Here is a 120892-nt window from a genome sequence, read left to right as displayed (position 1 = left end):
ATTTCCCCATATCAGTTATAAGACAGCAAATAGCAGTCTGTCACCTCGGGATTCATGATCGAAAGACATGTTATATTCCCTTCAGTTCTCCAAAGACTGCTCTCATTTAAAGTCAGGGTGTCACCCAGAATCAATATGCTCTTAAAATCAATGCTTTCTGAGCCATAGCAAGTTGACCAGTGTGGAGAGAATATTAGAGGTATTGGTAGGTACTAGGCATTCTCCACTGCTCCTTAGTCTAATTCTTCACTCTCTCACCCATGCCAATTATGTCCCAAAACGATTTATATTGAGGAATGATCAGCACAATATTCAATATCCCCCTGAAACAGCAGTCCCACACATGAACCACAGTTGAAATAATCATTGACACCAATGCTGGGACACAATCCTATAACTCCCATGAGGCTGTAAATTACCCTGCCCTAGAATGGAGGCCACAATGCCTCTGGCTCTCAGGGATGACAAATAGCCCCTTCCATCTAACAGATCACGCCTAACATTGAGCTCACCCTGATGCTGCTTTGTTCTAATCGGCCTTCATGGAACACCTGAGATGTATTTTTCTAATTGCTCCTCATGATAAACATGAAATAAAAACAAGAATAACATTTATTTTAGCATTGGAGGGTCTAACTAACTATATTGGCTAGAAGAATCAGGAGACAGTCAAGTTTGCCAGGGCTGGACATCCAGTGTATCATATCAAGTTAAGACCCTTCTTTCCCACTCTAAACCCCAGTGTTTCCACGACCAGGTGGCTTAGAACAGGACAACTCAACCCGTCATGATCTTCCTGAAGCATCTGGACAACCCTCCATGAACTCCTCATGATCCCTGCATCTTTACAATATATAGCCTGGAGAGTTACTGTAAACAACGGTATTATTCGAATTTATGATATGAAATTCAAATGAACAATGTTGCTTTCATTGTAATGGAGCAGTAATCATTTGATCACAACACAAATACAACATAAATGTTGTAAATATCACACAAATAATCTAGTTTTGCAGCCTTGCATCATTGTGTCGCCTACTGTATACATAAAGTAACACAATGAGGAACAAAGGTGAGGGGAAAAGAAGAAAAGGCAGCACAAAATATTAGCACAGTAAACAGTGTTTTAGTGCTTAGTTGCACTGGTGTAATATAGGGCCCTTTAAGGCTGACATTTTGTTTAGCTGTAATTGAATAAAATGTTCAGAGCCCATGGTATTGAGGGGAGCGAGGGAGAGATAGGAGGAGAGAGAGAGGGAAAGAGAGCGAGAGATAAAGAGGGAGAGAAAGAGAGAGCACAAACTGCAATAGGGTTTATTAAAAAACAATTACATTAGCAGAATTAAAGGTATAATCCATCTGCCATGCATTAGATCTGCTGTTCTTCTTCGAAAGCTATATAAGTATTCCATGCAGCTCCAGACAAATCAAGTTTCATCCACAGTTCAGTGGATCAGTGGAAACTGTCTGGCCTCGTAGTTGGTCATATAGGCTTTATCTGCAGTAAAAAACAAATATTTAACTAGGCAAGTCAGTTAAGAACAAATTCTTATTTTGTCCTACCCCAGCCAAAACCTCCTTTCACCCGGACGACGCTGGGCCAATTGTGCACCGCCCTATGAGATCGAATCAGGGTCTGTAGTGACACCTCTAGCACTGAGATGCAGTGCCATCGACCGCTGCACCACTCAGGAGCCCCTAGCAGTTCAGTGGATGTAATGGCTATCTGTAATATAATTGTCTACTTTATGTTCAATAGACAGATTTTATGCTTTTAATAGGTGATGTTTACAACAAAAAGTAACACCACCAACACCAAATTGAGGCGGTGAATTTCACATCTGAAAATAGAACACTTACTGGGGAAAAAGGATTGGCGGGATGCAAATGGCAGCATCCAGTATGATGGAGCAGAAACTGACAAGTTAATAGTGATCCTCAGCAGCCTAGTTTAATTTTCAGGCCATATCCACTGACACATGGCAGATATGACCAGCTGGTTGCTGAGGTTCCTGGGCACAGTAATAGCCAAATTAAGAGCTTATTCAATTTAGCACCTGATGATTTGAAAGAAGTCATCTGTCTAATTTCATCATAAGCCTCATTGTTAGTCTGTACCAGAGCACGGGCTTGAAAGCAGGGAATAATTGTTAATGGTTACATCGGCAATGAGATTACTGGTGCAAAAATAATGAATGGCTTTGTACATGCTCAATGAGCAGAAACATGCAACAGAAAAAGAAGAGATTAGTCCAAATAGGGTTTGGGGGTATTATTGCTGTATAAAACAATCAAATCTAAAAAGCATGACAGACAGGGTTTAGGAGGTACATTTAGAATGGAAGGCCTTTAGAATGGCCACCAGGACCGGCAAACATTGTCTTTACAGTTTCCCTGACTCCACCCCGTTTTGTACCTTTTACTCTGCAGACAGATGCAGAGCCAGAGTCCAAATCCCTTTCAGACTGTTACTGTAGAGCAGGGCAGTGTTGCTGGCTGCATGCAGGCAGCCCTCAGTAATTCATTTAACACTTCCACTGGGGAATATAATTGTTCTGCCACCACACATGGGCCCTACATGCAGAAATGCACTAAAGGAGAACTCATCAGCTAGCCCATACTACATCACCTGTCTCTAAGGGAAGACATAAACTAACAATTTATAATCAGAGCAGGTTAATGGTAGGGGGCCATGGAAGCCCGGCACAGGGAAAAAGAAGGACAACATTGTAAGAAAAACAATAGCTACACTGTTATCAGATACCCTGACACATTAATGACACAATGTATCAAAACCTTGTCTTCTTCTTCACTTGACAATCTAACTGATTTTCAAAATATTACAAGAGGGGACTGACTACTACCCTATCCCTCAAACTTCCTCAATCGTGAATATATTCACCATGTGCCATGTTGTTGGAGGAAATGTTTGTGCGTTCTTGCATTCAATGGCTCTGAAATGTCCTGGCCTTGAAAGCAGGGAATAATTGTTAATGGTTACATTGGCATCTGCTACTGACCTCTAAGCTAACCGAAGTGTTGTGTTATTTATATAATTTGGAGCCTGTGAGCTGCCATAATACTGTATGCTGGCTTTTGTCACAAACTCTCAGGTCAAACATTTGGAATAGTAATGTTTACAATATTTACTTGAACTGACTGATCTTAGTATTATTCTGAATTTAGTAAAAAGAGATAAGTAATTCCAATACTATAAACATGTAACAAAAAAGTGTAATATGACAAAGTTATTTTTCAAACAGATATCTTAGCTATTTCCAGAATAATACCCTGTGATAAACATAAGTTGCTTTTACACAGAATGATTTATGACAATGACAAATGTAGCAAGTGCATCTGTTCAAATCATTACTGATACGACCCAATAAAAGTGGAGGAAAAACCCACTGTTTATCACTTGGAGAGAGAGAATTATATATCACTTGAAGAAAGCCAGCTGAGACTGACAGTAGGCTTCATCAAACACTGGCCCTTTGAGCTATTGTATTATAGGATCTCGCTGTGGAGGAGAATTGATCGTACATTCGTAATCACTGAGCAGGCACAGAAAAATGGCAGCTGCCAGAATCATACTTCAGTCTCTACCCAACCATTCCTCTGATGTACACCACCACAGAGAACAAAGTTGGTTAATTGTAAAGCATATTGGGATCTGTTTATTCATTCCAATTATTCCACTCTGTGAAACAGATCTAATAAAAAATATTCCAAACAAATGATCACTAGACTAGGCCTATTTGCCAAAATCAGTAATACCGGGTCCTTAGCCCCAGGGAACCACTTAGCTCTCCTGTATAAAAGGCTGACCAGTTGAAATGGAAACCATCTTCTGTAACTTGAGTGTGAATGGCAGTGCTGGTACCCACCTGTCCTGTGCTAATCAGTTGTATTGTCCACAGGGTTGCAAGTTCCGCAGACCTCAGTCATGTACTGAAGTATAGTAGCACCATGTTGTAGAGGGGAGCACGGTTGGTTCACCCGCCTTTCAACAAGCCTTAGCGATAGCCTCATTACTTTCTATTGTAGTTCTACCTGGCAGCTGATGCTGAAGACTCCTCTACTATTCTCTCCAGAACTCGTAAAGGCCTGAGGACCTTATTTTAGCGATTCATTACTATTTTGACAGACAATCATCGTGTCAAATTAATAGATAATTTTCTTTGCATGCCGACAGTAGTTGCGTATTATGAATAGATGAATTATTCGGTGCGGTTTCTCAGACACAGATGAATCCTAGTCCTGTAAAAAGCAAGCTCAATAGAGAATCTCCATTGAAAATCCTTTTTAGTCCTGGTTTAGGCTTAATCTGTGTCCAGGAAACTAGTGTTTGGACTACTCTCATGAATGACTTTACTAGGCATGATGTGGTCCAACAACAACAAACAACCTATCCACATTCTCACAAGTCAAATAAAACAACAAGACGAGGGAGAAGAAAAAAGACGTGATAACATTACAGTGCCCTCCTCAGTCTAGTAGCCTGAATACTTTATTTTGCTCAAGTGTTTGATTCAAACATGCCAGGACCAATATCAAAAGGAATTATTCAATCACCACTTGTGAGGAAGGCAGATATATCTAGTGGAGCTGCATCAGCTTCACCTTTCAGTTTCAATGCAATCAGCGTAACATAATTTATTAATGTGACATGGGTTTTTGTGGGCCAGCTTAAGCCATCTAGAATATAGGAACAACATCTACCACATTGCCTTTGGGTCTGTGAGATGGAATTTGGGTTGACAGGATACTTTGCCCTCTGTTACTTCTGGCCTCTCTTCCTGCAACTATAGACAGTGACGCAGAACACTGTGTCAAGCTTTTACAGTGAGAGGACAAGAGGTGAGAAGGAAAAGGATGAAATGACCACCAACAATTGAAGCCCACCAATGTGCATGGTGTTGTAAGGCACTGTGCTAAAAGTATACAAATAAAACTAACATCTAGCCTTCTTTGATTTTTTAAATGTAATCAGGTGTCATTATTAATCATAATCATAACTGTTTACATACAGTGCCTTCAGAAGATATTGATAACCCTTGACTTATTCCAAAATTTGTTGTGTTACAGCCTGAATTTAAAATGCATTAAATACTTTTTTTCTCACCCATATACACACAATAACCCATATTGACAAAGTGAAAACATGTTTAGACATTTTTGCACATTTATTGAAAATGAAATACATAAATATCTCGGATACATAAGTATTCACACCCCTAAGTCAATACTTTGTAGAAGCAGCTTTTGCAGCAATTACAGCTGTGAGTCTTTCTGGGTAAGTCTCTAAGAGCTTATCACACCTGGATTGTGCAACATTTGTCCATTATTCTTTTCAAATTCTTCAAGCTCTGTCAAATTGATCATTGTTAGACAACCATTTTCAGGTCTTGCCATAGATTTTCAAGTAGATTTAAGTCAAAACTGTAACTCAGCCACTCAGGTAAATTCACTGTCTTCTAGGTAAGCAACTCCAGTGTAAATTTGGCCTTGTGTTTGAGGTTACTGTCCTGCTGAAAGGTGAATTAATCTCCCAGTGTCTGGTGGAAAGCAGACTGAACCAGGTTTTCCTCTAGGATTTTGCCTGTGCTTAGCTCCATTCTGTTCATTGTCTTTGTTCCTTCTTTTCACTCTGCTATTTAAGTTAGTATTGTGGAGTAACTACAATGTTGTTGATCCAACCTCAGTTTTCTCCTATCACAGCCATTAAACTCTTTAGCTGTTTTAAAGTCACCATTGGCGTCATGGTGAAATCCCTGAGCGGTTTCCTTCCTCTCAGGCAACTGAATCAGGAAGGATGCCTGTATTTTTGTTGTGACTGGGTGTATTAATACACCATCCAAAGTGTAATTAATAACTTCACCATGCTCAAAGGAATATTCAATGTCTGCTTTTTATCTTTACCCATCTACCAATAGGTACCCTTCTTTGCGAGGCATTGGAAAACCTTCCTTGTCTTTGTGGTTTAATCTGTGCTGGAAATTCACTGCTTGGCTGAGGGACCTTCAGATAATTGTATGTGTGGAGTACAGGGATGAGGTAGTCATTCAAAAATTATGTTAAACATTATTATTGCACACAGAGTGAGTCCATGCAATTTATGTGACTTATTTAGGCTTGCCATAACAAAGGGCTTGCATACTTATTGACTCAAGACATTTAAGTTTTTTATTAATTTATAAAAATGTCTAAAAACATAATTCTACTTTGACATTATGGAATATTGTGTATAGGCCAGTGATTAAAACTTCTAAATGTAATTCATTTTAAATTCAGGCTGTAACACAACAAAATGTGAAAATAGTCAAAGAGTGTGAATACTTTCTGAATGCACTGTATTAGTGTCTGTGCTTTCTGATAAAGCAAACCTTTAGATTGCCACTCATCTTTGTAAACCATAGTGCGAATTCAGAGGTTGAACATAATCAGCCAACATTTCACTATAAAAAATACATTATATAAAAATACATTAAATACATCAGTATGAAAAATACATTATGATGTCTCTTTGTGAAACAGCATTTGTTATATTTTCCCTGCAAGATAACCTGGAAATTGACACACAGATGAACAGATTACAATTGCCTCATGTTGACAAAATCATGTACCCTTCTGTCATTGGTGATTTTGTTCCTGATTGAACAATTGTTTAATTTTACCAGTGTACTACTTACTCTCTCTAATAGCACCAAGTACTTTACACAAGGGTAGGACGGAGTATAAATAATGTCTGGTAAAGCAATGTCAAAATCAAGACCATGGAAACAGCATGAAGAGAATAGTAATCCAATGTATAAGAGCTGTGATTACATTGATACGTGCTTAAACTAAGTATAAAGTAAATATAGGGATGTGTACTGAAGAAAGAAACATCCCAGATGAGGACTTTGTTTGAGGGTTAGAAGTAAGTGATGATGGTTAATGCTTAATGCCATATCAGTTTTAGTGGAATATGTCTGCCTCACATGTCAGAAATTATGTATGCAAATGGAGCTTCCCCAGAAGACGAATGAGAATGTAAAACCAAAGCAATAATACAGAGGCCCTGATAGAACAGGACAAGCAGCCTCAGAAAAATGATTTATGACATAACAACTGATAATGTCCAAACAGTTTGGGAAGATGTTTCTGAAATTAAAAGTATTTATTTCTATTTGTGATCCAACATACAGTATGATTAATACATGCAGTATTGACATTGACAGAACCTTTAACTCTGTGGGAACTTGATGAGATCTCAAGGGATATAGCCTGGACCCATGAAGATGTGAAATAGAAAAGGTAACTTCTGGCTTGAATCCAATGGAGATAGCTAGGAACCTTGGTATTATACCACAATAAAACATGGAGGTGAATATAATTTGACATATAAAGTTGCCAGGTTGATTACAGTCCAAAGAACAGTCAGACTGGTGGGAATCTATCCTTTGGTCTGATGAGTCCAAATTTGAGAGTTTTGGTTCCAACTGCCATGTCTTTGTGAGACGCAGAGTAGGTGAACGGATGATCTCCCCGCATGAGTGGTTCCCACGTGAAGCATGAAAGAGTAGGTGTGATGGTGTGGGTGTGCATTGTTGGTGACACTGTGGGCAATTTATTTAGAATTCAAAGCACACTTAACCAGCATGGCTACCACAGCATTCTGCAGCGATAAGCCATCCCATCTGGTTTGCGCTTAGTGGGACTACCATTTGTTTTTCAATAGGACAATGACCCAACACACCTGCATACTGTGTAAGGGCTATTTGACCAAGGACAGTGATGGAATGCTGCATTAGATGACCTGGTCTCTACAACACCCAACCTCAACCCACTTGAGATGTTTTGGGATGAATTGGACCGCAGAGTGAAGGAAAAGCAACCAACAAGTGCTCAGCATTTGTGGGAACTCCTTCAAGACTGTTGGAAAAGCATTCGAGGTGAAGCTGGTTGAGAGAATGCCAAGAGTGTGCAAAGCTGTCATCAAGGGAAAGGGTGGCAACTTTGAAGAATCTAAAATATATTTTGATTTGTTTAACACTTTTTTGGTTACTACATGATTCCATATGTGCTATTTCATAGTTTTGATTTCTTCACTATTATTATACAATGTAGAAAATAGTAAAAATAAAGAAAAAAAGGTTGAAAGAGTAGGTGTGTCCAAACTTTTAAATGGTACTGTATATATTTATATCTTTCTGTGTACATTTTTCTGTTTACGTCTTTCTGTTTACATTTTCCTGTAAATGGAGAGAATCTCTCTCAAATAGAGAGCTATTGCCATTAAAACGGTTGATGGTCAGGACTTTTGAGGAAAGGGCGTCCTCTTCTGGTCAGTAAACTAATGATGATACATTACATTTATTTCGCATCTGCCACATGCGCATACACCTCCCTGCAAGAAGTACATTTCCTGACAGTTTATTCCAGAGAAAATTGTAGACTACCACAAATTGTGTCAATTAATTTACATTTTAGACAAGCCTAGTCAACACAACATAATATACCCTGTCCACATCTGACAGTCTTCCCTCAGTTTCTTTCACAGCATTAGCACGAATCACTGTGAAATCCAGCACAATAGGCAGGCTATGCATACTTTCTATAAAACAAACAGTTATAATGGTCATGCTTTATCATGCACTGACAGCGGGCGCAGAAATAATATTGTACACAGAAATGACCTCACACAAAATGGGCTTATATAAATACTGAAAGCAAATGGCTGGCTAGGTAGCTATATTGTTGATTTGTTTGTTGCTACTTATTTATCTAACAACATTGTTAAAGTGGGAATATTACTTCCGCTTCAACAAATCGAAAGTGAAACGTCAGTTGCAAAACAACCATATTTTCACGATTTCTCTAATATCATCTAAATCAATAAATCATAGCACGTTTTTGGGCTCATTCGGTCATTCTTGCCTGTTAAAGTAGAATCCTGTTGAAAAAGTATGTACAAAATACAATGTATTCTTTAACCTTTTACTACAGTGGGCTAAATCAGGGTCACACAGAGTGCTTCTTGGTAGTCTTTCTTGGTAAAAAAAAAATCTACTTTGCAACAAAAGTATACACCTCACACACGTAGTTATGAGCTTAAACAAAAGAAGGCACCTGTACTAGGTCAGATATAGAGTTGAAATGTATTTAATTTTGAGTTTGCATCCCAATATTACACTTTATATACATCACAGGAGACTGAAATATAACAAAACCATTTAACATAGAAACACTGGATTGTTTTGTTTTTTAAGAATACGTATTCATTATGGAATTATTAACAATAACGTTCCACCAATGCGGCCACTAGAGGGCAATGTTGGTCTTTTTAATGTAGAAACTACACATACGTTGAAAATGATACTTGTTGCTGCTTCCTGTTGTCATTGCTTTTTGATTTATGGCCGAGTTTTAAAACACTGGTTTTAGATGTCCAAATTCATAATCAATATGCTGAAATAAGTCGTGCTATTTTGAAGACCAATACATACAAGTTACACACACGTGTCACGCTTGTATTCAGGTTATTGTATTTTGCTAAATTAGTATCTTCTAAACTGCACACGCACCAATATTTACCAAGTAGTCACTCAAGACTGGAATTGATCAGCTTGTTCTACTGTAATCAATAACTTGCGTAAATGAATCCCTCACATTGATATTGTATTGAAATCAATGGAACTAGGACATGTACCGTTTGCGCTCTTCTTCTACCAGACAAACATCGAATAACTTCGGTATACTACGTGTTTGTCGATAGACGACAAGCTGTCTTAGCCATATATCAAATTCTGTCTCTAGACTGTGAGAAAATTACTTGGGTAGATGGCCAATACTGACAACGAAACGCAACACTTTTTTGACTGGATAATTTCAACAAATCCCCACCGCACATCGGTTTCTAAATAGAGGCAGGTGTTGGCTTTCATTTGAATTTAACTAAAGACAGTACAGTATGAAGGTAGGCAGAAACTGCTTCTCCAAATAGAAATCCCCGATCACACTTGTAGGCGATGTCACCGCGACCTTTGCTAGCTAAACTCATGCGCAGAATCACATCATTGGGTCTAACGGTAGTCACGCGCAGAACTGCGCATGTGCATGCGTTCAAATGAAGGCACGCCTTTAACGTAAAGTCGTTTTTGACAAAAATGAAAATGTGTCAGTTTGTCACTTTCAGGAGGTTGGAGTAATAACATGTTTAACTACTGAAGACATTGGTTCGAATCTAAATTGTGCCTTTAGATTTCGAGAAAATTAACAACTAAGGAATAATTTTTCACTTCACTCATTGACTTCTCTAACCCCAAACCCAAGCCTGGTCTGCTTGGTCTGCTTTGCAAGCGTTCCCTGAAGTCTCATGACGTAATAAAACAATTCCAATCAAAAACTATAGATAAGCTAAGCGATTTCAGTTTTTTTTGTATTGGCTGCGTCTCATTCCACCACATCCGCAGATATCACCCTTCCGCATCTGGGGTGAAAGGTGGCAGATCTACAGAGGTGTTTGTCAGACAATGAAACATCCCAAAAATTGGTCTTCTCTAGAAGACGTCTGGTCTGTGGCTTATGAACAGTTTGGCCTACTATTATGAGGCCTTTATAGAAAGTTCAGACTCTCACGAACATGATGGTGTTCTGCGTTGCGTCATGGGACTTGTCTGAAGTCAGTACAGCCGATCTACCAACTTTTGTCTGTGAATAATATGACCCCTCTATGGAAAGGTGAGTCTCTCATGAACATGTACGCCCACAAGGACGCTCACAAGGACGTCCACAAGCCTCACAAGACTAGTCTGAAGGTACCTGGGTATCAGTTTTACAAAATGAATGGAAGTATATATTGAGATAGTTTAGTGCCTAAAATAAGGGGTTAAATACATCCAATATATATATATATATATATATATATACACTATAACAAATTGCTGTAGTTTTTACAGTAAAAACGCACAGTAATTCCCTGTTTTATCCATTAACGATATAATATTGGAGACTGCAATGCATCTTGGGTCGCTGAACGATTACAGTTTTTAACAGTGAATGTTACAGTAAATGTCACGCAAACAAAATACAGGCATGATGATTTACAGATAATAACGGTTAGTCCTGCCCATTGGATTATGGGATTGCGCGGTCTTTTCAGGTGAATTCTTGTACAAGACCTCTACACTGAAGCAGCCATCAGGTGGGTTAAATCATATTTTACATTCAACAGCCATACAACGAGAAGACAATTTCTCACAAAGTTACTGCTCCCAATGAAAAATAGCCAACAGAATCACATAGCCTACTGTAAAGAATTGGCCATTTGGGTACATCATGCTTTCCACATGCCAGGGCAGTCTCGTCGTGGAAGTGAACATCTGCAATTGCGGTCAGTAGGCTACATGACATTTGGTGAATTTTGACAGAACATTTAGCATCGGGAACCCATGTATCAGCTGGAAAACGTGAAGTGTCTTTGCGAGCCTTCAGTCGAAAACTGTTGCAATTAATAGGTTATTCCATGTTCTGTTTCCCCCCCCAAAAAATTTTTGTATGTGAGTTAATAGCTAGCTGTGTCCTCTCTTAGCTAAATATTGGAACGTTGTTTGAATCAAGATGGAATAAATTCTATATATATTTTCGTTATGTCAGTTATGGCTTGATGGTTCAAATGTGTAATCAATCTGTCTGTCCGTTGGTGAGCTAGCTGCATTATAGCTGTCATTTGAGGTGATTTTAGGTGAACTATTCTCAGCCACGAATGTTACCTTGCTATTCTGAATTTAATTGTTTATATAACTTGTATTTTGGGGATTTGGATTGTAGAAATAAGTACAGGCTACTGCAGCTTGAACTGAGACAGCTGATTTGTTTAGTTTTTTTATTACCCAGAATCAACCTTAGACAGTTAAAATGTTTCAGTGCAAATCGTGTATGCATGAATCTAATACAGTAGTATCATTCGTACAGCACATGAAACTTCATAAAAATGCACCCAATTGCTCTTTTAGTTGCTGCATGCCCAAATGCTCCCATGCATTCAGGCAATTTACTGCCTTTAAGTCTCCCTTATACAGAGACCACAAGGGATATTAAAGGTCTGTGAAAAGTGCTCAATTTCAACCAGCAGACAAAATGTTGATTTGCCCAATAGACATTTGTCAGTTCAGATATTTACATTTGACTGAATTATTTCTCATTTGAAGGATAATTTGCAAGTGGGCAGAGAAATCAGTTGCCCTTTTATGGGATGTGAAAAAACATATGCTGTTAAATCTACATTTGCGTCTCATATATCCAGAACACACAAAAACAGCTGTTAAATCTACATTTGCGTCTCATATATCCAGAACACACAAAAATAGCTCAGTCAAACATGCATTTGAGACAGTGTTGGAAACACAAACTGAAAATCTTACTGAGACCCCTGGTGTGTCTACAGATAATGACTTTTCCGAGGACCTAGAAGCAGGCGGCCCCTTTGACAGTGTTGATGAAGCTCTCTTTTAAAAAAATCGTACACTGTTTTATTTAAAGCTTCAGGCAAAGCTATTGTTACCTGTCTCTGTCATTCAGTCTATTATTGAAGAATTTCAAGATATTCATGACCTTGGTCAATCACATCTTCTTTCAAAGCTCAAGGAGAGGTTGAGTGTACTTGGCATTCCGGAGAATGATATAAAAAATGAAATCGAAGAGCTCCAAAGGAGGATCTTCTCAAGGCCTGTAATGGTTCTTTACGAACTATCTTTAAAAACACTTTCAATTATGTTGAACCTGTGCCCTTGTATTTAGGCACTAATGAATCTGGGAAAGAGTGCTTTGCCCAGCATGTCCCTATAAATAAAACACTTGGTGAATGGAAATTGCACAACTTTAAGAATCTACGTGGGACTCTAGCAGAGAGACACCAACTGTTCCAAGCCTATGTAAGTCTTGGCAGTTTATTTCCGCCTCACATTCAGGTAGAAAAGGGAACACATTTTTACGCCAGTGATTACAACAAGAAGATTGAGGATTCAGTCGCTGCATTTCACTTAAAATCTGACAACACTGTTGTTTCAAATGATATCACTGTCAAATGCACAAAGTACAGAAAGGGAATGTATGCTGGGAAAGACGAGGATGGATTGCAAATGGGTGAGATTAAGTTGATGCTGGTTCATTGCTCCATTCTGTTTTAGAGTTGCAGTAGGCTGTGCAGCTAGTTGATTTAGGTATTCACTGCCTTACAGGAGTAGCCCAGGACTCAAAATTGATCTGCATTAAGCATGAAGACCTTCTTGATTATTACCCCTTAGTAGAGTACAAGTTATTTGTCAAATCAATGATGATCCTTCATCATTCTTTCCCTTTGTTGTAGAGCCATGACAGCGCTAGGAGATGAGATAAGAGAGGCAGTATTGTCTGTACCTACCAGATTTGCCTGAGTAAACACTTTCATCCCTCCAGGATAATCTAGCAAGTGTGGGAGTAGAGGGAAAGCCAGACCTTCAATTTCTTTAAGAAGAAGACCTATAGGAGCACATCAGACCAATACAATGCCGGAAGTTGCTAAATGCATTGAGATTTGAAGATATTACATTTTGCTAAAAGATTTACAAGTATTGTACAGTTCAGATGAAATGTTTGGAATTTTATTACTTTAGATTTCTGAGTTGAGCAACTATTTTACTTCGAGGACCAGCAAGGAGTGACACAGCTGGTACCATCATGGATATATCAACATTTGAGTCATCAAGCCCTTCCCCGGTCACAGTCATCCTCCACATCCAGCACAACCCGGTCAACAACCAGTATGACCGGTACCGTAGACCTGGTCATCTGGCCGGAGAACTTCACTGTCCCTTGGGGCAAGATGTCCATGAACCTGAGATCAGCCATCGCCAGAAGCAAACAGCCAACCCCGGGAGAACGAAGAGTGATGGTGAGAATTACAGTAGATGCAATGAGAGTTATTGAGCTTAATCCGACCAGAGCAGATTGCCGTACAATAGTACCCGAAAAGTTTCGCTGACACAATGAAAGATGGCACTACAATTGGGAGTGGCTATGGATCCCTCTTAAATCAGATGAAAACACATGTTGAGCATAAGAATCCTGATAATCCTCTGGTACGGCTAAGAATGAGAAAAACACTCTCAGGCTCATCGACGTTAGTCAGTGCTAGAGGGTCAACTGACAAATACGGGTATGTAAGATGGCAGCCTGACTTTCCCACAGAAGAAACAGAAGAAACTTTGGAGGCAAAACGTAAGGAAATGGAGCAGCTTTATTCCAGAGAAGGGCCGGCAGGAGGTAACAGAGGACAACTCTCGCAGCTCATGCAAGCAACATTTTACTCACAGCGCTGTGCCATCAACACTAGCCCAGCATCTAAACTAGCCAGGCTGAGGAGTAAGTGGCCATACCTTTTCACACAGAAGGAACTCTACAACCACTTCAAGTTACTGACAGATGTCTCAATCCTGGAAAGAATGTATGCAACGAGGGCAGAAAAAGGAAAGATTATAATAGAATAACCAACAAATGAAGAGGTTCAGTACATCCTGTCAAGGTTTGAAAAGGGTGGAGCGACTGCAGTTGGCCCTTGTGTTGTCCTTCTGCTGATGGCCCATTTCAAAGAAAGGGCGGATGCATTCCTTCTACAGGCCGATGTGAGTTTTACATTCATCTGCATCTTATGCATGAGATAATAATGTTCTATGTGTTTTAGAAGTTTAAAATGATGATGTGCCAAATGTTCAAAATATGTGAATTGAAGTTATAGAATGTGTTGTTTTATATATTTCAGGTGTGATCAATTCCCCTGCTGGACTCACCAAGACTGATTGTTGAAGGTAGTGTATCCAATAAGACTTTCTGTGTGAGTAATTGTTTTTAGACAGTGCCTTACAATAGCAATGTTTCACAGAGGTAATTGTGAAACATAAATGTGATCTGATTTCAGGTAACACAATGACTGCTGCCCAATGGATGATAAGCATGGAGAAGGTGGTCATGATGTCGGTCCACTCCAACTTTGTGGCAGTGCTAGCAGCTTTTCTTGCCTCATTCTACATCTTCAATCTGCAGTACCAAGAGGAGGCTTCACTCACCCTGGAGTTCATCCAAAGGTAAACAAAAAGATGCTTCCTCTTTGGGAGAATTCCATGGGGGGGGGGGGGGGGGGGCTTTAAACTTAAGCATTTTGTATCACAGCTTGGTTTGGCAGGTTCATTGAATCAAGATATGTTGACAAGTTTGAAAGGCTCCTTTGTCATAGCATAAACACATAATGTGAGTGCATTATTTGAACTGGGGACAATGTACAGAGGTAATGCAGCACACTTCAGACACTATTGAAGACATCAGGGGACCTAATCATCTTTCAAAAATGTTGTCTGGATGTGCTGTTTATTTTCACAGATGTTTTGCTGGAATCAATCCATCCACTGGCTCAAAGACCGCCACAGCAGAAGTTGTCAGCAAGAAAAGCGGGAAGGTAGTGGAGAAGAAGTGACACACAATTAATGTACATCTCCGTACTCTGCTCAGGAAGATAAGGGACTTTGAACAGCTACAGGCTAGTTCCTCTTGGGCATACATTTAATGTATTTTAGTAAATTGTGACCTGCTCAAGTAAGTTTGGTTTGTAACTAGGGTTGACTTTTTTTTGTGTTTTTACACCTAAAGTGTTTGAAAATGATCAAGTATGCCCTGAAATTGACACATTGTTGAGGAAGTAATGCTACTCTGTGTTTAACCTGGGAGTGAAGGTAATGACAAACCTCCTAAGAATAGGCCAGGCAGACATGTTGCATAAAACTCTGTTGAAAGTAGGCCTTAGTACAAAACAAGATAAATGTTTTCCTTTTTTTGAGCGTAAAGCGAGGCAATGCAATTTTTGAGTTACCTGAGTCTGTAAGGTTACTTTTATTTCAAAAGCTAAGATACATACACTATACCAGTGCCTTTCTCATCTGTAATTCTGTCACTTTCTAAGCTGGAACAGTTATACACATGCACCTTATTCAGGACCTTGATCTATTTTGAAGATTGATACATTTGAAACCTTTGACACATTTTAAACCTTTTTGTTGAAAGAATTGGCTTTGCATCTGATTGCTGAATAGCCTTCTGACCAACTATCATTATTTTATGTTGCATAGAAGCTAGAATATCATTACACATTACACACATTTTTCAATTTGTAAAGGAAGATGTTTCTCAGTTTTGTAGATGGGGTGGTTGCATCCATCCTAACTAATGCTTGATTTTGTGAAGTTATGTCATACCAATACTGTTAAGATTAACAATTGTATTCTGTCCTGATTAATCATTTTCAGATGTACACTTTTTGCTAGGTGCTAGGGGAAAGGTATAGGTTTGTAAGTGAGGCGTTTGTGATGCGGCCGATTTGGCTACAGTTTATTGGTATTTCCCACCGAGCAACGGTGAAGTTGTACTATGGGAAATAATTGAATGTGTTTGTCACTTTGTTGGTTTGTTTACATTAAACCATGCTTAAGAACATATTATTTTGTATTGTGTTTACTTGTTTTGGTAATGCGAATGTTTTAGAAGTGTACTGTACTATTGGCATATTTTATCTGTAAATGTCATATGTTACTGTAAAAGCACATACAACAGATTACTAGTTTTACAGCAAAAAAACGGTAAAATAAATTACAGTAATTTAACGGCAATTCGAGTTGCCAAGTAAATCCTGTACATTTCGTAGCTAAAAGTAATTACTGTGAAATAGAAGCACAATAATATATTGTAATTAGAAAGGTGTACAGGTACTGTAAAAATACAGCAAATTGTTGTTATTTATAAATGATAAGTTATTGTAGTACATCTACAGCAACATGTTGTAATTCTAATTTACAGTAAATCACTGATGTTTTACAGTACCTTTACTGGCAACTTTTTTGCCGTTGATTTACTGTCATTTCTACAGTCAATTTTTTACAGTGTACAGTATCAGTCAAACGTTTGGACACACCTACTCATTCCAGGGTTTTTCTTTATTTTGACTATTTTCTACTGTTACGCGGAGTGGAACAGGGGAACTCAAGAGCAGACTCAGATGAGGAGACGGGGATGAGGTAAACAAGGTATTTATTGGAACACAGGGGGAAGAGGGAGTGCAGGTCAGGGGAAGCTCGGGCGGGTTGCTGGAGACCAGGTCCAGAGGCTGAGGCTGGAGCGAGAGGGGTTGAGACAGGGTAAGCAGATCCGGGGGGAATCCAAGGGAGTACTAGTGTGGAGAATCCAGGACACAGTAGCAGAATGACGAGACGTGGGACAGGAGACAGGGACTAGAGTCAGAGCGGGCAGAACTGTAGCGGGGAGGGAAACAGCGTCAGGCAGGGAAACAGGCACAGCAGGGTGACAGGATCTGAATTGTAACAAATAGCTAGAAGCGTAGATTGACTGGGCAGAGATTACGATCTGGCAGCGTGGAAGTGGCAGGGCTGAGTATTTGTAGAGGTCTTGTTTATGGAACAGGTTGCAGCTGGTGGGGATCTGCTCTGACTCCAGCACACCTGTCTCCGCTCACACAATCACACACACAGAGAGAGAGAGGGAGAGGGAAAGAGTACTGGGGGACTGGTGGCAGGTCAAGGAGACACAGGATGAGCAGTAGAGGGCGTTGCAGGAGCAGATGTGACATCTACATTGTAGAATTGTAGTGAAGACATCAAAACTATGAAATAACACATATGGAATCATGTAGTAACCAAGTGTTAAACAAATCAGAATATATTTTATATTTGAGATTCTTCAAAGTAGCCACCCTTTGCCTTGATGACAGCTTTACACACTCTTGGCATTATTTCAACCAGCTTCATGAGGTAGTCACCTGGAATGAATTTCTATTAACAGGTGTGCCTTGTTATAAGTTAATATGAGGAATTTATTTTCTTTTTAATGCATTTGAGCCAATCTGTTGTGTTGTGACAAGGTAGGGGTGGTATACAGAAGATAGCCCTTTTTGGTAAAGACCAAGTCCATATTATGGCAAGAACGGCTCAAATAAGCAAAGAGAAACAACAGTCCATCATTCTTTAAGACATGAAGGTCAGTCAATCTGAAAAAATTTAGAGAACTTTGAAAGTTTCTTCAAGTGCAGTTGCAAAAACCATCAAGGGCTATGAGGAAACTAGCTATCATGAGGAGCGCCACGGGAAAGGAAGAACCAGAGTTACCTCTGCTGCAGAGGATAAGTTCATTAGAGTTTCCAGCCTCAGAAATGACAGGCCAAATAAATGTTTCACCGAGTTCAAATAACAGACACATCTCAACATCAACTGTTCAGATGAGACTGCGTGAATCAGGCCTTCATGGTCGAATTGCTGCAAAGAAACCACTACTAAAGGACACCATAAGAAGAAGAGACTTGCTTGGGCCAAGAAACACGAGCAATGGACATTAGACCGGTGGAAATCTGTCCTTTGGTCTGATGAGTCCAAATTTTAGATTTTTAGTTCCAACCGCTGTGTCTTGTGAGACGCAGAGTACAGTTGAAGTCGGATGTTTATATACACCTTAGCCAAATACATTTAAACTCAGTTTTGCACAATTCTTGACATTTAAACATAGTAAAAATTCCCTGACTTAGGTCAGTTAGGATCACCACTTTATTTTAAGATTGTGAAATGTCAGAATCATAGTAGAGGGAATGATTTATTTCATCTTTTATTTCTTCACATTCCCAGTGGGTCAGAAGTTTACATACACTTAATTAGTATTTGGTAGCATTGCCTTTAAATTGTTTAGCTTGGGTCAAATGTTTTGAGTAGCCTTCCACAAGCTTCCCACAATAAGTTGGATGAATTTTGGCCCATTCCTGCTGACAGAGCTGGTGTAACTGGGTCAGGTTTGCAGGCCTCCTTGCTCACACACGCTTTTCAGTTCCGCCCACAAATTTTCTATAGGATTGAGGTCAGGGCTTTATGATGGCCACTCCAATACCTTGACTTTGTTGTCCTTAAGCCATTTTGCCACAACTTTGGAACTATGCTTGGGATCATTGTCCATTTGGAAGACCCATTTGCGACCAAGCTTTAGCTTCCTGACTGATGTCTTGAGATGTTGCTTCAATATATCCACATAATTCTTCTTCCACATGATGCCATCTATTTTGTGAAGTGCACCAGTCCTTCCTGCAGCGATGCACCGCCACAACATGATCCTGCCACCCCCATGCTTCATGGTTGGGATGGTGTTCTTTGGCTTGCAAGCATCCCTCTTTTTCCTCCAAACGTAACGATGGTCATTATGGCCACAGCTCCTTTTTATGGCAGTTTTGGAGCAGTGGCTTCTTCCTTGCTGAGCGGCCTTTAAGGTTATGTCGATATAAGACTTGTTTTACTGTGGACATAGATACTTTTGTACCTGTTTCCTCCAGCATCTTCACAAGGTGCTTTGCTGTTGTTCTGGCATTGAGTTTCACTTTTCGCACCAAAGTATGTTTATCTCTTGGAGACAGAATGCATCTCCTTCCTGAGCGGTATGACGGCTGCGTGGTCCCATGGTGTTTATACTTGCATACTATTGTTTGTACAGATAAATGTGGTACCTTCAGGCATTCGGGAAATTGCTCCCAAGGATGAAGCAGACTTGTGGAGGTCTACAATCTTTTTTCAGAGGTCTTGGCTAATTTCTTTTGATTTTCCCATGATGTCAAGCAAAGAGGCACTGAGGTAGGCCTTGAAATACATCCACAGGTACACCTCCAATTGACTCAAATTATGTCAATTAGCCAATCAGAAGCTTCTAAAGCTATGCCATAATTTTCAGGATTTTATATTAATTATGTATTTTTTGTTTAAAAAAAAATATTCGCAAAGGTAGTGCACTGGGCCTTTAATAGTCCTGTATTAGCAGAACAATAAAGCAGTCTGCAGCACCCCCACCCCTCAATTGGGTTGAGGTTGGGTGATTGTAGAGGCCAGGTCATCTGATGCAGCACTCCATCACTCTCCTTCTTGGTCAAATAGCCCTCACACAGCCTGGAGGTGTTGGGTCATTGTCCTGTTGAAAAACAAACGATAGTACCACTAAGCACAAACCAGATGGGATGGCGTATCACTGCAGAATGCTGTGGTAGCCATGCTGGTTAGGTGTGCCTTGAATTTAAAACAAATCACAGACTGTGTCACCAGCAAAGCACCACCACACCTCCTCCTCCATGCTTCACGGTGGTCCCACTAAGCGCAAACCAGATGGGATGGCGTATCTCTGCAGAATGCTGTGGTAGCCATGCTGGTTTAGTGTGCCTTGAATTCTAAAACACGCATTCGGAGATCATCTGTTCACCTATTCTGCGTCTCACAAAGACACGGCGGTTGGACCAAAAGACAGATTTCCACCGGTCTAATGTCCATTGCTTGTGTTTCTTGGCCCAAGCAAGTCTCTTCTTCTTATTGGTGTCCTTTAGTAGTGGTTTCTTTGCAGTAATTCAACCATGAAGGCCTGATTCACGCATTCTCCTCTGAACAGTTGATGTTGAGATGTGTCTGTTACTTGAACTCAATGAAGCATTTATTTGGCCTGCAATTTCTGAGGCTTGTAACTCTAATGAACTTATCCTCTGCAGCAGAGGTAACTCTGGGTCTTCCTTTCCTGTGATGGTCCTCATGAGAGCCAGTTTCATCATAGCGCTTGATGGTTTTTGCGACTGCACTTGAAACTTTTGAAGTTCTTAAAATGTTCCCGTATTGACTGACCTTCATGTCTTAAAGTAATGATAGACTGTCATTTCTCTTTGCTCATTTGAGCTGTTCTTGCCATAATATGGACTTGGTCTTTTACCAAATAGGGCTATTTTCTGCATGCCAACCCTACCTTGTCATAACAAAACTGATTGGCTCAAACGCATTAAGGAAAGAAATTCCACAAATTAACTTTTAACAAGGTACGCCTGTTAATTGAAATGTATTCCAGGTGACTACCTCATGAAGCTGGTTGAGAGAATGTGAAGAATGTCATCAAGGAAAATAGTGGCTACTTTGAAGAATCTGAAATATAAAATATATTTAGATTTCTTTAACTCTTTTTTTGGTTGCATCATGATTCCATTTCTGTTATTTCATAGTTTTGATGTCTTCACTATTATTCTACAATGTAGAAAATAGTCAAAATTAAGGAAAACCCTGGAATGAGTAGGTGTGTCCAAACTTTTGACTGGTAGTGTTTATGCTTTTTACAGAGCAGCAAATACATGTAGAGAATGATTTAGTGAATCATTTCTACTAACTATTGCATTTTTTTTGTCCATGTTGAATTCCTCTCTAAATTGAGATTGACATGTTATTGGTTGTCTGTTTGCCCTTCATCCCAGTCTCTGCTAGTTCCTCTCCATTTGGTCCTATAGCCCATTGACTTTATGAAGCTTGACTGCTGCTTTCCTCTCCAAGGTTGTTTCATCTGCATTTGCAAACCCCCATCACCCCCCAGTCAGTGCCCCCCTCTTAATTTCACACTGCTGTGCCAGTCCCCGCTTTGTCGTTTGGTGAAGTCTGCTGATTCACCCTATTGTTTTGGACATCAAGCTCCGTTCGCACAACCTGCTACGTTTTCATGGCGACTAAAAACACCAATATATTCACTGACACCACTGGCCACCTGGGGAATAATGAAGACATATATCCCATATGTAGCATTGTCAGAGAGAGCTGAGGCCTATACACACTTTAGAGTGCAAGTCGATTTAGAGCTCTTTGCGTGTCCATTATCAGAGCTATTAAAATGCTGAAATTGCCCGGTGGTGACGTCTTGAAGAGTTTATGCAGAGTGGAATGTTGGATGTGAGTGTCTTGGGGGTTGTTACATAAGAGAAGTGTTTGTGCTCTGCTTTGCTCTCTCTGTTAATTCCAGTCTGAGCTCTGCCCTGTCCTATTGAAGGGCCTGTCTCAGTGTTAAAGGAAAGCCAGGCTGTCAGTTTATTAAGTTATTAGGCTGGTGATGAAGGAGGAAGTTTGGGAGAGAACTGAGGCGGCAGCTCTGCACTTGAAAAGGGTCCTGCTGACCATTTGCCATCTCCCATCTGTCAGGGGAGGGAGTGGTCCGGGCCCAAGTCCCACCCCCAGAACATCACACTCCTCAACCCAGTCAGTTTACATTCATGCATGATCCTCAACATGACCTATCTATCAACACTAACATCAGCCTGTCCTCTGATTATCTCGGACCAACTATACAGCCCAGGGCATGTTTTCTGTATGGTGGTCCATTGATACCTGTTTGGCTGTAGAAATAGGCACAGTATTTATATGTAGTCTTATAAGACTGTAGTGCCCTATCAGTTCTTAACTTAAGATATAAAGTGCCTTCGGAAAGTTTTCAGACCCCTTGACGTATCCCACATTTTGTTACGTTACAGCCAAATTCTAAAATGGATTAAATAAAACACGTTTGTCAGCAATCTACACACAATACCCCATAAGTTTTTGCAAATGTATTAAAAAACAGAAATAGCTTATTTACATAAGTATTCAGATCCTTTGCTATGAGACTTGAAATTGAGCTCAGGTGCATCCTGTTTCCATGGAGCATCCTTGAGATGTTTCTACAACTTGATTGAAGTCCACCTGTGGTAAATTCAATTGATTGGGCATGATTTGTAAAGGCACACACCTGTATATATACGGTCCCACACTTCTAGTGCATGTCAGAGCAAAAACCAAGCCATTAGGTCGAAGGAATTGTCCGTAGACCTCAGAGACAGGATTGTGTCGAGGCACAGATCTGGGAAGGGTACCAAAAAATATATGCAGCATTTAAGGTCCCCAAGAGCACAGTGGCCTCCATCATTCTTAAATGGAAGAAATTTGGAACCACCAAGACTCTTCCTAAAGCTGTCCCGTTTGCCAAACTGAGCAATCGGGGGAGAAGGGCCTTGGTCAAGGAGGTGACCAAGAACCTGATGGTCACTGACAGAGCTCTAGAGTTCCTCTGTGGAGATGGGAGAACTTTCCAGAAGGACAACCATCTCTGCAGCACTCCACCAATCAGGACTTAATGCTAGAGTGGACAGATGGAAGCCACTCCTCAGTAAAATACACATAGCAAAAGATAACTATAGGTCTCTCAGACCATGAGAAACGAGATTCTCTGGTCTGATGAAACCAAGATTGAACTCTTTGGCCTGAATGCCAAGCGTCACATCTGAAGGAAACCTGGCACCATACCTACGCTGAAGCATGGTGGTGGCAGCATCATGCTGTGGGGATGTTTTTCAGCAGCAATGACTGGGAGACTAGTCAGGGTCGAGGGAAAGATGAACAGAGCAAAGTACAGAGAGATCCTTAATGAAAACCTGCTCCAGAGTGCTCAAGACCTCAGACTGGGGTGAAGGTTCACCTTCCAACAGAACAACAACCCTAAGCACATAGCCAAGACAACGCAGGAGTGGCTTCAGGACAAGTCTCTGAATGTCCTTGAGTGGCCCAGCACTAGCCCGGATTTGAACCCGATCGAACATCTCTGGAGAGACCTGAAAATTGCTATGCAGCAACACTCTCCATCCAACCTGACAGAGCTTGAGAGGATCTGCAGAGAAGACTGGGAGAAATTCCCTAAATACAGGTGTGCCAGGCTTGTAGCGTCATACCCAAGACGATTCGAGGCTATAATCGCTGCCAAAGGTGCTTCAACAAAGTACTGAGTAAACGGTCTGAATACTTATGTAAATGTGATATTTCAGTTTTTCTTTGTCATTATTGGGTATTGTGTGTAGATTGATAAGGGGGGGGAAAACTATTTAATCAATTTTAGCATAAGGCTGTAACATAACAAAATGTGGAATAAGTCAAGGGGTCTGAATACTTTCCGAATGCACTGTATATATGTTGCTTGCTGCTCTGTGATATTTATTGTAAAATTAGAAAACTGGGGGAGTAATTGTTTGCTTAGATTTGGGTCATAGTTATGCCACACTAGTTCACTCAGCTTTCTACTTTGCACACCCATTGAACTTTCTGATGATGATAGTCTGGTTATTTAATACATTTTGAGTATTGAGGCGTTCTAAAATCAGTATTTGTTTCTAATTCTGGTAGCTGTGCATACAGGTGCAAATGTCTGTGGGACCTCTGTCTTCTTGGTTTGGGGACTTTTGATAGCCATGTCCAGTCCTGACAAAAAAATGGATATGGGTAATTGGGCAACGGGGGGGGGGGGGGGGGTTCTGAAGTTTCTCTTCTTCCTGTATTTTCCTCAGTCAGCCATAGCCCAAACCATTTCCCACCCTCAAGTACCAACAATCTGCTGACTCAGCGACTCCTAGAATGAAGGATAGGGAATGGAATATGCTTCTGGCGTATCTCTACTATGCAGACCAGCTTCAGACCAGAGAATATTAGCTCAAATAGATAATGTGTTACAGTGATCTTCTCTACCACCACATCAAGTAATCAGTAATGACTGGGGTGAATCTCTCCAGTGACATGACTCACTGGGATGGGAGAACATATTCTATTTTCCTCCTGACACCCACACTGTCAGATAAGGTAAACAAGATGTGCATCATGCATGCATCAGCTGGGTGGAGTGAGTATTCATCAAAGCTGGAGGGTGGGAGAAAGGGATCCCAATGAGCCTACTAATGAATTGAGCTGACTAAAAGCCCTTGGCAGCATTGTCCCTGGAGGACAACTCCCAGCCTCCCTCCCCAGCTTTACGGCAGTCATTAGGATCTGACATCCGTGAAGAGGGGCCATCAGGCTACTCTGTGCTCGCTGCTGTGAAAGGGAGCCAACTGCCCCCCATTTTCATGCTCTTTAACACTTGTTCAGAGGGAGAAAGATGGCCATGGCATGTTTTATTAGTGGGTAAACATCAGCAGGGAAAGTCACTCCCCTGGCCAGAGGCACAATAGTGCAGGGTCTTTAAGGCATGCTGGGCCAAAGGGAACTAAAGTGTGGTCCTCGTTACATTAGGTAAACAAAGGGAAAATACAAACACTTCTGTAGGCTCTGGGATCTTCAAAAGTGCAGAGACAGATCTATTGTAATGAGTACATAGATGTAAAAAAGGTTATGGGGTGTTGATCAAGTTACTGATCCATCTTTAATTACATCCTATCAAACTGACCTTGCATTAGGAAGTCATAGATTTTGACCTCAATTTTACACCAGCAATAATCAAATCCGAGAGGACTGAACTCAGAAAACAGCCGGCGGTAGTGTTAACTATTAGTCTTCTACCCTGATATCACAACAAGTCAAATTGATCAAGGCCCGGGCTCAATTCAAGGTGTGTTATAGCGCAGCACACTACTTTTAAAGGTAATTTACGCTTGAGCCGACATGCACAGCATTTACCATGAATGCTAAGTTCAAGAACATTGGAGGAAATACCTTTAAAAGGCACAGTGTCTCCTGTATAGTGTCCTGCGCTATAATTAAGAAATATGTCCCGAGGGGGTGTGGTATATGGCCAATATACCACATCCAAGGGCTGTTCTTAGCCGTGGTATATTGGTAATATACCATAAACCCCTGAGGTGCCTTATTGCTATTTAAACTGGTTACCAACGTAATTAGGGCAGTAAATATACATGTTGTCATATCTGTGGTATTGGGTCTGATATATATACTATATAGACAAAAGTATGTGGACACCTCTTCAAATTAGTGGATTCGCCTATTTCAGTCACACCAATTGCTGACAAGTGTATACAATAGAGCACACAGCCATGCAATCTCCATAGAGAAACATTGGCAGTAGAATGGCCCTTACTGAAGAGCGCAGTGACTTTCAACGTGGCACCGTCATAGGATGCCACCTTTCCAACAAGTCCATTCGTCAAATTTCTGCCCCGCTAGAGCTGACCCAGTAAATTGTAAGTGCTGCTATTGTAAAGTGGAAATGCCTATGGGCAAAAACAGGTCAGCCGCGAAGTGATAGGCCACACAAGATCACAGAACGGGACCGCCGAGTGCTGAAGCATGCAGCGCGTAAAAATAATTTGCCGGATGCCAGGAGAATGCTACCTGCCCGAATGCATAGTGCCAACTGTAAAGTTTGGTGGAGGAGGAATAATGGTCTGGGTCTGTTTTTCATGGTTCGGGCTAGGCCCCTTAGTTCCAGTGAAGGGAAATCTTAACGCTACAGCATACAATGACATTCTAAACGATTCTGTGTTTCCAACTTTGTGGCAAAAGTTTGGGGAAGGCTCTTTCCTGTTTCAGCATGTAAATACCCCCGTGCACAAAGCAAGGTCCATACAGAAATGGTTTGTCGAGATCGGTGTGGAGGAACTTGACTGGCCTGCGCAGAGCCCTGACCTCAACCCCATCCAACACCTTTGGGATGAATTGGAAAGCCTACTGCGAGCCAGTCCTAATTGCCCAACATCAGTGCCTGACCTCACTAATGATCTTGTGGCTGAATGGAAGCAAGTCCCAGCAGCAATATTCCAACATCTAGTGGAAAGCCTTCCCAGAAGAGTGGAGGCTGTTATAGCAACTCCATATTAATGCCCATGATTTTGGAATGAGATGTTCAACAAGCAGGCGTCCACATACTTTTGGTCATGCAGTGTACCACGGCTGTCGAATCACCCAGTTTATAATGCTCCATAGACTTAATCCCGGCACCAAGTAAATTAATACTTTAGCAGTGGAAAAACACGTGTAACTTGTTGATTCTTTAATTACATACAGCTCACATTACAATCTCAATAAAGCAATTTATTACACACAAAATGTTTATTTTTTGACAAAAATATTTGAATAAATGAAATCAAAACAAAATAAATAGACAATTCAACAATAAACATATAATTGGGTAGGAACATATTAATTTTTCAGGCCTAAAGCCAGCTGTGATATCAGACGAGTCAACAGCACAACTCTGGTAGTCATTCTAAAGCATATTGTCTCTGTTCCACTCCATTATCATTTCTGCTTGCTGATGTTTCTTCGGACCCCGGTCCTTCTCCCTCAGCCTCAGCATGCAGTGGCATGGCCATGAGCTCTGGACCAGCAGCCATCAGGGTGTGATGCTGGACTTGGGACAGGCCTCTAGGGGAAACACAGGTATGACAGCATAGTAGCATTTATGAGGTCTCACTGAGTCACCTGTGAGACCGCAGTCCTTCTCTTTTGGGAGAAACTGTGAGGAAATGGTTCACCAGCATGAGTAGGAGAAGAGTGGGTACTGGCTCCACTCAGCCACGTTGCCATGGTGATATCCGTGGTGCACAGCCGGGGTACTGTAGTCAGTGGGCAGGTGGTGAGGGGGAGGGTACTGGGCATGGCTGGGGCTGCTCCACTGGCCCAGGGTCTGCTCTGTGCCGTAAGGGCTGTAGATGTGGTGGCTGAGGACCCCTGGCTTGCCTGCTTGGGCCATGTTGAGCACCCCTGTGTAGTCCGGATGATGTCTTGCAAGGGGCTGCGGGCCACAGGGAGATGGTCTAATCTCATGAACAGAGGGCTTGGAGGCCTCATGCTCTGGGACTGTGGCTACATCAGGGACTCTGGACTCAAAGCTGGCCCGTCCAGAACCGCCATTGCTGCTGCTCAGGTTGGATGAGGGAGATGGAGACCTCCCGTATTTATGGAACCTGAAAAGAGAGAGAAGGCAGGGTGGTGGTCAGTGTTGTCTGCTTTGATGACAATGTGGCAGTGAGTTTTCCTTCCTACAGGCAGCAGGATGAACATTACTGAGATAGACAGCATGCTGTGGTGCCTACCTGTAAGGCTGGTATGAAGCTGGGGCTGGTACTAGCTGCTCTGCATTGTACATGTCCCTGACGTCGGGTCCAGGGGGTGTGTCTGTCTGGTCGTGGAGTCCATGCTCCCTCTCAGGCCCCCAGGGGGAGTAGTGCTCCTCTTCCACCACTTCCTCCTCTTTTCTCTCAGTGAGTTCTGCCCGCTCTCCTTCGTATCCCTCATATGATGACATGTGTAAGCCTGCAAAACATACATGACATCAGACCCACTGAGCTCAGAGAATAACAACCTCTACATGAAGGGATGAGTAGTTTGGTCACTAAACTAACTGGTGAAAGCCAATACTTGAAGGGCTGTCCTCATATGAGTCTTTGCTTAGATAATCCATTTCCTTTGCTTTTTTCTCTGTTGAGGCTGGGATTCTGTTAGCACGCCTGCAGTGGAAAATACAACAGGATCATTAGTACACATATTCAAGGCAAGCAGAAAATAGAAAAGAAAGTGAAATAGAAAAGTAATGATAAAACCAATTCTAGCTACTTTTTTGTATTAGTTCCTTCGTCTCGGAAGCCTTTCGCAAATGGGTTGTGGTCAATCTTCAGCTTTGTTATCTAGGGGAAAAATAGTTGGTTTTAAACACCTAGTGCCTTGTTACCAGATTCTTGCTTGGGGAAATAAAGGGTAGTGCCCTGCTGTGCCAGTGACTGCAGTGAGACTGACCTTAGTGTTCTGGTAAGCGGTGACTGAGGTGAAGGAGGTCTCAGAGAAGGTGAAGGTCTGGAAGACACTCCAGCGTACACTGTACATGTCTTCTGCCTGGACAATGTGGAAGCGCGGCTGATAGCAGTGCATGGAATGCAAAATGATCTGAAAGAGAGAGATGCAATGTTAGTTTAGTCACTGGAACAAAGACAACAGTTAATGTCATCAAAGTAAAATAATTTGCCAATGCTCTATAGAGTAAGTCTATATATATATTATTACAGAGCTTGACAATGCTTTCTTACATGGCCATGTTGGTCCAGAGTGTTGTTGGTGAGCTTGAGCTTGAGGAAGGACACCGACTGTTTCATCCAGTGGCTCCCAGGGGCCGGAGAGTCTGGGTGCAGGTACGTCCGACAAGGAGGCTGCGGCTCCGCCTTCCCAGTCACTTCCCATTTCTCTTTATTCCACTGGAAGGAGACAGAAGTAAAGAGCTTAACATAAAGTTAATCTGTAATATAAAGGGTGGCAGGTGTGATTTTCAGAGGATCCCTGTCTAACCTTGAGGCTAAAAGAGAGTGATACTTTGGCTTGCACCACCCACAGAGGCAAACAGCAGGGGATATAACAACAGGAAGAGATAATGCCCTTTGATGACCAATGTCAGAGGGGTGATTAAGCAAAGACTGGAGTGGATCTGGGTCTCGCCTGGAGATGCTGACCATTGGAGAACATCTATTGCCAATGTTTGCTAATGTCACGATTGTTTGATACAAGCCAGGGATGTGTCATTTCTAAATGAAAATTCTCCCTGGTTTCAATGATTTTGCTCATATGAAAGGCAATGGATATGTATTCAAGTGTAAACATGCAAAAGTTTGTTACCTTATACCTGAAACCATCCACAGGTATCATGTCAACCAACAAGATGTACTTGGAACATGGAATTAGTCCAGAAAGGTTGATTTTACAGTGTGGAAACATTCTCCTACAAAATTCAAGAAAAATCATTATCATGACAGTCCACAGAAAGTGCAATTTCTTGAAGCATTTTCAATCAAGTACATTGTAATTGATAATGGCAGATAGAGTTTGAAGTTGTGCTTATCTTACCTGCCTGGTTTAGTGATAATCATCTCTGTTCCTATTTCATGGAAGGACTTCCAGAGTTCTGGGTTCTCCAGAGTCATCCTGATGTTGCCTTGGCGATAAGCATCGGGACCACCGGGAATAGAGGACGACGGAGTACTAAAGTTGGACTTCATGTCTAGGATGTATAAAGAATTATTAAGAAGCAGTCAAAAGCTCAAACTGACGGAGGACTAGCTGACCAAGATAAGAACTGAATAGGCTGTGATAGAGGAATATTTCACATACACGGACTACTGATATAGACAATGAGAGCTTATGCCTTGAATGTGTGATGTCCATTGGCAATCCAAGGTAGGTTTGATGACAAAAAAAGAGCTTGAGGATCAACACTCACCTCTGATGGACTGCATTCTTCAGACGAGTTGGTGGAACAAGGAGATGTGCGGCAAAAATATAATGTATCAGAAAACTGTTTTAGTGCTTTCCAAAGTAGAAACCACAGTTAACGGTCCCTCCTTGGTGCTGCACATCGGTCTTGAGCTTTCAGTATATTCCACTGGTGCCGGAAGCATACATTGAGTGGTCGTAAGTCTAATGGTGTTTGAACAGCAATCACTTGGGGCTCTCTAGAATTGTTGAACTGAAGGATGGGGTCTCTGACTTTTAAGGGGAGCCCAGGAGTGGGAGTGGCCTGAAGAGCCATTCCCAGGCTTTGAAGTGGCACAACGATGAGTCAATATCCCACTGTGATTGGAGGGTTGTGGAAATCAAAGGGACTTAACAGAGCCTTGATACCGTCCCCACAGGAAGGGGGACAGAGGAAACGCATCTTTATTAACTGCTAAGAGACTTTTAAACAAATATGGATGGGCTTCCCCACTGGAGAACAGGGCCTACAGCGGCACCAAAATCGGTGTAATTATCATTTACACAGATGTAACCACACACAGAAAGCCTATTTAGTGTCCTCATGCAATGTGGTAAAATAGCCATAATATATTTACAAGTAACATTATTATGCAATGTGGTAAAATAGCCATAATAGCTAATAAGAGCTCGGAGAGGTGCTTGCTATACTGCTGAGGGATGAGGCTGGAGAAATGCAACCATTCTAAAATTAATAGATGGAGCTATTAATGCAAGGAGTGACAGTCTATGAGATCAACATGATAGTTTTGAACATATTTTGAAGCTACTGTATATTTGTTTATTTACAAAGAACATTGTTAACAAACAATGGTAAATCTTATATTTTGGGTTTCGATAGGGTAAAACAGTTTGAGGAAAATTCTATTATTCAAGAATGAATGGGTATATAAAGTTGAAGTCGGAGGTTCACATACACCTTAGCCAAATACATTTAAACTCAGTTTATCACAATTTCTGACATTTAATCCTAGTAAAAATTCCCTGTTTTAGGTCAGTTAGGATCACCACTTTATTTTAAGAATGTGAAATGTCAGAATAATAGTAGAGGGAATTATTTATTTCAGCTTTTACTTCTGTCATCACATTCCCAGTGAAGTATACATACACTCAATTAGTATTTGGTAGCATTTCCTTTAAATTGTTTAACTTGGGTCAAACATTTTGGGTAGCTTTGCACAAGCTTCCCACAATAAGTTGGGTGAATTGTGGCCCATTCCTGCTGATAGAGCTGGTGTAACTGAGTCAGGTTTGTAGGACTCCTTGCTCTCACACACTTTTTCAGTTCTGCCCACAAATTGTCTACAGGATTGAGGTCAGGGCTTTGTGATGGCCACTCCAATACCTTGACTTTGTTGTCCTTAAGCCATTTTGCCACAACTTTGGAAGTCTGCTTGGGGTCATTGTCCATTTGGAAGACCCATTTGCGACCAAGCTTTAACTTCCTGACTGATGTCTTGAGATGTTGCTTCAATATATACACATAATTTCCCTTCCTCGCGATGCCATCTATTTTGTGAAGTGCACCAGTCCCTCCTGCAGCAAAGCACCCCCACAAAATGATGCTGCCACCTCCGTGCTTCACGTTTGGGATGGTGTTCTTCGTCTTGCAAGCCTCCCCCTTTTTCCTCCAAACATAATGATGGTCATTATGGCCAAACAGTTCTATTTTTGTTCTATTTCTCCAAAAAGTACAATCTTTGTCCCCATGTGCAGTTGCAAACCGTAGTCTGGCTTTTTTTATGGCGGTTTTGGAGCAGTGGCTTCTTCCTTGCTGAGCGGCCTTTCAGGTTATGTCGATATAGGATTCGTTTTACTGTGGATATAGACACTTCTGTAACTGTTTCCTCCAGTATCTTCACAAGGTCATTTGCTGTTGGTCTGGGATTGATTTGCACTTTTCATACCAAAGTATGTTTATCTCTAGGAGACAGAACGCGTCTCCTTCCTGAGCGGTATGACGGCTGCGTGGTCCCATAGTGTTTATACTTGCATACTATTGTTTGTACAGATAAATGTGGTACCTTCAGGCATTCGGAAATTGCTCCCAAGGATGAAGCAGACTTGTGGAGGTCTACAATTGTTTTTCTGAGGTATTGGCTAATTTCTTTTGAATTTCCCATGATGTCAAGCAAAGAGGCACTGAGTTTGAAGGTAGGCCTTGAAATACATCAACAGGTACACCTCCAATTGACTCAAATGATGTCAATTAGCCTATCAGAAGCTTCTAAATTCATGACATAATTTTCTGGAATTTTCCAAGCTGTTTAAAGGCACAGTCAACTTAGTGTATGTAAACTTCTGACCCACTGGAATTGTGATACAGTAAATTATAAGTGAAATAACCTGTCTGTAAACAATTGTTGGAAAAATGACTTGTGTCATGCACAAAGTAGATGTCCTAACCGACTTGCCAAAACTATAGTTTGTTAACAAGAAATTTGTGGAGTGGTTGAAAAACGAGTTTTAATGACTCCAACCTAAGTGTATGTAAACTTCCGACTTCAACTGTATATTATTGATTGAAATTACCATTGAACAGCAGTAACTATTGCCGATTGTCCTTTTATATTTTTTCAATGATGATCAAAATGAGGTTTGCTGAATGAACAACATACATCACTTTCCCCAACAATACAATTAAAGAAATGATATACAGTATTGATTAATTCTTACAAAACAGTTATAACACAACTAAAATACACAGGTCATATATGATATAATGGTTGAATCAATTACTTCATCTTGACCAAACATGGTCTCTGGCATATTCCATTCTCCAATCCGAGAAAGTGAGGAGTGTGTGAGGGACCAATAAACCCATAATGGTGTGATAACTTACTTTAATACCTGTATCTTTCTCTAGGTGAGTCTAACCTGGGGGTGGCCAGGTTGGGTGTTGGGGCTGCAGGCAGTGCCTTGGGGGTTGTGTATTGGGGTGTCTAGAGAGGACAATGCTCCGATAGATAATCTCATTAGGGAAGTTTCCCCTGCAGGCCCAAGTTTCTCCATGCTGAAAGGCACTGTATGGGCCAGCAATTAACTATCAGTTAGCACCACAGGCAAGACACCACAGACTGAAAGAGACAGAGGGAGAGAGAGATAAAGACCGGGCAAAACCTCCCTGCCAATCCGAAGGAGCCCTCCCTCCCACAATCATCATTGTTCAGGCAAATCCACAAGTGTCCATAGGCTAGATGTCTCCTCCTCTATCCACCTCTGTTACCATTGGCTAAACAAATGCTAAACTCTAAATGGAAAACCATTCACAGCACTTCAGCAGAGTTCCTCCTAGGTCATCTCCACTTCCTCTGGCACTTAACGTACCTCAAATACCCTCAATAGATCTAAAAACTTTAATCAGATAGAGTTTGAATTTAGAAATAATGTCTCTCACTCAGCTTTGTCTGACAAAACCAGGCAGTTTTCAAACAATCCCTATACAATTAGTTAGTATCTTTCATTGTATGCTTATGTATACATATTGAATACAGTACCTCCAGTGGTAGTATTGCATGGTCCAAGTTTCCATATAATTATTGTGATGTCTATTGTCTTTGTAATTTGCATCCGTGAATATCTAACATTTCCTTTGCAAATGGCTGTATCAAACCAGGAAACATCCATCTAATGGAACAGCAGTTGAACAGACCTCAGGAGAGGTTTACAACTAGAAAGCTTGGCCTGTGAGGATATTGACTGGCTAGTTTAAAGAGCCCGTGTTGAGTCGGCGTATTTTACTCCCATTACTCCAACAGACCCACTCAGTGACCGGTATTGGATTTTCACACCACATGTTCTAACATTTATTCGAAAAGGCTATTCCGGATTTAAAAAAAAGGCATATGCAGTATGCATAACGTTTCCACCAATCTCCCAGCAGAGACGACCAGCCTGCCAACAGCACTATGAGCTTTAGGAAGTGTGATGTGGTTTCATTCTCCTGATATGTGAAACCAATTGTTGCTGAGGAGTTATTAAATCACAGATTCAGTGTTACTCTCCACACTTTGCACTTCTGAGGGAAAATGCATATTCCCAGGGCTACTTGTGCTGTCTCCCCCTCGTGAGCTTTCCAGCAGGGGCTTACTTCCAGTCACCCAGCATCAGTCCCCTCAGAGCCATGTCATGGGATATCAAAACAAGGAGGGAACAGATCTTTGTGATTACAAGAGTGTGACTATTTCAGGAAATGGAGAAGGGACCTATTTTGATGTTGAATCATCTTAAGTCGTCACTGTTGAAAGGTTTAGAGCAGAGATGGGCAACTGGCCGCTCGCGGGCAAAAGGCCCTCGGATGAATTCCCTCCCACCACAAAATAAATGAGGGGGCCCCTCATGAGAAGTTCATTATGTTTTGTGGCCCCCATCAAAGTTGCCCATCTCTGGCTTACAGGGAAGTCTAATGTGAGCATGTCAGTGTCAGAGCTAAGGTGTACATTTCAGCAGCGGCAGTGGCAATCCCATTACGCAGTGAAGATGGAGGTGACAGGTGTGATAGCCAGGCCGCTGTATGTGGCAGAGGACACAGGCCAGAGTCAGGGTGGCAGGTCTACTGTTATATTTTACAGCTGTTGCCGTCTGCTTTATTTAGACTTGGGCAACACATCAGGGGGATTGCGGCCTTGACGATAATGACTGAGTTAAGAACTGGTGAAGCTAACTATAATCACACCATGAAGTGACCGACCCAAAGAGTCGTCAATCAATCTCTATGAATGATTTCAGTCTACACTGAAGCACTGGGCTGTAGATATGACAAACAAAGTATATTCCCAACATACCAATATATGAAGAGGAATAAACACCATCTGCCCAAACTCTCTCGACACTGGATGTAATACAGTTGTTGAAAGTGATACCATTACCAGGGGTGGCAGGAAGCCTAGTGGTTAGAGTGTTGAGCCAGTAACTGAAAGGTTGCTAGATCGAATCCCCGAGCTGACAAGGTAAAAATCTGTCGTCCTGCCCCTGAACAAGGCAGTTAACCCACTGTTCCTAGGCCATCATTGTAAATAAGAATTTGTTCTTAACTGACTTGCCTAGTTAAATGAAAAATAAAATAAATAAATTGCCAAAGCTGACATGGCATAGAGATTAAGGGATGCCAAACACTAGATTTACAGTATTTAAAAATTAACTTAGTTGCTCAGTTTGTGTCAATAGTGTAGCTAATGTGTCCTGACTGTTCTCCCACACAGATGAGTCTACTAGGGCACATCCTCCCTGCAAAGCATTTGCCCACAGTGGAGTCTATGGCGGGGCCACTGTCCAGGCCCCCGTGCCTGCTCACTGATCCCCTTTACCACTGATGCTCTACCTCCCAGGTGTCAGTCTCTAGATCCCCTTGTGCTCAATTGTTAACAGCTGCCAATACACAGCCGGGACGATGGATCAGACGGCTCTCCTCCAGCCAAATAAAGAGCCCCTGCAGTAGGCCGACGAGAAATCTCACACCTTCGGCCCACATTAGCTATGCAGCATGCCCTTTTGATGCCTTAATTGGTCACTTTGATGGGTTTGTATAGGTAGCAGTCGCTGGCTGAAGATAACCTGATGTCAGTGGAGCTCCAAGCCCTTTGACGCAGCCTTCTGGTACATAACCTCAAACATGGGAAAGATTCACACTTGTCATGAGAAATGGTTAAACCTGACAATAGAGCCATTACATAGTTATTTTGTGGTTGTTAGCTGACCATTTAATTTCAAGTGCTGTAAATCATTTTTAGCTATAAACAATAACAACAGTGCATAACTAACGTGTTTTCAGAAAGTATTCCCACTCCTTGACTTTTTCCACATTTGGTTGAGTTACAGCCTGCATTTAAAATGTATTAAATTTAGATTTCGTGTCACTGGCCTACGCAAAATGACGTATAATGTAAAAGTGGAATTATGTTTTTACACATTTTTACAAATGAATTCAAAATGAAAAGCTGAAATGTCTTGAGTCAGTAAGTATTCAACCAATAAATAAGTTCAGCAGCAAAAATTTGCTTAACAAGTCACATAATAAGTTGAACTCACTGTGTGCAATAATAGTGTTTAACATTATTTTTGAATGACTACCTCACCTCCGTACCCCACACATACAGATAATTGTAAGGTCCCTCCTTCGAGCAGTGAATTTCAAACACAGATTCAACCATAAAGATCAGGGAGGTTTCCCAATGAAGGGCACCTATTTGTAGATGGGTAAAAAAAGCAGACATTGAATATCCCTTTGATCATGGTGAAGTTATTAATTACACTTTGGATGGTGTATCAATACACCAAGTCACGATAAAGATATAGGTGTCCTTCCTAACTCAGTTGCTGGAGAGGAAGGAAACCGCTCAGGGATTTAACAATGACGCCAATGGTGACTTTAAAACAGTTACAAAGTTGAATGGCTGCGATAGGAGAAAACTGAGGATGGATCAACAACATTGTAGTTAATCCACAATACTAACCTAAATGACAGATTGAAAAGAAGAAAGCCTGTACAGAATACAAATATTCCAAAACATGCAATCTGTTTGCAATAAGGCACTAAAGTAAAACTGCAAAAGATATGGCAAAGAAATGTACTTTATGTACTTTTTAACCAACTTGTCAGAGCTTGAAGAATTTTTGTTATTGTACAATCCAGGTGTGTTAAGTTCTTAGAGACTTACAGCTGTAATCACTCCTAAAGGTTCTTCTATAAAGTATTGAATCAGGAGAGTGAATACTTATGTAAATTAGATGTTTCTGTATTTAATTTTCAATAAATTTGCTAAAATTTCTACAAACATGTTTTCACTTTGTCATTATGGGGTATTGTGTGTAGATCAGTGATATATATATTTTTACTTAATCCATGCTGAATTCAGGCTGTAACAACAAAATGTGGAATAAGTCAAGGGGTATGAATACTTCATGACTGCACTGTATGATGTTCCTAATCAGTGCATCTTAAAGATGATTGCACAATAAGAACACAGGATAAATTATGATTGATCAACTAGAAAATGTGGAGTCAGTGAAGCAGTGTAATGTTTTGGTAATTTACATTTTCATTCTTTGGCTGAACTTAGATAATATAGGTACAGTTTAAGTTGGAAGTTAACACCGTAGCCAAATATATTTAAACTCAGTTTTTCACAATTCCTGAAATATAATCCTAGCAAAAATTCCCTGTTTTAGGTCCGTTAGGATCACCACTTTTTTAAAGAATGTGAAATGGCAAAATAAAAGTGGAGAGAATTATTTATTTCAGCTTTGATTTCTTTCATCACATTCCCAGTGGGTCAGAAGTTTACATACACTCAATTATTATTTGGTAGCATTTTCTTTAAATTGTTTAACTTGGGTCAAACGTTTTGGGTAGCCTTCCACAATAAGCTTCCCACAATAAGTTGGGTGAATTTTGGCCCATTCCTGGTGTAACTGAGTCAGGTTTGCAGGCCTCCTTGCTCGCACACGCTTTTTCAGTTCTGCCCACAAATTTTCTATAGGATTGAGGTCAGAGCTTTGTGATGGTCACTCCAATACCTTGACTTTGTTGTCCTTAAGCCATTTTGCCACAACTTTGGAAGTATGCTTGGGCTCATTGTCCATTTGGAAGACCCATTTGCGACCAAGCTTTATCTTCCTGACTGATGTCTTGAGATGTTGCTTCAATATATCCACATCATTTTCCTGCCTCATGATGCCATCTATTTTGTGAAGTACACCAGTCCTTCCTGCAGCAAAGCACCCCCACAACATGATCCTGCCACCCCCGTGCTTCATGGCTGGGATGGTGTTCTTCAGCTTGCAAGCATCCCCCTTTTTCCTCCAAACATAACGATGGTCATTATGGTCAAACAGTTCTATTTTTGTTTCATCAGACCAGAGGACATTTCTCCAAAAAGTAAGATCTTTGTCCCCACGTGCAGTTGCAAACCGTAGTCTGGCTTTTTTTATGGCGGTTTTGGAGCAGTGGCTTCTTCCTTGCTGATGTAACAGTATAACTTTAAACCGTCCCCTCGCCCCGACACGGGTGCGAACCAGGGACCCTCTGCACACATCAACTGACACCCACGAAGCGTCGTTACCCATCGCTGCACAAAAGCCACGGCCCTTGCAGAGCAAGGGGCAACACTACTAATAGGTTTCAGAGCAAGTGACGTAACTGATTGAAACGCTACTAGCGCGTACCCGCTAACTAGCTAGCCATTTCACATCCGTTACACTGAGCGGCCTTTCAGGTTATGTCAATATAGGACTCGTTTTACTGTGGATATCGATACTTTTGTACCCGTTTCCTCCAGCATCTTCACAAGGTGCTTTGCTGTTGTTCTGGCATTGAGTTTCACTTTTTGCACCAAAGTATGTTTATCTCTAGGAGACAGAATGCATCTCCTTCCTGAGCGGTATGACAGCTGCGTGGTCCCATGGTATTTATACTTGCGTACTATTGTTTGTACAGATGAACGTGGTACCTTCAGGTGTTTGGAAATCGCCCCAAAGATGAACCAAACTTGTGGAGGTCTACAATTTTTTTTCTGAGGTCTTGGATGATTTCTTTTGATTTTTCCATGATGTCAAGCAAAGAGGCACTGAGTTTGAAGGTAGGCCTTGAAATACATCTACAGGTACACCTCCAATTGACTCAAATTATGTCAATTAGCCTATCAGAAGCTTCTAAAGCCATGACATATTTTTCTGGAATTTTCCAAGCTGTTTAAAGGCACAGTCAACTTAGTGTATGTAAACTTCTGACCCACTGGAATTGTGATAGTGAATTATAAGTGAAATAATCTGTCTGTAAACAACTGTTGGAAAAATGACTTGTCATGCACAAAGTAGATGTCCTAACCGACTTGCCAAAACTATAGTTTGTTAACAAGAAATTTATGGAGTGGTTGAAAAACGAGTTTTAATGACTCCAACCTAAGTGTATGTAAACGTCCGACTTCAACTGTAGGTACTTAACTTATCCCTGCTGACAGAGACAGAGGTTGAAACACTGAAAAAAAATCACTTACCAACCCCCTCTGCCTGATCAAGGCTTGGAGAAGACAGATCTCACTATTTCAAGGGGATGGGGAGCACACATTTGGTCCACCCCATAAGAAAACAAAACTCAAATGTAGATTTCTTTGCAAAGGGGCAAATTACAAATTCACAGCACTTTATAAGAAACTTCTGGAAGTTATCCCCTCGTGTCTGGGACTTCACACATGAGTGTGCAAGCTCTTTGACTAAAATGTCAGAGCGAGACAAGGTGTCGTCTCAACATGACTGATACACAGGGGACATGTTGGCAGAAAAATGTACACTTTGCCACAGATTGTTTTGTTTAGGTGAAACTTGACTTGAGATTGTAGTTTGTAGAACGTGACATTGAGCTGGTCTTGCTAACAGATTTAAACTATATACAGCCATTACAACCAATACATTACCATTATAGCTGCCGGGGATTGAAGTTCAAACTCAACCTAAATATGAAAATAAACAGAGCATTTCAGTTCAAAACACCAGGTAATGAAAATATGTATTAAAGAAATTGAATGGGATCTTAAGCACTTAGAAATTTCAAAAATATTGTACGAATTAGAATTCATAACATATGATATACGAATTGGATAACGTTGTACACGATTGGGCACAATTTCATGGATCCATTTTGGCTCGTGAGGGCTACTTTCAAAACTACTGTCTGAAATTATACAGCCAGTATAATTAAAGAGCACCAAGACCAGATAAAAGCGTATCACGTATATTTTTGGTTTGTGACATCTTTAATGTGGCAAGTTAATATGTAAAGAACAACAACTCCCCAGCCTGTGCCAAGGTTTAAGGAAGAAAAACCTCTCAGCCATTATACATTCCCACAAGAAGCTCAGCAGCAGAAATACAAAACAGTATTTTACACCAAAAAATACAAACATCCATTTACAGATAGGTAGTCAAGCAAGACTTGTTCGGGTGATGTCCTTTACAATTATTTGTTCATAATTTCTTCCTTTTTAAAAAGTCTTCTAAAGACAATTTACAAGAAACATATGGTAAATATCCTTTTTATAGAAACAATCTGTAAAAAAAAAACATTCTAATGTCGTCCTCTGAGTTGACATAGAATTTAAACATATTTACCAAGGCATTTTCTCTGAATTAGGAACATCCACACTTGACCCCAACGCTAAATAAACACCCGGACCACGTAAGAGTTGCTTCATTTGAGAATATGTTTTAAATGTGATATGTACAAAAGCTAATTCAGACTAATCCAAAACATCACTTTGTCTATTATTCTGAGCAATGCTGGTGACAGGATCTCTTCCTGGTAAAGAAGGGTCCTCCAAGCTACAAATCCACAGAGAAACAAAAGGACAAAATCAAACAAGACTTGATATAATACAGTTGAGTACAAAAATAGAACATGAGCAAGAGACAAATCACAGACATCCCACTTGGAAGTGTAAACATATCCAATCTGCTACAGGTTATTAGGCTTTGGAGAAGTAGGGTCCACAACATTGCTTTAGGAGCCCTATATAAAACTCTGGTTTGCAGTCCTCAGTAAATCTTAGTGTCCATGAAAATGTAGGTCACATACAAATGTGGATTTCTTGCCGTTCAGATTCTTATATCAATGTGTATGGATAGAAGTTGGCTGGCACCTGTGATATGTTGCCATGGCACATTTCATCATGTTGAAGCACCTCAGCGTGGGATGTTGCATTCCAACAACAAGGATTTAGCTGCAGTTGAAACATACAGTAAAAGCAGGCCAAATTCTAGTCCCCATTACGTGTGCAAGATGTATACATCACAGCCAAGGATGCCAACTGCATTGCATGCTAAGAATGTGTCTACATAGCAACAATCCACCACCAATTCTGACCATTTAACTTACAGTAAGCATAGATCATCATTCTACACCTTTTCCCATTTTCATGTGAAAGACTATGGAGAGCTTGGTTAGCTGACAGGTGTGATAAGTGTAAATGGCACTTTGCAAAATTGTTGTTAAACAAAAAACATCCCCAGTCATCCAGTGTCAAGAGCAGAACAGTGCGCATTTGCACATTTTCACTTCAAGAGCTTTTTTCCATTAAGACAGCATTAGACCAACTGCACCAACACAGAGACACGAGCTGCAGTGACATGTACCATTCCATTGTTTCAAGACAAGGGAGGAAGTGGAGGGGTTTGATGGTAGTCAGGTCTAGCTCGAAGGAGTGGCTTGGGTTTGTTCAATCTTGTAGCAGTGGCTCAGATGTCCATGTAATCATCCTCCTCATCCCCATCGTCTGATTCACTCTCCAGAGAGGACTCCTGGCTGGAGGTCTCCTGCACCTCCAGGGCCGGCTGGCTCAGCGTCTCCTTCTTCACTGTGGCCGCCGACTGGGAGGACAGGATCACGTTCTATACAGGAACAGGAGCAGAGAACAGCAGGGTTTAGTTTCACTGACAGACAGGGTGAGAAGTTGCTAGAAAGATAGAAACAGAAAGTTGCCAGAAAGATAGAGAAATAGATAGGATAGAGAGAGATAAATAGAGAGAGAGAGAAATAGATAGGATAGAGAGAGAGCGATACATAGATAGGATAGGGAGAGAGAGATAAATAGATAGGAGAGAGAGATAGGATAGAGATAAATAGATATATAGGAGAGATAAATAGATAGGAGAGAGAGAATAGAGAGAGATAAATAGATACAGTGAGGGGGAAAAGTATTTGCTCCCCTGCTGATTTTGTACGTTTGCCCACTGACAAAGAAATGATCAGTCTATAAGTTTAATGGTAGGTTTATTTGAACAGTGAGAGACAGAATAACAAAAAAATCCAGAAAAACGCATATCAAAAATGTTATAAATTGATTTGCATTTTAATGAGGGAAATAAGTAGAGGTCGGCCGATTAATCGGAATGGCCGATTAATTAGGGCCGATTTCAAGTTTTCATAACAATCGGAAATCGGTAATTTTGGACGCCAATTTTGCCGATTATTATTATTATTTTTTAAAAATATATATATATTTTTTTACACATTTATTTAACTAGGCAAGTCAGTTAAGAACACATTCTTATTTTCAATGATGGCCTAGGAACGGTGGGTTAACTGCCTTGTTCAGGGGCAGAACGACAGATTTTTACCTTGTCAGCTCAGGGAAACAATCTTGCAACCTTACAGTTAACTAGTCCAACGCTCTAACCACCTGGAGCCCACCTGTTACGCAAATGCAGTAAGAGGCCAAGGTAAGTTGCTAGCTAGCATTAAACTTATCTTATAAAAAACAATCAATCATAATCACTAGTTATAACTTCACATGGTTGATGATATTACTAGTTTATCTAGCGTGTCCTGCGTTGCATATAATCGATGCAGTGCGCATTCGTGAAAAAGGACTGTCGTTGCGCCAACGTGTACCTAACCATAAACCATAAATGCCTTTCTTAAAATCAATACACAGAAGTATATATTTTTAAACCTGCATATTTATCTAAAAGAAATCCAGGTTAGCAGGCAATATTAACCAGGTGAAATTGTGTCACTTCTCTTGCGTTCATTGCACACAGAGTCAGGGTATATGCAACAGTTTGGGACGCCTGGCTCATTGCAAACTAATTTGGCAGAATTTTACGTAATTATGACATAACATTGAAGGTTGTGCAATGTAACAGGAATATTTAGACTTATGGATGCCACCCGTTAGATAAAATACGGAACGGTTCCGTATTTCACTGAAAGAATAAACGTTTTGTTTTCGAGATGATAGTTTCCGGATTTGACCATATTAATGACCTAAGGCTAATATTTCTGTGTGTTATTATGTTATAATTAATTCTATGATTTGATAGAGCAGTCAGACTGAGCAATGGTAAGGAACCAGCGGGCTCGTAAGCATTCATTCAAACAGCACTTTTGTGCGTTTTGCCAGAAGCTCTTCGCTGTGCTTCAAGCCTATCAACTCCCAAGATTAGCCTGGTGTAACCGATGTGAAATGGCTAGCTAGTTAGCGGGGTGCGCGCTAATAGCGTTTCAAACGTCACTCGCTCTGAGACTTGGAGTAGTTGTTCCCCTTGCTCTGCATGTGTAACGCTGCTTCGAGGGTGGCTGTTGTCGATGTGTTTCTGGTTCGAGCCCAGGTAGCAGCGAGGAGAGGGATGGAAGCTATACTGTTATGCTGGTAATACTAAAGTGCCTATTAAAACATCCAATAGTCAAAGGTATATGAAATACAAATCGTATAGAGAGAAATAGTCCTATAATTCTTATAATAGCTACAACCTAAAACTTCTTACCTGGGAATATTGAAGACTCATGTTAAAAGGAACCACCAGCTTTCATATGTTCTCATGACCCACCCTTGACCCTAACTGCTACAGACCTATATCTATCCTACCCTGCCTTTCTAAGGTCTTCGAAAGCCAAGTCAACAAACAGATTACCGACCATTTCGAATCACACCACACCTTCTCTGCTATGCAATCTGGTTTCAGAGCTGGTCATGGGTGCACCTCAGCCACGCTCAAGGTCATAAACGATATCGTAACCGCCATCGATAGGAAACAATACTGTGCAGCCGTATTCATTGACCTGGCCAAGGCTTTTGACTCTGTCAATCACCACATCCTCATTGGCAGACTCGACAGCCTTGGTTTCTCTAATGATTGCCTCGCCTGGTTCACCAACTACTTCTCTGATAGAGTTCAGTGTGTCAAATCGGAGGGTCTGTTGTCCGGGCCTCTGGCAGTCTCTATGGGGGTGCCACAGGGTTCAATTCTTGGACCGACTCTCTTCTCTGTTTACATCAATGATGTCGCTCTTGCTGCTGGTGATTCTCTGATCCACCTCTACGCAGACGACACTATTCTGTATACTTCTGGCCCTTCTTTTGACACTGTGTTAACAACCCTCCAGGCGAGCTTCAATGCCATACAATTCTCCTTCCGTGGCCTCCAACTGCTCTTAAATACAAGTAAAACCAAATGCATGCTCTTCAACCGATCGCTGCCTGCTCCTGCCCGCCTGTCCAACATCACTACTTTGGACGGCTCTGACTTAGAATATGTGGACAACTACAAATACCTAGGTGTCTGGTTAGACTGTAAACTCTCCTTCCAGACCCACATCAAACATCTCCAATCCAAAGTCAAATCTAGAATTGGCTTCCTATTCCGCAACAAAGCATCCTTTACTCATGCTGCCAAACATACCCTTGTAAAACTGACCATCCTACCAATCCTCGACTTCGGTGATGTCATTTACAAAATAGCCTCCAAAACCCTACTCAATAAATTGGATGCAGTCTATCACAGTGCCATCCGTTTTGTCACCAAAGCCCCATATACTACCCACCACTGCGACCTGTACACTCTCGTTGGCTGGCCCTCGCTTCATACTCGTCGCCAAACCCACTGGTTCCAGGTCATCTACAAGACCCTGCTAGGTAAAGTCCCCCCTTATCTCAGCTCGCTGGTCACCATAGCAGCACCTACCTGTAGCACGCGCTCCAGCAGGTATATCTCTCTAGTCACCCCCAAAACCAATTCTTCCTTTGGACGCCTCTCCTTCCAGTTCTCTGCTGCCAATGACTGGAACGAACTACAAAAATCTCTGAAACTGGAAACACCTATCTCCCTCACTAGCTTTAAGCACCAGCTGTCAGAGCAGCTCATAGATTACTGCACCTGTACATAACCCATCTACAATTTAGCCCAAACAACTACCTCTTTACCTACTGTATTTATTTATTTATTTATTTTGCTCCTTTGCACCCCATTATTTCTGTCTCTACTTTGCACTTTCTTCCAATGCAAACCAACCATTCCAGTGTTTTTTTTAGTTTTTATTTTACTTGCTGTGTTGTACTCACTTCGCCTCCATGGCCTTTTTATATTTTTATTTATTTATACATATATCTGTTTGCCTTCACCTCCCTTATCTCACCTCACTTGCTCACATTGTATATAGACTTATTTTTTTTTCACTGTATTATTGACTATATGTTTGTTTTTACTCCATGTGTAACTATGTGTTGTTGTATGTGTTGAACTGCTTTGCTTTATCTTGGCCAGGTCGCAATTGTAAATGAGAACGTGTTCTCAATTTGCCTACCTGGTTAAATAAAGGTTAAATAAATAAAATAAAAAATAAAAATGTTCTGAGCAAGGACCTTAAACGTTAGCTTTCTTACATGGCACATATTGCACTTTTACTTTCTTCTCTGACACTTTGTTTCTGCATTATTTAAACCAAATTGAACATGTTTCATTATTTATTTGAGGCTAAATTGATTTTATTGATGTATTATATTAAGTTAAAATAAGTGTTCATTCAGTATTGTTGTAATTGTCATTATATAAAAAAAAAAAAAAAAAATCGTCCAATTAATCGGTATCGGCTGTTTTTTGTCCTCCAAAAATCGGTATCGGTGTTGAAAAATCATAACCGGTCGACCTCTAGAAATAAGTATTTGACCCCTATGCAAAACATGACTTAGTACTTGGTGGCAAAACCCTTGTTGGCAATCACAGAGGTCAGACGTTCTTGTAGTTGGCCACCAGGTTTGCACACATCTCAGGAGGGATTTTGTCCCACTCCTCTTTGCAGATCTTCTCCAAGTCATTAAGGTTTCGAGGCTGACGTTTGGCAACTCGAACCTTCAGCTCCCTCCACAGATTTTTTATGGGAATAAGGTCTGGAGACTGGCTAGGCCACTCCAGGACCTTAATGTGCTTCTTCTTGAGCCACTCCTTTGTTGCCTTGGCCGTGTGTCTTGAGTCATTGTCATGCTCGAATACCCGTCCACGACCCATTTTCAATGCCCTGGCTGAGGGAAGGAGGTTCTCACCCAAGATTTGAGGTTCTCACTCCACGAGGTGAGATCTTGTCCATCGTCCCTTTGATGAGGTGAAGTTTTCCTGTCCCCTTAGCAGAAAAACACCCCCAAAGCATAATGTTTCCACCTCCATGTTTGACGGTGGGGATGGTGTTCTTGGGGTCATAGACAGCATTCCTCCTCCTCCAAACACGGCGAGTTGAGTTGATGCCAAAGAGCTCCATTTTGGTCTCATCAGACCACAACACTTTCACCCAGTTGTCCTCTGAATCATTCAGATGTTCATTGGCAAACTTCAGACGGGCATGTACATGTGCTTTCTTGAGCAGGGGGACCTTGCGGGCGCTGCAGGATTTCAGTCCTTCACGGCGTAGTGTGTTACCAATTGTTTTCTTGGTGACTATGGTCCCAGCTGCCTTGAGATCATTGACAAGATCCTCCCGTGTAGTTCTGGGCTGATTCCTCACCGTTCTCATGATCATTGCAACTCCACGAGGTGAGATCTTGCATGGAGCCCCAGGCCGAGGGAGATTGACAGTTCTTTTGTGTTTCTTCCATTTGCGAATAATCGCACCAACTGTTGTCATCTTCTCACCAAGCTGCTTGGCGATGGTCTTGTAGCCCATTCCAGCCTTGTGTAGGTCTACAATATTGTCCCTGACATCCTTGGAGAGCTCTTTGGTCTTGGCCATGGTGGAGAGTTTGGAATCTGATTGATTGATTGCTTCTGTGGACAGGTGTCTTTTATACAGGTAACAAGCTGAGATTAGGAGCACTCCCTTTAAGAGTGGGAGTGGGAGCCAGACAGACACCTGCCAGACACCTGGGAGCCAGAAATCTTTCTGATTGAGAGGGGGTCAAAAAGTTATTTCCCTCATTAAAATGCAAATCAATTTATACCATTTTTGACATTCGTTTTTATGGATTTATTTGTTGTTATTCTGTCTCTCACTATTCAAATAAACCTACCATTAAAATTATAGACTGATCATTTCTTTGTCAGTGGGCAAACGTACAAAATCAGCAGGGGATCAAATACTTTCCCCCCTCACTGTAGGAGAAAGAGAAAGGAAGAGAGAGAGCACCTTGAGTCTCTGCTTGGTTTCCTCTGAAATACTTCCTTTGGGGGAGAGCAGGGTGGGAGTAGGCGGGGTGACGGTGATCTCCGGGGGGAACTTGGTGACGGTGGAGGGGATGAAGAGCTTTGGCATGTTGGGGGGGATGCGTGAGCGGATACGACTAGGGTCCGAAATCTTGGACTGCTCACTGCTGCCATACAGCTGCTGGTCTAAACAACAGAGGCGGTAGAGACAGATGGGACAGAGAAACATTGTGATAACTTCTCACATGGATCCTCCCCTTATTGGAATTCTTACTTGGTAATTCCTGGTTGTAAATGTTCTTACCTGAGCAGGGTTGTGTGGCACTACAGGAAGGAGGCTCGTCATGGTACCAGCCTGCAGCCTCCTGCCCTGGGGACACAGTGGCCAACTTCATTTGTTGGCAAAGATGAGACTCCTGCTGTCTGTAGGACAGTCCCTCTGGGGGCTCCTCACGTTCCTCTGGAGAAACACAACCACACCACCTGTCACAATCCATACAGCATTCAAAACACATACACCAGCACAGTGAAGAAAGACAAGATGGCAGGCTCTCACTCATACTTCTGGGGTTGACAGAATAACCCATTTCAGACTGATTCAGTATGCAGTGCACTATACTAACGCAACAATGTTTGCAATGACCAACATTAACACGAGCTTACTGGAAGACACATTTAATTTTTAATACACAGAAAAACAAAGCCACTGATTTCAAACAGTGCTCCAGGCTGCCAGAACAGATCCCACAATGAAAGCTGGAGGAAAATAGGAAATACGAGGGAAAGTAATGCCTCAGCCTGCCTGCGAGATCCTCATGTAGCATCATTCAGTAGCGCTCGCAGCCCTGCCAGCATATACAATCATCCACTCTCTCTCTACCCGACCTCTTCATTCAGGTTCATTCAGGTTGCCTGGGAAACCATTAGTAGATTTCAGTGTCGAGCTTCCTGATGCTGAGCATTGATCTCCTTAACCTCACACCTCACGTGTGCGCACTCATGTGGATGATACCCTCCTTAAATATTCAATGTACTCAACAATCAGGACGGTAAACTGAAGAGGCTTGACACGATTGTGTCATAAGGAAACACTGCATCATCAGGAGAACAGTGTTCCGAGTTAAAGACATAACATTATTTCAAACACTTCCATCTGTAAGTGTCAAATGTACTATGTACTAAGGAGACATTAGTGACTTACTAAACTAGAAATTCAATATTCAACCAGGTCATGACGTACAGAAGTTACATAACACAGCTCTGGGTGGGCAAGTGTGCCCCTTGCTGGCTGGCTATCTAATTACACAGAGACAGAGACAAACAGAGAGTGAGAGAAACAGAGAGAGAGAGAGAGAGAGAAGCTCTGACAGTTAAATCTGTCCTCCTCCCCTAGAGAAGCAGGTACAAAGCAGGGAATCATCAACTGCAGATACAGCACAGTGAAAAAAAACAGTTTGTAGCTAAATTACTGTGGCTGTTACAAATCTATTCACATTACAATATATTCTCCAAAGAGGATCCACACAATTTTATTGAAATGTTTGATGAACTTATCCTCTTTGTAGCAGCATATTTTAAACGCGTTTTTTATCAGACCAGTTTAACAGGCAGTGCTACTGTTGTGTTTTATGAAATGTACTGCGAGAGGAAGGAGGAAAGAAACTGACCTGTTTGGGGGTGGAAGGCCATAGTTGAAGCAGGGTGGATAGGCAGGGGTGCTCTCCTGTGCTGGGGCTGACAATGCTCGTGGGAGCCGCTGGCTGGAGGTCTGGGCACCTTGCCATGGGGTTCGTACTGGAGTTTGGCTTGGCTGTCCTGGACAGACAGGGGGTGGCAGGCAGCGTGACTGAGCAGGACCGGCGTGGGCAGAGAGGCAGGGAAGAAGATGTCGCGGTGCTCCTTGGAGTACTTAGGTGTTGTCGGGGCATCACTGGCAGACTGATAAAGATAAAGACAGAGTGGCAGTAAGGAGGAGGAGCCTGACGGAGTGCCCATCTGCAGTAGAATCTTCTTTCCCCTGTACATAGACCCGCCGGAGAAACAGTTTGAGTCATTATAACCAATGCCATCTCACTGTTCACACAAAAAAATGACCTTCATTACAATTACACTGACTTAATGCTAGAGCGGTGTCCTGTGGAGGTCTCAGGGGGTCTGAGGCTTACTTTTCTGTGTGGAACCTGTAGTGTGTGGAGTCAGACTGGGCAAGCATGCAGGCCGCTGGAGGGGGATCTGATCTGCCACCACAGGAACACAACTCCAGGACTACACTCCGACCCTGCCTGCCACTCTCCCATGCGTGTTTTGAGGACTACTCATAAACACAAGACCTGCACAAACAACCTGTGACAAGAGCTGCCCTGCTCCCACAGCTGCTGTCATGGCAACCGGAAGAACACAGCCAATGGAAAATGGCATGAATACAGTTTCCGTTCGGTTTTCCCTCAAATAGGAACGTTTTGGACTGAATGCCAGGGACACATTGGATAACTGGGAAGGAGGAATTCGAGGCAGGGCACTGATAATGATATACAGCAGTAGTAAAGCTAATCAAATGAAGGTAAGAAGTCAGAGGGTCAGTGTAATTTCATCTCACTTTAAAGATTCAAACCAAATGAATGCACAAGATGGAGTCGAGATGACTTTCTATAATCTTATCATGACTCATGTCGAGGTTAAAGTTGGAATCCATTGCGGTGAAACTGAAACGTCCATTTGCTATATTACAATAACAAAGACATTACTTCCAACAACGAACACGGTTTGATTCTCTCTGACATCATTGCATGCGCGATAGAAGAGTATGTACTATAATTTACTAAGTAAATGTATTACTTTGCCGAATGTTCATCTCCTTTTCAAAAACAAAACAATAACAAATGTGCCTGGGGGCGACCAATGGCACCGCTTCACCTTCCGCGGGCCTCAGCTTTAAGGTAACATGACTATCAGGTTGCCACACAACACAAGGTTAGTCTGGATCAGTCAGCTGATCTACCGATAACATAGCTCACTTGGTATTTTTCTCAGGATCCCACTGCAGGGATTCCGAGTTGTTTATTACGAGGCTCCATGAGGGATTCACACAGGCTTCAACAAACCAACCAACCAAACCTCCAGCTGCAACAGGCCCACATCTCAGCTCAACACAGACCAACAGCAGCTCCTACAGGGTTCCATTGCGAGCTGTGAAGCTTCTTATATCATGAATTATACATAAAAGACATAGGAACACAATAAAGACCCTTTGCTCTGAGAATAAGTACCTAAGAGCACTGCAGCAGATTCTTCCGTGTAGCCTAGTTGTTGTTTCCACCATTCATTGAGTATCATATCAAGACTGCTTACAGCCAGACTGGTTTCAAAGTGGGTGGTCCCTTCTGCAATTACTGAGATGCGGTTTAAAAAGCAGCTTATCAGTCTGTGTATGTCATCTCCTGTTCTGATAATCTTTTAATTAAATTATTGCCTCTCCAAGTTATCGTTATAGCCAAGTTATCGTTACTCCAAATAACATAGTTCAAGGGCTGTCATTGTTTCTTTGAGACCTGAAGCTCCATATTCTTCATCGACTTTGGCAGGTGGCACTGAAGGCTTTGAGATGTGACCTGACTTCTTGGTAAGGAGGACAGAGTGCAAATGAGACCAAGGCCGCCCACAAAATTTTGCAAATAAGTCCCAAGTAAATGGATGGGTGAAACAGCAAGATATTAAAATGAATCCTGTCAATACACGACTAGCAGATCATCCCACCCACATGAGTAACAACCAGGCCCCTGCAGGGGAGTTTCTTAGCCTTATGCCAACCTCCTCTTTCCAGGTGTCAGCTCTGTCTCAAAGACCACATAGCCCAGCAGTACAATAACAGCTTCGATACATTAACAATGGCAACTCCGCAACTCATTATAATTGAGTGTCTAGATATAAACTCATTATTTTCAGGCTCAGTAAAATGTAATCTCTATACACAAGAGTGTGCTCACTAATGTGAGGTTCAATCGGTTTGGTGACTAGGCTACGTTGTATGAATCTTCTGTCTCCGTTCACAGGTGTGACTCAGTCATCTAGATTTGTGCACCTGAAAGAGCATAAAGTGAATAGGTGGCAGGGAGCAGAGGATCACCCCGAACACAGTCATTTTCTGATCTGCTATATTAGCCCCATATACAGTGTCTTCAGAAAGTATTCATACCCCTTGACTTATTCCACATTGTTTTGTTACAGCCTGAACTCAAAATGGATCACTTAAAAAAAAATGTATCTACACATACAATACCCCATAATGACAAAGTGAAAACATGTTTTAGAAATGTTTGCAAATTGATTGAAAATGAAATACAGAATCTTCACAACACAGAATCAGCCAATACATGCTAGAATAACCTTTGTCATCGATTGCAGCTTTGAGTCTTTCTGGGTAAGTCTAAGAGCTTTCCACACCTGGATTGTACAGTATTAAAATTCTTCAAGCTCTGTTAAGTTGGTTGTTGATCATTGCTAGACATCCATTTTCAAGTCTTGCCATTGATTTTCAAGCCGATTAAAGTCAAAACTGTAACTTGGCCACTTAGGAACATTCAATGTCGTCTTGGTAAGCAACTCCAGTGTATATGTGGCCTTGTGTTTTCCTCTAGGATGTTGCCCGTGCTTAGCTCTATTCCGTTTCTTTTTATCCTAAAAAACTCCCTAGTCCTTGTCAATGACAAGCATACCCATAACATGATGCAGCCACCACCATACTTGAAAATATGATTTGTGGTACTCCGTGACACGTTGTGTTTGCCTGAAACATAACGTTTTGTATTCAGGACATAATTTCTTTGCCACATTTTTTTGCAGTTTTACTTTAGTGCCTTATTGCAAACAAGATGTATGTTTTAGAATGTATTCTGTACAGGCTTCATCTTTTCAATCTGTCATTTAGGTTAGTATTGTGGATTATCTACAATGTTGTTGATCCATCCTCAGATTCCACCTATCACAGCCAAACCATTCGCCTCATTGTGAAATCCCTCTCCGGCAACGGAGTTAGGAAGGGTTCCTGTATCTTTGCAGTGACTGGGTGTATTGATACACCATCCAAAGTGTAATTAATAACGTCACCATGTTCAAAGGGATATTCAAATTCTGCTTTTATTTTTACCCTTCTACCAACAGGTCCCCTTCTTTGAGAGGCATTGGAAAACCTCCCTGGTCTTCGTGGTTGAATCTGTGTTTAAAATTCACTGCTCGACTGGGGGACCTTACAGATAATTGTATGTGTGGGGTACAAAGATGAGGTAGTCATTCAAAAATGATGTTAAACACTATTATTGAGTCCATGCAACTTATTATACGACTTGTTAAGCAAATTGGTACTCCTGAACTCATTTAGGCTTGCCATTTACTGACATTTCAGCTTTACATTTTTTATCAATATGTAAACATTTGAAATTATGGGGTATTGTGTGTAGGCCAGTGACACCAAATCTCAATTGAATCAATTTTAAATTCAGACTGTAACAAAATGTGGAAAAAGTCCAGGGGTGTACTTTCTGAAGGCACTGTATTAGGCCTTACAAATAACAACCACTAGAATAGTAACTAGACCTTGAATACAAACAACAATGTCAATTAAATCTAAAACATGGATTACTGAGTAAAATCACATGGGAAACCTAGATGTAGTGTGATAAATTGGACACACTGATGACAACTGACCACATTTACACACTGTTATGAAACCATCCTGCTTGGATCCAGCATCAAAGTCTTATCTACATTATGACTTACGATGCACACATACACAGAGCCTTTATAAGGCCATGATCACAACCCTTATCTGTATAAATTATGCTAAATAACTGTAAATTGTGAGCTATAGTAGCCTACCCATTGTTTTCTCCCTTTAGTATGCCGTACTGTGGTTTACATTACCGAGACAACAGGATGAGAGACCCTAGCCGGATGCGGAGGCAGTGGGATGGGGGCTCAGTGACGACCCACAGATGAGGCAGAAGAACTGATGATTTTTATAAAGAATGCGAGAGATAAACACAAAGCTCAGCTGCAATGATTATAGGTTAGAGTGAGCATCACACAACAAAGCTATTATAACGGGCTTTTCCCCCCAGTTTCACATTCAATATCACTAGCATTTTAATTTTAATTTGACTGTGTCTAGCGTCTCTGCATATGGCTGCAGAATAAACTTGTGTTAAATTCCCCCTATAGAATTCAAAATGTACCATTTCCTTTCATGTGCAAATAAGCAATGCTGCACATAATGGTAATACTCAGTTCAAACCAATAACAAGTTCTGCAACTACTGTGTGAAGACAGAGGACAAAAGGGAACATTCTCACTGCACCTGGGGTTATTTTAAGCACGGGCAGGATGGTGCAGAGAAATAAAGCCCTGGGATTTACCCAGCTAGAACACAGCTCATCTTACTACAGACAGACACGGCATGTTAATAGCTCACACCGTCTCACGTGCTCTATGGAAGAGAGAAGAATGTCAGTCCATTAGGAAACTCAATACTATGATCTAGTTGACAGGTTCTGCAGCCAGTCACTGCTGTGTTGCCCGCCCATGGCGCTCTGCAGGCTTCACAAGCTAACAGCACAGCACCCAAATAAGGGCAAACAGAACTAGCACAAAACCCCAGCTAGTTTTTCCCTCAGTTAGGCTACAGTGAATGGGTCCCAACAGCTGTTGCCTTATTGTGTCAATAAATAACCTTTACTATAACCACTGAGACCCTCAATCTGAAAGGACTGTCTTTCCTATACAGTCAGAGACACTAGCAGTCAGACATTGAGTAGAGTGTATTATTTGGCATTAGAGTAATTGAAACTCATTTGACACATACAGTGCATTCGGAAAGTATTCAGACCCCTTGACTTTTTACACATTTTGTTAGGTTACAGCCTTATTCTAAAATTAATTAAATAATTTTCCTCATCAATCTCCACACAATACACCATAATGACAAATCGAAAATAGGTTTTAAGAAACGTTTGCAAATGTATTAAAGATAAAAAAAAACAGAAATACCTTATTTACAAAAGTATTCAGACCCTTTGCTATAAGACTAGAAATAAAGCTCAGGCGCATCTTGTTTCCCATTGACCAACCTTGAAATATTTCTACAACTGATTGGAGTCCACCTGTGGTAAATTCAATTGATTGGACATAATTTGGAAAGGCACACACTTGTCTATATAAGATCCCACAACTGATAGATCCCACCAAGCCATCATATCGAAGGAATTGTCCGTAGAGCTCCGAGACAGGATTGTGTCGAGGCACAGATCTGGTGAAGGGCAAAAAAATATAAAAATGTACGCCGCATTGAAGGTCCCCTTCAAGAACACAGAGGCCTCCATCATTCTTAAATGAATGAAGTTTGGAACCACCGAGACTCTTCCTAGAGCTGGCCGCCCGGCCAAACTGAGCAATCGGGGGAGAAGGGCCTTGGTCAGGGAAGAGACCACGAACCCGATGGTCACTCTGACAGAGCTCCAGAGTTTCTCTGTAGAGATGGGCGAACCTTCCGGAAGGACAACCATCTCTGCAGCCCTCCACCAATCAGGCCTTTACGGTAGAGTGGCCAGTCGGAAGCCACTCCTCAGTAAAAGGCACATGACAGCCCACTTGGAGTTTGCCAAAAGGCACCTAAAGGACTCTCAGACCATGAGAAACAAGATTCTCCGGTCTGATGAAACCAAGATTGAACTCTTTGGCCTGAATGCCAAGAGTCACGTCTGGGAGGAAACCTGGCACCATCCCTACGGTAAAGGATGGTGGTGGCAGCATCATGCGGTGGGGATGTTTTTCAGCAGCAGGGACTGGGAGACTAGTCTGGATAAAGGGAAAGATGTACGGAACAATGTACGGAGAGATCATTGATGAAAACTTGCTTCAGAGTGCTCAGGACCTCAGACTGGGGTGAAGGTTCACCTTCCAACAGGACAACAACCCTAAGCACACAGCCAAGACAACACAGGAGTGGCTTCGGGACAAGTCTCTGAATGTCCTTGAGTGGCGGAGAGCGCGGACTGCGGGATGCTGGCCTTCTGATAAACTTGGATTAGCTAACACAACATGCCATTGGAACACAGGAGTGATGGTTGCTGATAATGGGCCTCTGTACGCCTACGTAGATATTCCATAAAAAAAATTAAATCTGCCGTTTCCAGCTACAATAGTCATTTACAACATTAACAATGTCTCCACTGTATTTCTGATCAATTCGATATTATTTTAAAAGGACAAAAATGTGCTTTTCTTTCAAAAACAAGGAAATGTCTAAGTGACCCCAAACTTTTGAATGGTAGTGTATATTTTTTATAAATTTGCAAAGATTTCTAAAAACCTGTTTTCCTTTGTCATTGTGGGGTATTTGTGTGTAGATGAATGTGGAAAAAATCAAGCGGTCTAAATACTTTCTGAATGCACTGTACACTGTAGTTGCAAACGGGTGCTTTGAACACAATGGAAAGTGGTTAAAAGATAAGTTACAGCAGCCTTAGGGGAAAATAGTGAAATGACACAATGTGTAGTGCAAACAAAGTAGAGGAACAGACATACTTTAACATAATCAAGAAATAAACAAACATGCATCAAAATGGATAACGTATCTATTCAAAACGGTTTGTTCCCAGAAAGGACAGAGGAAGTGACACAACAGACTGTGTCATGATTAACAATCATCGATTTTCCGGTATTTAGTGAGTAGAGTAGTGTATCACTCCCCCAAGCCACCTATCCATGGCTGACAAGTTTCAAGTAGTACGGGGGAATTATTTAGATCTAGCTTAACATCTCGCGGATGGGGAAGACAACAAGCAATCAACCTCAAGTTTTATTTGAATTGTGGGACCACACATCCCTCGAATAGCTTCAATCAAAGCCCAGATGAATTGAAGAGAAGCCCTGGCTGTGGAACAACTCTCCAGTCAGATGAGCAGATGAAACTAACAAGAATATGATATCTGGATAATCAATTACTGACCAGTGCTTTGATTCAACTGGGATCATGGGATATATGGACATATTGAATGTTTACATTTGTGAGTGTTGTGTTTGTATGGGATCCATGTAGATGTAGAGTATATGCATGAAATATGCACGGCGTGTGTGTGTGTGTGGGCCAGGTCATCCTCCTACCTGTCGTTGTGCTGACGTGGCCATCTGTATCTGGCAGAACTTCACTGCTTGGTCCAGCGCCACATCCTCGTCCACCTGTCCACACCATGAGAGAAGAGAACAGAGACGATCAGGGCAACCCATTCTTACACCGTTCATACAGCCACGTTAGCCATCCGGAGCTGAATCATTGGTGCTAACACATAGCAAAGGGACTTAGTGTTTCCACTAAGCGCCACCTAAACAGCTGGTAATGTACATATTTTTGGCTAACTACTTATTGAACTTTATAAATGATCTAGGTTTCTTTACATTTAAAATGTTCAATTTGCTAGTCATAAAAATCCGTATAGCCTTTTCCCGGCAGGTGCAGATGCAGGCGGCTCGAGGAGCTACGTTATTTACTCAGACCGACAGACGAGGATACGGTGTGATGTCTGTGTGATAACCGGCATCGTGTTCCTGTTTTGATGAACTGCCTGGTACAGTACATTGACTGTTGCAATTCAAATTAGCTATGTTGCTGTTTGTGAATTAATGCTTTGATATTGACCTGGACTATCTCTCTCAAAAGGGAATCACGGGAAGCAAGTTTGAAAAACCTGCTTTTTGAGACCTTCTGTGTGAATTACAGTGCATTCGGAAAGTATTCAGACCCCTTGAATTCTTCCACTTTGTTACATTACAGCCTTATTCTAAAACTGATTCAATTGTTCCCCCCCCCCTCATCAATCTACACAAAATACCCCAAAATCCATATGCTTTGCTAATCAAATCACCCAGTTAATTAGTGTGCATGCATACCAGGGAAGAACGACTGCCCCCTCTCATTGAAGCGACAAAGTCCAAGGCTGACTCCGGTACTGCAGGCATTGTTTTCCTATAACAGGATACCCCATTATAGTGAATGGGAAAATGGCAATCTTCGTGGTCCATCTTTGTGTAAATAAATACATATTTTGAAGACAATCATGGTACCAATAATTGTTTGCATTACTGGCAATGCCCCTGGACCCCTTTAGACAGCCCTGGAAAAACCCTGGCTGAATAGTTTTTTATTTATTTGGCTGGCTACTCCATGTACTTAAGGAAAACACAGTAGTAATAGGAGAAGGTGGCCCTCATTAGGCCTCTCTCTGTGGAGGCTGTCTGCTCTCTGTCTGTCAGTAGATGTGTGCCTCTGTTTATTTTATTTAACTAGGCAATTTAGTTAAGAACAAATTCTTATTTACAATGACGGCCTACCCCGGCCAAACCCGGACGACGCTCGGCCAATTGTGCGCTGACCTATGGGACTCCCAAGCCGGATGTGATACAGTCTGGATTCTAACCAGGGACTGTAGTGACAGCTCTTGCACTGAGATGCAGTGCCTTAGACCACTGCGCTCTGTGTGTGGGAGTCAGGAAGCTGATGCTGCTGCACATGGAGTAGCACAAATGATGGAGTACTAATGGAGTAGCACACATGAAAGTAAGCCTCCATGTTCACATATCTCTCAAACAAGCTACTTTATTATGTGGTGGTGTGGTGTTAAAAACAGTTTGGTTCTGCATTTACGAACTACTGAAAGAGCTACTTCCTGTGTTTGACACTCCAATATTGAACATAATAAATGGGTTCCTATCCTCTGGATGTGTACCAAACTCACTAAAAGTGGCAGTTATAAAGCCTCTCTTGAAAAAGCCAAACATTGACCTGAAAAATAAAAATAAAATTATGCCAATATCGAATCTCCCATTCCTCTCAAAATGTTTAGAAAAAGCAGTTGTGCAGCAACTCACTGCCTTCCCAAAGACAAATACTGTATATAAAACGCTTCAGTCTGGTTTTAAACCCCATCCTAACACTGAGACTGCACTCGTGAAGGTGGTAAATTACCTTTTAATGGCGTCAGACCAAGGCTCTGCAAAGTGCTGCTTTTGACACCATCGCCACCACATTTTTTGGGAGAGATTTGAAACCCTAATTGGTCTACACGGACAAGATCTAGCCTGGTTCTTATCTGTCAGAAAGATATCAGTTCGTCTCTGTGGATGGTTTTTCCTCTGACAAATCAGTTTGTAAATGTTGGTGTTCCTCAAGGTAGTGTTATCAAATCAAATTGTATTTGTAACATATACATGTTTAGCAGATGTTATTGCGGGTGTAGCGAAATGCTTGTGTTTCTAGCTCCAACAGTGCAGTAATATCGAACAATTCACAGCAATACACACAACCTAAACGTAAAATAATGGAATTAAGGAATATCTAAATATTAGAATGAGCAATGTCGGAGTGGCATAGACTAAATAGAGTAGAATACAGTATATACATATGAGATGAGTAAAGCAAAAATATGTAAACTTTAAAAGTGACTAGTGTTCCATTATTAAAATGGCCAGTGATTTTAAGTCCATGAATAAAGGGTCAGCAGTCTCTAAGGTGCAGTGTTACGTGACCGGGTGGAAGCCGCCTAGTGATGGCTATATAACAGTCTGATGGCCTTGAGATCGAAGCTGTCCTTCAGTCTTTGATGCACCTGTACAGACCTAGCCTTCTGGATGATAGAGGGGTGAACAGGCAGTGGCTCGGGTGGTTGATGATCTTTTTGGCCTTCCTGTGACATTGGGTGCTGTAGGTGTCCTGGAGGGCAGGTAGTTTGCCCCCGATGATGCGTTGGGCAAACCGCACCACCCTCTGGAGAGCCCTGCGGTTGCGGGCGGTGCAGTTGCCGTACCAGGCAGTGATACAGCCCAACAGGATGCTCTCGATTGTGCATCTGTAAATGTTTGTGAGGATTTTGCCAAGACAAATTTCTGCAGCCTCCTGAGGTTGAAGAAGCCTTCTTCACCACACTGTCTGTGTGGGTGGACTATTTCAGATCGTCAGTGATGTTTAAGCCGTGGAACTTGAAGCTTTCCACCTGCTCCACTGCGTTCCAGTCGATGTGGATGGGGCATGCTCCCTCTGCTGTTTCCTGAAGTCCACAATCAGCTCCTTTGTTTTGTTGACATTGAGTGAGAGGTTATTTTCCTGGTACCACAATCCCAGGACCCTCACCTTCTCTCTGAGGGCTGTCTCGTCATTGTTGGTATTCCGGCCTACTACTGTTGTGTCTGCAAACTTGATGATTGTGCTGGAGGCGTGCGTGGCCATGCAGTCATGGGTGAACAGGGAGTACAGGTGGGGGCTGAGCAGACACCATTGTGGGGCCCCAGTGTTGAGGATCAGCAAAGTGGAGGTGTTGTTTCCTACCTTCACCAGCTGGGGGCGGCTGTCAGGAAGTCCATGACTCAGTTACACTGGGCGGGGTTCAGACCCAGGGCCCTGAGCTTAATGATGAGCTTGGAGGGTACTATGGTGTTGAATGCTGGGCTATAGTAAATGAAGACCATTGAAGAGCATTTTTACATAGGTATTCCTCTGTTGATCCATTGGGGCGGTAAGCAAACTGAAATGGGTCTAGGGTGTCAGGTAAGGTAGAGGTGATATGATCTTTAACTAGACTCTCAAAGCACTTCATGATGACAGAAGTGAGTGCTCTGGGGCGATAGTCATTTAGTTCAGTTCCCTTTGCTTTCTTGGGTACAGGAACAATGGTGGACATCTTGCAGTAAGTGGGGACAGCAGACTGGGATAGGGAGAGATTGAATATGTCCGTAAACGCTCAAGCCAGCTGGTCTGCGCATGCTCTGAGAACGCAGCTCGGGATGCCGTCTGGGCCGGCAGCCTTGCGAGGGTTAACACGCTAAAATGCCATACTCATGTCGGCCACGGAGAAGGAGAGCCCACAGTCCTTGGTAGCGGGCCACGTCGGTGGCACTGTGTTATCCTCAAAGCAGGCGAAGAATGTTTTTATCATGTTCTGAAGCAAAACGTTGGTGTCTGCGACGTGGCTGGTTTTCCCTTTGAAATCCGTGATTGTCTGTAGACCCTGCCACATACGTCTCATGTCTGTGCCGTTGAATTGCTACTTCACTTTGTCTCCATACCAACGTTTTGCCTGTTTGATTGCCTTAGGAAGGAAATAACTACACTGTTTGTATTCTGCCTTATTCCCAGTCACCTTGCCATGGTTAAATGCGGTTGTTCGCGCTTTCAGTTTTGGGCAAATGCAGCCATCTATCCACTGTTTCTGGTTAGGGTACGTTTTAATAGTCACAGTGGGTACAACATCTCCTATACACTTCCGGATATACTCAGTCACTGCATCCGTGTATTCGTCAATGTTATTCTTAAGAGGCTACCCGGAACATATTCCTGTCCACGTGATCAAAACAATCTTGAAGCGTGGATTCCGACTGGTCAGACCAACATTGAATAGTCCTTAACACGGGTACTTCCTGTTTGAGTTTCTGCCTATAGGCAGGGAGGAGCAAAACGGAGTCGTGATCAGATTTGCCGAAAGGGAGGGCGGGGGAAGGCCTTGTAGGCATTTCGAAAAGCTGAGTAGCAGTGGTCTAATGTTCTCAGAGTGAGTGCTACAGTCGTGTTGGTAGAACTTTGGTAGCGTTTTCCTCACATTTGCTTTGTTAAAATCCCCAGCTACAATAATGCGGCCTCAGTATATGTGGTTTCCAGTTTGCATAAAGTCCAGTGCAGTTCTTTGAGGGCCGTTGTGGTATCGGCTTGAGGGGGAATATACATGGCTGTGAGTATAACAGAAGAGAATTCTCTTGGGAGGTAATACGGTCGACATTTGATTGTGATGTGTTCTAGGTCACAATCACACCATGAGTAGTTAATCATGAGGGGTACGAACAAAGGATCCAATTCAGGAAAGTCGTATTCCCAGTCATGATGTTGGTGAGTTACCGCCACTCTGATATCCAAAAGTTCTTTCTGGCTGTATGTAATAGCACAAAACATTTCCTGGCCTAATAATGTAAGAAATAATACAAAAAATAAAAAAATACTGCAAAGTTATTTAGGAGCTGGAAGCAGAGCTACCCTATCTGTCAGCGCCATCTAACGACCACTATTGTTTTCATTATATATTCTACCTCTTGGTGATGTCCTTCAGAAACACAATGTCAACTTTCACTGCTATGCGGACGACACACAGTTGTACATTTCAATAAAACATGGTGATGCCCCAAAATTGCCATCACTGGAAGCCTGTGTTTCAGACATAAGGAAGTGGATTGGCGGCAAATGTTTTACTTTTAAACAGAGATGCTAGATCTAAGACCCAAGAAACAAAGAGATCTGCTGTTGGATCTGACAATTAATCTTGATGGTTGTACAGTATCAAATAAAACTGTGAAGGACATCGGCGTTACTCTGGACCCTGATCCATCTTTTGACTAATTATCAAGAATATTTCAAGGGCAGCTTATTGTCCAGCTTCATAACAATTTTTAAAAACTTTTTCTCCCAAAATAATGCAGAAAATCTAATCCATGCTTTTGTCTCTTCTAGATTAGACTACTGCAATACTCTACTCTCCGGCTACCCGGATAAAGCACTAAATAAACTTCAGTTAGTGCTAAACACGGCTGCTAGAATCTTTACTAGAACCCCAAAATCTGATCATATTACTCCAGCGCTAGCCTCTCTACACTGGCTCCCTGTTAAGGCTAGGGCTGATTTCAAGATTTTACTGCTAACCTACAAAGCATTACATAGGCTTGCTCCTACTTATCTCTCCGATTTGGTCCTGCTGTACATACCTACACGTACCATACAGTGGTCACAAGACACATGCCTCCTTATTGTCCCTTGAATTTCTAAGCAAACAGCTGGAGGCAGGGCTTTCTCCTATAGAGCAACATTTTTATGGAATGGTCTGCCTATCCATGTGAGAGACGGAGACTATGTCTCGACCTTTAAGTCTTTACTGAAGACTCATCACTTCAGTAGGTCCTATGATTGAGTGTAGTCTGGCCCAGGGATGCAAAGGTGAACGGCAAGGCACTGGAGCGACGAACCACCCTTGCTGTATCTGCCTGGCCTGCTACCCTCTCTCCACTGGGATCCTCTGCCTCTGACCCTATTACGAGGGCTGAGTCACTGGCTGACTAGTGCTCTTCGATGCAGTCCTTAAGAGGGGTGCGTCACTTGAGTGGGTTGAGTCACTGATGTGATCTTCCAGTCCGGTTGTCCGCTCGAGGTGTGGAGGAGAACTTCGTGGTCTATACTCAGCCTTGTCTCAGGGTAGTAAATTGGTGGCCTGTTGATATCCTTCTAGTGATGTGGGGGATGTGCTTTGGAAAAGTGGGTTGGATTATATCCTGCCTGGTTGGCCCTGTCCGGGAGTATCGTCGGACGGGGACACTGTGGCCCCCCTGTCTCAGCCTCCAGTATCTATGCTACAATAGTCTATGTGCCGGGGGGATAGGGTCAGTCTGTTATTTCTGGTGTAAATCTCCTGTCTATTCTGGTGTCCTGTGTGAATTTAAGTATGATCCCTGTTAGAGCCGATTTGGGCATATTTGTATAAAAGACTGAACATACTGAGCTCCATGTACATTTGTGTAAATATATTAATGTATATGATGAATATTAGGTACGTACCTTTATGATTTATTTACCTGATTGAGATATATTCATTTGTTATTAGTGTAACTCAGTTTTTGGCCCCCCCTCTTGCCCATTCATTGTACTGTGTTAATTGTGTTAGTATAAAGGCAGGAAGTTGGGCCTTCGGGGGGAGGAGTCCTTGCTAGATGCGGGAGCGGTATAGTTTTTTGACCATATAGACATACAGACATACATACAGAAAGACAGACAGGTCATATTATATTATGTATTTGCATTTCAAGTAATCTCTGCTTTAAGTTGATTGGAGAATACCTTTTTGTTAGATAAGAAGAATAAACATTTTTTGTTGCACCATATCCCTGGATCTCATTGAATGTTTGGCCGTTTGGAAACAAAGAGTGTGGACTGTATGCGTCCGAAACAACCCCGCTTCAGGCTTGGGCAGTGGCTATGGTAAAGAGGAAAGGAAGCCACTACAATCCCTCTAAATATTCTCTCACTCCCTCCCTTCCCAGAGAACCTGAGCCCTAGATCCGTGCCTCAGAACTACCTGGCCTGATGACTCCTGGCTGTCCCCAGCCCACCTGGTTGTGCTGCTGCTCCAGTTTTAACTGTTCTGCCTGCAGCTATGGAACCCTGACCTGTTCACTGGACATGCTACCTTGTTCCCGACCTGCTGTTTCGACTCTCTCTACTGTACCTACTGTCTCGACCTCTGAATGCTTGGCTATGAAAAGCCAACTGACATTTACTCCTGAGGTACTACTTACCTGTTGCACCCTCTACAACCAATTTGATTATTATTTGACCCTGCATGTCATCTATGAACGTTTTAACAGCTTGAAGAACAATCTGGCCTTATTGGCCATGTACTCTTAAAATCTCCACCCGGCACAGCCAGAAGAGGACTGGCGCCCCCTCAGAGCCTGGTTCCTGTCTAGGTTTCTTCATGAGTTCCTACCTTTCTAGGGAGTTTTTACTAGCCACTGTGCTTCTTCAGCTGCATTGCTTGCTGTTTGGGGTTTTAGGCTGGGGGTCTGTATAGCATTAGCTGATGTAAAAAGGGCTAAATAAATACATTTGATTGATTGATGCAGTAGGTGGAACTCTCTAGGTTGTAAAACGTGGCTGCCAAATAAAATGGCCTGGAGAATGACTTGGCAGACCAGGGGGCCAAACACTCGGGAGGATTGCAAGAGGCAGCAGTCTGAGACTGAGGTTGGTTAAACTGGAGAGCTGATCATTTGGACCTGATTTGAGGCAGTCCTCCTAATTTAGTAGAGTGGAGGGATGGGCTGTTAGCATGTTTATACAACTTTTCTTCTTCTAAATTAGCATAATAGTGCCAGATGTACAAAGGATTGCGGGGCACAAACACGTAGAGCTGAGCTAAAGCAAACTGTGAAACTTTTGGCACAACCTGGCAACTGCACTCGCTCTGTACTGAACATCCATGCCAGAGGGCAGAGGAACATGGCTACGTCACTAAACTGTAAAACAGACCCAATGACATGAAACTGATGTGCTTGTTTTTGGAGAAGAAACGTGAAAAGGTGAAGAATTAGGCCCTAATATCGTCATTTCGCTTCACTAAAAACATGTTAGGGAAAAGCATTTAGTGTCACTCAATTGTACTAATAAAATGTGTCAAGGCTTGCCCACTTTGTTCCCGAGATATGCAGGCCCTATTAGGGTGTGTCTGAGAAGGCAGACTGTATCTAAGTTTCCCATCCAATTGGCAACAGATTTTCATGCGAATATAAAAAAATATGCACATTTTCCCTCCAGTGGTGTGTTCCACCAAACGGACTTGTTGCGTATAAAAATCAGTGTGACGACGTAATGCACACGAAATGTATTTTTTTGCTTCAGTTTTCATATTCCAAATAGAAATCTAAAGTTCAATGTGTTTCCATAGCATTTTCAACTCATGCAAAAACTGTTACGTTAAATAGCTAAATGTTCCTACTCTAGTCTTGACACGTACACTCTAGCCAACAGCTCACTGATAGTGCAGGTAGACTGATAGTAGGCTGTGCGGATAGGCTAGTCTACATTTTGAGATTATTATGGATAAGATTGCGAGAATATTTTTATTTGTCAAACGGCAGATTATCATGTCACCAAAATAAGACCCTTGATATACAGTGGGGCAAAAAAGTATTTAGTCAGCCACCAATTGTGCAAGTTCTCCCACTTAAAAAGATGAGAGAGGCCTGTAATTTTCATCATAGGTACACTTCAACTATGACAGACAAAACGAGAAAAAAAAATCCAGAAAATCACATTGTAGGATTTTTAATGAATTTATTTGCAAATTATGGTGGAAAATAAGTATTTGGTCAATAACAAAAGTTTATCTCAATACTTTGTTATACAGTAATCCCTCGTTTATCGCGGGGGTTACGTTCCGAAAATGACCCGCGATAAGTGAAATCCGCGAAATATATATATATTTTTTTTTTTACAATTAGCAACTATTACATGTATACAAATACAGTGACTCACGTGTAGGCCGTTTCACTGCTCTTCAGACTGGGCCGCTGCATCCTGACTGCGCTCTGCAGTGTTCTCTTCTTCTGAAGCCCGCGGTGCAGGTGTGTTTGTTCGGGAGAAGAACATAGTGATAGGCAGCTGTTGTCGCTCTTTTTTCTTCTTTGCAAAAAGATCCTTGTACACCGCCATGCCACCATCGATTACGTTGGAGAACTGTAATGAACGGCTCATCAAAGGGTCCCATTCCTCAGCTACTCGCTTAAATTCAGTGGCCATTCGCACCATGGTTGCTAAGCGACCAAGCGTTAGTCCTTCCTCCTCATCTCTCGTGTCCAATTCGTAGCATGTTTTGATACAAGAAGCGGGAGTGAGTTTTTAGCGAATCAGAATGCAGAGCACAATGCACAAAAAAAAAAAAAAAATGCATTATGAAAATCCGCGAAATAGCGAATCCGCGATAAGTGAACCGCGAAGTGGCGAGGGATCACTGTATACCCTTTGTTGGCAATGACAGAGGTCAAATGTTTTCTGTAAGTCTTCACAAGGTTTTCACACACTGTTGCTGGTATTTTGGCCCATTCCTCCATGCAGATCTCCTCTAGAGCAGTGATGTTTTGGGGCTGTTGCTGGGCAACACGGACTTTCAACTCCCTCCAAAGATTTTCTATGGGCTTGAGATCTGGAGACTGGCTAGGTCACTCCAGGACCTTGAAATGCTTCTTACGAAGCCACTCCTTCGTTGCCCGGGCGGTGTGTTTGGGATCATTGTCATGCTGAAAGACCCAGCCACGTTTCATCTTCAATGCCCTTGCTGATGGTAGGCTTTGTTACTTTGGTCCCAGCTCTCTGCAGGTCATTCACTAGGTCCCCCCGTGTGGTTCTGGGATTTTTTCTCACCGTTCTTGTGATCATTTTGACCCCACGGGGTGAGATCTTGCGTGGAGCCCCAGATCGAGGGAGATTATCAGTGGTCTTGTATGTCTTCCATTTCCTAATAATTGCTCCCACAGTTGATTTCTTCAAACCAAGCTGCTTACCTATTGCAGATTTAGTCTTCCCAGCCTGGTGCAGGTTTACAATTTTGTTTCTGGTGCCGTTTGACAGCTCTTTGGTCTTGGCCATAGTGGAGTTTGGAGTGTGACTGTTTGAGGTTGTGGACAGGTGTCTTTTATACTGATAACAAGTTAAAACAGGTGCCATTAATACAGGTAACGAGTGGAGGACAGAGGAGCCTCTTAAAGAAGAAGTTACAGGTCTGTGAGAGCCAGAAATCTTGCTTGTTTGTAGGTGACCAAATACTTATTTTCCACCATAATTTGCAAATAAATTCATAAAAAATCCTACAATGTGATTTTCTGGATTTTTTTTCTAATTCTGTCATTCTGTCAGGTCAGCCTTGTTGAATTGTTTGGGTTAAGATATAATTCAAACTGAAAATGATGAAAATTACAGGCCTCTCATCTTTTTAAGTGGGAGAACTTGCACAATTGGTGGCTGACTAAATACTTTTTTGCCCCACTGTATATTGGAAAGGAGCATCAAGATCAACATGCACTTTCACCACCATGTGAAGTTCATCATAACTTATTTTACCTGTAGCCTAATAAACTGCATGGTTTCCCAAGTCGTAGTTGGAGGTCCACACACCATATCACCATACCACACACCACTCCAAGTTTACATCAATAAAGTGCATAAAAGCTGTTTCCGCCGCCATTGCTCACATAATTCATTTTTAAAGACAGATAAAGAACCCACCATGTCGAAACGATCAAATGATCTGTTGGCATTTATAAAAATTGTATCAAAACTTCCTATTTCCATCATAGCTGTCGTGATCTTTTTTTTTAACGTTATGACTTTACTCGCATAAAGACAGTGGATGGAAACGTGGTTTGTAATGTTACCCCTTTCAGTGCTCATTGTCTTTGTTGCAAAACATTGTATGGAAGCAAATCCCAGCCAAAACTCTCAGCACACTTTCCAATGGTTTCATTTTTATTAACTTGCAAAATAGTATCCGTCATTGTGTCTGTGAAGAGAGATAAAGGGACACTGAAAGAAGTTAAATAGGGCGAGGGGTGTAGTAGCTAGCCATCTCTCTCTCTTTAGCCTAGTAGTGTCCTTTCTAGCCTCTGTTGCCTCCCACTGCAGCTCTGTGGCTTGACACAGCCAATGACATGCCAGGTTCCCCACGGTCAGCGTTGATCACTAGATCTATGCTTCTATAAAGGCTGATGAGAGCTGTGCTCAAACAACACCCTCAATGCCAGCCAACGCTTTAGTTCACTCCCAGCTCCCACTTTTCTACCTATCAGGAGAAGCTGGCTCAGATGCAAAACGTAAAGTAACTCATCCCTCTATTATTTGATCAGTTCCGCTATGCGTCACGTAAGAAATTATTAAATTAAATCAACTTAACATGACATTCAGGTTTGGGGATGTCACAGTAACATGAATCCAAACTGAATCAGAAGTAACATTTTGGCTTCGGAGTCAGAGTATGTGGCCAAAATCACGAGACTAAGTCTACAAGCAGTGCCAGTGCACTAGAAAGTGTCCCAATCACAATTCACAAAAATCATAAGTAAATAAAATGCCCAAACTTCACCTTGAAAACAGCCAATTGCTGTCTTAGAAAAACAGGAAACCGGTAATTTAGTCAGTGAGCAATAAAACTGTTATCTGCTGGTAAGATGGAAATAATAAAATGGGCCGTTCCGTCTGTCTGAATCCAGTGGAGAAAGCCATTACTGGACCACGTAATACATAAGACCTTTCATTGGAAACATAATTTTTTCTCTCGTAATTATCAAATCCACAACTGTTGCAGAATAAGACATTTTGAATAATTGTTAATAAAAACACTTTGCACTGTTCCTTATTAGCTAGGTAAGGATATTTTATGCATAACATTAGTGTTAACACCGTGAAGGTGCCATCAAACAGTGTTGTAAGGAGCCAGATAAGACAAAGTAGATTATGTGTAGCCTAATCCATGCAATTGCGCTAATCGTCATTTACAGCTCATAACTAATTCTAAGCTTAGGAATCGACATCTCATCAGACATCTAATTTGTGTTTTCATGAAAAAAAAAAAATCTAATCTATTATTTTTTTTTTCTCTCTCATGAAAACACCATTTAAATGTATGATTAGATGTATGGATTCCTAAACTTATAATTAGTTATGAGCTGTAAATATTAACGGTGCCATTTGTGTTAGTTAATATCTGTAGGACTGTGAAGATGATTATGATTAGCGCAATTGCATGGATTAGGCTACACATGATCTACTTTGTGTTATCTGGCTCCTTATAACACTGTTTGATGGCACCTCTACGGTGTTAGCACTAAAGCTGTGTGAGCAGGGAAAGTCCCCCCTCTGTGTTTCAGGTCTCATTGCTAAATCATTCTCAAGAGGGATTTCCCAAACCCATTTCCTTTTTCAGTTAGTGCATATTACATTGCATTACATGACACAGTTATAAGTAATGTATTGATGGGAGAGAGAAAATGACAGTAAACATGTAAATAGGGAATAAATAAGTCATAAAAGTACAGCATACCTGCTTAATGTGCATGTATGTCTCTGACATGATTTTCTCAATGCGCCCCAGGTTGTAGGTCACGACCTTCTGGCCCTGCTGCCACGCCCGGTAGGCATCCATCAGAAGAGTTTTGCCTGACTCTACGTCATCTAGGAGCTTCCTCTTCCTGCTGGGCCTGCGTAGCGGCCCCTGGGCTAGTCCCAGCTCTGCTCCGATGGCTGACACTGGCCCCTTAACTACCGGGCCCTGGAGCTGCTGCTGTCTGGAGCTGATGCTCAGGTCTTCCAGAGAAAGCTCTGGTGCCCGGCTGCTCACAGCCACTTTCTCCCCAGGCTCCAACACAGCTCTGGGGGGCTCAGTGTCTGGTTGGATGCCCTGAGAGTCTGTGGTCTTGGAGGGACGCCCCCAGTGGTCAGTGTCCAGCTCCATAGGCTCCTCTGGCCCTGCTCTGGCCCCCTCCCCTGTAGCAGCCTCCACCTTCCCACATGGATTTCCCTGCTGCTGACCCCCCCTGTCTCCGTCTGTGGTGAGCAGGGCTGGCTGTGCCTGAGGGGTCTCCTGCAGCCCAGAGTCAGGGCCTGGGGCTGGGGCATTGACCTGGGTCCCCTCAGTGAGCCCCGGCTTCTTAGGCAGTGCCTGACTGCGGTCCTCTGCACTGGGCCTGTTGGACGTGTCCGTGGTCGTCATCTCATCCATGGAAGGCTGCGCCGACACCTGAGAGAGAACAGAGCCTGTCACAACAAGCAAGAGCACGCCAAAACGATAAACCCTATAAACTACGGTCCTCTCCAAATGTGTAGTGCTTTGGTTCCGTACCCCTGTGAGTTTGTTCAGATTGTCCTCCAGGACTTTTACAGCTAGGAAAAATGCTCTCTGGGCCAAAACCTGACGATCCACATCCCGCAAATACTTCCTTTAAGATATGAGAGCGAGAGAGAGAGAGAGAGAGGGAAAAGGCAAGAAACCTCAGTTGAACAGTGCTTGAGGCGTCACTACAGTCACCCTGGTTTGAATCCAGGCTGTATCACAACCGGCCAAGATTGGGAGTTCCATTAAGCGGCGCACAATTAGCCTAACGTCGTCCAGGTTTGGCCGGTGTAAGCCGTCATTGTAAATAAATGTTTTTTCTTAACTGACTTGCCTAGCTTAATAAAGGTTACATTTAAAAAAACGAATTCACAGAAAAACACAAGAACAACATGTTGCCATGAAACACAGAGAGAAACATGGTTGACTCATGAGGGAAAGATCCTTACTTTCCCTGGTCAGGGGTTCTCTGGAGCATGAAAGAGACTTTGAGCAGTGTGTCGTGGTCCTTCAGCTGAGACAGCACCTCCAGCAAGAGAACGATGGATCTGTTCATATGAGATGCAAAACTGCCGGGCCGATCAATCTCATCCACTGGAATACGCCAGATGCCCTGGAGCAGGAAGATTAGAGGAGGAGAATAGGCAACAGTTCACTAACAATGAACCCATATCTTAATCAACTAAATACCATTTTCCTACTGTTTGGTATTAGCGTGTCATGGAGACAGGCTAATGTACTGTATTGATCTCATCTGTCAGGCTAACTAGAGTTATTTTCCACTAACACTCACAAGGCAAACAGATTCCACTGGTGGGTTTTTAGTTTTACATTTATAAAAACTGCAAATGCTTAACTGAACATTCTGAGTAGGATGTATCTGAAATGTTTTGTTCAAATGAATGTGATGGTAAATACATGATTTATTTAATACAGACAGATAGTAAGAGAGGGCAATTGAAAAGGACAGCGGGCATGACAGTGATAATGTAATGGGACAGTAGTGATGGTCGAAAAAAAAAAATCTAAAGTTACAAATTATTTTTGGACGATATTATATTCATACTTTGACTCAAAGTATCGGTAAAAAAGAAAGAAAAAAAGATATACAATGCATTCGGAAAGTATTCAGACACCTCAACTTTTCCACATTTTGTTACCTTACAGCTTTATTCTAAAATGGGTTGAATCATTTTTTCCCCTCATCAATCCTCACACAATACCCCATAATGATAAAGTGAACATGTTTAGACAATTTAGCAAATGTATTAAAAATAAAAAAACAGAAATACCTTATTTACATAAGCATTCAGGCTCTTTGCCATGAGACTCGAAATTGAGCTCAGCTGCATCCTATTTCCATTGATCATACAAGAGACGTTTCTACAACTTGATTGGAGTCCACTTGTGCTAAATTCATTTGATTGGATATTATTTGGAAAGGCACAGACCTGTCTATATAAGGTCCCAAAATCGACAGTGCATGTCAGAGAAAAAACCAAGCCATGAGGTCGAAGGAATTGTCCGTAGAGCTCCGAGACAGGATTGTGTCGAGGCGCAGATCTGGGGATGGGTACAAAAACATTTCTGCAGCATTGAAGGTCCCCAAGAACACCGTGGCCTCCATCATTCTTAAATGGAAGAAGTTTGGAACCGCCAAGACTCTTCCTAGAGCTGGCCGCCAGTAAAAGGCACATGACAGCCCGCTTGGAGTTTGCCAAAAGGCACCTAAAGGACTCTCAGACCATGAGAAACAAGATTCTCTGGTCTAATGAAACGAAGATTGAACTCTTTGGCCTGAATGCCCAGAGTCACATCTGGAGGAAACCAGGCCCCGGTCATCACCTGGTCAATACCATCCCTACGGGAAGCATGGTGGTGGCAGCATCATGCTGTGGGGGTGTTTTTCAGTGGCAGGGACTGGGAGACTAGTCAGGATCGAGGGAAAGATGAACGGCGCAAGGTACAGAGAATCCTTGATGAAAACCTGCTCCAGAGTGCTCAGGACCTCAGACTGGGGCAAAGGTTCACCTTCCAACAGGACAACGACCCTAAGCACACAGCCGAGACAATGCAGGAGTGGCTTCGGGACAAGTCTCTGAATGTCCTTGAGTGGCCCAGCCAGAGTCTGGACTTGAACCCGATCGAACATCTCTGGAGAGACCTGATAATAGCTGTGCAGCGACGCTCCCCATCCAACCTGACAGAACTTGTGAGGATCTACAGAAAAGAAAGGGAGAAACTCCCCAAATACAGGTGTGCCAAGCTTGTGGCGTCATACCCCAAAATACTTGAGGCTGTAATCGCTGCCAAACAAATTAATGGGTAATGGGTCTGATTACTTATGTAAATGTGATATCAGTTTTGATGATTATTGAGAGAAAAAAAACAGATTAAATACATTTTACAAAAAGGCTGTAACGTTACAAAATGTAGAAAAAGTGAAGGGGTCGGAATACTTTTCGAATGCACTGTAGAGTGAGCAATATGTTTGGAACATCAAATCGCAATTTCGAATCGCAACACATATAATAGTGAGAATCGCAATACAGCTGAGCACATAAGTATCGTGAGGTCCCTGGCAATTATCAGCCATATAGGAGGGGGTATGCTGTTTTAGGCAATCTATTAGCCAGCAAGCTCTCCATGTATGAGCATATATTATTCCAGATTTGCTATGCCAGATAAACCGATCAGTGCTGATGAGAAAAAAGTAACGGCAACAGCTAAATGCGTGCTCCTTTTACTCACGCAACACCGAGAACACTGATAATGTGCATGGGTCCTTTGCTAAATAAAAAGTTACTCTAACAGCATACCCTGTATTCTGCCCAGCTGGCAGAGGACGATGTTTAAACATTCCTTAGGACTGACTATAGGTAATGGCATGCAAAAACCTGAATAAACTCTGGGTTGAGATAATATTACAGAGATTCAACAGGTCCTTTCGTGTATTCATTGGACACAGGGCCTGGAGGACAGGCTAAATGGGGTATTTTGGAGTGTTTCTTTGTGTGTGTAGCAGGCTCCTCCAGGGCTGACATCAGGAAACAATTAATGGGGTGAAATGGACAAACAAGCAGGAAAGAAAGAAAGAAAGGAGGTGAAGAGAAGACAAGAGGAACAAATTTGACCTAAAACTGTGGCATTTGAGCTAAAACTGTGGCGATGGGAGCCTTAGTGAGAGAATGGAAAGAGTTGCTGTAGGGAGAAATACAGTGCCTGCAGAGTCGAGGTTGTGAGTGAAGTGGCTTTATAGTGACTCCAGGCAGATCAGATCCCTCCAGGCAGGCAGGCAGGCAGGGAGGCAGCCTCATTAGCACTGTGTTCTGTCTGGGTTTAGGTGGGTTCAGGGAACCACAGAAAGCAGCACATCAAACACACATTGACTTGTTAAAGACATGGTCCGGAAGTTTGGCAACTACTAAGTATTTTTTAAACCTCCCGCTTTGGGCTGGATGTGTCAATGTATAATTCATACATGCATAACTTAGGAGCTGAATTACTGTCTTAGTCTCAATTAGTCATAAAATCCCTCGTATGAAAGTCACAGTTTTTCTGGAAGATGTACTGCATCACTTTCCCTACATTTTCCCCTACGTGGGTCAGCCCCCTGTTAATTTGAGTTCAACTAATGAGCTTTAGCACCTCACCATTTGAGTGACGGCTAACAAGATGCACATCATGCACACAGCAGAGCGAGAGAGCGCAATGACGTGGTGCACAGATGTGGCGCAGTACACAATTTTCAGGGACCACTTTTGGCTTGTGTTTGCTACTTTCAGAACTACTGGCTAAAAAGTCTACAAAGGTCCTGGATAATCTCTTTAATGTCAATATCTCTGAAGGACTGCTAAGTCCTCAGATCCCTACGAGTATCACAGGCAACGATCAATCAAATCTAAATACAGATATGTTGTAATGTGACAGCATTAGGCAGGGTAGCCTAGTGGTTAGAGCGTTGGACTAGTAACCGAAAGGTTGCAAGTTCAAATCCCAGAGCTGACAAGGTACAAATCTGTCGTTCTGCCCCTAGACAGGCCGTCATTGAAAATGCCCCTAGACAGGTCGTCATTGAAAATAAACATTTGTTCTTAACTGACTTGCCTAGTTAAATAAAGGTAAAATGGACAGGCAAGGTTCAATGCTCCACAGCAGAGCAGATAATGTGAGATGAGCGCAGATGGTTTCAAGTTTTATTTGTTGTATGTACAGGATATACATATACACCGTCCAACGAAACGCTTACTTGCAGGTTCCTTCTCGACAATGCAACAATAGGAACATAAAGTAAATGGCTCAGTAGAATAGAATACAATTTTAGCATAAGTACAGTACAGGGAGGCATAATTCGGTGGTCTATGTGCAATAAAAATTTAAATAACTTGGCATCGAGCAGCCTTAGTAGTGGGTGCGAGTCGGAGGAGAAACTGAGCATTTCACGATGGAACAAAACGAATGAAATGCCTTTATCAGCCCCCACAGACGCAACGATCCCCTACACCTGGGAGCCTTTTCCTCAGCCTAACAAACAGGTCCACATTGTCTGTTGACATTTTCAGTCTTTGGAGAGAAGCCAGGCAGGAAATAAATGCTAAACAGAACATACCTATCAAATCAAATTGCATTCCTGAGTCAGTCTGCCTCATTTAGTCAAGAAGAGGCAATGAAGACCATTAATGTCAATAAACATCCTATAATAATGATCTGTCAGAACAGCCCTCTTCTACTCTGGATGCATGTAAACCATATTGAATGACCAGCCTGTGAGAACTAGAATTTTTCCTCTAGATGTCTTTACATTTTCTTGATGTTTTTCTAAAATGGTAACCAGCCAAACTTGTTTGTGCTACTTTTGATGTTGATTGATCTTCCTGGGTACAAGTAAAATAAAATATATTACAACCAGTTTCAAAAATGACATGACATATACCGCACCGCTGATTATTAAAATTATATATTTGTTTTATTCTAATGGAAGTCAAGATTTGCTCCTTATTTGTTGCTCTCTGCGGCAATTGTTTACAAGCTGTTCATGGGTAAATGTTATTGCGCTCACGGTTTGTGTGAGAGATGGATATGTGTTTACACCCCTGGCCCACGCACAGCACACACTCTATCACAGGGAATTCAAAATGCATTATCTGATCGGGCATTAAACATCGCAACATAATAATGACTGCATCAATAATTCAGACAGATTTGAAAGAATGTGCCTTCTGCTCATGCTTTGTCCCTGCTAGCCAACCTTAAGAAAGAAAACCAGGGAGGAAAAAAAGGAAAAGACGGCAAGACAAAGAGAGGAAAAGGAGATTCTCTCCCTATAGTGTTAGGAGGCCTGGGAGCATACAGCCTGGCCACGCCCACCAAACCCCTCCTATCAGAGGGAACCCCTCCACCCCTTCCTGCCTGGGACTCTATATCCACAATCCCACAGTATGTAGCTAATGTAGCAGGTATCCTATCAAATAACAACACCACTGTAATGCAAGGTACTATATTCATCTCCATAGAGGGACCATGCTTTTCAGAGTTGTCATGATTGATTATGTTTCATGGGGACGTTAGTTATCACTCATGTGGGTTATATTACCGTGGGTTACACGCCACCCAATCAATTATTTCTGCAAATGTAATGATCTAAAATAGGAAAACTAATAGTCTAATTAATAACACTCAATTACTAAAACAGCCAACTTCCCCTATTGTTGAGTCATTTTTACAACAATGTGCCTTTTAGTTTCTGCGTGTTGAGTACCTCCCCTTCCTACCTAGCACAACACCAGCTCCTCTCACTCCCCTTAGCCCAGCCATAACCCATGAATCACCACTACATGCCACACCACTACATGCCTACTTTATGATGTCAGAACACATCACCTCAGGCTCAAACAAACATCTCACACCGTTAGCTCCTATCAAACCATTACACCCTGCAGAACAGCAAACCCAACAGCTGGGGGGGGGGGGGGGGGGGGGGTGAAATAGCAACAGGAAATGACTTTTACTACGCACTTTCATACAACCAGTTTACATGATCACTCCGCCTCTCTGTATTCTTGAAAAAAGCCAGGCGTAGAGTAAACATTCATCTCCGTTGCGAGCAGGGGGCTCAACACAACTCTTACCTCCCTCTCCACAGAAGGAGAGGGAAAAAAATTACTCAACCCCACCATGCCCCGTGAAAGTACTACACTAACTCCACAAACTGTGGAAGAACTCCACTCACATAAACAAAATAATACAATCATGTGCTCTTTCCCTAATAAAACAGACAGAGTGAGGAAAAAAAATGAAAAGCGGCAAAGGAGAGACTCACCATCACCAACGAAAGCTACTCCACTTGTGTCTGCGCGTGTATTCTTTTGGATGTTTTCCTGCTGGCTGTAGCAGCACGAGCGGCCCTGGCAGCCATAGAGAAACTCACACTGAGATAGAGAGGGGTGGGCTGCATGCAGGCGCTGGGGCTGTGAAGGCTGCAGTAGACAGCAGGAGAGAAGAGCTGCGCAAGGCAGGGCTGGAGAAAGAGAAGGTGGAGAGGAAGAGGGCAGCAGCCTGGACGAGGGGAGCAGAAACGGTGCTGGCATCAGGGCCCAAAGACTCAGCGTGCCACTGACAGACGGGCTGACTCGCTCCTTTCTCTCTTTCAAACCCTGCCATCTCAAAACAAAAACACCCACACACTCTCAAACTCCCCTGACCCCAGCCTGCTAGGTTGTTTTCCCTCCACCCTTCTCGCTCTATAGACATCATAGTGCCCACCCCTTTAGACTGTAGCCAGCCAATCAGAGACGGGTCGACTTATTCCCGCCCATAACTGCGCACACACACACACACACTACGTACACAAACAGAGAAGGGAGAGAAAGCAATGAGGAGATCGAGAGCTAGCGAGAGCAGCAACAAGGAGGGGGAGAGCATGATCACACAAAAGAAAGTGAGCAACAGGAAGACACCGAGAGAGAGGAAGAGTTGGCAAGCTGAAAAAGCTGACTTAGAACAAGCAGCTGATTTGAACGGAGTAGGATGGAGCTGTGGGAGGGAGGATAGAGAAGGAGTTGAAGAAGTAAGGAAAGAGAGGAATGAGTGTATAGGCCTAGCCTGTACAGTGTCTCCTCTGGAGAAAAAAATTTGCAGTGGGGGAAGGGGGGGTCGTGGGCGTTGGGGGATATTAAAAATACATTCTATTACAAAATGTATGAAAACAGAATTATGCTGACATCTAAAATAAAAATGTTCCTCCAGAAATTGGCCAAATAACATATTGGTAAAATGATTTGTTAAAATGATTTTAACATATTGGACCGAGCATATAGCTTATGCAAGGTCCATACTATTAGGTATGCTATTAGCAATAAGCATTACTACCTGTAGCCCAACTGATGCAGCATAGTGGAATAAATAAATAGACTGAAGCATGGGGTTGCCTATCTGCATTTACCCTATTGGGCTAATCATTAGTAGAGTCGTGGTTGAGCTGCAAATAAAATCTGCTGGTGGGTGGAACGAAAACATTCTTTCAACACGTGGGTCATTTTAAAAAACATTTCAAAATCAAGATTCCGTGAGTGGCAAGGCAGACATAAGGCTACCAGCCACGCATGCATTGAGAGTGTGTGGAGCTGGGAACGGTCCCTTATTTGTGTGGTGCTAAAATGTTCCAATTTGTCCACGTGCAGAGCTTATGTTCTTGTAAAAACAAGACAACCTGCTGACATGATGAGCTCTCCAGCAGGGAGGGTAGACAGACAGGACAGCACTGAAGAGGTGTTAGTGCTACAAAGCCAGACAGGACCTCAGAGAAAGGAACATTAAAATAGTCAATATATTACAACATGTTCCACTGCCTTCACACTCCTCCTCCTCTACTTGCTCATACCAACTAGTTCTCCTGGTCTCAGCAGCTCCACCTACATAACTCAATGTGCCACACGATGCTAGGTAGACAAGCAAAACACACCCAACATTCCAGTACTGTACAAAAGCAAAACTGACAAAGTTACACTACAGTTTATATAAGTACTGGACTCAAGAACACGGTTTTTTATAGCCACAAACACACTTAGTTAGCATCTCGGTGCAATGAAGACAAAGGTTTAAAGTGAGGGAAAAAGCCCCAAGATATATTTCAATGTTAAAAGACTAGAAAGCAATGTAATTCCTCTGAAACAGGATCCACAGAGTCTCTAAACCTATAGGTGGGACAACGTCACGAGACTTCCGGCAACACTTGTGAAGCAGACCAGGCTGGGGTTTGGGGTTAGAGAAGTCAATGAGAGAAGTGAAAAATTCTACCTTAGTTGTTAATTTTCTCAAAACCTAAAGGCACAACCTAGATTCGAGCCAATGTCTTAAGTAGTTTTAAACATGTTATTACTCCAACTTCCTGAAATAACTTTATATCAAAGGAGTGGCTTTGATTTGATGGCCTGCACATGCGCAGTTCGGCACGACTCGACCATTAGACCCGGTGACGTGTTTCTACGAGCTAGCAATGACATCGCCTACAAGTGTGATCTGGGATTTCTATTGGGAGAAGCAGTTTCTGGCCATCTTCATACTGTACTGTCTTTGCAGGATCCAGAAAGATGGCATCCATTTTGTCTAGAGCTTGCAGTAGAGTGCATGTGTGGGTGCGTAGGCGGATAAATATGTAAGCACATACAGTGCGTGTGTGTGTGGGCAACACCATGCCTGAGCAAGCACATCGTGACTCTGCAGGATCACGGAATGGAGCAGGCCAGCAGAGCCCATTCTACGGGGTGGCAGATCTGAGCATTGACCCTCGATAGAGTTTGTGCCCTCCAAATTGTTTCCCCATAAACATAACATATGGTATATGTTTTACAATGCCTGGTCTTGCCAATGGAGCATTGTCGGGCCTGCCAGTAGTGCAGACCGGTACAGAGGCTATGCCGGGTGTGCGCTCATGATCTGAGGGGGGAGAAGCTGTATTTAGTAGTTAAAAATCCCAAAATGCATTCTGATTGGGTACCTAGGCATGCAATGTCATAAGGTACCGCCTTCATTACCTTGTTTAGGAAGCTCATTGGATCCCAACCAGGGCGGGGTCAAATTGACAGTTCTCTCACAGAGGGAATAAAAGTAGTTAACTTTTCCAGACAGCTAATCATCTAGCTAGTAGCTACTAGCTTCGTTAAGTTTTGTTCGCGGCGAGATTAATAATTACAGCTGGCTAATTTGCATGGATATCCGAAAAAGGCTTTGCATTACCAAGAGCAAAAAAACGGAGGACCACCATGTCGAGTGTGATGCCGAGCTCACCGAGCAAACTGCTGGCCCGACCACCGAGGTTGAGGTGCCTAGCAGCAAACGTAATAACCACCTATCCTCCACGCTGCCTGCTGACCAACAAGATGGAGAAGAGCCGGGGCCTAGCACAAATATCACGAGGGTGACATCACAACAAGCACCTGCACCTCCATTACCCCAGCCACTAGCACCTGACAACCTGTTGAATCCAACCAAAAGTGAACCAGTCGAAGCAGAGTTTATTGATTACTGCAAAGTGAAATCGCAATCACAGCCAGCAACAACAAATGGACCCCAATCAGTGTTCTTCAAAGATACGGTGGGCCTTTTTCAACAATGGCGACTGTGCTGTTGGCACTGAAACATGAATTTGGATTAACATTTGGGACATATACAGCAATGTGCGAAAATTCCTTCTCCACTCTGAAGAACGTATTCAGTGAACACAGACACAGCATGTTACATCAACAAAAAGCACAGCTTGTCCAGCTGGCGTTTGAGAGGGACCTGACAAGTACATTTTGTCAGGAAGGAGAATGGACTCACAAATTCTCATGAGGTTCACCACAGGATGGAGGAGACTGCAACTCGTCTAAATGATAAGCTACCACCTTTATGACCCTGGCTGCTGTCACAGAATTATTAATTAATTGGTTTTCCCTCATGTAAACCTTCTGGTTGTTTGGCTGTTTTTATGTAATGTATAGTTTAAGCCTTTGCTTTTTACTTCAATGCATCTTTTAGACCACGTTTGTGTGTTTAATTGCTATTGATATATATATCTTTGCATTATTTGATGGGTATCAGGACAATTACCAATGTAGCCTATTAGTTGTACTCTGAGGTAATGCTGAACGTTGCCCTCTTCCTGTAGCGCGCGCGCGTTGCCCTCTTCCTGTAGCGCGCGCACGCGTTGCCCTCTTCCTGTAGCGCGCGCGCGCGTTGCCCTCTTCCTGTAGCGCGCGCGCGCGTTGCCCTCTTCCTGTAGCGCGCGCGCGCGTTGCCCTCTTCCTGTAGCGCGCGCGCGCGTTGCCCTCTTCCTGTAGCGCGCGCGCGCGTTGCCCTCTTCCTGTAGCGCGCGCGCGCGTTGCCCTCTTCCTGTAGCGCGCGCGCGTTGCCCTCTTCCTGTAGCGCGCGCGCGCGTTGCCCTCTTCCTGTAGCGCGCGCGCGCGTTGCCCTCTTCCTGTAGCGCGCGCGCGCGTTGCCCTCTTCCTGTAGCGCGCGCGCGCGTTGCCCTCTTCCTGTAGCGCGCGCGCGCGTTGCCCTCTTCCTGTAGCGCGCGCGCGCGTTGCCCTCTTCCTGTAGCGCGCGCGCGTTGCCCTCTTCCTGTAGCGCGCGCGCGCGTTGCCCTCTTCCAGTAGCGCGCGCGTTGCCCTCTTCCAGTAGCGCGCGCGTTGCCCTCTTCCTGTAGCGCGCGCGTTGCCCTCTTCCTGTAGCGCGCGCGTTGCCCTCTTCCTGTAGCGCGCGCGTTGCCCTCTTCCTGTAGCGCGCGCGTTGCCCTCTTCCTGTAGCGCGCGCGTTGCCCTCTTCCTGTAGCGCGCGCGTTGCCCTCTTCCTGTAGCGCGCGCGTTGCCCTCTTCCTGTAGCGCGCGCGTTGCCCTCTTCCTGTAGCGCGCGCGTTGCCCTCTTCCTGTAGCGCGCGCGTTGCCCTCTTCCTGTAGCGCGCGCGTTGCCCTCTTCCTATAGCGCGCGCGTTGCCCTCTTCCTATAGCGCGCGCGTTGCCCTCTTCCTATAGCGCGCGCGTTGCCCTCTTCCTATAGCGCGCGCGTTGCCCTCTTCCTATAGCGCGCGCGTTGCCCTCTTCCTATAGCGCGCGCGTTGCCCTCTTCCTATAGCGCGCGCGCGCTGCCCTCTTCCTATAGCGCGCGCTGCCCTCTTCCTATAGCGCGCGCGCGCTGCCCTCTTCCTATAGCGCGCGCGCTGCCCTCTTCCTATAGCGCGCGCGCGCTGCCCTCTTCCTATAGCGCGCGTGTTGCTCTCTTCCTATAGCGCGCGCGTTGCCCTCTTCCTGTAGCGCGCGCGTTGCCCTCTTCCTATAGCGCGCGCGTTGCCCTCTTCCTATAGCGCGCGCGTTGCCCTCTTCCTATAGCGCGCGCGTTGCCCTCTTCCTATAGCGCGCGCGTTGCCCTCTTCCTATAGCGCGCGCGCGCTGCCCTCTTCCTATAGCGCGCGCGCGCTGCCCTCTTCCTATAGCGCGCGCGCGTTGCTCTCTTCCTATAGCGCGCGCGTTGCCCTCTTCCTATAGCGCGCGCGCTGCCCTCTTCCTATAGCGCGCGCGCGCTGCCCTCTTCCTATAGCGCGCGCGCGCTGCCCTCTTCCTATAGCGCGCGCGTTGCCCTCTTCCTATAGCGCGCGCGCGCGTTGCTCTCTTCCTATAGCGCGCGCGCGCGTTGCTCTCTTCCTATAGCGCGCGCGCGCGTTGCTCTCTTCCTATAGCGCGCGCGCGTTGCTCTCTTCCTATAGCGCGCGCGCGCGTTGCTCTCTTCCTATAGCGCGCGCGCGCGTTGCTCTCTTCCTATAGCGCGCGCGCGTTGCTCTCTTCCTATAGCGCGCGCGCGTTGCTCTCTTCCTATAGCGCGCGCGCGTTGCTCTCTTCCTATAGCGCGCGCGCGCGTGTTGCTCTCTTCCTATAGTGCGCGCGCGCGTGTTGCTCTCTTCCTATAGCGCGCGCGCGCGTTGCTCTCTTCCTATAGCGCGCGCGCGCGTTGCTCTCTTCCTATAGCGCGCGTTGCTCTCTTCCTATAGCGCGCGCGCGCGTTGCTCTCTTCCTATAGCGCGCGCGTGTTGCTCTCTTCCTATAGCGCGCGGGTGTTGCTCTCTTCCTATAGCACGCGGGTGTTGCTCTCTTCCTATAGCACGCGGGTGTTGCTCTCTTCCTATAGCACGCGGGTGTTGCTCTCTTCCTATAGCACGAGGGTGTTGCTCTCTTCCTATAGCACGCGGGTGTTGCTCTCTTCCTATAGCACGCGGGTGTTGCTCTCTTCCTATAGCACGCGGGTGTTGCTCTCTTCCTATAGCACGCGGGTGTTGCTCTCGGAATGGGCATTTATTCTATTCGTGGCAGACTCAAATTAGCTACTGCCATGTAAGAAAATTCTGACTATAAAATATGCAATTAGTTAATATTTCTTAAACTCTCCCAAACAGAAAATATTGCGCACCTGGAGAAGTGGCAGCTGGTTTCCACTCATTGCGTAGTGTCACAAATTCAACAGAAATGTAGCCTATAGTTGTAATGATTTAGGTTTAAGCTATGAAGCCTATAAGAATCTTTGATAAGCTAGGGCTCTAAAGAAATACTAGTTTTGCCCCCCCTCGTGGATTTAAAATTCTCCCCTCAGGACTGTCATCCTGGAGCCAGGCCTGCAGAGCAGTCAGCTCTGCACACCTATGCCTGAGGGAGCAGGCCAGAGGACTTAGGCCTTTATTTACTGCAATCATCAACATTATGTTATGAAGAGCATTACAGCAACTGTAACCTAAATATATAGGTTTTATCCATTTCAAATCCATAATATTATTGTCCATCTACAGCTGTGTTTCCATTGGGGATTCCCTGTCATGGTTGATTTATTTCAGGCCTGGGCAACTCCAGTCCTCAGGTGCCTGATTGGCGTCACACTTTTGCCCCAGCCCCATCTAACACATCTGACTCCAATAATCATCTAATCATGATCTTCAGTTAAGAATGCAATTTGTTTAAACAGCTGTGTTTTCTAATAAACCTGTTTAGTTACTATATATTCTTCGATGCACAACATTTACGATTGGTGAAACACAAGGTGATTGAGACTACATGAGAACAGTTATAAGGCTTACTACCAGTCAAACAGAGGGTGCTGCATGTCACAGTCAAAACAGCAGAATATAGGTTAGGCTACTCTTGATGGTGGCCCAGTTGATATAACACCAGCCAAACCCAGATGAAAACTAGGCCAGTGTGACCTACATTAGGCTGCATTATAGGACTGAGTGCAGTTATTCTCAACTGGGGGGGGTCGTGGCGACCCAAATTTGGGTCACGGGAGGTTTTGAATGGGTCGAGGGTGTCTGAGATTTTTTTTTTTTTTTTAATTGAAATGGAAAATACTCCAGTCTGAACTTAAACTACTAAAACCAGGTAGAAGGGTTGTAAATGAGCCTACATTTTTGAATAATTTTAAATCTGAAAACTTTCTTCAATTAGTATTGTCAATAGAGCTTATAACAGCGCTATCTAGCACAGTTGGTTGATTTTGTGTCTCAAACCAGTGAGCATACTACTATTCTTTATCAAGAATATGGGCAGCATTTATTACTGACAATGGAAAAGGTGGGGATGTAGTTATCTTGTCATATACACTGAGTGTACAAAACATTAGGGACACCTGCTCTTTCCATGACCGACTGACCAGGTGAATGCTATGACCACTGTTAAATTCACTTCAATCAGTGTAGATGAAGGGGAGGAGCATGAGTCAACATTGGCCAGCATCCCTGTGGAAAGCTTGACACCGTGTAGAGTCCATGCCCCGACGAATTGAGGCTGCTAGGAGGGCAAAGGGGGGTGCAACTCAATATTAGGAAGGTATTCTTACTGTTTTGTACACTCAGTATAAATTGCTACATTGACTATCAATATAGCATTAAAAATAGCTTTCCAGATGGCATTTTGCCAATTTTGCAATGAAAATATTGGGTCGTGACAGACAATCTGGTCTGTTGAACATGTTGAAAAACTACTACATGCCCCAAAACAGTATAAAACTAATACCTGCTTGCATTTCATTCAAGTCAAAAGTAGGTAAATGACTGGCGTGTGGAAGAGACGACACACTACACAGCCACAATAATGTCCTCGTCTCCAGACCCTCCACAGACCGCCACACATGCATCAATTCATGACAGTGCTACCTGGGATTCCACAATTAGGCTTAAAGCAACCATACAATAACATGCAAAGAACGTATTGCATGGATAACTGGGACTAAAAAGAGTTGCAGCAAGGGGAAATAGCTCTTGGAGGACTTACAACTGATGTAATGAGAAGGTTGACACACTAAGTATGTAATTCCCAGAAGTACCCTTTTCATTTAAGTTTAAACAACTGATGCAATGTTGGAATCTCTCAGTCCTCCCTCCATTGTTTTAACTATTAAGGGTCTCTCCTGGTGCAGAATGTTATTGCTATAAGTCGAGGAGGAAGTCACGCCAAATTAACTCAGCATTTCCTTCCAATCACTGACTTCTGATTAGATTGAGTCAAATTGGGTGTAAATTCTTTAACTTACTATTGAGTTTGTAATATTCCAAAAAATAACTTCACTTTCCAAACTGTAAAACAAACTGAGAACCAGGACTGGTGCATAGTAATGTTAGCCAGGTGAGTAACAGGACCTTGATGGCAGAGCTGGCTTGGTGAACTTACATTGAACAGGTTTGTCTTGTTCCTCTCGCAGAAAAGTCCTTGTGCTGGCATGTGCTTCAGCTGTTGCCATGGGACACTGCTTCCTAGCAACACATCTCGTGCCCACCGCAGATTCTGGGAAAACATAAAACATAATCAGAAGACTGGGGATATGAAAACAGTCCCTCAAGATGCAGACCACAAACAAGACTAAAAAAGGTGAAAGCGTTAGCTACATCATACCACAAGTTTTTTGAATCGCTCTTTTTCATCTGGATCATCCACTACCTAAGCTCACTGTTTTGCTACCTTGTTCCCGGTCATAGCAGCTCTGATGGACACAACTAACTGTAGTTTAACAGTACAAAGTGACTGTAGCTGAAGTCAAGTTATTGACATGAAAGTGGTTCTCCCCTTTTAAAACGTCACTGTGATGTTCTGTAAAAACCCAGCGCCAAATGACCTAAGATTACATGTCCTCCTGTCAATCTCTGACTTCCTGATTAGTCAGAAGACTGTCTGTCCCAGCCAATTCATGTTTACCCTAACTGTTTCTGGGAGAACTAGAGGCTTTACTAGAGGGGGGCAGTTCACCCCCCAGCTAGAGGAGGGGTTCAACTTTATATTCAAGTAGATAAAGTTCATCCAATAGCAACTTCTCATTTTTACATAAGGTGTGTAAAGTTGGTAATCATTTTACAAGCAGAACGGCATGATCGGGAGGAGAAGCTATACTTCAAGTTCCAAGCGGTCAAAACCATTCGTTTTTGAGACAAGGGTGTCACCAAAGCTGTGTTCTATTCATAAGGTACAGTACATTGCCTTCGGAAAGTATTCAGACCACTTTACTTTTTCCACATTGTTAGATTACAGCCTTATTCTAAAATTGATAGAATCGCTTTTTTTACTCAGCAATCTACACACAACACCCCATAATGACAAAGCAAAAACAGGTTTTTAGAAATGTTTTCCTAATTTATAAAAAATAAATAATAATAATTAAAATATCACATTTACGTAAGTATTTAGACCCTTTACTCAGTACTTTGTTGACACACCTATTGCAGCGATTACAGTCTCAAGTCTTCTTGGGTATGACGCTACAAGCTTGGCACACCTGTATTTGGGGAGTTTCTCCCATTCTTCTCTGCAGATCCTCTCAAGCTCTGTCAGGTTGGATGGGGAGCGTTGCTGCACAGCTATTTTCAGGTCTCTCCAGAAATGTTAGATCGGGTTCAAGTCCGGGCTCTGTCTGAACCACTCAAGGACATTGAGACTTGTCCCGATGCCACTCCTATGTTGTCTTCGCTGTGTGCTTAGGGTCGTTGCCCTGTTGGAAGGGGAACCTTTACCCCCGCTCTGGAGCAGGTTCTCTCTGTACTTTGCTCCATTCATCTTTGCCTGGATCCTGACTAGTCTCCCAGTCCCTGCCGCTAAAAAACATCCCCACAGCATGATGCTGCCACCAATATGCTTCACCGTAGGGATGGTGCCAGGTTTCCTCCAAACGTGAAACTTGGCATTCAGGCTAAAGACTTCAATCTTGGTTTCATCAGACCAGAGAATCTTGTTTCTCATGGTCTGAGAGTCAAATTTAGGCGCCTTTTGGCAAACTACAAGCGGGCTTTCATGTGCCTTTTACTGAAGAGTTGCTTCCGTCTGGCCACTCTACTGAAAAGGCGTGATTGGTGATATGCTGCAGAGATGGTTGTCCTTCTGGAAGGTCCTCCCATCTCCACAGAGGAGCTCTGTCAGAGTGACGGTCGGGTTCTTGGTCACCTCCCTGACCAAGGCCCTTCTCCCCCGATTGCTCAGTTTGGACCAGCGGACAGCTCTAGGAAGAGTCTTGGTGGTTCCAAACTTCTTCCATTTAACATTGATGGAGAGCACTGTGCTCTTCTTGGGGACCTTCAATGCTGCAGACATTTTTTTGGTACCCTTCCCCAGATCTGTACCTAGACACAATCCTGTCTCGGAGCTCTACAGGCAATTCCTTCAACCTCATGGCTTGGTTTTTGCTCTGACATACACTGTCATTTGTGGTACCCTATATAGACAGGTTTGTGCCTTTCCAAATCATGTCCAATCAATTGAATTTACCACAAGTGGACTCCAATCAAGTTGTAGAAACATCTCAAGGATGCTCAATGGAAACAGGATGCACCTGAGCTCAATTTCGAGTCTCATAGCAAAAGGTCTGAATACTTATTTAATTAGGTATTTCAGTTTTACATTTTTTTTTATACATTTGCAAACATTTCTAAAAACCTGTTATGTTTTGTAATTTTGGGTTATTGTGTGTAGATTGCTGAGGAATTGTTTTTATTGAATCCAGTTTAGAATAAGGCTGTAACGTAACATAATGCGGAAAAAGTCAAGGGGTCTGAAAACTTTCCCGAAAGGCACTATGTATTATCATATTTAATACAAATTCATAAAAGTGATCAGAATTTTCTGCACAGAGACAGAGCTATTCGAATTCTCATCTATCTATCCACCACACATTCCTGTTACAATACTATAACCCATACATCTAGTATTCTCTGACAAATGTATAATAACCTTAGCCTGTAATTTAAAACACAGAGGAAGTAGGATTTGTACTGGAAAAACAAATGGGTTCATCACTTATTAACCAAGAGGTCTACAGACGTGAACATCCACAATGCTACCACTGGTCGCTAACGCTGAGCTGTAGGTAGTCACTTGACATTTTAACAGAACTCCACAGGGAATTAAATAAACAATTATGGACTTACTTTCAGTACCTATTCACTTCTTAAAGGTGTAGGCTTTGTCATTTTTGTTAAGTCTAAAACACTGGGGCAGTAAAATAAAGCAAGTTAGGGGCCCAATGAATGAATCCTCTAACAACAAGATGAACAGCACACTGAGGAGAGCTTCATAAGTCTCAAAATGTTATAAAAAAAAACAGTAACAGTTCACTACGCTGTTATCAATGGCCAGAACTCTGCCCTGGCTATTGGCTAATCCAACTTCATTGAATTGGGACCAGCAGTCCCCATAGGATGGTCTGACTGGCAAAATGCTTACTGTAGGACGTCACGACACTACGCAGCCTTGCTGTGCCAAACCTGGCTGAGAGAGCACTGCGCTGTTGCCACCCACGCACACCTCTACCCACAGAGCCTTGTGTACAAAGCACACTCTCCTGTTTCAGCACCTTCTGTACAGTCACATAAACCGCAGGCAAACTAGCACAATTGACAAGAGGAACTAGACTCATGGTGTCAGAGGGATTTAAAATGTCAGATTTAATGCCACCGATGATAGGTTTACGGTCTGGTATATAAATTGTTTAATTTTACTGTTTAAACATTCTGTGAATGAATGTTAGTGACCGTGCATGCTATGGGGGGAGGGTGGGCTAACTAACCTGTTGGGTCTTGCTGTTGGTGTAGAAGAAGGCCAGGCGATAGAGGCTCTTGTAGTGCTGAGGGAAGCGGCTCAGGCAGAGGAAGAGAGCACGGACACACATCTCCACCAGCATGTGGCGCTGCTCTGTCCGCTCAGCAGGGAGGGCCTTGGGCACCTCCACAACCTCTGGAGGGGGCTCGGGCCACCTCTGGTGACGGCTCTTCCCATCGCTGGCGGGAGTCTGGGGGGTGGCCTGAGGAGTGGGGGTTTGGGGGGTGACCTGAGGAGTGGACGAGGCCTTTGGTGGGGTGGATGGAACAGGCAGTGCATGAGGGCAGGGATCTATGGTCGGCTTTTGGGCATCAGCCTCAGGTACTGTCAATGAGATGGTGTCTTCTACTTCTTGGACTTGTTCTTTGTCCTCCAGCAAGATTACAGTCCCGCCCTCGTTGCTTCTTCCCCCATGTGAGCCTTGAGGAATTCAGGGTTTGAAGAGGAGCGAAATATTAACATGATCCATTCTCAATATGTCCTGTCCCCTCTAAAACACAACAGTCATTGGCTCACAATATCACTAAAGAACAACCCCATTTAGCAAATACTAAAGCTGGTGTTCGGGTAGAACAAATTTCCTTAACTGCATTTCAGGATAAAAATAACAACACCCACCTGTATCTTCAACTGTAGGCTGGCCCTCCTTGATGGGGGTGGTGTTCTCAGAGGAAGACGTACTGCCCTTCCCAGACTGAGACTGCAGCTTAACATGGCTACTGTCCTGGGAGCTGGCGGGGTCTGTGAAGGCATCCTGGGTGGAGTTGGAGTCAGACAGCATCACCACCACACTGTCCTGACTGCGCTCTGCCAGGGGTCAAACACAAACACAGGTCTGGCATGGGTGCCAGTCACACGCATGGACCAGCCATACCCATGGATGGGCCACTGACACCCACCTACTCCTTATCAAGGGATCAATCACAAAGCAGTTAAGGTTTTCATTCAGGAATAAAATAGGTACTTGTTTCCAAGAATGAAAAGGGGTGTGTGTGTAGCAAAGTATGTCTATTTATGCAAACATCATCAGGTTGATCAGCAGGACAGTCATTACAGTTATCGTACATACACAAAAATCTCCAGACCTTAGTCATGCTTCGAGGGAGGCCTCTGCTTTTACACAGCACTCAAGCCACCTAAAAACTAGATGCCAGCATTCTTCTACATTGTGCAACCTCAGCAAGAAGCTGAAATCCTCTGCAGACAATAACCAAATTAGCAGGAGGGCAACACAGTTCTGTGAAAGGAGCTCAGGGGACTTGTTAAAGATTCCCTGTAATTAGCTAAACGTACAAATTTAGCTGATATAGGTGTTGCAAGGACTGCCCCATATAAAGAAAAAGTGTGGAGTAGTGACGAAGTTTGTGGAACTCATTTAGGGACACTTTTACACTGAGCAATTGTGTCCCTAAAATCGTGCATGATACTCTGTAATGTCCTGAATATAAGAGGGTCTTAAGTGCAGTACCATTCAGGGATGCCAGCCACATTGGAGACCTGGGCAGGCAGTAATCATGGTCAAGTTCTGGGGTGGCTGTTGAAGATATTGGGATATGCTTAAATAAAAAAAAATTGCTTCATTCCTGATTTGACAATTAGACATATTACAGTACATGTTTCTTTTCCTCAATCACACGTCATATGCTTCAATTGAGAACAGCACAAGCCTCTACTCCCCACAATTGCTTACATATTGCTGTTACCATGATGTGCTTCAAACAGGCATCAAGCAGGAAAGGCTTGGCATCCACTGGCAAACCTGCCTGCACACGGTGGTCCATTTCTACCATCTATCTCAGAGGATGTGTGCCAATGAGGGGCCAAGCACATTCGGACTGATTTGGCATTATATCATCATACTAGCGCTGACTTTGCTGATAGCTACTTTGAGGAAAAATAGTACTTATTATGTATGACGTGATTATGTAGCCATCTTAAGATGAATGCACTAACTGTATGTCGCTCTGGATGACTAAAATGTAAATATCAATTGAACACAATTGCAATGGAAAGCATAGTAATCATTGTATAACTTTTAAATGCAATCAAATAGGTTAAGATCTCTGTTGCAAACGTAAGCAACACCAAACCCAAGCCAAATAGTAACCCATAGTAGCCCATGAACCATTTAGTGGATTGTTTGTGAGAGGACTGGATTTGTCCAGTGGCAGCACACATCCCTTGGTATCCACATGCATATACATGACAAAGCAGGTGGCAGAAGCAAGCAGGCAGAGAGGTAGCAGGCAGGTGGGTAGGTAGGTAGGAATCTGGAAAAGGTGACAGAAAAACTGGCAACATGGGCAATATGGCTGCAGTAGTCAGACATTCAAGCTAAACAGGGCATAGGGGGGAAACAAAATACCAAAAGCTGTTTTTACAGTATATACTGCCAAGATATTTTGCAAGGCTGTTTGTAATGAATGGTAAATTTATACTGAACAAAAATATAAACGCAACATGTAAAGTGTTGTTCCCATGTTTTATGAGTTGAATTAAAAAGATCCCAGACGTTTTGCAAAAACACAAAACGCTTATTTCTGACAAATTGTGTGCACAAATGTGTTTACATCCAAGTGTGAACATTTCTCTTTTGCCAAGATAATCCATCCAACTGACAGAAGTGGCATATCAAGAAGCTGATTAAACAGCATGATCATTACACAGGTGCACCTTGTGCGGGGGACAATAAAAGACCACTCTAAAATGTGCAGTTTTGTTACACAACACAATGCCACAGATGTCTCAAGTTGAGGGAGCGTGCAATTGGCATGCACACTGGAGGAATGTCCACCAGAGCTGTTGCCAGATAATTAAATGTTAATTTCTCTACCATAAGGCACCTCTAACGTTGTTTTTGATAACATGACTAACCAGCCTCATAACCGCAGACCACGTGTAACCACGCCAGACCAGGAACTTTCGATGGCCACTGGCATGCTGGAGAAGTGTGCTCTTCACGGATTAATCCCGGTTTCAACTGTACCAGTCAGATAGCAGACAGCGTGTATGGCGTCGTGTGGGCGAGCGGTTTGCTTATGTCAAAGTTGTGAACAGTGCCCCATGGTGGCGGTGGGGTTACGGTATGGGCGGGCATAAGCTACAGACAACTAACACATTAACATTTTATCTATGGCAATTTGACTGCACAGAGATACCGTGAAGAGATCCTGAGGCCCAATGTTGTGCCATTCATCCTCCGCCATAACATCATGCATGATAATGCAAGGCCCCATGTCGCAAGGATCTGTACACAATTCCTGGAAGCTGAAACTGCCCAGTTCTCCATCCATGGCCTGCATACTCACCAGACATGTCACCCACTGAGCATGTTATGGAAAACTCTGGATCAACGTGTACAACAGCGTGTTCCAGTTCCTGCCAAAACCCAGAAACTTCGCACAAGCATTGAAGAGGAGTGGGACAACATTCCACAGGCCACAATCAACAGCCTGATCAACTATGTGAAGGAGACGTGTCACGCGGCATGAAGCAAATGGTGGTCACACCAGACACTGACTGGGTTTCTGATCCATGCGCCTACCTTTAAAAAAAAGTTATCTGTGACCAACAGATGCATATCTGTATTCCCAGTCACGTGAAATCCATAGATTAGGGCCTAATGAATGTATTTCAATTGACTGATTTCCTTTTATGAACTGTAACTCATTAAAATCTTTGAAATTGTTGCGTTTATATTTTTGTTAAATATTTACAACAGCATTCATTCAATGATACTGTATTTTTTCACTCACGGCAAATATTTGTTTTTACCCCTTGACGTCTTTGCAACAATGTAACAAACATAGTAAACAATGCTGCAGTGAATATCATTTAAATTATGGGAAACCGAAGCAAATTGTACATTATTGTATATAGCTCTATGTTTCTATAAGTGAAAAGCCTTTCAACTTTTTTCAGGAACATATTATGCAAATATCTCATCCTAACTTCCCACTAAGTACAAACAGACACACGCACACTTTTTTGTACATTATATTTTCACATGATTGCGTCCCCTGTAAAATATGCTCTTAAAAATGGTCTATAAATATAAACATAGGTTTAGTGCACTGAGATTTGGCGCATTTTTTTTATCCACACTTTGGTGAAGCACACAATCATCTCACCACCGGCAATTGGGAGTTCAGAGTTCAGAGTAAACTGCTTTTGTCTCCCATCACACTACTGTTGTCATGCAATGCTATGTGCTAAAATGTAAAGCAAAGTTGCATCAGTGCATTAACTGATATCTTGTTTGTAATTAATTTTGAAAAGCTGCCTCCCTTGTACTGAAGGATCTCTAACCATGCTGTTATATTGTATGACAATATTGTCTGTATGTGGACAGTGTAGGTCTAGTAAAGTAGAATCATTGAAATTACTCTTTACAAAGGTGACTGATTCTAAATTCAGCCCCTTCTCCCCTTTCCCTCCTCCTACTGACAGGTCTGCTGCTACTAGTAAACCGGCCATCAGTAATACTCATACGGCACTGCAAAACAAGCACTAGACTTTGGTTCAGCAATCGAACTGCACTCATAGTAAGAGGCACAATTCTGAACCATAGTTTTGTTTTCAGATCCCAGTCTCAGGACAGCTACCAAATTTCCCTTGACAAATATTTGTTTAAAGACAAGCTTTTGTGTCTAGAAGTGTCCTGTCAGTGGGTGACAATCTTCAATTTAGCTCAATTGTTTCAAGTGAACATGCAGTGAGATGCTACTAAAGAGTACTGTGAGGTACCTCAAGCAATTCAGCAATTGTTCACTAGGACCAGGTAAAATCTCTCAATGGAAACCTGGCTGTCTGTGGCTCTGGGATTGTCACAGCAGGTCTAGAGTTAACAACACACTAAAAGCCTGGTGTGTCCAGGACAGACCTCTACTTTACTGGCCATTACCCCCTATAAAGACACCATAGCTTACAGGGAACATATTGGCATCCAAGTCTAATGTGATAGCCAGCAAGTCTCTTGCATTATTTTCATAAATAATTGCCCTGCTATAATTATTTGAATAGTAAGAACAGTCATCAGAAACACCTGATGAAATAAAAACAGGATCTATTCTCAAAATGTCTTCATAAGAGGCGATGAGAAAATGATCTATGCAGGGACACAAGGTCTCCTGAAGTTGCAATAGAAACTGGTGATGTCATCAAATGGAGAAGCAAGGGAATTGGGGGAAAAAAAGGGGGGGGGGGAGAGGGTGACAACCACAAAAGTCTAAATATTGACTATATATTTCAACACACACACACACACACACACACACACACACACACACACACACACACACACACACACACACACACACACACACACACACACACACACACACACACACACACACACACAAACAGGCCTGGACGCTGTCTGCCAAACTCAACCTTCATACCTGTTTGCCTAAACTAAACAATGTTGCTTTTATAGTGCTGTAAAACAATATCCACATATCCTGAGATGCCATATTGCCCATTTTACCATGATATCCCAATCACCCAGTGCATATGGGGTCCTTACTGGAACCAGAGCCATTATCATCATAGTGATGAACCTTCTAACCACCACTACTCCCCAGCCCAGTGAGATTTCTCACCCAGCCCAGTGAAGGAAGGGCCCAGAGGCCCAGAGGCAGCGTCTAGGACTGGGACTGTACCATCAGCCTGCTGCTCCTCCTCATGCTGCTGCTGCCACGTCTGCTGCTGCCTCCTGAGGGTTTTACGTTTGACGTAATCGTGGTCGACCGGAGTGGCCGTGTAAGGTGGGGATGTCAGACCTGCAGCGTTGGAAGGGAGGGAGGCCCCATGAACATCCGCCGCAGCGCACACAGACGACACAGAGCAGTGGGAGTCCTCGTCCATCATGAAGAGGGGCTTCTCCCTGAGGTGAGAGAGAGGGGGACAAAACAAAAGGTTGGACCAGAGTGGGGGAATTTCATTTCTTTTGATTTGTAGGCGAGTCACAGAGCGAGTTTCATAACAAAGAGCATAGATCCTAGGCTAAGGTTGAGGCCCCTCACTTTTCGTGGGACCTGGGCATGCTCTTCTCTTCCCCCCTGGCGAAGGGTCCGGTGGCTGCCTCAGCCAGGATGTTGAAGAAGATCTCATGCTCCAGGTCCGGTTCCTCAGCCTCCAGCAGCTTTAGGATGGTGGCACTCAGACGGAAGTACAGCTGGGGGAGAGAGATGCCAGAGAGTCAAAGGGATTTTTTAAGATGAGGTATACTCTCTCTACATATCTATTATTACACAAAAAGGACAGTTACATGTAATTCCTTCTAGATCAGTGTAATTTAACTTTTTCAGGAGTTACCACATTTTTTTCACCAGAATTACTGAAAAAATTTCGTGACCCCACCCAACCCCAAATCTAATGACACAACCTTATAAATCGCCAACTTTCGATTTTTATATGTCAACAAATAACCTTCAATTCATTACATGTTCATCTCATATAAAAATGAAAAGAAACTCAACAAAAAAAAACATCTAATTATATTTCTCAAAAACGTTTGTATATTGTCCCATACAATACAATACTCTTAATTTTATTTTTGGGGGTGACCCCACTGCAGTTCTCCCACGACCCCGACTTTGAATACCACTGTTCTAGATGAATACAGCAATAATCGGTCTTAAAAAAAAAAAAAGTGGTTGCTTCATGTGCAAATGCATAACTGTATGTTATGGCCCAGTGGGGACTGGAGCTAGAAACCCTCTGGTCTGAAGCATGTGTACCTCCAGGGCCTCCATAGCCAAGTCAGGGGGATTGTGGTAGTGTATTTTCCGAGGGTATCTGGCAGCCTCCTCATGCAGATAATGTGCTGCCTGCGTGGGAAGAAAAAGAGAGGAGAGACACACTGCTCAATCTCATCTGATGGGTGTTACACACAATGAAACACTGGTTACTATAGTCAATAACTTGCAATGGTCAGATATCAGCCTTTCACACATATTGCTTAATAAATTGATGACATCGTGTTAGACTTGTTATAACAGAGCAGCAAAACACACTGCAAAAGACGAACTGGAAGAAGAGAAAAATAAAACAGAGATACACAGTGATTCGAAGTTATAGAATGGAGCTAAACAATTGAAGGACTGGGTCTGGAGAGGTGAAGAAGCAGTGAAGGTAACAGGGAAAGACATACAGACAGAGCTGTATCATCTGACTTCCCAGTTTCCTCATTCCACCATACTGGCCTCCATGGACATCCCTACTCCTTTGAGCCCTCAGACTCCCCCAGTCTGTACAAATCTAGTCTGCAAGGCAGACCTATGAATCACTTGAGTCCACAGATAGTGTCCCCTGCTGTGCACCTGTTTGTAGAGCTGGACGTATTCCCGGGGTGGCTGCTTTCGTTTCTCAGCTATCTTCCCCAGCATGTAATGGATGAGCCACTCTTCCTCATCACTATCCCCCTCACACCGAGACGCCCCTTGGAAACACTGGGACGACGTCTCCAGCATTGTATCTCTCCTCTCCTCCATCTGAAAAACACACACACATTATATCCAATACTGTCAGCAGTGATTTACCTCCCCTAGACAGCTCAATCGACTAAACAATGAATTCAGACACATGATGACCGGAAGTGACAGGGTGTGACATCATTTAGTTTAGAGAAGTACAACAGAATACAGTGCATATGAGTATTCTATACACTGGTCTGTCCACTGCACCTGTTTGACGACCTCAGGGGGCAGCTCGCTCCTCCACTGTTTGACTTGACGCGAGGCGAAGGAGTGCAGGGCATAGGACATGGTGCCGTACTCGATCCACAGAGCCAGGTTGGAGCTGTTGATCTCCAGGGCCCTCTTAAAGCAGTTGAGCACAGCCAGGGAGTGCTTCCAAATGGGGCCATCACTCTTCAGCTCGTTGGAGTTGAGCTTGTCCTGGATGCGGCTGGCCCTCGCCAGTGCCATGCCAGCCCAGGAGTCAAACCTACAACCATACAATGAATCATGTCAAGGGAAAATCATCAACATCACACCATTTAAAAATCACCTTGAAGGTAAAAAAACATATATTCATGTTGAGTTGCTTAAAATGTTTATACTAAAACAACAACAGAACTATAGCAGGGAACAGAACTGACCTGTTTGGACAAACACAGATGTCATGCATATAGAACTTGATGGCCTTGGACTGCTCCTTGTTCTTGAAGTGGTAGTCAGCCAGGAGGTAGAAGATCTCATTGACCACAGGGGGTGCTGGAGCGCCCCCCTCAGGAAGGCAAGGTACTGGCTCCTAGGTGGGAAGAACCACTGGATGATCTCATGATCTACTATGCTGATGTAACAGTATAACTTTAAACCGTCCCCTCGCCCCGACACGGGCGCGAACCAGGGACCCTCTGCACACATCAACAACTGACACCCACGAAGCGTCGTTACCCATCGCTCCACAAAAGCAACACTACTTAAGTCTCAGAGCAAGTGACGTAACTGATTGAAATGCTACTAGCGCGTACCCGCTAACTAGCTAGCCATTTCACATCCGTTACACTGATAAGGTCAGGTCTGACATCAGTCTTACAGATTCAACTAGAATCTTATACATATTAAGTATTCCATTTGTAAACCAGACATATATTTGAATGTATAATATGACTTGTACAGTGTCATGACCTATAATGAATGGTCATGACGTGCTGTATAGGCCTTAAGCATTCTCCATTGCAACATGTAAAGCCAGATTGAGGCGATGTACAGTCAATTAGCATTTGTGACTCACAAATGCCCTGTACTGACCTTCCCAGCCGTGCCCTCGATGTAGGCTGACACCTCGTCCATGGTGAGGATGGGAGTGTCACTTCGGGGCACAATGCCAGAGATCCTCTTCAGCAGGTTGGCCAGGTCAGCAGACACCGTGCTCGTCTTGTAGCTGTCAAACTCAGGCAGAGTCTTGGGCTTGAAGTACTGGAACATGAAGAGGGCGTTGCTCCACAGGAGTTCCACCTGCACGCCATAGTAAGGCACATTTAGTTTTGATAAGAAAAAATATTAAATTGTACTGTTAAAAAAAATCTGTATAATTATCATATTATTTTAACGCATATATACACTATCTTTCAAAAGTTTGGGGTCACTTAGAAATGTCCTTGTTTTTGAAAGAAAATCAGTGTAGACATTGTTAATGTTGTAAGTGACTATTGTAGCTGGAAATGGCAGATTTTTAATGGAATATCTACATAGGCGTACAGAGGCCCATTATCAGCAACCATCACTCCTGTGTTCCAATGGCATGTTGTGTTACCTAATCCAAGTTTATCATTTTAAATTTATTTTTATTTATTTTACCGTTATTTTACCAGGTAAGTTGACTGAGAACACGTTCTCATTTGCAGCAACGACCTGGGGAATAGTTACAGGGGAGAGGAGGGGGATGAATGAGCCAATTGTAAACTGTAAATTGTAAATGGCTAATTTATCAATAGAAACCCTTTTGCAATTATGTTAGCACAGTTGAAAACTGTTGTACTGATTACAGAAACAATAAAACTGGCCTTCTTTAGAATAGTTGAGTATCTGGAGCATCAGCATTTGTGGGTTCGATTACAGGCACCATACACATGGTTAGCAGATGTTAATGCAAGTGTAGCGAAATGCTTGTGCTTCTAGTTCCGACCATGCAGTAATATCTAACAAGTGATCTAACAATTTCACAACAAGTACCTTATACACACACACAAGTGTAAAGGAATTAATAAGAATATGCACATAAAAATATATGGATGAGCGATGGCCGAACGGCATAGGCAAGATACAGTAGATGGTATAGAGTACAGTATATACATATGAGATGAGTAATGTAGGGTATGTAAACATTATATAAAGTGGCATTGTTTAAAGTGGCTAGTGATACATTTATTACATCCAATTTTTAATTATTAAAGTGGCTAGAGATTGAGTCAGTATGTTGGCAGCAGCCACTCAATGTTAGTGATGGCTGTTTAACAGTCTGATGGCCTTGAGATAGAAAAACAGCTTCTAACTGAAACCTTGGTGATTCCCTCTAGCATGAGAAGGGACTAAAAGCCCTCTCAATCTCATTAAAATTCCCTGAAAGTACATAAATTGCTTACTCATGTCTTGACCCATTCTAGTAGAGTCCTTGGGTCTTATGGCTCGGATGACCAACCAGTAGTTAATTAGTCGGGGGTTGCATTCATTAACTAATTAACCTGGTCCCTTAGGAGCAGTCTATTCATCATGCAATTACTGCATATCACAGTTACACTACAAGCCAGTACCAGTGTGTAAACAACCTCATGACGGATTGACAGCCACCTAGTAGCCAGTTGAACATATTACATGATCTCACATGATTTAACATGATTTCCATTAGCTTATCCTCTCTCAAAACAATAGGACAAAACCTGACAGAAATGTGAATGGCATTGAAAGATAAAGGACAGTCAGTAATACGACATGAAAGGGATACTGTTGGATTCTGGCATTCTGGCTCTGGTTCTACTTACCCAGAGTCAGATGAACTCGTGGACACCATTTTATGTCCCCGTTTGTAGCGTAAGTAAAACAAGGGCTTGAATGCCAGATCTCACAGTATCCCTGTAAGAGGGCTGGTGTTTGACCTGTTGAGCAGAGTGCTCCTCTAGATAGCGGGCCTTGCTCTTCTTGCTGGGGTAGGCGTACAGGCAGTAGAAGCACTGCTCCAAGGCCATCTCCAACTCCTCTTTGTAGGGATGGGTGGCCTCCGCTTTAGAGGCAGCCAGCTCTTTCTCCAGAACACAAACCTGAACATGAAGACAACACTAGTAACATTCTATCCTGATTAAACTATGAAAAATACTTTGAAAGCAATTAGAAACTAATTAAAGCCATATCATAGGTAAACAAAACAGAGGGAATTAACTGAGCTGACAGAGGATGTCCACACAATCGCAGCCCTGCTGACCAACTCACATAGAACTTGAGCAGAGCGCCGTCTGACTTGCAGCACCAGGAGCGGCGGCCCAGATACTCATGGGCCGTGTTGAGCAGCATCAAGGAGGAGGGCAGCATGGGGGTGTTAGAGTCTTCTGAACAGGGTCACAGGGAACAAGTCATTTTTTCAGGCTTCCAACATGGATTTAAAAGAGGACATCTTCGCAGTTATGAACATGATGTACTCCACCACCACATACCTTCATCGTCCCCTACTGATATGTGCTGGCGAAGCAGGCAGTTGAAAGCAGCCTCCTCGTGCTTGATGATGTGGTACAGGAGAATCCAGGGCAGGACCGAGGAGAAATTAGGCTCCTTGGGATCATCTGGGATCACCATGATGCAGTCAATCAGCTGGAGACAAGACACACAAAAAATTTGAATATGATTTTCTGTTTCCAAACACACTCTGTGTCTACCAGATACAATAGTGTCAGTGTTTCCCTGGTGTGCATCTGACCTGGATGAGGTTGTTGGCCAGCCGGGCCATGCTGGTGTAGCGGTTGACGTTGCTCAGGAGTTGAAGGTCCTCTGTGAAGCAGACCTCGATGCCTCCCAGCAGCGTTGTGATGGTGGAGACCCATTCCTCTTTGGCCGAGTGAGAGCTGGCTGGGACAGTGTTGAGCTGCTGCAGGGCTTCGTTCAGGGCCACCTCGGTGCACTCCAGACACTGACGATAGTCCTTCTGCTTCAACAGGGAGTTCTGGGGTACAGAGATGCAGAGAAAAGAGGAAAAATGTCATCCATCTAAAAATGGCTCAATGGCTGTCTATTGTACATGTCATCATGCTCATACTGACGTGATAAGCAATAACACTGCTTGTCCTTTTCCACGTCGGTAGCACACTGTTAAGTAGTGCCATGCCAAACAGAGAAAGACTTCTTAAAAAGAGGAGACTCATATAAAAGACACCGAACACAGTACATCTATTGCTGTATGAATCCAGAAGCTAACCTGCAGCAGAAGCAGCTGGGCAGGCCTCTCAGGAACAGAGCTGACAAACTCCAGAGGCTTGACCCGCCCAGAGCCATAGCTGAGAGTGGGCTGCAGCAGCCGCACCACAGACTCATAGTCCCCAGACTCAAACAGACGCTGGATCTCCTCCAGGGACTGACAACGCTCCAGAGACTTCAGCTTCTTATCAATCTGTCAATGACATTTGGAGAAAGAAACTCTTTTTGATGAACCAGACAACTCAAAACCACAGGGGACCTACATGCTCTAACGAGATGGTTGGACAAAATAATAGATCACATGTGAGGACCAAGTGCATGTTATTCAAATAGGGTATTTGTGTGCTAGTTTTACTGGTCACTGACCTCCTCCACTGATATGGCTGCATCCACACGCAGGTTGGGCAGGTAGATGGTGTACTTGTCCTCCTCTGTGGTCCGTGCGTGACTCTGCAGCATGTCTGTACACACATCATAGCTTTCCAGGGCCTGGTCCATGTCTCCCTGTGAGAAGACACAAGCACACAAAACAAGACGTTTGTTATGAATCACATCAACAGAAAATGTTGATCAGATTCGATTCAATGATTAAGAAAAATCAATATGTGAGACTTATTGGGAGAGGGGTCAACTCGGTATGATGAAAAAAAAAAAAAAAAAAAATTCTAAGCGCTAAGGTAAATATGCAAAAGAAAACAGGGGTAAATGAGGTTACAGGATGAATGTTAAGGTTACCTGCAGGGCCAAGAAGCGTGCCTTGAGCCAGTAAACACGTACCACCACGGCCACCCAGTTGTCCTCAAACAAGTACCCCTGTGATGATCCCAAGGCCAGCTGTAACAGGTCCCCTTCAAAGTGCTGCCCTGGGAACTCTGCTTCACACACAACACTGCTCTGGCCCCCACTGCACTTTCTCGGCGACCCTTTACAAAAAGGAAAAGTAAGGAATATACTAGTATGGTTATTCAAAAAGAAGCCAACCAATATGGTTATTTCATAAAGGAATACCAAAGTAAAGCGATCTGTCTGACACATACCATTTTTGCCTTTGCTGTGAGACCATTGCTCCAACTGAAGCTCCATACATGATAGGCTCATCAGAAACATTTCCTGCACATGAAACACCAATTACAACCCATTTACAGACAGATTGACAGGTGCAATAGGTGGGATGACAAAACATTGGTACTTCAATTTAAAACACTGTTGATGAAGTAACAAATCAGGAGAGAGTCACAATAGATCCCTGGGCTGTCCCATACCCGTATGTGTTGATTACTGCAGTCGCGGAGCAGAGGGTTGGGCAGGCCGCTACTGTGCTTCCTCCAGCTGTGAAACACCTCCAGCACCACTGCAGTCAGCCCCCGAGGCCACTCCTCCATGAACTTCTGACCCACCGCTTTCAGATAGCACATCATCAACTCTAATATCCCACCATTGCTCATATTATTGAGCAGGAAGTTGTGGACATCCTCTTGTTCTGGGGATGAAGAATGACAATGTCATGTAAATCCTATAAGATGTTTGACATTAATGCATTGGAGTCATGTAGAGGATTGTATAAGACATGTACCTGATTCCATGTATTCAATAGAGTCTAAAAGCATGCCGCTGTTGCCATGGAGCAGCTGGGAGTCCTGCTTAACTTCACACTGAGCTTCCAGGTTACTCAGGCTCTCGTCGTCATCCTCAAGGTCAAACTTCTTTAGTCTGAGTGGAACAGGAGAGCCTCATCACCATCCAAAACAATATATTTGCATTGCGTTGTTATTGTTCCTTTGGGGTTCATGACAATACCTGGATGGTAGGTATTTGAAAAGCAGCTCCTGGAAGTCGATCTTCTCCTCCTTCTTGCACTTGGTGTTTCTGACCCGAGCTGAGCGGCGCTTGGCAGTGTCTCCGCTGTCCTCCATTGTGCGTCTCCTCTTAGGGGCCTTCTTCTCCTTCTCCTTCACAGTGAAGGAGGTTTCCATAGCTGTGAAGGCACAAATTGACATTTAAACAATACATTAATTATCAGAGCATACAATAAGCCATTCTGACACAATTTGTTTTGTTGTCTAAATGCTTGCAAATCAATGGAATTGACATGCTAAATTAGATGAAAAGAAACAACTGACCAACAGAGGGGGCTGTAGTTGTAGTGACTTCTACCGTCTGGCTCTGTGTGATCTGAACCAGAGGGCTGGGCTGGGACAGTGCTGATGGCTCAGGGACAGGAAGTGGAGGCAGGGAGGAGCTGGGGCTGCTGCTGGGGATGGTCTGAATATCACTGACAGGAGGGCAGGGCTCAGGAGGCAAGGCCTGGAGGCAGTTGGGGTCGCGGTACTGGGACAGGTCAATTCTGCGGCCCAGGCTTGGACGTGGCGGCTCGCAGGTGGTCTGATGTCTGTACATGGCAATGAGGCTCTCTCCAACATTCTTCCACCTGAGAATCATAACAATGCTAAATGCTTTGTCAATTAAAACAATCCTATCATTAATCAAAGTGAAAAGCAAGGGAGTAAACTCCAAAAAATAAATACATGTTTAAGTATTCACAGCAACTCTGTATCCTGTGAAACTACAAGAGGAGAAGGGAAAGCGCGTCCACCTGTCAACAGATAAAATTAAGTGTGAAGACTCACGAGAAACAGCGGATGGGTTGGACTAGGACCAGGTCTGGTTTGGGTTCCCGGGCAGAGAGAGCCTGCCTGCGCCGTCGCAGATCCATCGCCTCCTCCACAATGGCCTGGGTCTCCTCCTCATCCACCTCCACATAGTGAATGGACATGTCACTGCATATGGAGCATGAGGACAAGATCATGACCACATGGACTGCTGTATGACAGCACACATTTAGGATAAGTAAACAGGTGGGTAGAAGGGCCGTACCACTTCAGGAACATTTGCATGGAGTCCCTCTTCAGACAAGGCTGTTCTTCAAAGATCTTCTCCTTCAACACCAGCCCTTTGGTGTAACAATGATCCTTTTCCAGGGCTTTGCAGATGAAATACAAACAGCCTGGAAAACAGTATAATAGATAATTATATCCATCATTTCTTGCACACCTGGACAACCCCTAAACCTTGTTTTCAAATCAACAGCTCTAAAGAGTAAGAAATATGATAAAAACAATACTGATTAGTTTGTCACTGTGCAAAGGACTGAGGACAGACATACAGAGGAATGACTCACAGCTGTAGTCACTGAGTGTGTAGAGAACAGTTATGAGGTTATCCAGACAGGGCCAGTGGTCTGGGTTACATTGCAGACCCTCCTCAAAGGCATGCCGCGCCAAAGGAATGCGTAGCAGTCGCACCGCCACCTGACCAATCTTGTACCACATGTTCACATCTGTGGAATCCAGCATCACAGCCTGCGAGAAAACATATACTGATTCTTCAGGTCACATGGACTTGAACAAATGTATAGTGTACACTAAACAACATTTAGTCTCCCGCTAAGATGTACCTTACCCCTTATTAGTTATATGGTTTACTGATAAGTTATGTAACTTATGCTCTCTTTAGATGAGTTTACCTCCAAGTAAAATTCCATGGCTGTCTCCAAATCATCCCGCAGCGCAGCCAAACTAGCCAGGTTTTTGAAGGTAGAGTATTTCAGCATCAGCCCTGGATGCTTAAGACCCACCTTTTGGTCGTCCGAGGGCATTGCCTGTGAGAGGCATGACAACATGTTAAATCATATAAAGGGTTATTGTGCAGGATCATTTCAATGAGACATGCAGTGAAACACATCGAGTCTCTGAAGGGAATGATACCTCTTTGAGCAATGGGGTTTTGAGGAGTTCATGATAAGCCTTTGCAGACTCCTCAAACTTGTCATGCTTTTGAAGATCTAATGCTTTATGATACAAAGCAAATGCCTCTGCTTCCTGTAGAGGAAAAATAGGGCAATAATTCAGAACAAGCAAATATCTACTTTGAAAGCAAAGTTTAACCAAATGTGGTTAGTGTAATGAGGCTCAGCAAGATTACCACACCTGAGCCTCCTTAGTTCGACTCTTTTTAGTTTTCAGAGGGTCTTCAGACTCATCCGCTGCGGCTGAGGCTGCATTTAGTGCTGCAATCCGGATCTGAAGAAAATAAAATATTACATTATTGGCCAAAGACATCAATGTGCAATACAAATGTGAGAATTGATGGTCCTGTGAAAATCTGAACATGTGGTACTGGTACAGTATATGACTAACGATTTGACTACCTGTTCAGGAGAATGCAATGAGCAACTACTTCATCGCTACTACTTTGGAAGTTGTGGCTATTTGTATAGGATTGTTAGGATGTAAAATAAAGAAACAAACCATCTTTGAGTCATGCGCCTACAATGGCCATCAATTCCAACTGTCCAGACCTACAGACAAGATTGTAAACACAAACACAAATTATATTGGATAAACATTGCTGCAGGAGATGTAAGTTAGCTAACTGTATGTACTGTAACGTTACTCTTTAGTTGAAATAGTTTTTCAAGACAACTGCAGCAATGCTAAGCTAAAGATCCATGTTGAAAATAGAAGTTAATAACATGAAGTGTATAGCTAGCTAGCAAGTGAATGTCAGTGTCAGAAATTATGCTATGTAGCTAGCTATCGATCGTCTAGGGCAAAGATAGGAGGCAAGCTGCAAAACACCGATGATAACCCTATGTCGAGTCATAGCTAGCTAGCTAACGTTAGTGATACCCATGTAAAAAAAGACTTGACATAACAATCTACCGATAGAAAACTAACCGAGGTGAGGTTGTTGATTTGATGACAAAGAATATATAGTTAGCTTGCTTGCTATCCTTATTCCATCCTGACCCGAATCAGTCTCAGTAGCGCGGTACAACTAGCTAGCTAGCTAGCTAGCTAATAGTCTCGTTGTGCATCACTTGCACATTTTTGTTACTAGCCACTTACCAATCCTTCCCAATCTCATCATTCCCTGCATTGACCAGACTTGTTCGGTACTTTGACAATCGAACATATATTGGGAGTCTGCATCAATATGATACAATATTATAAAGCCAGCTAGCTGTGAGGGTCTTGAAAACTTTGACACTCCTTTGTTGTTGTGAATGCACTAGAGAGCTCGTTCACTCTGCATGGGGGAATGATCCGGTGACTAGTAAAATCGTGGGTTATTGGACAGCCTAATACAGGGCGGGTTCGAAGCGCCAATCATAAGATCTGATATTGCAATTGGTGCACGGCTCTGTTCACTTCATTTCATTTAGGGCTTTTATTCAGACCCCCCGGCAACCCTTTTAAGTATTCTCAATAGACCTTATGTCTATAATTAAATCTCTGAAATGACGAAATAATAAGAAAAGCTTGTCTACAGCCTAATATTATAATATTGTAAATAATTTTCTAAATAAGTGTCATCGTCACTTCGCGTATGCTTTTATGTTATTTTCAATTATTAAACTCCATAATGTCTGTCTGTTATATTTGATAACAAAAATAATAATACAAATACGATGCCTTGCAAAACCAGTTTACCCAAATATAATCTATTATATTGACAAAATAGTCGAGTGACCGCTCTAACAATGCAAATAACAAAAATGGAAACCAGGCGGGAGGAGGCGAGATCAGATGGGACAGTTCTAGCCAATGAGAGGGCAGATATGCGTGTGAACAAAGTTGCTGGAATGCCACGTGCGTCCACTTATATCAGTGCATTCATAACAACCCGAACATTACGAAACTTCTATTCGATCAAATAAACCTGGTAACAAATGAGCAATTACATTTTTTGTTGACCAAAATCGACACTTTCATTGACCACTTCGTGGTCTTATTTTCGTGGAAAGATTTGGGGCGGAGTAAACCCTCTCGCATCGCCTCTTCTGGTTTACCCAATGGCAAAGATACATAAGAGTCAGGTTAGGTTGGGGGCAATGGGCATATTTGTCTCAAACCAGAGTAGTAAAGCATCTTTGGTGGGGTGTGGTGGTCTCTGTAACCAAGGCAAACTGATTTATGCAGCAGTAACCTGTTTTGGGACTATGGGGTTGGGACTACAAGGATGCTTGAAATTATGAATTACAGTAGTGATTTGTATTAGCTGTAAAACCCTGATTCTCCATCATCCATGCTTGATTACCTGTGAACCTGATGTGAGAAATGGCATGGTATATCTACAGCATAATCTGAGTACATGTTTTTAGACAATTTAGACGTTTTTACAAAAATATCATTCACAACACTTAATTTTCTTGATAAGGCTTCCTCTTAGTGGGAACTTTAAATATACATCAGTTAGATCTGTGAGCACTTGTATGGTATATCTGGTGCCTAATCAGAATTTTCACAAAAATATCATTACATTCACAACTTCTAAATGTCTTCATAAAGCTTTCTCAAGACATTAACTTTAAATAGACATGAGTTAGAAGTTTGAGAGCTGGTATAGCATATGTAGAGTCTGAGTAGCTAGATAGAGGGAAACGTCTTTAGATGATTAATCGATTTTCACAAAATATAATTACATTCACAATTTTAATTGTCTTCAATAGGCTTCCCGAAGCCGTGACCATTGTGTATAGATTGTTTTGGAGTCTGTGCGAGGTTGCATATCTAGACTAGAGCCATGTCTGAATAGCCAGATACAGGAAAAATTTCGTCAAATTCAGGGGATAGCCCAAATGGGTTTCAAACCCAGAAACCTGCAACAGTCAGTCCAGTAGTACTGTCACCATAAAGCCTCAACCAAGGGCTAAATAAAAATGGCAAAGGTTTTTATTACTGATACAAATGTGGAGCAAAAGCTAAACTGATACAAAAATGAGGTTCAAAATGAGTCACTCTGCAGTGATCTGGACTCACACAGTTGTAGGGTAGTGGCAAAATGGTGCAGTGCTGTGTCATTGTTGGCAAAAGTCTTGCTCCCTCAATTGCCAGCGCTGTAGTTTAAAGCCTCTGCAGTCAGCTGATGCGCTGCTGAGATTTTGTTTGTTTTTAGGGGCTAATGGTAATATTTGCTATTCATCGTGTTTTAGAGAGATAGACATGCTTCACAGCTAAATGTATATTTTGCTTTCTCAGACTGTCCTCATTGCCCTCCGTCTCTCTTCACTGCTTATCCCCGCCCCTTATCACTGCTTAACCCCGCCCCTTACATCTATCTCATTCCCTTCCTTAACAGCTCAGACTTGGCTGGCTGACGCTGTCATTGATCCCTGCTGTCAGTGCTCTAAAAAAAGGTTTGCGTCACAGTCATTACCAGCTCTATAAAAGATACAGTGATGCAGATTCCACTGTGTCGACCCAGCAACTCCATTACGGTTAGAGCTGCCTGTTTCGCAAGTCATGAGTTCCATTGCTTACGACCCTTACTTTCCCTCCTCTTCCCACAAGAGGAGGGTGATGCTGCGCAGTGGAGGGTATGGAGACAGTGCAGGAGGGATGGCATCCAGGTCGGTGTATTCCAGTCACTCTGCCCCCCTCTCATACCATGGGTCATCCCGGCTGCATTACCCAACATACAGCCGTAGCTCCTCCATGCTGCTGTCTACCCCCAGATCTGCTGCCGCTGCTGAACTCGACATCAGCCAGGCGGTGCAGGTGAGCACTGAGTTCAAGGCCGTGCGGACTCAGGAGAAAGCCCAGCTACAGGAGCTGAATGACCGCTTTGCCAGTTTCATTGAGCGCGTCCACGAGCTGGAACAGCAGAACCAGGTGCTGGATGCTGAACTGCTGATCCTCAGGCAGAGGCATGTGGAGCCCTCCCACCTCAGGTCCCTGTATGAGCACGAGATCCGCCAGCTCCGTGCTGCTGTGGAGGAGGCCCGCGATGAGAAACAGGCTGCCCAGAACCACAGGGACCAGATGGAGGAGGTGCTGCAGAGTCTGCAGGGACGTTATGAAGAGGAGGTAGTGATCAGGGAAGAGGTGGAGGGGCAACTGATGGATGCCAGGAAAGGGGCGGATGAGGCTGCTTTGGGCCGTGTTGAGCTGGAGAAGAGGACGGAGACGCTGCTGGATGAGTTGGCCTTCCTGAAACGTCTCCATGAGGGGGAGATAGCTGAGCTGCAGACCCAGGTGCAGTACAATGCCCAGGTGTCCGTGGAGATGGAGGTGGCCAAGCCAGACCTGTCTTCAGCCCTCCGAGACATCCGTGTCCAGTATGAGAAACTGGCACATCGCAACCTCCAGTCAGCCGAGGAATGGTTCCGCAGCAAGGTGAGTGTGATGACAGAAGGCACCTCCCGCAACACAGACAACATTCGCAATGCCAAAGAAGATGCCGGGGAGTACCGCCGCCTGATCCAAACACGGAACCAGGAGATTGAAGCCTGCCGTGATAGGAACCAGTCCCTGGAGAATCAGTTACAGGAGGTAGAGGAGGAACAGAGTGCTGAGATCGCAGCCCTACAGGTCAGTGCCAGAGCCGCATGAATGAAAAGCATACGATTTCTCAAAAAAAATGTCACGTGTCGAATATCTGCATTAGACACTCCTGAGCCTAATCCTTCAGACAAATGTACACAATATTCTACAGAAATGCGGTGTAATGCATCCGTGAAGTCAACAAGGTAAGTTTTGGACTATAGATTACATGTGCAAATAATTTGATAATGATGTGTATTGAAAACATGTCTACACTAGAAAATAGTGCCAAGTGTGTATAGTATTGTTTTAGAGTGCCTCCTTATTACTTAAAATGTATTTATTTCATAGTTATTCCACAATAAACACTTTATTAATCATGTTACACTGTTAACATAATAAAGCATCTCTCCAATAACAGGAATCAATTGGCCAGCTGGAGGACGAGTTGAGGACAACCAAGAATGAAATGGCTCGGTACCTGAAGGATTATCAAGACCTCTTGAACGTTAAGATGGCTCTGGACATCGAGATCGCAGCTTACAGGTCTGTGGCTTATAAAATTAGATCAGCATGTTTTGTGCCATCTCTCGTTATCTACATGTTATGTACATATCTACCCTATGTATCTATTATCTTTCCAGGAAGCTGCTTGAAGGGGAGGAGAATCGCTTCAGTGCAGTAGGACCAGGGGCAATGTCCAGTGTCTATTCCCAAAGCCTGTGTGTTGCCCCATCCCGCAACCGCCCCATGTTTTCCATGCAGTCCAGCCTGAGCTCTGGTGCCCCCTACCTACGCATGTACAGCTCATCATTCTCCTCTGCAGATGAGATTATAGCTGCTAGTCAAGCACAGCCTGCTGAGTCAAGTCCTCAGGAAGAAGAGGAGGAGGAGGAAGGAGAGGAGAAGGGAGACAAGGAAGCAAAGGAAGAGGATGTTGAAGAAGAGAAAAAAGCAGAAGGTCAGTATTGTCCAGAGTTTAAATTAATGTGCTTTCAAAACATTTTCATGAAGGTTTTGAGTTGTCAGGTTCCGTATCTGCAGCGGATAGCAACTAATCACATTGTCTCTACCTACAGGTGACAATGGAGATATGAAGGAAGAGGCAGAAGAGGAGGCTAAAGAAAATGGAGACGATGGAGGAGATGAAAACCAAAAAGGTAGAGATGGAGAGGAGGATGGAGCCAATGAAACAGAAGAAGGGCATGATAAGGGAGAAGAGGATGAAAGCAAAAAGGAAGTAGAAGTGGCAGAGGAAAAAGAGAAGCCAAAGGACAAAAATATTTAAATCAAGATTCTGATGAATGACACATTGATTGTCCCATATCGAGGTGCTCTACAAAAAGATCCATCAGTTCAGTACAATCAATCAGGAAACCATTGTATACAGCAGAGGCCTTTATGTTTGTGTGCAAGGAGGTAGTATGGCTGTACACTGAGTGAAGCAAAACATGACAGTGTATGCATGTGTGTGCCAGCAAGGCGATAAATAATAAAAAGCAAATACCTGTATATGAAATACATTAAAATAAATGCAATATGAGTGCTCAATGGGTGAGAGAAATGAGAAAGAATGTGTGGAGTTTTGTGAGCAAATACTGTATTGTATTAGCCTGTGAAATATTTGTTTGAAAAACCTATGTGCATTTCTGTCACCACAATATGCATATAAGAACACCACTGTGTTCAATATACTTGATTTTCAATGCCTTAGACATATTCTGAGTGGGATCAATGATGTACAGTACTGAACACAAATAAAGACTTGAAACATGTCCATCTGAATACATACATTTCTGGTATTATTGCACTATTGAATTCACTCATGAAGTTGCTGACTAATTTTCCTGACTATCTGAATGAGTCAGCAATAAGAGTTTGTAAATGGATATACCTAGTCAGTTGTACAACTGAATGCCTTCAACTGAAATGTGTATTCTGCATTTAACCCAACCCCTCTGGATCAGAGAGGTGCAGGGGGCTGCCTTAATCATTGTCTATGCCTTTGGCACCCAGGGAACAGTGGGTTACAGTTTTTTCCAATTGCTAACACACTAAAATGACATGCACAGCACAATTATTTAAACTGACACACAGAGAGAAAAACCTCTTCTCAAGTCTCCAAAAGTCTAAACACATTTTATGCTTTACACACATTTTGCAATTCAAAATGACACTTTTTAAATGCACTGCACACGGTTCTCTGCATAAGACACAACAATCTGACATAAAGTCACATGTTTGCCATTTCAAAACACTGCCATTCAAAATTAGACTACATGAGCTAATTGGCCAATACATGTGCCACCTGGCCAAACACCTCAATGGTTAATTGTTACCACTTCAATCAGGAAGTAAGCACTATGAAAAGACCACAGGTGAGCACCTTTTGTTTTACAACAACAATGGAAGCTGTTGCAGAGAGAGGAAGAGGAAGAGGGAGGGTGAGAATGAGAGGGGGAGGAAGAGTGAGAGGTAGAGCTGGTAGAGGAGTTCATGGCCAACGAAGACAACAACTTTCAAATGAAATCAGAGCAACCTTAGTTGATCATGTCATCAACCATGGGCTGACAAAGAGAGGCTGGAATCAGAGCAACCTTAGTTGATCATGTCATCAACCATGGGCTGACAATGTGAGAGGCTGGAATCAGAGCAACCTTAGTTGATCATGTCATCAACCATGGGCTGACAATGTGAGAGGCTGGACAGAGAGTGCAGCCCAACTTGAGATGTTTTACTGTCGCCTGTGTCATCCGGACATTTAGACTGGAGTACAGGTATGTAACCAAAATTTCTTTCACACTATGTAGTACACCCCATGTCATAGTGTATCAGTTGGGTGACACCTGTTTATTTCATGAATGGCTGATGTCATACACTAACTGCACAAATTTCCTGTAGAATTTACTCTACTGTGGGGGAAATATCTTTAGGCTGTGTTGTCCAAGCCCTATATATTTTTTTGTTTTTGTTTTTCTAAAGGACTGAGAGATGCAACCATGGTGGAGGAAGGGGCCAAATGTTCACCGAGGTACAGGACGTTGCCATTGTAAACTTGGTTTTGGAAAATAATGAAATCAGATTACGAGAAATTCAAAGCCACATCATCCAAGACAACACCATATTCAACAACATTCAACGAGTCAGTCTGTCCACATTGGCTCGCATTCTCAAGCGAAACCAAATCAGAATGAAACAACTTTATAAGGTGCCGTTTGAGAGAAACTGTTAGGTGAGAATTATCGGTTAATTGAATGATTAGAATATTCCGCCCTGAAACATATTATTGCATGGAAGTGATTAGAATGTATAACATCATAATCAATAAATGTGTAGTCTAGTCAGAATTAGGGTAATGTCTTTATGGTATTATAAACACAGACTGTCTGAGCTTGGTGCCGACATGACTAGAGATTTGGGAAAAGAACAGGGAGTGTGTCTCAAGGACAAGGTCACTAATCTCTGGCGGCTGGGTAGCAGGACATGTGTGTGCGTCTGTGCGTCTGTGTGTGTGTGTGTGTGTGTGTGTGTGTGTGTGTGTGTGTGCGTATGGTTGTGTGGGCGTGAGAAGTCAGTATAAAATGAATTGTTTTGTATTCCTGACTTTAGAACGTTCTCTGAATAAACTGTACTAACCTTTTGTATAAGCTGAGCCTTTGACTAATTATTATTATACCCATGGTTTTACAAACCTCGGGAATTGGTCAGAGCTATTGATTGATTGTTATTATCATTGGGATTGGAAATTCTCTGATCAGAAACTCTCAAAGAAACAAAGAGGTCAGACGAGCATATGTGGATGTAAGTACAATATTGACTGCAGTACACTACACGCAACATTGTTTCCCAGTGTACTGGATAACACCATATTGACTGCTTTTGTTCTTTGTTTTCAGGGAGTACTGGAAATGGATGCTCATGCAATCCCACATGAGTTCATCTTTATAGATGAGGCTGGGTTCAACCTAGCAAAGACCAGAAGAAGGGGGAGAAACGTCAACGTGGTGGGAACATCACAATGTGCGCTGCCATCTCCAATACGCATGGTGTCCTCCCCCGTCATGCCAACCTTGGACCATACAACACAGCCCATATTCTCACATTTCTGGACAGACTCCACAACATTCTCATACCACCAGAGCGTATGAATGATGCAGACCATCAAAGAACCCGGTACGTTGTAGTATGGGACAACGTGAGCTTTCATCGTGCAGCCCCAGTCCAAAACTGGTTTGCTGACCACCCACCATTTCTCGTGCAATACCTCCCACCATACTCACCATTTCTGAACCCCATAGAAGAGTTATTTTCGGCGGTGGAAGGTATACGACCGGCAGCCCTTTGTGCGCATGCCTCTTGTGCAGGCTGTGATGAGATTGATGTGGGTGCGATTCAGGGATGGATAAGGCACTCAAGGCGCATCTTCCCTCGATGTCTGGCAAGGGAAGATATTGCCTGTGATGTGGACGAGGCGTTGTGGCCAGACCCAGCTGTGCGGCAAGATGCTGCCTAATTATTTTTCTTGACTCTTTTTTTCTATATATTTTTTCTGCACATTTTTCTTTTTCAGTTTACTGTTTTTTTGTGAGCATATTTTTGTTCAGTCCAATGTAAAAAAATATCTGCTGTGCATATGTTGCACTGACTTGTTTGGTAAAAAATAAAATGTTTCAACAGCATGTGTGTGTATCTGCAAATATTTCTGTGCATCTGAAGAATTTTCTACAATTTGAACTATTTTAGTATTATGGCAAAGCATACTAAAGATGAGAGTGCTTTTCATTATGCCCAACAGGTTAGACAAAAATCTGGTAATATGAATGAAGTGTGTGCCATTTCGTGCAAACGTTTGATTTTGATAATGCTATATGTACTTTTGGTTGCAGTGCTTCATTTTGCAGGATATGAGGTATTTTGCAGTTTGGGTGTGTGGTTTTGTGAATTGTGTTAAGTATTTTGATAAAACCAGCCTAGTTTCCAAAATTGTGTTTTAGCAATTGGGAAAAACTGTAACAGCCTTGCTCAGGGTCAGAACAACAGATTTTTCCCTTGTCAGCTCAGTGATTTACGATCCAGCAACCTTTCAGTTAGTGGCCCAACACTCTAAACCACTAGGCTACCTGCCGGAGTGTATAGATAATAGCATTGGTGATTCAGGGTGTTCTTTTAGAGTACAAGGAGAGTGTATTAGAATAACTGTTTCCTTTTCAGGTTGATAGATTATGTAATTCCTCAATAATATACAGTGGGGCAAAAAAGTATTTAGTCAGCCACCAATTGTGCAAGTTCTCCCACTTAAAAAGATGAGAGAGGCCTGTAATTTTCATCATAGGTACACTTCAACTATGACAGACAAAATGAGAAAAAAAATCCAGAAAATCACATTGTAGGATTTTTTAATGAATTTATTTGCAAATTATGGTGGAAAATAAGTTTTTGGTCACCTACAAACAAGCAAGATTTCTAGCTCTCACAGATCTGTAACTTCTTTAAGAGGCTCCTCTGTCCTCCACTCGTTACCTGTATTAATGACACCTGTTTGAACTTGTTATCAGTATAAAAGACACCTGTCCACAACCTCAAACAGTCACACTCCAAACTCCACTATGGCCAAGACCAAAGAGCTGTCAAAGGACACCAGAAACAAAATTGTAGACCTGCACCAGGCTGGGAAGACTGAATCTGCAATAGGTAAGCAGCTTGGTTTGAAGAAATCAATTGTGGGAGCAATTATTAAGAAATGGAAGACATACAAGACCACTGATAATCTCCCTCGATCTGGGGCTCCACGCAAGATCTCACTCCGTGGGGTCAAAATTATCACAAGAACGGTGAGCAAAAATCCCAGAACCACACGGGGGGACCTAGTGAATGACCTGCAGAGAGCTGGGACCAAAGTAACAAAGTCTACCATCAGTAACACACTACGCCGCCAGGGACTCAAATCCTGCCAGACGTGTCCCCCTGCTTAAGCCAGTACATGTCCAGGCTCGTCTGAAGTTTGCTAAAGAGCATTTGGATGATCCAGAAGAAGATTGAGAGAATGTCATATGGTCAGATGAAACCAAAATATAACTTTTTGGTAAAAACTCAACTCGTCGTGTTTGGAGGACAAAGAATGCTGAGTTGCATCCAAAGAACACCATACCTACTGTGAAGCATGGGGGTGGAAACATCATGCTTTGGGGCTGTTTTTCTGCAAAGGGACCAGGACGACTGATCCGTGTAAAGGAAAGAATGAAGGGGGCCATGTATCGTGAGATTTTGAGTGAAAACCTCCTTCCATCAGTAAGAGCATTGAAGATGAAACGTGGCTGGGTCTTTCAGCATGACAATGATCCCAAACACACTTCGTAAGAAGCATTTCAAGGTCCTGGAGTGGCCTAGCCAGTCTCCAGATCTCAACCCCATAGAAAATCTTTGGAGGGAGTTGAAAGTCCGTGTTGCCCAGCAACAGCCCCAAAACATCACTGCTCTAGAGGAGATCAGCATGGAGGAATGGACCAAAATACCAGCAACAGTGTGTGAAAACCTTGTGAAGACTTACAGAAAATGTTTGACCTCTGTCATTGCCAACAAAGGGTATATAGCAAAGTATTGAGAAACTTTTGTTATTGACCAAATACTTATTTTCCACCATATTTTGCAGATAAATTCATAAAAAATCCTACAATGTGATTTTCTGGATTTTTTTCCCTCATTTTGTCTGTCATAGTTGAAGTGTACCTATGATGAAAATTACAGGCCTCTCTCATCTTTTTAAGTGGGAGAACTTGCACAATTGGTGGCTGACTAAATAGTTTTTTGCCCCACTGTACATACTACCTGTATGTCTCATGAGAAACACCCTCTTAGGTGGCCCTTTGACAAACACTGAACAAACTTTGGAAATTGCTGATAGTTTCCCCACCTTGGTAGATTTTAAAATGATAAAGAACAGCTGAGAAGAAAATACATTTTTTCATTTATTTTTTCAAATCGACCAGAAATCAGTGATTGAGAGAACTTTCACATACATCAACTCACATTTAAGATATTATTAATATTATTCCTCTGGTTGTTCTTCTGTTTTTCTAAATACATTGAACCATCTTCAGTAGAGAACAGGAACCCTGTGTGTGTGTGTGTGTGTGTCTCATAAGTCAGAAGGTCCTTTCTGTCCCATTATTCCCTTTGTGTGATCAAAGAGGCATTTTTTTGTGCTGGCTCACTCTCCTTCACATCACTGGCCATAAATTAGAACCTTTACGATTCAGTTAGCTTGCTGCTGCACCAAAGGATCTGGCCAAATGTCTACCGATGGAGGATGCCAGCAGAAAGCAATTCCATTAGAGAAACACAAGAGGAAAGATTCACATTAAACCTGGACAGGGGATGGTCTGTTTTATTCAATACACTCTTTTTGCACCACACTGCTGGCGGAAATGCACAGCCGTTCATACACATGCAGGAACATTGCATACATACTGTGGGCTATGTGTGACTTGTTGCTATTCATATCAAGTTAATTTTGTGGATGTATATCCCCAACAAGGAGAACACTTGTTCTTCCAAGGATATATACGTTTTACTTGACAGGGATGCAGAGAGAATGGCTTAATTACTGCAGTGGCTATAAATCTTCTGAGTGTTTGGCTGAAGTTTCCCGTACATGGCATAACTCACACTATATACAGTACATCAATGTAGGGTAACAGTTGGACTACAGATGCAGCAGGGCTCTGAAAATGTAACTTGGCAGTAGAATTGAGGAAAAACACCTTCAACAAACACTATATTATAGTCATATATATTATTAGAAAGCCAACGCCCCAAACTCTGCAGCTGCCACCTCCCTCTTTTCCCCTCTCTATTTTCCCTGTCCTCAGCTCACCCCATCCTCTGCAGCTCCTCCCTCCATCCCTCCCTTTTTTCCTCCAACAAAAGAGAGGGCGTTGCAATGAGAAAATGAGGAGACTGCATGTGTATCAAACTGATACCAGCACAGATTCTCTATATAAAAAAGACAACAAAAAGGGAAGTTAAGAAGTTGGGCTCAACTTGTTTTTTTTTAAACTCTGCCTTCTGAAGGATGAATAGTAATTTTAAAGCAACCAGGGTAGCCATGAGGGAAATGTACCTCAGCAAACATAAGTCAAAACATCACCTGATTCGCTGTTGGGAAAACAATGTTAATGTCAAGTGTTGTATTGTGTCTATACAGTAAAAAAAATAAAAATAAGGAAACCAAAGCCCATTCTACTGTATGTCATACAAAAGGTCTGTAGGTGATATTGTACACAAGACACAAGTGAAATGTATGTTGCTGGGATCTTATGGACATTCATTGTCATTCACAAAATGGGCTTGAGAGGACTGTGCAAGTCCTCGCAACTGATCTGCTACCCTCTTGCGGAGCAACAAAGTATTAGGAGGGGGTTGTCCACCCTTGCCCCCCCCTTGAGGCCTTCCAATAATGAAAAACATGGCATTTTGGATATATGAGAAATAGACAGCATTCAAGTTACCCGTAAGAAAAACATATATTTTTTGTACATATCATTTCATATCACATATATTTTGTTGGATTTTGAAGTTTAAGTAAGTAGCACCAACCTTGTGGATGATCATTTGGGTCAAAAGCATGGAAAATGTCCTCTAAACATTTGGTGTACCTCTCCTGCACTTAATGATTGGACACATTGAACCCCCACACCTAGAAAACGTAAATACTACAACTTAAAGAATATCCCCCCAAAATACCTCATTCACCTTAGTTGACAAAGCCATTTGCTAACATTAATGTATTTCAATACATGTTGACAAAATTACCGACCTGATGACCTTTAAGAAATAGACCAGTCGATAGTGCTGGTGAAATGTTGCTGTGTCCAGGGTTCCTGTGATGCCAGGAAAACCCCGAGTGATCAGCTGCCCATCAGAGTCCTGCAAATCACTGGAGCAACAGAACTAAATGCCCTTGAGAAACAAACAGCATCAGGTTATAATGTTCTTCAATCTTGCATGCTACAATTTAATTTGACAGAAACCACACAGAAATGTCTACATGGCAGGCAATCAGTGTTTAATGATGGAAATTGGAATGAACCTTAATGTTTCTTGGTCAGGTAATATTATATAAGGGTTCACCTTCAAAGGGGCAATCTGAAGTTGCTTCATACATTTTTGGACTTCTGAATTAATGAAATGTACCCATTGATTCTTGAAGAATATAACTTAGAAATGCCTCATGATAAAATATATGCTTGTTTCAATCCAATGTTTGCAAACAAAGTTAATGTAAACAAACACTACATAGTCTCAAAATATGGTTAGAACTATCATTTGACATAATGGATAGTCAGTCTTTGAATCCATAGCTCTGTCTATGAATTTGACAGTGGTTACATTTCTCCAGCCCTATCCCTCAGCTTTTTACCAAAACGGGTGGGGAGGGCGCTTTGTTATTGTTTCAATTGCTGATTGCCACTTTAAAGAAGTAGGCCCTGTCAGGGTCATGAGGTGGGCATCTTCTCCATCCTGAGGAAGCCCCTTCCAACCCTGCTGCACTACTCCTGGGGTCATCTCAGCGAGGTCTTCCTCTGCGGTTGTCACTGGGCACCCTCCTCACCCAACCAAAGACAGTGTCAAAGGAACCCTCACACTGGCCTGAAAGAAGAGACAAATGGGTGTTATATAGTGTGTTTTGTATTCTCCCAGTATACTCCCAGTACACATTACCTATGACCTTGTATGGCCTTTCGGTCCTCCCAAGCCATCTCCATAGGGCTGTCATTGGGGTACAGAGAGTACATCACAGAGTCAGGGGAAGAGAAGTGGGGCAGTCCCAGTACATGTCCTGTCTCATGCAGCAAAACCTGCATTTAAAACACAAAGCTAAACATTCTGAATTTCACATCACACTGAGAAACAAATGTGTGCCACGTTGAATGTGTAGAGCCTACTGTACCAACAGCCGATTGACCCCATGGTTGGATGGAAAAACACTGTAGACTTCATCATCATCCAGGTGGATCTGTCCTGGCTGGGCTGTATGTGCAAACTCTCCTCCTGTTCCATCGAACAACAAAGGACAGCCCAGGTGACGTCCTGAAGATGGAGGGTCAGAAACACAAAAACACACAGACCAAAGGGAGGCTGGTCTGAGCCATAGAGATAGATAGAAGACTCATGGATATAACGTTTTAACATGGACATTGCCATTGAGTGCTTCCACCATTTTGAAGTAGTCAACTGGGTGGGGATTCCTATGAGTTGGGAGCAATCAGCCAATGAGGAAGAAAAATTGACTACTTTAAAATGGAGATAGACGCAATGGCGCTGCCCATGTGTTACAGACGCTATAATGGCACAGATACAAAGATGAGTAATCTATCTATCACTATGTTCTGAGCACATCTCTCACAGGAATGAAGAAAATAGAAAAAAGTAGATTCAATATGTAAGCACTATGGAATACAATAAACTTGGGGAACACCAATGGCTATGCATCATATAGTAAAATTCAGAGCGTTTCTGTAAAACCTGTGCCAAAGCCCAGGAGGAAATAAATCTCTGCCTCAGGAGAAGTAGGATCCTCCTGAAAAGAGGCTCCCGAGTGGCGCTGCGCTCTAAGGCACTGCATCTCAGTGCAAGAGGCGTCACTACAGCCTGGTTTGAATCCAGGCTGTATCACATCTGGCTGTGATTGGGAGTCCCATAGGGTGGAGCACAATTGGCCCAGCATTGTCTGGGTTTGGCTGGGGTAGGCCGTCATTGTAAATAAGAATTTGTTCTTCGCTGACTTTCCTAGTTAAATATAGGTTAAATAAAAAGGAGAGTGGAGCTACCTCAGCCCATCGCTGGAGGGCCAAAGCAATCACTTTCCGCTGTTGGACAGGCAGGTGGCTGCTGAGGCTCTCTGATAGCAGGTGATACCCGAGCCTGCGTTTGTCATAGCCCAGCCTGGGCATAGGGCCCAGGGATCCACCTGAACCCTGAGTGCACTTCTGTCACTGGGACCTGAAAACATGATCTGGGCTTGAACCCACAGCTGGATCCTCACTACTCATATGTATTTTAGCCTCCTTGGTCCACTGGAGAGGTGCTGAAACATCCCTGGGAGAAGGGATCATATAAGGGATCACTGGTGAACTCATGGTCTTATCTTGGAACAGATGGTTGGAGGACAAGAGTTGTTTATGATCGTCTTCTGTTGCAGATGCTGTAGTCCGCTACCTTGTTGACGAGTAAGGAACAGACCAAACAGTGTTTATAGCTCAGTTAGACTTTACATTCCAGCAGCTATATCTTGCGATTAGGCCTGTGACATGAAAAGAGAAGGGAAAATAGAATTCTTAATATACAATGAGTGTACAAAACATTAAGAACACCTGTTCTTTCCATGACATAGACTGACCAGCTGAATCCAGTTGAAAGCTATGATCCATTATTGATGTCACTTGTAAAATCCACTTCAATTAGTGTAGATGAAAGGGATGAGACAAATTAAAGGATGATTTTTAAGCCTTGCGATAATTGAGACATGGATTAAGTATGTGTGCCGTTCAGATGGTGAATGGGCAAGAGAAAAGATTTAAGAGCCTTTGAAAGGGGTATGGTGGTAGGTCCCAAGCATTTACATTACATTTACATTTAAGTCATTTAGCAGACGCTCTTATCCAGAGCGACTTACAAATTGTTGCGTTCACCTTATGACATCCAGTGGAACAGCCACTTTACAACAGTGCATCTAAATCTTTTAAGGGGGGGGGGGGGGGGTCAGAAGGATTACTTTATCCTATCCTAGGTATTCCTTAAAGAGGTGGGGTTTCAGGTGTCTCCGGAAGGTGGTGATTGACTCCGCTGTCCTGGCGTCGTGAGGGAGTTTGTTCCACCATTGGGGGGCCAGAGCAGCGAACAGTTTTGACTGGGCTGAGCGGGAACTGTACTTCCTCAGTGGTAGGGAGGCGAGCAGGCCAGAGGTGGATGAACGCAGTGCCCTTGTTTGGGTGTAGGGCCTGATCAGAGCCTGGAGGTACTGAGGTGCCGTTCCCCTCACAGCTCCGTAGGCAAGCACCATGGTCTTGTAGCGGATGCGAGCTTCAACTGGAAGCCAGTGGAGAGAGCGGAGGAGCGGGGTGACGTGAGAGAACTTGGGAAGGTTGAACACCAGACGGGCTGCGGCGTTCTGGATGAGTTGTAGGGGTTTAATGGCACAGGCAGGGAGCCCAGCCAACAGCGAGTTGCAGTAATCCAGACGGGAGATGACAAGTGCCTGGATTAGGACCTGCGCCGCTTCCTGTGTGAGGCAGGGTCGTACTCTGCGGATGTTGTAGAGCATGAACCTACAGGAACGGGCCACCGCCTTGATGTTAGTTGAGAACGACAGGGTGTTGTCCAGGATCACGCCAAGGTTCTTAGCGCTCTGGGAGGAGGACACAATGGAGTTGTCAACCGTGATGGCGAGATCATGGAACGGGCAGTCCTTCCCCGGGAGGAAGAGCAGCTCCGTCTTGCCGAGGTTCAGCTTGAGGTGGTGATCCGTCATCCACACTGATATGTCTGCCAGACATGCAGAGATGCGATTCGCCACCTGGTCATCAGAAGGGGGAAAGGAGAAGATTAATTGTGTGTCGTCTGCATAGCAATGATAGGAGAGACCATGTGAGGTTATGACAGAGCCAAGTGACTTGGTGTATAGCGAGAATAGGAGAGGGCCTAGAACAGAGCCCTGGGGGACACCAGTGGTGAGAGCACGTGGTGAGGAGACAGATTCTCGCCATGCCACCTGGTAGGAGCGACCTGTCAGGTAGGACGCAATCCAAGCGTGGGCCACGCCGGAGATGCCCAACTCGGAGAGGGTGGAGAGGAGGATCTGATGGTTCACAGTGTCGAAGGCAGCCGATAGGTCTAGAAGGATGAGAGCAGAGGAGAGAGAGTTAGCTTTAGCAGTGCGGAGCGCCTCCGTGATACAGAGAAGAGCAGTCTCAGTTGAATGACTAGTCTTGAAACCTGACTGATTTGGATCAAGAAGGTCATTCTGAGAGAGATAGCAGGAGAGCTGGCCAAGGACGGCACGTTCAAGAGTTTTGGAGAGAAAAGAAAGAAGGGATACTGGTCTGTAGTTGTTGACATCGGAGGGATCGAGTGTAGGTTTTTTCAGAAGGGGTGCAACACTCGCTCTCTTGAAGACGGAAGGGAAGTAGCCAGCGGTCAGGGATGAGTTGATGAGCGAGGTGAGGTAAGGGAGAAGGTCTCCGGAAATGGTCTGGAGAAGAGAGGAGGGGATAGGGTCAAGCGGGCAGGTTGTTGGGCGGCCGGCCGTCACAAGACGCGAGATTTCATCTGGAGAGAGAGGGGAGAAAG

At 43.0% G+C, this 120892-nt stretch overlaps 3 protein-coding genes and 1 pseudogene across 9 annotated transcripts; 2 read left to right on the top strand and 2 right to left on the bottom strand.

The window, feature by feature from the left end:
- Positions 1-11056: 11056 nt before the first annotated feature.
- Positions 11057-15056, top strand: LOC129853529 (uncharacterized; annotated as a pseudogene).
- Positions 15057-26742: 11686 nt separating this feature from the next.
- LOC129852778 (T-box-containing protein TBX6L-like) lies at positions 26743-29863 on the bottom strand. The gene is made up of 9 exons (XM_055918435.1): positions 29848-29863; positions 29475-29628; positions 29247-29349; positions 28667-28831; positions 28380-28526; positions 28200-28270; positions 28005-28093; positions 27680-27899; positions 26743-27550 (listed from the first exon to the last, which is right to left on the bottom strand). Exons 1-9 carry the CDS (start codon positions 29861-29863, stop codon positions 27115-27117), a joined length of 1401 nt encoding a protein of 466 aa, XP_055774410.1. The 3' UTR covers positions 26743-27114.
- A 9744-nt stretch (positions 29864-39607) lies between these two features.
- On the bottom strand, positions 39608-106523 carry LOC129853527 (calcineurin-binding protein cabin-1-like). 7 transcript variants are annotated; one of them, XR_008759138.1, is made up of 39 exons: positions 104129-104337; positions 103529-103578; positions 103208-103300; positions 102986-103099; positions 102745-102879; positions 102400-102580; positions 102096-102225; positions 101849-101998; positions 101342-101649; positions 101019-101196; positions 100795-100931; positions 100484-100701; positions 100259-100331; positions 99957-100144; positions 99588-99725; positions 99223-99414; positions 98728-98970; positions 98468-98621; positions 98247-98362; positions 97916-98077; positions 96072-96278; positions 95417-95568; positions 95001-95262; positions 94638-94808; positions 94056-94145; positions 93339-93490; positions 92916-93199; positions 87934-88122; positions 87284-87735; positions 83908-84021; positions 69676-69839; positions 69236-69332; positions 68438-69133; positions 55932-56006; positions 48446-48716; positions 47083-47238; positions 46762-46964; positions 41004-41258; positions 39608-40193 (listed from the first exon to the last, which is right to left on the bottom strand). XR_008759138.1 is itself a non-coding variant. In XM_055919662.1 (39 exons), exons 2-39 carry the CDS (start codon positions 103529-103531, stop codon positions 41106-41108), a joined length of 6687 nt encoding a protein of 2228 aa, XP_055775637.1. In that variant the 5' UTR covers positions 103532-103578; positions 104129-104337; the 3' UTR covers positions 39608-41105. The 7 variants fall into 7 exon arrangements, 6 of the variants coding, with proteins under 6 accessions (XP_055775637.1, XP_055775635.1, XP_055775634.1 ...); XM_055919662.1 differs by adding an exon at positions 88784-88849 and having other exon boundaries at positions 39608-41258; positions 93096-93199; XM_055919660.1 differs by lacking the exon at positions 104129-104337 and adding an exon at positions 106440-106523 and having other exon boundaries at positions 39608-41258.
- A 2-nt stretch (positions 106524-106525) lies between these two features.
- LOC129853528 (neurofilament light polypeptide-like) lies at positions 106526-109330 on the top strand. Its single transcript, XM_055919665.1, has 4 exons — positions 106526-107593; positions 107967-108091; positions 108190-108506; positions 108625-109330. The coding sequence occupies exons 1-4, from the start codon at positions 106526-106528 to the stop codon at positions 108831-108833; spliced, it is 1719 nt and encodes a 572-aa protein (XP_055775640.1). The 3' UTR covers positions 108834-109330.
- Positions 109331-120892: the final 11562 nt, after the last annotated feature.

Source organism: Salvelinus fontinalis, chromosome 4 (genome assembly GCF_029448725.1).
Source record: "Salvelinus fontinalis isolate EN_2023a chromosome 4, ASM2944872v1, whole genome shotgun sequence".
Taxonomy (NCBI): domain Eukaryota; kingdom Metazoa; phylum Chordata; class Actinopteri; order Salmoniformes; family Salmonidae; genus Salvelinus; species Salvelinus fontinalis.
This window is presented reverse-complemented; position numbering and strand designations above follow the sequence as displayed.

Excerpts from the sequence above, each read along its gene's own strand:
- LOC129852778 (XM_055918435.1), bottom strand. Across the intron at positions 29,350-29,474 it reads ATTATCACTAAACCAGGCAG|GAGAATGTTTCCACACTGTA; the intron begins GTAAGATAAGCA and ends TGAATTTTGTAG. Across the intron at positions 27,551-27,679 it reads GCTTCATACCAGCCTTACAG|GTTCCATAAATACGGGAGGT; the intron begins GTAGGCACCACA and ends CTCTCTTTTCAG.
- LOC129853527 (XM_055919660.1), bottom strand. Across the intron at positions 100,332-100,483 it reads GCAGTAATCAACACATACGG|GAAATGTTTCTGATGAGCCT; the intron begins GTATGGGACAGC and ends TTTCATGTGCAG. Across the intron at positions 87,736-87,933 it reads GCCTACAGTTGAAGATACAG|GCTCACATGGGGGAAGAAGC; the intron begins GTGGGTGTTGTT and ends GAATTCCTCAAG.
- LOC129853528 (XM_055919665.1), top strand. The coding sequence starts at position 106,526 with ATGAGTTCCATTGCTTACGACCCTTACTTTCCCTCCTCTTCCCACAAG. Across the intron at positions 107,594-107,966 it reads CTGAGATCGCAGCCCTACAG|GAATCAATTGGCCAGCTGGA; the intron begins GTCAGTGCCAGA and ends CTCCAATAACAG. Across the intron at positions 108,507-108,624 it reads AGAAGAGAAAAAAGCAGAAG|GTGACAATGGAGATATGAAG; the intron begins GTCAGTATTGTC and ends CTCTACCTACAG.